Source organism: Centroberyx affinis, unplaced genomic scaffold, assembly GCF_046629955.1.
Source record: "Centroberyx affinis isolate AG114_WGS23_722 - 3 ecotype Tasmania unplaced genomic scaffold, CSIRO-AGI_Caff_v1 ptg000497l_1, whole genome shotgun sequence".
Taxonomy (NCBI): Eukaryota; Metazoa; Chordata; class Actinopteri; order Beryciformes; family Berycidae; genus Centroberyx; species Centroberyx affinis.
Window position 1 is genome coordinate 80,001 of NW_027279150.1, and position 124,562 is coordinate 204,562.

Here is a 124,562-nt window from a genome sequence, read left to right on the forward strand (position 1 = left end):
AAACGCAGCTTATTTGTGTGTAAATCTCTCTCTCTCTCTCTCTCACTCTCGCTCTCTCTCTCTCTCACACACACACACACACACAAACTTCCCCTGCTCCAGCTGTGTCTTAAGAAGTCGGGGCCAGACCGGTAATCTGACTGGGGTAGAAGTTACTGGATCTGTATCCATTACAGGATGTAATACCCCTCAGTCCTAAACTCTCCTCACTTCCCCTTACCTTCCACCTTTCTAGCGGTCATTTCAAGATCTCTCTCTCTCTCTCTCTCTCTCTCTCTCTCTCTGTGTCTCTCTCTCTCTCTCGCTCTCTCTCAAGAGCACACAGACATACAAAACATTTCATATGAGTGTCAAGAAACCTTATGACCCATTGCAACATAGCAGGGTCATATTCTTGTCATTGCTTTGTCATTGCCCTGCTAAATCTTCCACTACCACCACCACAATTACACCCTTGGGACCCCCTTGTTAACCCTCACCCCTACAGAGACTCCCTGGGCAGACCACAGTTTGTGGCCCCTGAAATGTTGAACAATATATTTCGGTTGTCAGTTATGGTAAAAAAGCTCAAGGTTTCTTCAGGACACCGACGATTTGTTTTGCACAACCAGCAGCAACACCTCACCTCAGCTTTTACAGCCAGCATATCAGTACTTCTAATGAGGTATCAGTTTCCAGCGAGGAAACCCAGCACATCCTGTCAGGATGCTTCAAGACCCAAAAGAAAACACTACTAGAAGTACAGCGAGTCAGCTATAAATCCCTATCTTTTTTTCATTTTCTCTCTCTTTTGTTTTCTCCGTCAGCTTTCCATAAAATAGCATAATTTTGTCAGTGACTTCCAGTAAACTAAAAAGCAATTACCACTATGACATCCATTTGTCTCCATTTCTTGCTCTTTCAATCACATGGTTTGATTTCACAGGCATCATTTTGTGTCCCCAAAATCGATTGACCTGAATGCCTCTGAGAAGAGATGCAAAGCAGCCACAGCCAGCAAACTGCCTGCCGACTGAAACTGCAGCATCAGATGAAAGCAAAGAATAGAGCATGCAGTCTGTCAGTCTTGTGCTGTCTGTCTCCCAGTCACCTGCACGGCATGTGAAAACTAAAAACAGACAGCAGGTATGGATTGTGGTTGGAAGTTAAGAGCCGTCCTTGTGTGAAGAAAACATCGACTCAGTGAAAACTAAAATCATCAAGCAGGTGTTCAGACAGATACGACTCGCTGATTTTGCCAGCAGCTTCATGAAGACCAAAAACACAGATCACTGTGAATTGTGACCCAAAGATAAGAGTGGTACAGTGCATTCTTAGCACTTGAAAGAGAACGAAGGGTTGAACAACAACATGTGTGAAGAAATTCTTTTGGCTAAATACACAGCAGGTGTTTTATACTGTTTTATAAAAAAAAAAATCTGAAATTCAGCAGAGAGCACCGGAGTCTCATTAGCGGGCAGTGACAAAAGCAAAGCAACTGGCAGTGCTTTGACCGTGAAAACCGATACAGCGGTGCTTATTTCCACCAAGGACAATGAAATGTAAGCTATCACGCTCACTCCTCACTTCCCAGAACTCACGTTGAAGGCTACAGCCTGGCGTAGGTGGAATGTCACAGAAGATGTGTGTGTGTGTGTGTGTGTGTGTGTGCGCGTGTATTTGTGATTCATAATGCGTGCATACGTGTGTGTGCATCCCCTACACTCCCCATTTCTCCTTGAAGATTAAAGAAACGCCTCGGCCTTTGCTCGTTTGCTGCAGAGACAATAGTCTAGACACGCTGTAGGGCAAAGTGTGACCTTCATGCAGACACAACACTGCAGCTGTCTGCTGCCTGTCTAAAACCTACAATGACTTCTGTTCACCTGTGGCTATAGGGCCAGGAAACACTAGCTCACCGAGTCTAGACGTCCATTCACTCTACCGAGCATCCATATGGTATTTCAGAGGTCAGAGACAGAGAGAGAGGCAGAGAGGGAGAAGAGAGCGAGAGGGGAGAGAGGGAGAGAGAAAGAGAGAGAGATACAGAAATACAGAAAAACTGTGTATATGAAAAATCTACATCAGAAGTCTGTAGCTCTCTACCTGGTCCAGACTCTCATTTTTCCATACAGTATTTCAGAAAACAAATATTTGCCCGTTGAGTCACGGTCCACCCTATTGCCAGGACAATCAATCAACTGTGTGTCAACCAATGAATGAGCCTGTTGCTGGTCCAATCAATCATCTATGTGTCAACCAATGAATGAGGCTGTTGCTACCAGGCCCCAGGCAAAAAGCTATTTGAATATGGCTTCACCAGTTTGGAGCTGCGTGAGTGCACCTGATTCTACTTCAACGACCTACAAACTGAAAGCATCCAAGTTGAGAAATAAAATGACGCACTCATCATGTTTATTTTTTGAATTTACAATCTGGGCATTTTGCTGATGCTCTTATGCAGCGCGACTTCCAGTGAGTGCAACACTAAACTAAGCCAGGAAGTGTGAATTTTGTAATCACAAGCAGAAAAAGAGAAGTGCAGACCTCAGCGGTGCCAAGAGTTTGAAAACGATCTGATCTGTTTTATTCATTAACTTATTTAGACGAAAAGACTTTTGGGGACAATGAGTGGTGAAGGCTTGAATGGGTAAGATGCAGCCAGAAGAAATGTGTTTTCAACCTATTTGTTCCAAAAAATAAACAAAGAAACATGTTAAACTAGTATTGTGCCCAGATCTGGTGGCTGTCAGGTAGGGTGAATCTGTTTGGTTCACCTGTAGGTGGTGCACTAATGTTACACTGGTGTTACCACTGTATCCAAAAGCTGAAACTTTACATCCCTACAGCTGACACCAAACCTACAACACTGCACTGTATGAATAACCATTTCTTTATGTCCCGAGTGCTGTAATTCAGTAAAGCAGTAATACAAAGCTTATGAGAGGAATGAAATGAAAAACCATGAAGATAAATGCAGGAGGGGGGGTCACTTTTTTCTAAATGAAGTCAATAATAAACAAAGACAGAGAGAGAGAGAGAGAGAGAGAGAGAGAGAAAGAGAGGAAGAGAGAACGAGAGAGAGCAGCTGATCTATCACTTGCTGGGCGTAAAACACAAATATGAAACAAACTTGGTAGGAGTCCAACTTTCTGTCAGCATTCACATATGTCTTGTTGTTGGCAGCTGCTCTGTGGAGACTTGGACAGACTAGTCTATGTTACCATGAACCTAAAATATTTAGGCAATTTTTATGTTTGTGTCCTAAAGCTCCTGTGTGCATTGCAAATGCTTCAAAGTGCATGGCATTGCGTTTCAAAAAGACTTTATAATTCCTTGCAAGGCCTGATGTTGGGTTAAATGATAAAACAGCATCTGCAACCAAAGAGAGTGCATCAAAAGAAAGGGTAACACTGATTGTACTCCATAGGAAAAGCGACTGAACCGCTGACAATGACAGGAAAGATGGACGAGAAAGAGGGGATGACATGCAGCCAAAGGTCACAACACACTGAGTAAGAGGTATGAGCCTTAGTTGGCTTTGCGTCAGGACACCCAGTCGAAACACTCTCCAGTGACTTTAAATAAAATACAGGATGAAAAGAATCATAAATGAGAGACACCGTCCAGTCCTTTCTTCTACACAACTAACCAAGACACGCACCATCATCTGATTTCCTCAGAACAAGTCAATAGAAGCTGTGAAGATAACTGCCATGCAGTGGTTTACCATATATGCATGAGAAACAACAGGAGCAGAGTGTCAAACTGTAATGACACATATCGCAGCACTAAACATAACAAGACTATTAAATGTGACACGTTCTCCCTCTAACACCTCGCCAATCACACTGCAGATACCAAACATGGTCACAGACAAAAGCGGCTGATGCGGCTAACAGCAACAATGTCAGTCCATGACAATATATCTCTCTGCCTGTTTGAAGGGAACAGCGAGTCCACTATTCAATATATGTAACTGACTTCACTGAATGAATGAACCACAAGTGAAAATACACTTTGAAATAAGAATGAAAAAGAAAAAGTGATCTGAGCATGAATAAAATACTACTTTAAAACAAACTTCTCAAACAAACCTAGTCTTCAAATGTCTTGGTATAGAAGGGACTGATTGTTTTTTTTTATAAGAATGATAAGATATGAAACTATGAATGTTATCTTATATTCTGTACTATAATGTGTTCAAAATGACTCCCCATCACATTACAATTCACTATTGTCAGTCCACCAAAAAGATAAAACACACAGAGTGGAACACTCCCCTTTTATGAACAAGCCTTTAACTGGAAAACAAAACGTGAAAAGTCTGTAAAACCAACTCAGCCTGCACTGTTTTTCAGCTACCTATCTACTCAAAATGCATTGCATACTGCCATGCTGCATACATGCAATACTCAGCAGATAGGATATCTGTTGTAAATGTAACACAACCACATACATGTCTGTAAAATGTTTGGAATCATGTCAACATCAGTTGCTACACTTACGAATTAATTCCTCTTTGGCTGATTGAAATAGGCTATGCAAAACAACTTCCATATTTAGAATACAGATCTATAATGAACAGCAATGTGCATGGGAGAGAGGATAGGTAAGAAATCCTAAAACGGACCGTCATCACGAGTTGCTCACAAACGACAATAGCTACACAGCAGGGCACAGAATTAGGCTGCAACATTTAAAAGTAACACACTGTATGAGTAAGAAATTGTAGGCTGGAGACACACTGAGACACAGAAGACAGGCGGGACAAAAACACCAAATATTGCTTGTAGTTTTGGAGAAGAGAAACGCTCAGCCAAGCAACAAACTGTGAGAGAAGAGGAAATATTCCTCTTGTTGAAGTTGCAGCAAAGATAAGTGAGAGCAGAAAGGTTGAGGGCAGTGCCGAGTAAATAAAGTTTGCAGTAACTCACCGTGTGTTTGTGTGTGCAGGGAGAACAGTCCGAGCAGCAGCAGCGGGCTGCGCAGGCTCCGGCTCCACAGACAGAGAGAGAGACAGCGCTTCAGTCTTTCTCCCTGCACTAGCATGGTAGAGTCTGCCGCTCCGCTCTTCTCTTCTCCTCTCTTCAATACACTCCACACAACAGGCTCCGCCACTCACACTCACACACTGCCTCTCCCTCCGAGCGTGTGTGTGTGTGTGTGTGAGAGAGAGAGAGAGAGAGAGAGAGAGAGAGAGAGGGAGAGAGAGGGGGATCGGGCATGCAAGCTCCTGTGTGTGTGTGTGAGTGTGTGTGTGTGTGTGTGTACCGCAACGTGAGAAAGTCCACACCACACAAAACACACCAGCAGCGGCAGCAGCAGTTGCAGTTGATTGTCCTCCACACAGTCTGACAGTAGCAGCCCAGCTGAGAGAGAGAGAGAGAGAGAGAGAGAGAGAGAGAGAGAGAGAGAGAGAGAGAGAGAGAGAGAGAGAGAGAGAGAGAGAGAGGTATGAGAGCAAAAAGGGGGAGTTTACTTCACTTGCCTAGTAGGGAGGGCTAACCCACTCACAAACACAGACACACACACACACACACACACACACACAGGGAGGGACAGGGGTGGAAAGAAAACGGGGGCAGGGAGCAGCCTGAGGAGCAGGATGGGGTTTAAAAAAGAGCAGGAGGAGGGCGAGTGAGGAGGATATTCAAAACAAGCAGCAAGATCTACGAGATTCTGTGCCTGTAACAGCTTACAGGACAACTGTTTCCAGTTTTCTTTTTTCTTACATGAACTCTTTGATCAAGGTGAAATGGGAATTCACAGCGTGGATGTGTTGATAAAAGTCAGATATATAGTTTGAGCAACGGTGAGCAACAGTGAGCAACTGCTAAATCGCAGCTGATTGGGTATCAATGGGGAAACCATTAAAAAAAGTGATACATTCTTTAGCAGAGAAAACTACATAATATTTAATGTGGGGATTAGCCAAATGATGAACAGGGCTATAGACTGCTACCAGGTCAAAGAACAGTCATGGTCAGTCACATCAGATAAAAATACATTATTTATTTAAACATAAAATTGTAGGAGAAAATGTCTATGTCTCTCTCTTTACAAAATTAGCGTTTATAAGAGCGCCGTGATTTGTGAATATTGTGGATATTTGAATGGCATATGTTCGGCATCATGTATCAGAGGCTCTGAGCAATGGCCAGCAGTGGACTGAGCTAACATGTGCATTTCCCCACCTCCAGCACACAAGTGGCAAAGTAATTAAGAGCAAGAGACCACTTCAAGTGTTTCAAACTGCTTCAAACACTTCAAACTTGGTGTATACTAGACACATCCTTATAGCATAGATCCTCTTTGTTCCTCTCAAGTTGTTGAGTCCAAAATGATGACTTTCTGCATGGGACAAAACAGAAACAGGTCTATACAAAACGTTTTAGGTCTCACACTGTACCAAAGTCTGGGTTGGGACCCAAAGCAGACAGTAGAAAATAGTATTCTGGAGAGGATTATATCAAAAGCTGTGTACTAGGTGATGTTGCTATACTGCAAATGAAGAATAAAATAGTGTGGGTTGGTAGATAAAACTTTTTTGTCTTGACTAACCAACAGCCAAAATCAGTTTTGAGACATGACCAAAGTGTATTTTGAAAAGATAGTGAAAACAGGTTTAAAAATGAGGATCCCAGGAGTTTTGAGCTGAAAAACAGCCCAAACCTCCTCTCCACTCGCACTGGTGTGTTGTTGACAAATCAGGTAGCTGGTAGCTGGCAAAGACACATTAAAGGAGCTGTTAGAGATTACATCACTCTAGCCTGGAGCTTTTCTACTAATAAATAAATGGCTTGAGACACTCTAATAGACCATTTCCTTTTCAGAGCTATCCTCCTGCCTGGAAGGCATTTACTGCAGACAAAAATGTGTGTGCATGAGTGTGTGTGTGTGTGTGTGTGTGTAAAACAGCCTGAAACAGCTCAAAATGAACATCTCAAAGTGGGATTTTTTTCAACAAAATACACAGTTTTCAAAATTTTGATGTTAAATAGAAGGGGCAACGTGTTTTTGTTGTCATGTTAATCTGCCTCTTTTGTAGCCGCCGCTGTTCTTTCCTCCTCCTTTCTTTCTCACACTCGTTCACGTTGTTCATTAGTGACAAACAATGGGCAGCCTGGCTCCCTCGCTCCTCGATGAGAGGAAAAATCACTTCATAAATAAACAGTCCTGCCCCGGTCCTGCCCTCCTCTCCTCCTCTCTCCTCTCATCCCCTCTTCTCTATTTCTCTTCTTTCTCTCTCCTCTATCGTTCCTGCCGCTCTCCAGTTTTCTGTAACTCAAAAACCGAACCCCCTCCCCTCCGCTCGGTCTCTTTCTCTTCTCCACTCCTCTTCCCACTGCCCTCCTCCAGTGAACCAGAATGTCATTTCAAGCATGTCCAACCACGGGAAGCCTTTTAAAAACTGTGACAGCATTTGCCCCCAATCCCCACTAGCTGTGAAAGCTGTGTGTGTGTGTGTGTGTGTGTGTGTGTGTGTGTGTGTGTGACGGGTGTCTGTAGTGATTTGATGGAAGACAGGATAGCATATGCAGATTGAGGAATGACCCCTATATAAAACATTGTTACTTTAAGTTATTGTAGGCTGGGGCCCACAGACACACACACGCACACACACACACACACACACACACACCCACACGCACACACACACACACACACTTTCTAGTCTTTCAGAGTGTCACCCTCATGCTGGGCCTATGATGGATGGCTGAGGGTGTCACAAGCGAGGGATGAGCAGAAAAACTGAAAGAGAAGGAGAAAGAACAGCAGAGAAAAGGCTGGTGACAAGAAAAACAAAGGAGAGTGGAATGATGGGATATTGGGGCGGGTAGAAAGACAGATTTTTTTTAAGGATTGAGGAGAAGACAAGAGACAAATGGAAGATGGTGACCTTTTGGGGAGAAGTGAGGGAGTTAGGAGAGGGAGGTAAAAGGATGGATGAGAGGAGGAGGACAGATGGAGGGAAGTTAGAGCGAGATAGCAGAAAGTAAAAAGTAAGTGATAAAGTTAGTGATAAACTTGCTCAAACACTTTTCTCGTACTAGTGTGTTAACTGAACTGATGAAGTGGCACTCCATTGTCCTGGCTACTTCTGTTTTTCATATGCTAATCCCATTCAAACTCTCTTTACACATTCAGATAATGTGTCAACCAGTGCTGGGGTCAATACGCTTTCTATTCAGCATTCAGTCTCTCATTTGTGACAGGTTGTCATAATATAACAATTTTCTTCCATGTCACAAGTCTCTCAGTATTAACAGTTTAAAGAAAGACGAAGTTGCCAACAGAGAAAGAGAAGTTGCCAATAGAGAAAGATTGGAAAAATGAAAAAGCATTTACTCTCTGATCTCTAATTGAAATCAGAGCATGATAGGCATAATACAACTAACCATTTATGATGCTCTATAAATAAAAAGGATTCCTTTGAAATAACATTAGACACTAAAGGCTGTATTTTGCTGCTCTCAAATGAACTCTTTGTATCTCTGAAAAACAGATGTTCAGGAAATAGGCAAATAAGGGCAGCATTGCATTTTTATAAATGACACAATGGCTTTCATGGTTACATGGGTTTATGAAAATTGTTGAACAAATAAGGGACTTGGCATATTTTTAGTTCAAATAAATGATACATACATTTATATCCAGATGTCAAATACTGCAGAAGTCATCATTTGGAGGGTTCACATTTACACACATGCATTTCTTATTTAAATAGACCATCTTCATCCAGGGATTTCCATCTGTGCCAGAGGATTTCAAGACCACCTTACGTTTTCCTGGCTCGCTTTTAGAACCGTTTATCCCTTATTTCATGTGTGAACTGACTAAACAGCATGGGGATTAACTCCGTTTTAGAGAAACACCTCTGTGGCACAGCAGCACATCTGCTAATCCCCATCCATTCACTTCAGTTCGTCTTTAAACTAACAAGCAGTTTAACATAATCTGCTTTAAGCCTGTCCATTCACTCCTATTCAACGGTGCATTTACATAGCAATCCTTTCTGCCTCAATGGCTTGCCGAGAGGGAGAGGGAGAGGGAGAGGGAGAGGGAGAGGGAGAGGGAGAGAGAGAGAGAGAGAGAGCAAGACAGTGAGAGAATGTGTGTATGTGTACGAGTGGGTGTAGTGTGCTTGTGTGTGTGTGTGCGAGTGTGTGTATACGTGCACATGGGTGTAAATGGAAAGTGAGGTGCAGGAAGAGTTCCTCTTCCTATTACAGTCCATTTGCACTCCCCGCTTCTCTGCCTCAGGGAGACACGTGCAGTGGAGAGAGAGAGAGAGAGACTGTGTAAGGCAGTGTTTTGTTTTGCTTTTTTTTTTGTTTGGGTCTCAAGGAAATCAAACTGGGCACCCAAATTATTCTGAGGAAACTGGCTTCAAAATTTGTCAGCTTTGTCATGCTGAAAAGGCCTTCCAAAAGTCCATACAAAGCAGATTAAACACTATAAACTAGTAGATTAGTAGTGTAACATAGGATACATTTCGTTCAATTGGACAACACGATATCTTGTAAAAAATCTGTTTTGTCTTGCCAGGAAAAATAGTGGAAAAAATAGTCTGGAGAAAGTTTGAGAGCAGCTGGTGTAAAAGACGCACGAATTGAATAAAGTAGGGAGTGCATGGAAATTCAGCCCAAAAAGAGGGTTAGAGCAGGAGGGAGAAGGAAAAAAAAAGAGGAGCACAATGATGATGGATGGAGTGAAAGGACCGTGCATGAACAGTGTTAAACCTTTTCACTCTGGAATTCAAACAAGAAATTTATCCTGGAGTCCTGTGACCGAGGCCCATTGAAACTCACTGCTGCTCCTGTCATGCAGACATCCACCAGGAGCGGTCCGACAACGCAGGGAATCGCTGAAAGAAGCGAGTAAAAAGGAATGGGAGAGCGGAAAGAGGTATGAAGTGAGGAGAGGCGCGATGATGAAGCAGTGACAGAGACGAGGCCTGCCAGGTTCACCTCTGACCCCGACACCGATTTGTACTTGGTTGACCTTTCACCTTTAAGTCAAAAATCCCTCTGCACCACAGCCAGGGAATCCCTTCTCGCAGACACGGCGAGGCAAGGCAGGATGAAAGACAAAAGTGAAAACAGGAGTCGAAAGATGACGTAGCAAGAGTATGAAGAGAAAGAAACTCTCTCAGTATCTTCTCTTTTTCCCTCTTTCCTGATTGTTCTCATCCCTACATTTAAACCACCTTCCAGACCTGCAAAAAACTGGCCTTCTGTCATTGCATTAATTCATGGATTTTCCTCCTTAAACAACCCTATCCTCATGTAAATTAATCAGTTTGATACTACTTACTAAGATGTATATGATGAATTGATGTCTAAAACAGTGGGTAAACTCTATTGCACGAATAAAAAGGTGGGTAAAATTATGTTACTATCCCTTGTGCCATAATCCAAGGTGAGCATTCATATAGAGGCCTAATTCCGAGTTGAGCAGAATGATACACTACCATACAAAGTCCCATTGAAACCATCAGGCTGTTTCATTGAATTAGGCAAAACATCAGTGAAATCCAGCCTCAAATCATCATCCTCCTGCAGAGCTTAAACATTTCCATGAGTTTATGGTTTATAAATAGTAGTTCAACGATAAATTCATTATGGAGAAACAGCTGTCAGAGTTAGTTTAAGCTCTGGAGCAGCAGCGTCTTCATCCAAGGCTGGTTTGAGATAACTCAGACCCTTGTTTACTTGTTCTCAGTTAGCACAACCATGCACTGAATACGGCCTTGGAGTAATTTAGAGCCAAGTGGAGTTAAAATTCTCATGAGAATACATTAAAATGCAGCAAGGCTTGAATGTAAAACATGGAAATAAGAAATCAAAAGTCTGATGATCCTTATGGCACCTCAGATACTGGAGTCCACTGAAGTCATCACACATGAGAATGTTTGACTAGATATTTAAAATAACTACTTTAAATATAACATGGTTCTGTCCAAATATTTTGTTTATTTATACATTTAGTTATGATACCATAAAACGGGCACCTTGAACAAAAAGTGCCACAGTTCAGCCAACAGTGTTGGGCTTGTTTCTAAAAAAGTAATATAGTACTCAGAACTGCTTACTCATTTAAAAAGTACATTTATTTACTCCCTGGGAGAAGTAGCTTGTTACAGTATTTGTTATATGGCTTTTCTCCTATTTGCAATTGCATCTTCTCTTATCTTTGAAAATCGTGATAACTCAATAGCTTGGCCTGCGTGCTTCCGTGTGAATGATCGGGGGGAGTGTGGATGTCCAATGCTTTTGTCCTCCTTCTGCTTGATAAAATCAAAGTGGGAATCCGTAGATTGGATGAAACTTTAGTGATCCCTGTTGGGGATAGTGGGTGACAGACACTGCTCAGTTTCACACCCAGGATCTTCAGTTTACTAGACAGGCACTTTAATAATTCCACCAGGAGAAAGTCAACTGCAGTGTCATTTCTCGTCAAGGCTCTGTCTGCCCATGGGAGAGGATTCTGACAAAAACATATCCAGGGATGGGATAGAGTTTTAGGATAATTCAACTTGAATCAGATTTTTAAATGGAGTGATAATAAATATGACTTAATTTTTTATTTGTAACTTTAATATTTATACTGCAATTGGAATAAAAAATTCTTACATGACTCATTAGTAGGAAAAATAATAATATTACTGCAACATCTTATCCAACACTCTCAGCCAATATGAGTGAAATTCACATCAAATTGAAGCTGACATTGTGCACTTAAACCTCATAGTCAGAGTGTTATTTCAAATCCCCAAAAAGGGTATGAAGCCAAATACTGTCAAAATACTGTGGAGCTCACTGTACTCACACACAAACACACACACACACACACACACACACACACACACACGCACACACAAACACATATGCATACACACGCACCTGTATAGCTTTCAAGGCCTCCCCTAGTCTAATAACCCAAACACACAGCTAGAGAAAGGCCAGAAAATACAGTTCTGCAAATCAAGTAGTTTCTTTCTTTCTTTCTTTCTCTTGGAAACACACACAAACACACAAATACAACCACACGCCACACACACACACGTACCACCTCTAGACAGAGGAGTCAAAACAAATTCAAACATCTGTATTACGGTAGATTCCCACCAGAGAAAAAAAAAAATCCCACCACTTTGCCACTGAAACACAAGCTACCATCTGACAGAGGCAATAATCATACGATTACATAAACGCTTTAACAGTGACAGCAAGTTGTGTCAGGCGCACTCTCTGTCTCACACACACACACACACACACACACATGGCTAGGTGTCAAGCCATTTAAACTTAATGAAGGCCTAATGATAGACTAGGAATGGCTTTTACAGCTCGTTATTGTCATTGTGAAACCACTCACTGTATCACTTTACAACCACTATAAAATCATTGTCAGGGAAAGGTGTGGTTTGGGGCGAGGTAGAACAGGACCCAGAATGAATGGCTGAAATCCACCTGTGGTAATCATGATATCGTAAATAACTCCATTATTTTTAATTGCTTTACTGTATATCAGGACTGAATGGCTGAGTTTCCCCTCAAGCCATTTGGCACATATTGTAATTAATGTTTTCTATGGGATTTCAGTGGGATTTGATATCCTGTTACCATGCTCTAGGGCATATGTGAGGTACAATAGAACTGGGAATTAAAGGCTCAAATTTACCTCATGTATTTGTAGCACCATAAATAACTTATCCAGTAGCGTATGTCAAAAGCATTCAGTTCAAGGGATTTGTGGCTGAATGATAGGGGAGATTTTAGATTTTTGAAAAGAGAAAGTGCTTAAACACTTTTTTGGAGTCTGGAAGGGCCAAATTAATTTGGACCCCTGTAAAGAAAGAAGCAAGAGTTGTTTAAGAAGTGGCTGGCCAAAAGGATGGAATGTCAAAAATGTCCCGTGAAGGTAGTGGAATAACAAGCAGAAGAGTCGAGCGGGAGCCACCTGCTCTGTGGGAGACGAGAGAGAGGGAGGGAGAGAGAGAGAGAGAGAGAGAGAGAGAGAGAGACAGAGAGACAGAGAGAAAGAGAAAGAAAGAGAGAGATGTCCCACCTGCTCTGTGAGATCTACACCCCCTTACTTTTCTGATTCAGCAGTCTGCAACAGCTTAGCAAATAACCAAAGGATCATGATCTGTAGCCACCCACCAGCAATTTATTTCACTTTGGAGGTTACGTTTCTAATCCATCCTTCACCCTTTAACCCTGTACTAGGTGTAGGCATCACTGTGTGATTAGCCCAGCCAGGTTTTGCTCACATTTACTACTGCCAATTTTAAACGAAGGTTGGAATTCCAGGGTTTCACATATCAAATATATCATGGTATCGAACAATGGGAAGCAGGAAATAAGGGGTTTAAAATTTAAAATGTAAGTGGCATCAAAAAGTTCAGCAGGAGTTCAGTCAGCTAAGGAGGAAGCGCATGCCTGTCATGCGGGGGAATAAAAAGTCCAGTGTTGTTTTTGTCGAGCTGTCACAGTGACAGTTTGGGGAAACAGCCTGAATCCTACCTTCACAGATGGTCACTTGGCAACTCCACATCAGCTACACAACAATGGAATAACTGTGTGATCAGCACTCTCCGGCTTATATGCAACAAATAAATAATGGAAATCACCTAAAAAAAAAGCGTGCTCTGTTTTTTCCATCTTACCATTTCAATCCTTGCCACATCTTGTGATTCATGGTGTATATTTCACACCAAAAAACTGTGATTCCTGTGTGAGCAGTACTCATGCATAATGCAGCCTACACAGTGTGCTTAATCACAACTGACTTACAAGCGCAAACTTAAGACAGCAGCATTAACAATTAATCACTAAAAAGTAGTAATACTGTGTATATTTCACTTGTGCCATTACAGTTTTTTGTAACACTTGCCACCATGCCATGCATAGGTCATTGATTTACAAGCATGGGCTTCAGGTAATTCTAATTAATCATTTAAAACTCACTCACTTTGGCCCTTAATAGGTGGAGAGGACCACCTATAGTGGCAGCCTGTGCTAATAAAAGAGCTACACGTGTTTCCACGGCCAATGACAACTGTTCTCGCAGCCAAGAATAGCGTAGCTCTATAAAACCTCCCTGTCTCTATTGCTGGTCCTATTCTCTGTCTCTCTCTCCCTCTCTCTCTTTTTCCTCTCTCTCTCACACACACTCTCATACATGCCAAAGACAATGCCTCTTTCACTAGATTTATAAATCATGTGGATGCCTGCTGAGTGTTGTATGTTTTGGACATTTAGTGCTATCATCAAGTTATAGGCCTGAGATTTTTACGGCTTTGAAAACAAAACACTTCATTTATGAACGTAATTTAAGTGAAAAAAAATGATGTGCTAGTAGTTAATATGATTAACTAGCTGACTGTGTAGAGGATGACAAGTCTATAGCACCAGTAAATTATCTGAAAACATATGGAGACAGATTATCGGACAGATAACTAATTGAATTAAATGCAATAATTAAATCATCTGTACAGAGTAAGAGAAGAGGACATAGGTGGAGATGAAGCAGAAGAAGAAGGAGGGGAGGATGGGGTAAGAGAGAAGAGAGGAAGAGGGAGAGATCAGAAAAGAAAGGAAGAAGTAAAGAGAGAAGAGAAGAGAAGAGAAGAGAAGAGAAGAGAAGAGAAGAGAAGAGAAGAGAAGAGAAGAGAAGAGAAGAGAAGAGAAGAGAAGAGAATCAGTGCAGCGGGGCCTCGTTATGGTGGCTGTTTTGGGCCAAACAGAGCAAGCTGACACCAGGGGCAGAGAACTGACCTACAAACCGTCTGTGACCCCCACACCTGCAGGACACACACACACACACACACACACACAGAATTACAAACACATAGAAACTTATTCACACACCAATGCCCACAACACCAACTCCTCTAGATCTGCCAAAAGGCCGCCATTTGAACAACTGATAACACCATCTGTTAGGCAAAACACTAGTGCTTTGTAATTGTCCGTTCTCATAGACTTTACCAAACAACCGGACACATACTGCCGGGGTTTGAAAAGAGTATGCTACTGAAGACTTCAAAGGAAAACTGTGTGAGAGAGGTTAGAGGTGAGGGCTGAGATGGAGTGAGGGAAGAAGCATGTGGTTTGATTGGAACAGGCAGACCAGAGCGAGGGGGGTGTGAAGAGAAAGAAAGAAAGACAGAAAGAAAAAAGAGAGAAAGAGAAAAGAGGCAGAGAGAGAGAAATAGAGTAACTTTAGTTAGATGGATGTATTGGATGTGTGTTTCAGGAAGCTGAATCAAAGTCAAATTGTGTGTTAAAAACTCTATTTTTTGACTCATTTATTCAACAAATTCTTTTTCAATGGTTCAATATTAGCATGTTACCAATTCAAATTCATGGAATTCAAATACAATTTCCGCTGACACCAATCTCTTTCCATAAATTCTTGCCATGTGGGCACCCAGAGGAAGCAGGCCTCCCTAAATATCATAGCGAGGTAATGCACACCAAAAATTGTTGAGAAGTGCTAATCACTGGAAGTAAGTAGGAGAAAACAAGAAAAAGCATCACACACTCTCGCTCCATAGAAAATATTCTTTATTAGATGACGATTTGGCCCTGCAGCCTTCATCTAATAAAGAATATTTTTTCTATGGAGCCAGAGTATGTGGCACACTTTTTCTTGTTTTCTCCTGTGATCCCTAAATAACACTGATTAACACTGAATGTATACCGCTATCACAGGAGTACGGTGTCCCACGGCTATAGGTGCGTCTTCGCCGAGCTCTTGCAGAATCTACGGCTTCGTGTTCCTGACGTTAACAAAGCCGGACAGGAAGGAGGGAGACCGCGAGACGAGGAGGGAGGAGTGAGCCAGATGGAAGGGAGGGAGGGAGGGAGGGAGGTGATGGGAGCAGAGCGGGGTGTTGGACGGGTGGCAGGGGGGGCATGAGGGTCCAGCAGGGGTGAGTGGCGCAGTGGGATGAGAGCGTGGGGAGTTCATGCCCCCGCCAGGCCCTTTTCGCACTGCATAAACAAAGAGATTACAGAGAGAAGGGGCTCCGCGCTGCTAACAAGCAGGGGCACCGCACACACACACATTTAGACACGGACATGGACACACATGCACGCACACACACATGCATATAGGTATGAATTCGCACAGACGTACAGACACACAAGTGCGCGTACACACACACAAACGCACACCACACGGACACACACACAGCTAACAAGAAGCATCACAACATAGTGGCGCCACCTGTCTCCTCTTCACCAATTAACGAGCTCCCAGCTCCCGGGATGCTAGAACGAGGTGGCAATTAGCAGAGAAAGAAAGGGGGAGTAATGAAATGAGGGAGAGAGACAGACGACAGGATGGTGGAGGGGGGGTGAAGGGGGAAAAGACGAAGGGAGGGGAGGAGATGGGAGAGGAGAGAGAGACCGAGAGAAAGGGGTAAAGACAGAGAAAAAGAGAGGAGAGAGGAATACAGAGATATAAGATTTAAAAAGTGGGATGAGAAGGGAGTGAGAAGGTGGACGGAGGCACAGGAGGAACAGGAGGAGGAGGAGGAGACTGGATCACCGTTTAGCCAAAAGCAGGCTGCCACGGCAAGTTGAAATAATAGTTGTATTACTGTCAATGTTGAGCTATCACTGTCATAGTTTGCAGGAACTATTGTATTTCCTAGGGGGTATTTATGTTTGTGTGTGTGTGTGTATATGTGTGTGTGTGTGTGTGTGTGTGTGTGTGTGTGTGTGTGTGTGTGTGTGTGTGTGTGTGTGTGTGTGTGTGCGCGTGTGTATGAATCAGCAGCTCCAGGTTACACACATCTTGATGACATCCTGGTTCCTGTCCTAAACCATAGTTATAGCGTATATTTCCTTCCTTAAGGATGAGAACAAACTGCAGTGCTAAATCAAATTTTGTGCTTCAATCGCTTAGGGGATTGATGGCAACTACGTAAACATGGGGGTGGGATGTACTTGGACACAAATAAACAAAAAAAAAAGTGTACTCATAACTAGCACCTCTAGTGGACACTAAGAGAGTGAGGGAGAAACAGGAGGGGGAGAAAAGAGGGATGAGAGAGAGAGGGGAGAAAAAGTTGAAAAAAATTTGGAAAAACAGTTCATAAGAGAGATGAAAACGGGTGAAAAAGAGGAGTTAGATGAGAGTAAAGAAGATGAGTCTGAAGTGAAGTGATGAGAGCAGGAGAGGAAAAAGAAAAGGAAAGATGGTGAGATGCAAGAGCATACGGAATTAAAGCGAGGAATAAAAAAATGAATAGAAAATGCTGGGAAGACGATGAGTCAAAAGAAAAGATGTAGAAGAGGAAAGCGAAGGGCAGCTGTACAGGCCAAGAGTGAAGAAGTGTGAAGTTCATGGGAGAGAGACAGTTACATAAAGCAACATAGGCGGGGTTAGATCAGATGCCAGAGTGACATATCAACACATTATCCTGAAATTATTGCATTCTTTGTCTCTTTTTCATCTCTCTGTTTGCCTCGGTCAATTTCCATCTGTCATTTTTTCTCTTTTTGCATTTCTTTTTCTTCCTCTGTGTCCCTCTGTCACAGAGACAATCTTTTTTACTTTGCCCGTTTCTCTCTCTCTTCCTAAAACACACACACACACACACACACACATTCTTTTGTTTGCCACCTGATAACAGGCAGTCATTCATACAGCCTCTGAGACCCCCATGACCTACGAACTCTGAGACCTAAATACGGAACAAGAACTGAGAGACTGGTCACGCATTGGCTAACAGTGATTGCGCACAGACACACACACACACACACACAACCGCGCACACACACACACAGACTTGAACTACAGAGGGATATCTAGCATTAGAGAAGGAAAATCACACTACATTCTTGCAAAAGTATCATAGAAAGTACAGAACCAAGCTAATCCAAACCCCTTAGGAATGGCGGTAGCCTCGACTGTTAAAATGATCAGTTGAATGAAATACTTTGAAACACCAGGGAAACTGTAAAATATGGAGCAGGCATTCATATCCCGAAATGACTTTCTTCATATCCCGAAATGACTTTCACAATATACTACTCTGCAGCCATTAAGCTTTTAATAGTTTGGATGTAAGTAAGTTTGGATGTCTGTGGTTTGGATAAATGAGGTCTAACTGTATTTACATTCGGAAAATATAAAAACAATCTTTCCAAATATGATGGAAATAATGACATTTACATACATGGCAATTATAGGTATAATTCTACTATCAATATATTCAAGTAGTCCTGTAAAAGTACTGGAAGAAGCCATAAATAGCCATGCATCAGTTTACCTTTGTTGTCAAATGTAGAATCAGAGGTTATGGCATGCAGAGCTATAAAAACTTTCTCTTGCCTGTTTGTAAGAAGGGAGCCACTAATTGAAAATCATAATTAAATTATGATTTTGCAAATTTAAAGCTGCTGTAGGTAAGTTTTATAAGTTACATTTTGTATGAATTCAGCAAAAGTAATCCCCATTTTGGGTGAACATAAATGACTATGATAATATGGCACAATCTCAGTGATATTGATGAGATCGCTTGTTTTCAAAGTAAATTTTGTGGCTCGAGCGTCTGATCAGTTGAGGTAAACTAAGCAGGAGGGGCTTCTCTCTTTCTCTCTGAGTTGTCAATCAGCTGCGCGCTCACTGCCACCGGCTGGGTGGGTGGAGGAGGGAGGGGAGGGGGGGGGGGGGTAAGTGCATTCACCTTCTTGTTTTCCGTCAAACTTACCTACTGTGGCTTTAAGCCTGGGTACACAAAACAATCCTTTGACACAGTGCAGTTGGGCATGATTTTGTCCACAACTGCAACATACATATTTTCCATACCTTTGTTACTCATAGCCAACCATGTTATCCACATTGATTCAGACCCATTTTCCAATCTCCATACCAGGTGTGGGCAATCCACACTGCCCCAAAATGGCACATGGTCTTTACTGAAAAGGAAGCAACTTCTCCAAAAGTAATTATCCCAGGAGAAAGAGACTAATATAGACTGACAGAGAAATACACAGGGGATATCAGTACTTATATTATACGATGTGAGACTGGAATAAAGGGCCTGTTCTGAATGTGGTGACACGCACACACACACACACACACACACACACACACACACACACACACACACACACACACACACACACACACAACACACACACACACACACACACACAGGCAGGGCAGGTGTGGGGGTCAGTGTTAGGGTCAGTAGCCTCGGTCCACCTCCCAAATATAGAGCAGCCACTATTGGGGGATCTTTAAGTTCACCGCAGGTTCTCGTATGACCACCATGGACCCTTTATGTACAGAGAGAAACAGACATACCCAACACACAAAACATGCATTCATTCATGCATGCATTCACCCGCACACAGCTCATGCGTTAAGTATTCACATCCACACACATGCACACACACACACACACACACTACACATGCATGCATGCAGGCACTGGAAAGTACTAGAAGACACATACACTTGCAAGGGGATAAACACACATATTCACAGACACACACTCCCTTACTCTGTAATAACATGCCATTAAGATCCCTATCGTCCAGCTACCTAAAAACATGAACGCTCATTTCCTCCCTCATCTAGCTCCCCTCCCCTGTCTCTCCACTTCTCCTTCCCCCCACCACCAACATATCTCTCTCTCTCTCTCTCTCTCTCTCTCTCTCTCTCTCTCTCTCTCTCTCTCTCTCTCTCTCTCTCTCCCTCTCCCTCTCTCTCTCCACGGTGTCCATTCAGTGTGTAACAGAGGACCCTTCTATAGCTGAAACATAAGACTGACACTCTGACCCCTCAGAATGACCTTTGTACCCCAAGCTAACGGCACTGGCACGCAGTAACATGCCTGTACGTGTGTGTGTGTGTGTACATGTGTGTGTACGTGTATGTGTGTGTGTGTGTGTGTGTGTGTGTGTGTGTGTGTGCATGCATTTGTTCTCGGTGCACCAGATGTAGCAACAAACAGATCGTTTTTACCTCCGTCGGCTGTGAGATCAGCAGCGTGTGAATATGTGTCTGTATTTGCATGTGCAAATGTTGGAGTGTGTGTGTGAGATAACCATTCCAGTGTTACAAACAGCAGCCACATCAGACACGTCGAACTGTGGTCATCTCAACACTTCACCACAGAATTAGCAGGTATAGAGAAGACACCCGTCCTTCCTCCTACTTTGCCTGACATTATGTATCCTCCCGGGACACCTGAGCCTTGTAATCTATTAATAAATAAACTATTAAATCCTAACTTTATACCTCAAAAGAGCAAATAGTGTGATAGTGAGCTATGTTTTATTGTGAACTCATGTTAACTTGTACACTGAAATATAAATGTATCATCAAATGATGAATATGAGGCAAAAAAAGGCTACTAGCTTTGCACTATATGTACTAATATTCAGCAAAAATACTTGGAGGACAATATTTTTAGTTCTCATAATTCCCTGAATTCTGGCAGCTTTAATTAGTGCCTTAGTTGCCAGGATTATTGTGCTTTAAAAGTTTAATTTGCTGGATCAAACATAACAACTTCAGATCACTTATGATTAAGCTGAAGAAAGTTTTGAGATATCCAATAATAACTGCAGAGGAAGATATAGAGTTTCCAAGGCAACAGAGAACTGTTAAAAGCGTATAAACCAATTAAGAGCAACGCCTCTAATTCCCTCGTGCTAACTTGAGTTAAGTGATTATGATCAGAATTCTCTAACATGTCAGAGAGAAATGGGAATTTAGAAATAGGTCAATAATTACTGAAAATAGAGGGCTCCAGACTAGGCTTTTAAGAAGAGGCTGGACAAGTAAATGCTTAAAATATGATGGAGCAGAGCCAGTAACCAATGAGCTGTTTATGCTAGAAAGAATATCCCAGCAAAGTACAGTAAGAGAAGTTACAGTGATTGGTTTGTGCCTTGGTTTGTGAACTCATAGGAAAACCACCAGCCTAGTTTGCCATGCAATATCTAGGTTGGCCAGTCTATTTTGCTAGTACTACACATGAAAATGTTCCTGTCTAACATACACGTTTGTTCGTTGAAAATAATTTAGCTGATTTGCAGTGAAGAATGAAAGAAGTAAAGATGTAAAATCCAGGTTTTCATCTTTATGTACCTGGTCCTTAAACAATAGACTGTTTTTAGTAATGCTATTTTATGCCCATTAAAGAATTAAACAGAATGGATAGTGGGGACGGATGCAAAAAGCAAAAATGATTGGCAATGCAAAATGATCGGCCATGACATCAAATGAAAGAAAAGGAATCCTCCTGCAAAACAAATGGCTGCAGCAAAGGTTTGAACATAAATCTTCTGTCTATTTTAGAAATGGCAAAGAGGCCTGACACTTCTTTCAGCCCGAGCCAACAGTCCTGTGGTTGTGAATAAAACGGTCTGAGCTGTTCGCTTCTTGATGAACAGCATGTTTAAAAAGAGCCCATCTTCATATTGGAAATCACACTCTGAATTTATGATTCAATTTGTCTTCTCTTAGTAAAAGACTGCACAAATGACTTCCCTCCTAAACTTTAAGCTGTTTTTTCATGCAAAAATTCAAAACTGACTGACAAGTAAATTAAGGTTTCTATAAAGAAGGAGGAAAATGGGATGTGGTTATTAAAATGATACTAATATGATATTAACAATATTAAAAACTCTAAGACAGTCTAAGACCACCTCTTTCTATCTGTCTGCATCCACACACACACAAGTAAAGAAACACAAACACACATACCGCACACACACCTACACACATACACACTAATTCAATTCCTCCTCTCTGACTGGAAGCGCATGCTTGTTCCAAAAATATTTCAATACACTATCTAATTCAATAGTGTGTGTGTGTGTGTGTGCGTGTGTGTGTGTGCTGTCTGTTAGAGAAATTTGAGCACATTCCATCACTCTACCTTATATTAGGTCAAATCCTCTTATTGAATCCACATGATATGGATTCAAATGGAGCCAACCTAGCATTACATCACCACATCCTCACATTGTCTCTACCTCTCTGTATCACTCTGCAGTAATGGATGGGCTGAGCATAATCAAACAGTAATATTGATTAGATGGAGATGTTTTGGTATAGTCAGATCAATCATAAAATTTAAAATGCGTAAATGCTGAGCATATTGTGTGTGTGTGTCTGTGCACACGTGTGTATGTGATCATCATGTTTCATGATCTGGGTGGTCTTACACATTCCTGCAGCTGCAACCTTAATACAGAGCTGTTAAAGTAATGTGCATTTAGTCACTAGTGTCATAAAACCATGTAGGTGGGGTATGTGTATGTGTGTGTGTGTGTGTGTGTGTGTGTGTGTGGGTGTGTGTGTGTGTGTGTGTGTAGGCCAACATAGCCAAATCACCTGCTGATGTTGGAAGACACTAGAATGTGTGTATTAGTTTATAACATGTAATAGCTAAATTGGTAAGTTTATATTTGTTAAATTTTAAGAAACTGAAAGATTTTGCACATGAACACATGCATGTGCACATAATCTCACAGGCGCGCGCACACACACACACACACACACACAGAGTCACAAAGACACACCTGAATCATAATAAAAAATAGCATAATTGGTTGAATGATGAGAGACGATACTGTGAAAATACACTGATCCTGACGACGACCCCTATGTTGAAACCTTTCACTATTTTTGACCTGCCAGTTTCAGTTTTGGTAATCGCCTTACGATGACGTTCATCTGTCTCACTGTGAGTCACATGTCAGTCGTCTCGACACTGTTTTGCCTCTTGCCGCTGCTATCTCACCAACTAGAACCACCAGAAGGCCGGGAATAGACAGATCGGTAATGATGTTTGGGAACATATTAAATAAACAGGCCTGCAGACTTCTCCATGGTCAGAACTGGGGTTCCTGTTAATGACCCTGAACACAACTCCAGACACATTCAGCTGTCCCTTGGTCTATTAGCTCGTACATTAAGATTGTATCTACATTTTGTTATCTTTCATTCCTGTTACAACTTTGAGTAACAGAGGAAAAATATGGCTCAAATATGTCTTTACCAATGTAGGAACATTGCAAAGATTAAATCAATTAAAATGTGATTACATTTGTCTTTACTATACTGACATAATTATACACGCTTTTACAGCTATATTATCTCATCTTGACGGACATAATGGCTGTTTTCTTGTCTCATCCAATAAGCTGTGGTATGGTATGCCAGATCCAGGTTATTGGCTATGACTAAATGCACATATTAATATCATCCTGCCCCTTACTGAGCTACCTGTTAGTTATATAATTTATTTTGTGTTACTGATTGTGTTTAAGGCTGGAAAAATCAGTGACATCTTTTAAATCACTTCTTGAACACATTTTACATTATACTTTTTGTCTGAGGAGCAAAGCAGTGACTGATCTTACTCCAATACTCCAATACAATTTTGCTTCATCTGCAAAATCAACCCAGACTGTATTTTCATATTATTATTATTTTTGTATTCTAATTATGATCGGTTGGTCTCATTAATTATATATTCCACCCTTCATTTTGTGGCCACTTTTTGTTTTATGGTTCCCTCTGTCCTCTTCTCTTACTCATCCTTTTTTTCTTTCCCATGCATAGAGGCCAGTAGTCAGTCAGGAGGGTGTGTGTGTGTGTGTGTGTGTGTGCCATTGAAACATTATTGGATATTCTAGAACATCGGCCTCTGACATTTAATAACTAGTGTAGTCTCCTCATCTAAAATACCTATAGCTCTCTAGGTACATCGGTACATTCGGCTCAGTATCAGGTGTAGCGAACAGATGAGGCTTTGAACCAGTAAAGCAGGGCATCACACACACACACACACACACACACACACATACACACACGCATGCATACAGCTCTACCCCGGCCTCTGACAATGCCACATTTGTCTGACAGCTGACCTCCATATGATAAGAGATGAAAGCGTATTAGGTTGGACACACACACACACACACAATTATGTCTTCAGATGGTTATCGTATTTACATAATCATTAGTAGTGGGTGAGACTCCGTCACGATCTGCGTGGTGTTCCCTGTGGTATTAAAAGCAATTACTGTTTCAGAGAGAGATAGGCCTACACACACACATGCACACAGACGCACACGTGCGCATGTGCTCACACACACACACACACACACACACACACAATCATGCGCACTGAGAGGTAAGCTAATTTTAGTGACTGATAAGAAACAAAAGTGCACACACACAGACACAAAACTCATCAACACATACAGTACTTTAAAAGTAACTAGAGATGGGACGATATGCATGACACGATTCAATATGGATTCAAAATATGGAGTTCACGATTCAATACAACCATCATACGATGTAATGAATAAAAGTTCAATGACAACAAAGTATCATTGTGCAGAATTATGTTTCTACCAATCTTTCTACCAATGGTATCGCCTTGCTAGAATGTAAACAATTTAAAAATGTCATTACAAAGTGCAAATAATTTGGATGGAGAGCTTGTGAAACTGTGATGGTCAAGCCGTCTCATTTGTGATTACTACAGCAGAATAAAATGTAGCTAATGCTGCGATTCATTTTTCTGTCCCACGATACGTACTGTCACATTTTTGTATTGCGATATATTGAATTTTGATATATCGTCCCTGAAAGTAACAAATATCTTCAAAAGTTAGTAATTTGTATTTAAATATTAACCTCAACCAACTTTCTCTCTTTTAAGATGAACCACATGCTTTAGTATGTAAGCACACACACACACACACACACACACACACACACACACACACACACACACACACACACACAGACAATCCAACCCCACTGCCCCTCCCCAGGGCTGAGAGAAATTAGTGCCACCTGAAGCGGAACCCTGTCCATCACAGTGAGGCCCCCCAGTGCCCCACAGGTGTCCGTTAACATGTCTGAGGGCCCCCCCCCCCCCCCCTGCTCTCCAGGTGGCCATTCATACGCCTGCAGCAGGAGACATCAAAACAAAACACACCCCCGGGCAAACCTCATAGCTAACAATACACATGAATTACTCTGGAGTGCAGGCACAGCTTTGGAGCAGGGCTTCTAAAACTGTGGCTTGGGAGCCAAACAGGGTCAGGTGCCTGTTTCTGGTGGATCCTCACGACAGGAGTACTACTATGTTTCAGTAAGACTATGTCCAAGAATGAGACAGAATTTGCTAAATGTGGGTCCCATAAGGAAAACTTTAAGATTTTCTACTTTAGAGAGAAGAGCATTGTTCCATGTAAAACAAACTCAAACAGGAACCAAGTCACTAAGGTTACTGCGCCCCCACTTTTATCAAATGCCTCTTCAGCTTTTTATCCTACCCAGATACACTCCCAATCCCAAGGTAGGCTACATTGCCCCATCGCTACATTTCTCAACTCCCTTTGTGAGTTTGTCCTCGAACAAGTGCTTGATCTGGAGCCAGGAAGTGGAAAGGAACAAATCGCTCCATCCTGAGCAGACATGAAGCGTGAAGATGAACACATCCAGTATATCTGAGAGGCAGGTGGAGCGTAGTGCTGGGAAAAAAAACTCTGTGTGTGTGTGTGTGTGTGTGTGTGTGAGTGTGTGAGAGAGAGAGAGAGAGAGAGAGAGAGAGAGAGAGAGAGAAAGAGAGAGAGAGAGAGCAGTGGAGCAGAGAACAGAAACGATACTTTAATCATTTCTAAGAGGCATGTTTTATCTGACTAGAAAACAGGTCTCACAGACAAGCTTCATTTAACTAGCATGCCTGTGTGTGTGTGTGTGTGTGTGAGTGTGAGTGAGAGAGAGAGAGAGAGAGAGAGAGAGAGAGAGAGAGAGAGGTTGAAATCTGGTGAAATCTCTGAAAAAATGCCAGCTGGCTCTAATTTAAAGAAGCCTTGTTATTTATTTATTTTTTAAATTGGTGGAAAATGGAGCAATCAATGATTTTTGCTAAATGGCACTCAAGTAAAGCAGCCAAATCCAGGCAGGTAGCGGGATGACAACATAATATGCATGGCAACAAACAAGTGTTTTCTTCAGAAATGCCAACTTATTACATCAGTTCTTCTAACAAGATCCTCTACAGTGACAGCAGCAAGCCATAGAGAGTGAATTCTCTTTTTTTCCCATATAAACACAACAAAGCACCTTGGCCATGGCACCTAAAAGTCAGATGGGAGAATAGTTAGACAAAAAAAAAGAGTGAGAGAGGGATACAAACAGATCGACAGAGAAAGGGAGAAGGGCAGATCGCAGATAGACAGTCGTGCCGATACAAAGAACAGAGAGGCAAAACACACCGTGCAGAGGTAAACAGACAGGCAGGCAAGACAGGCATGAAGACGGCCACCGCCACAGACGGAGAGACAGAGACACCGACGGAGAGACAGTCAGACATTCAGAATAAACAGCAGAGCTCTCGGTGTCGCCCGCTAAGAAATTCTTTTCTTTGATGTGAAGCCGTGTGACCTCGCGGCGGTCTGAGGAATTGAAGCGCAGTCCAAACAGACGTCAACACCGCTAACACCCTCAAGGTCGGTGTGTGTGTGTGTGTGTGTGTGAGTGTGTGTCTGACGTTCTGTGTGTGTGTGTGTGTGTGTGTGTGTGTGCCTGTGTATGTATATGTGCTGGAGAGGATCGGGATGGACTCGCACCTCAAACCGCTGGTCTTGGCATGTCAGTTATGTGTTTTCACGAATAACATTTGGAAGCAAGATTTAGGAAAGGCAGAACTGGTTGTAAACCAGTGGGCAGTTACTTCTCTGTTCTAGCTTTACTGTCTCAGAGATCAGAGGTGTAGTGGAGGTTAAACCCACCTAAACTCAGTTTGCCCTCTTTTTTTATTTGCGGAATAGAGTTTGCCCACTTTTTAGGCTGATGTAAATATTTTGGATGTGAATTCCTAGTATACAGTATCAAACTTGTGCAGGTTTTATTAACATGGGTTCTTCTAAGGGGAAAAACCTAAATGAATGCTTTTCTAACAATATAACTGATTTTTCTTTGTCTTATGATCATCGACTGGAGGTCATAGTTTACCCACTTTTTTTATTTACCGCTACATATGCCATATGCCTTTAAGCATGAAGCCTCTGATTAGTAATGATCTTGTAGAATCACTGAAGATAACAGATAAATAGAACAGCTTCACTAAGCTAAATATGTAGCCACTGTAGAAGCTCCACTTTATGCAACATGCAAACAACAGTGAAGTGATGCCCTGTTACTCTGCTCTTGAAAATGATGTTTTTGTCTCTTTTCAGGCATCAGAAGGCACAATCAACCAGCTATATGGAAGACAGGAGTTGTGTGATACAATATGTCAATTCAGTACTACCTTATAAAGATATATATATATATATTTGAACCTCCAAAAATGTCTTGTACAGGTGCGTCGGATGAAGGTTAACAGTTCTTAGTAGAATCCTGCACACCGTTCCTGCAACTTATCACCATCATAAGACCGAAACGTAAAGTATTAAATGGTGATAAGTTGCAAGAACAGTGTGCGGGACACAGAGCGTTCTTTCTACTAAGAACAATTCATTACTACCTAAAACAACGTGAGAAAAATACCAGACAGGGCTGACTGCAGTACTAAAGGGGATTAGATTCAGGATAAATGTTTGATGGGAAAGTTGAGAAAAAAAAAATCAGCAATACAGTTATTCAAAGGTTTTGCATATGAGCCTTAGCCCTCCCCTATAATGACATCTTGTGGCAGTAGGAGTTTGGAGTTAATATGGCTTTGGATCCATGTCAGTCCTTATTTTGGACCAGGGACCACAGCAGGTTGCTGTGCTACAAGTGTTGTACTTAGGATAGTTTATTATGATGAATGAGCAAGTTCTTAACACTTGCCAAAATCTTCAAAATCATTTTTTTTTTTAGCATTGTATTTTCCCCACACTTTCCACACTTAAGCAACCAAGCCAATTTCCTTTACTGTTTTGGCTGACCACAGCTGAATGAATACAGGAGCCACACTGCTACACTTTGAATACAATCCTCTCACCGCTGGTAAACAGTGGTGTCCCATTGCAGCAGTTTATTTAGGAGTCTGTTCCAGCCCAAACAGGGATTATGACAAAGCCTGCCGCTCCCTCTTTTAGACCACTAAGTACTTTCTGCTGCTGCTGCTCAAGGCTGGTAGGCTGCTGAAGGCTATGGACAGCTGTGTGTGTGTGTGTGTGTATCTGTGTATGAAAGAGAGAGGGAGAGAGAGAGAGAGAGAGACAGAGAGACAGAGAGACAGAGAGAGAGAGAGAGCATGTGAGGAAATAGAAAAGAGTGTGTGAATACAGAAGAGAGTATGTGCCAGAGAGAGAAGGAGCAGAAAGAAAGAAAGAAAGAAACCATCACCACAGCGGCTCTCACACAGCGACGAGTGAGCAGCACTTCAGATCTGTCTGATAAAACCTTGGCTGGAGCGAGTGAGTGGAACCTTAGAATGTATTTACTGTGTGCATGCTTGGAGCTCAATAAAAGCTTCAGTGTTGATACAGTGTTGTGATTGGCTTTAACAAACCATGACGTGTAGAGAAAAGAAATCGCCCCAAAAACACTTGATTCAGATATGCAAAACTTAAACATGCACGTCTGATAGTACATCCTATGACAAAGAAAACTTCCAGTCTGTTGATGTTCATCTGATTGTGCCACGTGAGAGAAAACTACAAGTACGGTGCCCCCTTGGGGACAAATGATACCCATCCACAGACATCCTCGCTGGTCCACAAACAAATGTGCAGGTGCAGCTGAGGATCTGCAGTTCTTTTGATGCTATACAGTTCTCCTTGGTACTTCCATAGTGCAACGTGTGGGACAGAACAGCTAGCTATGTAGCTAGGCAACTAGATAGTTTGCAGGCATATAAAGCATAGTCAGAAATGTATTAGTAGCGGCCTAACTGCCTGACTGCCATTTCTTTTTTTACCCATCTTTTCACACATCTTTACCAATCTTCCAGGTAATTTTAAGGCCTCAGTGTTTAACCATGTCAGTTGCTGAAGAAAAAAAAGAGACTAACCTTTGCTCACCATCCCAGTACTCAGGCAATTGCCAGTATGCTGCATAAAGTGGAAATCCCTGTCATGATAAAGTCAAAGCTTAGACTGGAAATTCACCTGGTTCATGATGTTTCTCCAGAGAAATAATAGAAACGGGAGCATTATCGCACAGAAAAGAATTATTGTGCACACTTTGGTTGGTATCTACAACAAATGCATAACAACAGTCTTTGGAGTGAGATGTAATGGAAAAGCAAAAGGAGGCTACTTTTTTTTTCCACTCTCAAGTTCATGACCTCACCAATAGCTGCTTTCCTCTTCTACACACACACACACACACACACACACACAAAGCTTTTCCACTCTCTGCAGTGAGTATCTCGGGGTAGAGCCTCGTCACGTTGAAAGATGCTGTTGCCAGCGCACCTGTGTGTGTGTGTGCACGTGGGTTTGTGTGTGTGTGCGTTTGAAAACACCTTCTCATGTTTCAGCAGTAATGGCCCTGCTGAAACATGTGTCTCCCACTCAACAGTTCCAGGCTGCTGTTTAATGCAGACGCCACACAGCAGTGTTTCCTGAACGGTCAGGGTGGGTCGCCTTGCCTAGAGTAGCGGTTATACTACCTAGGACTGGGAAATTAATCGTATAATATCGATATTGTGATATGAGACTAGAGATCGTCTGGGATTTTGGTTATCATAATATTGTGAAATGAATCCAATGTTAATTATTCCTGGTCTTAAAGGTTGCGTTACAGTAAAGGCTTCTTAGCCTGTTCTGGTTGAGTAAATGAACAACGATTGCCTTTACCAGCTCATCATATCCACATTACTTATTACTGATTACACATTACTGATTAATAATGATCATTCATCAGTTTTCTAAATTTTCTTGTGCGTAACTATCTCATGAAAGCATGAATACTCATCCCCAAAATATCGTCACATTATCGATATTGAGGTATTAGGTCTAAAATATTGTGATATTTGATTTTGTCAATATCGCCCAGCCCTATTACTACCTATAACAATTTCATTAAAATTGGTTTCAAAGGAGAGATTTTCATAGCATTGCATTACACAGAATTTGAGGAATAACAATGTTAAATGTGCATGTAGAGGTTCTTCAAATTTGTACAGTGAGAAGTTTGGCTTAGTAAAATACACTGAAATACAGTCCAAAATGTAATTATGATATGAAATGTGCCTTTGTATGCAACAGAAACATTTATAGTTTTTAGAGCAGAGCATGTTTTTAGCTCTCAGCACACCTGATGCCAAAAGTTTAAAATATTTAACTTTCGTACTTTAGAACATCATTCACAAGGGTTTTCTCACATAACTGAAGCAAGTGCCTTAAGTATCGCTTCCCCCAGCATAAAATATGACTCCCTACACCCAATTTATTTTTCTCTCGTTAATATCTCCACTGAGAGCTTTAACATTAAAGGTAAATGAGACGGTGTTAGCTTCACCCTGCCCTTCCCTCACTGAGCTCCACGGACAGAATGACTAGATATGACAAGTAATGATGTCTTGTTAAACACAGTTAGACAGAACTGACTGACAGTTTGGGTGTGTCCCAAAACGTTCACTAAACGATCCTTTCTTCTGTTTTATTTTTCTATTGTGCCATCTTTGTAAACATTGGAGTGAAACTTCAAGGTGTAAAAATAATAGATATCATAATCAATAAATATCACTCTAAAAGTCGTGTTTTTCCCCAGTCCAGTCACCTTGCATCAGAACAGGGCAGGTGACTGGGTTATACTGAGGTGTTTGTCAAACATGCAATTCACTTCTCTTATCTCCTCCAATATTAGGACAGCAGGCAAAATGGTGGCATAAACACCAGTGTCTGGGTAACAGAGGGTAGGTAGATGTGAGTGAAAATGTTAAAAATATTAAACTGGCACTAAAGTGGCATTATACAACATGATACACGCTGTTTGTTGGACACAATTTAGAATACATGTATTCTAATTTTAGTATATAAACTCACCCTGGCAGTGATAATGCTGCACTCCTCCATCTATCCATTGAACTACACAGGGAATAGAAACACTCATACTGGTCCGCTAATCTAGGCAGGACCACTACTTTAGTGTGCAGCAAATGTTTTAGAGATTCTTATAAAGATGGCAGGAGCTTTGAATGTATAGAGCAGCATTCTGTGGAAGAAATAACAGCTAAAAAATAAAAAGAAAGAAGAAAAAAAACTTTTCTCTTACCTGCAAATGAGGACTTGATGAGAGTTGAGTTTCGCTTTCAACAGCTCAGACTGGCGTTGCACAACTCCACAATCCCTCTGCACGCACACACACACACACAAACATACACACACAGGAAAACACAGTTAGAAAATACAGAGGACACAGTTTACAAAGACAGACGATATTCAGCATTCAGGGTTTGGTCAGGGTAAAAGACACACTAACATCTTTTTCTCACCCAGCTCTGGATCTCATATATTTTTTGGTTCATTTTGTTTGGTGTATCAAGTGTAGTAAAATGAAACATAAATGAAGTTATACAATTCAAAAGGAAGTTATAGAACTATTTTTATAACTTGTCCCTAATGCAGATACACAGGTTGCACGCCAAGGATTACACATTTACTATATCTTGTGATTGGAGGGTCAGGCTGTGCTGATTCCCACCTGTTGGAAGAGTTGGAAAATTAAACCCAAGTGAAAAAGTCTTTATATAAACATGACAAATCTGGGTGGGTCTATTTCTCCATCTCTAAGAAAACACAGCCTCCAAAACACTGTAACTCACACTGGATTCATTTCACACAACATTTCTTTTTATTGCCACCCAATAAACCACTCCAGCCTTATATGTGTGTGTGTGTGTGTGTGTGTGTGTGTGAGTGCGAGAGACAGAGAGAGAGAGAGAGAGAGAGAGAGAGAGAGAGAGAGAGAGAGAGAGAGACAGAGAGAGAGAGTGAGTCTGTCTGTCTTTGTGTGTCCCTGTCTGTGTGTGTATCTGCATGTGTATCCCCTATAGTCAAAACCACCGTTAAACAAAGAGGTCAATTCATATTGGGCGTTAAAAAGGTCAAACTGTCTATAAATCAAAGCCCTAAAAAGTTTATATCTGTCTCAAACCACACTAGTGGAAAAAGAAATTAAAATTAGTGCATTTACCCAAATAAAGGTACCATTCAGTTCCTGACAAAGCAAATGACGTGCGATTTGGTGATTGCTATAGCTCGACAAATACAGAGTAACACCTCTAGTAGCTCAAAAAATACCTTCAGTAAAATAAAGCACAAGGGATGAGAAAAGTCCAAGTACCAAAGTTTTTCATGTCAAAATAGTCATGAGATGGCAATAGCATCTGTAAATGCCCAACATGTAATAATTGACCGTAACGTAATAACTGCCTGTAATGTAATAAAATCAAATGTAATAAAGCCCATAAAGTAATAAAAATCCAATAACGTAATAAAATCTTGAACCTGTAATGTAATAGCATTTTTGCCCATAATGCAATAACTTATTACTTTAATGACCATTTATTACATTACCACAGATGATCTCCAAGTGCCACAAAGCATTTTTACAAGAATCACAAAGTATTCCTTAGCAGCAGAGAGTAGCACAGAGTATCAAAACATCAACAAAGCCCCTCCAAGTATTACAAGGTATACTGGAAAAATTATGAAAAGCAGCAGAAAGTAAAGCATGAAGCAAACTATAACAACACTGGGAGCCGATCCCCAAAGCACCAAAAAGTCTGCACCAAAAAGAGCAACACGGTAAATTAAAAGACATTTTAGACAATTATTACCTCACTGGACTATGTTATTACATTATTTTGCAAAAATATTGTCATCAGGCCTGTAATGTAATCAACCAGCAATAACGTAAGAAGTTATTACGTTATGGGCAAAAAAGCTCAAGTTCAAGATTTTATTACATCATTGGATTTTTATTACATTATGGGCTTTATTTCATTTGATTTTATTACATTATGGTCAGTTGTTATTATGGTCAATTATTCAGGTTTGGGCCTTTACAGCATTATCTGAATTAAAATGAAATATATGCTCAGAAATAATAAGTGTCAGAAAATGGGAAACCCTGTGTTTTGTCTCTGTTCTCAACAACAACAAAAAAGTGTTCAGTGAGTGTGTTTGAATTGGTGACAGGCAAAACATAATTAATGAGAATCATAATTACCTCTAGGAGAACATGAAAATATAACCCAGGCCCAGGCTTGATTTCCAGATGAAGGTCAAATTTATGGTAGAGCAACATCAATTACTCAGACTCATCTTTTTCGCTCCTGCTCTGCTCTACTGACAAAAAGCATGTGTCTAATAGGCTGAACTAACAACGATTATCAACTTATGGTAAAACTGACTAAGCAAATCAGAGTGACGATGATTAATATGCATGGATAATATTTGGATAAGGGAGCTTTCCATTCCAGCACAGCTCAAAATAGATAAAGTCCCACTTTCATGGACAAGTTTGTAAGTCACAGTTTCTGTTTATGTCTTGTGTTCCCAAACTATTTTTCCTATCTGTTTCTCCTTGACCTGACCTGAGGTGAGAGACAAAAACAACATAGAAACCATGTATACCATGTACCATGTATAGTATAAGTAAGTGAGTATGGTAACACTTCTCATTACAGTTCGACACTTAATGTTCAATTACACAGTTAATTTATCATGGAGGAGTAAATGTAGCCACACATGATTAGTGTAATTAGCGGAACTAACATATAACTATATGTTCCCATGTTACTTCTTTACATACTACATAACTCATTAGCATTATAATTACCATTGGCTACCTGAGAGTTAATTAATACATAAACTGTTACATGATGATAAATTAGTCAGTTAACTTTGTCATTGTTGATTCATTATTAAGTATTTAATCACTTATCAGCATATTACTTAATAGTGACTAGTGAGTAGCTAACTAATATTTCAGTTAGTAGTTAATGATAAATTAACAACATAATTAAACATTAAGTAGTGAACCATAATGTTAAGTGTTACCAAGAGTATTCGTTAACATATCATCACAAGACTGTTACCAGTATTGTTTTTTAAATGTTTCACCCCTTCACTGGCATGACACCAACAGTGTTTGTGTATGAGGAAGTTAGCTATTTACTTAAAATTACATCAAGCATTAAATATCTAAGGTATAAGAGTAATAAGCCACCATTTCTGCTTAATGACACAATGTACAATTGAGAGTGACAGGAACAATGAAATGAAAGAGAGAAAGTGAAGATATCCAGTGACAAAGGTCAGCAGCCAGATTAAAAAACCCACATGGTGGCTGGAGAGCACAGCGCACCTCAGCTCACCTGGACGCCAAGAAACCAGTGACTTTTCCAGCTCAGGGAAAGAGCTCAAATCCATTTCGTGTCTGATCTGAGGTATGTGGGAAGCAGAAAATGCCACTGTGGGTGTCAGTTTACAGTCCAGCCTTCAGGTATCAAAAGCAGGCGTGTCGCGGCGAGAGCCAGGCGGTGTGCCAGACAGTTGGTTGTTTCTAAAAGGATCAGTGAAGTGGATTACTGCCTAAATCCCTTCTTTCACTCGGTTCCTACAAACTGTCATTTCTCTCTCTGCCTTACAATAGCCAATGAAAACACTGACAGGTAGGGTGGCTCGAGAAAAGAAGGAACCTGCAGTGGAAACACACGCAGGCACAGACAGACACACACACAGTCAGATAGAAACACACCATGCTACACATATCCACCCACACACACACACACACACACACACACACACATACACACATTAAACTAGTTCTGCAAAGCTTAATCTGTGTAATGTAAGTTCCACATAGTGACATACATATGTATACATATGTGACTTATACATACAGTACGTCCTTCACATGAGATTGGTTTGGGAGTCACAGTTGCACACACACACACACACACACACACATACATACACACACACACACACACTCAAATGCATTGTCCTTGCAGCCAGTGTCGCATGTGAAGGACGTACTGTGTATAAGCCGCTGTCAATGTGATTTCCATATGTGCTGGAAAGTTGGATCTCTAGAAGTAGGTGCTCAGACAATAGTGAGCAAACATCACCGCTGTCACAGCCCCCCCCTCTCTGCCTCACACACACTTCGCTCAATGAGCTCTGCATATGTGCTGCTGTCAGGCTCTTATCTCCATCAGTGTGGAACCGTGTGCAGAAATCAGAAAACTGCTGCATGGAGAAAGCAGATGTGAGGGTGACGTATTGTGATTATTGTCAGATCGTAATGCCTCAGCTAATTCACTTTGGCAGTCACATAAACCCACAGACAAACAAGCACACACACACACACATGCACAGCCACAGTCTGCTCGGTATGATATTTAATAAGCAGCAGAAATAACAGTCAAGGATCAAAGGAAATATCAGCCTCGATATTCTCCTCTATTTCTCTTTCCTCACTGAAACTCTGTGAAATGGCTGTATAGCTCGACCCTTATCCACGTTATAAATCCTAATATCTCTGCTGTCAGATGAAAACTTTGTAGTGCCTAAAAGTAAATTTCCATGGTATCAAGAGAGAAAACTTTTTTCTCAGTTTGACATCTACGTAGTTTCTTACACAGCAGAGATTATACAATAGGTCTTTAATGGGTTTCGGAGCAAAAAAAATGTAGAAGCCAAATAAAGTAACCAGCAATTAAGAGCTGATGCAAATCTGGGAAGAGGAGGAGGCAAGCAACGACAGAAGCAGGTAGGAGGAAGAGTTTTTAATTTTTATTTTTTTTTAAGTATTTTTCAATCTATACATTAGAGAGAGATACTCCACCTGGGGCCAGTTGCATAAAGATAGACCTAGTCTTAGACTTAAATGTGACTTTAAGTCAAACTTGCTATAGACACTTATACTTAGCTGTTCCTACTACTTCTTGATTGTTGTAGATCTCTAATGGGTTGTTTCTGTCTCTAAAGACTCTCTCTCTTCTTCAGGCTCTTTCCAAAAAACAAAGATTTGCTGTCTTGTATGAAACAGCTTCAGTATTTAAACTTCCCACTCTGACGACTCGTTGCCATAACAACAAAGTTCTTAACTCACGATTAGCCAGGGGGGAAAGTGGCGAACTTTCCTAGCTCAAAGTCGGTCAGTCAGTCGTAATATTTAAGTAACAGTCAGTCTTAATTAGCCTAGTCCAACCTGAGAATCTAAGACCAGTCTAAGGCTTAAACTAGTCTAAAGCTTTATGCAACTGAGTCCTGTATATTTCTCTATTTCTGTCCATGTCTCAGTCTCTCTGTCTCTCATTTGAGCTGAACCCTGTCAATGTATACCACAACACACACACACACACTGTTCACAAGCACATGTAAATGCCTAGATGAACACAAAAAGTTACACAAAATGCACTCAGTCTTTATACACACACATTTAATAGCATTCCTAGTCAGTGTGATCAATGTCATGACGCACATCGTATACTAACTCTGTTGTGAGGTCTATTCTGTAATCCCACCGCCTCAGCGACCCTCCACCATCTTTCTTGCCACCTTCTACTACACTATCCATTAAAACAGTAATACCACAGAAATTTTAGAAAACAGCAAATCCTAGAAAATCTTTCAAAGAAAACACATGATCAAATTAATGTGAGTCTTTAAATAGCTAAAAGTCTGAACAGAAGTTTGATTCATGCACGAAGGCCTTAATAAGGGGAATGGAGCCATCACTCAGCGAGCCTGGCCTTTTACCCTCTGCTCTCGCAATACCGCTCTGAGGCACTTCTGTTAGCTGGGGTTTTTTAACATACACACACATGCATGTACACATACTTATGCACACACACACACACACACACACACCCCACCCACATAGTAAAAGTGCTCACCAGCAAGCATAAAACACACACACAGTTAAAAACGTCTTGACTTGAATGTCCACCTGGCAGCGAGCCCACTGCCCAATGTCCAGGTTTACCAATGAGAAACGAACACACACTGTTTGTGACTCAGCTCAGTTTCATGACCATAGTGCTAATCATGTAATCTGAATGTCCATTGATCCAACCTGAATAAAACAGGACTCAAAGAGAGATTGAGGGAGGTTTGCAGCAGTGTCTTTCTCTTGCTCTGCTCCCTGCTCCCTGCTACCTGTCACCTCTCTCTCTCTCTCTCTCTCTCTCTCTCTCTCTCTCTCTCTTCATTCTCTCACACCCACACTCACACACACACATACACACAGGAAGCCTATATTCCACGGCCAGCAGCAGCAGCAGTGTAATTGTATTTACAGCGACCTGGCTGGATTGGATTACAATGAAAACCATCCAACTCATTTACGCACCACAGACTCCCCTACAAAGGCATCAGAAATACCCATTTCGGAGCCGGGCAGTTAATATATTGCAGGGATGGAAAGTTCAGAAAATGGCAAAGGCAAATAATGAAGGGGAAGCAGGAAAAACATGAAATGAATGGGATTAGTATGTACAAAAAAACTCCAAAATCTTAACGAGGAGAGGAGAGGAGAGGAGAGGAGGGGAGAGGAGGGGAGGGGAGAGGAGAGGAGGGGAGGGGAGAGGAGAGGAGAGGAGGGGAGAGGAGAGGAGAGGAGTAGCACTTTATTAATCCCACTCCATGTCTTTATCACAGAAACATCTCACGCAATGAAAGGCCAAATATAAACTAGGAGAAAGTTTGGGATTTAAGGTCCACTGGACACTGTATCATTACATTGCATTCTGAATTCTCATTCAGAATTGAATGTGTTTAAAGAAAGAGAAAGCGAGATAAAGACAGCGAGAGAGAGAGACAGAGAGACAGAGAGAGAGAGAGAGAGAGAGAGAGAGAGAGAGAGCGCAGTGGAGCAGTGGAGCAGAGAGCAGAAACGATACTTTAATCATTTCTAACAAGAGGCATGTTTTATCTGACTAGAAAACAGGTCTCACACACAGGATAGGACAAGCTTCGTTTAACTAGCATGTCAAACTAATATTAGTCTTTGTATGCACACACACACACACACAAACTCTCTCTCTCTCTCTCTCTCTCTCACACACACACACACAATTTAATTCAAAATTCAAAGAGTTATGTGAAGTGGAACACACTATCAAGGATGTGCATCTTTTTTCGTTAATGAAAAACATTCCTAGGGCCTTTTTATGAGACAATGCCATTATCGACGCCAGCAGCACAACACAGGGAGCTTTAATTCTCTTAGGCAAACCCCTGCCAGCTGCAATAAAAACCCGGGAAACTGTATTATGCATTTTAGCCTCATTGACCTCATTTGAACCCTTACTCTTGAACTTTGACCTTTTTGATATAATACCTACCCTCAGTGCCCAGCATGAATGTCACGTCCAAAAAATAAACTTTTCAAGAATTGAGTTAAAAAATACAGAACAGTTAAGATTGTTTTATGTGCATATACTGAGAAGAATACTGTTTTTGCAGCTGCTGTTGTTTCTTTATGCTAAGAAAGCTGGATTTTGAAACATATTCATATTCGCTTTTATTTTGCTGTCTGATGATAGTCCGCAGAAAGCCTCCTCTCAATCTGTATCTTCCGACATGTCAGTCACAGTGAAAGCAGCTGCAGACCACCCCTACTGGCTGCACCTGTCAGAAAACACCGTCTCTGTTTGCAGAACTTTGATTGACGCAGCGATGTTGGTGCTGCTAGCGAATGTGTGGCTGACGTGATGTGTTTCCCCAGAAAACACCCCCAGAGGTGTGAAGTACAGTATGTAGTCATGAACAGGTTAGAGCAGGCTGTGTGTACGTGTGTGTATGTGAGAGAGAGAGAGAGAGAGTGTGTGTCTGTCTCTATGTGTGTGTGTGTGTGTGTGTGTGTGTGTGTGTGTCATGGTCGTGGCAGTGTGAACTTTAGGAGGTGTCCGAGATGGAACACAGCAGCTTAAAGGATATGACTCATTACTGGCTCTGCAGACCCCCTCAATATGTACCTTCTCTACCTGGAGAATTAAAACAAGGAAAAAATCTATTTACCTGCCAGGTTACCACATCTTTTCCGCCTGCTTGCTCTGGAACGTTTTTTTTTTTTTCACCTTGATCCTGCAAGCTTGAATTGTGTTGTGTGAAAAATCAACTTGTCATGTTTAAATGTGACCCAGCATGGAAAAAATAGACATAGTTGGTTGTTTGTTTTGTTTTCTATTGATGATTTTTGATGCCTTTGTGTTCAAAGCTTTAAAAAAGGATTGTCACACAGCAAGGGTCAGTAAATTATTATATTTGAATTATTAATTATTGAATCAAAAAAGTGTGCTTTGACTTTTTTGAATGTAAAATGGGTGTCCTGTAAAGTTAAATGAGTGTTTGGTCAAAATATATGGGTTGAGGGATGCACTTACACGTTTGGGAGATCAAAACAGTTTGAAACCTGAAGCTAACCAACAATTATCCGACATATCAATTAATCTGACACCTCTGCTCCTCTTTTTCTTCTCTCTCCTTCTTTTGTTACATCTGAGTCCAAGACCACAAAAAACAACAAACACACAGGAACTCGAGCCACCATGAAATCACATGCTCCTGGGTAAATCTGAGGAGCTACGCTCTCGTGTCTCAAATCAGTGCGAAAGTGAAATGTTTTCCAACCGAAAATTGAATTCGCTGTTGAGCTGAACAGGTTCAAGTTGTGTTCTCTCAATTTGGAAACATTTTTAAAGCCAGCATTACATCACTAGTAGTTGGACATAGAGCATGTGAAAAGTTTTGCAAAACTTTAACTTAAAACTGGTCTTGATTTTCATATTTTACAAGATCAACTTGGGCTTTCAAACCACTTTCAACTATCTGGCCCGGCATATTACCTCACTGACCTCTGAAAATGTTCATTTGGGTGCAATAGAGTGAAGTGTTTTGAAAACTGAAAATCAAATTCAACGCTGACCTTTGTAATGAACATCTGTAAACATTTTAAGGAGTGCCTCTTCAGTTTCAAAACATACACAGTGCCGCCTTGCTGCTACAGAGCACCTTGCTTGCTTCCATACAGTAGGCCCACTCATGTCTGTTTCATAACATCCATTACCCCGGACTTACCCTACCTGTACCCCACTCTGACTAAATCCCCAAGAATGTGGAAAAGAAGAGCCGAGAGAGACAGAGAGGGAGAGAGACTTTGACTTTTGATGTTCCTGAATGAAAGGTCTCACAGCAAAGAAAAAGTAACTAAAACACCAGCAACAATAACATAACTGAATATACCAATATCTACCTTGCCGGCAGCTACAAGTGCAATTAACCCTTAAATAAAAACCTCTTCTTCCACTGAACATATTGTATTCCACGACCCTCAAACTTTCATAAATGTGACAATATCAGAATTGATCAGAACTGAGATAAAATGCACTGAGACCATCCACTCAGCATTGCCACTGGGTCTGTGGGACCCAAACCACTCTCCTTGAAATCTGCAAAATCCTTGTTTTTTTATTATTCTGGAGACTTTTTTGGTGACAAGTGGTCATTACTGTAGTGTTTCTGTACTGCACATCCCAAAGATCACTCGGCAATCAAACAGTGTTCCTAGTTACTGTAGGTACCGGCCTTTTCTTTGTCTGTTCAGCCATGGTGGGTATCACAGCTCAAGCTAAGTTCTTCTTTTGTTTATTGCAAACAGATTTATGTTGCTGCTTCCAGAAACGTAAAAAACACATCACTTCCCACGTGCCGGAAGATTTTCCCCTTGTAAAAACTTTCATGAACTGGGTATAGATTGAATCACTATTGTGTTATATCAATCAGTGGTAGAGGATAGCAAAATGGAGACTTAGTTATAGGAAAATGTTGCTGATTATTACTTTAAGTACAGAATACACAGGCCCGATATACTGTACATATATAGAGAGAGACAGCCAGTTATAGGTAAATGGGTGAATAGGAGGGCTGGGATGGAGGGAGACATATGGGATGGAGGTGTTTTATAATAAGAGAGCAAGACAAAGAGACAGACAGACAAGCAGACAGAGTAATAGATAGAGAGGTAAGGAGAAGGGCACAGAAAGGGCAGAAACATGCAAAGCTAATTCACACAGGATGAAAACCAATCTTGAGCGGGACCCGTTTCACCTCCAGAACGCCTTGTGGCAACAAAGAGTGTCCACAGCCTCCAGATTATCCTCCAATTTCCTGCAGCAGAAGGCCCGACTATGGCACGGCTCAAACAAGTTTTCATTACTTAATTAAATACATTTGCACAGAGGGTAAGGAGTAAGTTCAGTGGGTCTGCATGACACTGGTGGATCCCTGCCAGCCAAGATATGAAGACTACCTAGACATTTCACCGTGTCAGGCTTCCTAACAGGAAAAGAAGTCTTAGATGGGTCAAAGTGCTGGGTCCAAACCACACAGTGGAATCATTTGATGAAATATCACAGTGTTTTCTTTGTTTCAGAGGTGCCAAGAACATTTCTGATTCCTGCCATGTTACTCTCACAACGCCTGACTGTGGCAAGGCTCGCACAGCCTTTTATTACTTCATTACAGCGAGTATATAGGAAGTTCAGCTCCACTGGTTTGCGTGTCAGAGGTAAGGTCATGCCCTAACTAAAGAAGACGGAAGGTTTGCCATAAAGTCATGGGCAAAGTCACCCATTAGCCAATGTCCTAATAAATCATATGCATCCTATAGCATATAGGGTCCTGCAGAGTGATGGAAAGCTTTCAGAAGAATGACAGAAAAGGACGATTACAACAAATACAAGAGGAGCAAGAAGCAGAAAGCTATCCAACCACATGGAAGTCTTCACAAGTCTTGAACACTGCCATATTAGTGATTTAGCAACAAGTACACTAAAGAGTATGGAGATGTTTTCCACAGTGTGGGTATTTTAGGTATTGGCTGTTTTAATACATCTTGTAAAGCAGTCATTGTTTTACCAGCTGCCTGTTGAATATTCCATTTTATTTTTATTTTATTTGACATTCTTTACCTGCCTCTGTTGAGCTTCAGTTCACCTAACAGAGCCCCTCACATTTGTCTGAACCTATTAAATCTTAAAAGTGAACATCAAGTGGATTGTTTCAGTATTTTATAAGCTTGCGTCTGACCTCAAGGCCATTTCTGCGAGTTTGTGAAATGACAAGCTGTCAAACAACAAATGTAGCTCAGTCAAATCCTTGGCAAACGCAGCATTCCAGCAATTTTCGAGCAATAACAACATTGGCAAAGTAAAACATTCCCACTAACATGTGAGCCAAGTGTGAACTCAAGTTAGTCACCAAGCAAGCCAACTGCCTAACAATGTTAGGGCAAATAGTATAACAACATTAGCTAACTAAAACAAGTGTGTTATGTTATGTTTTTGTTTTTTTCTCTCTCAACAACAAAATACAACCCATTCAAAACCCTATTAACATTCAAACACCATTTTAAGTGTTTGAGCAACAACATAACAATACTAGAAAATTTCAGGAAATTTTGAGTGTGCCTGCTGCTTGGTGCGCATCTCCATCCCTCGCACACACACAGACACAAACAGTATGACAGTATTAAACAGTATTAAACAGTATTAACTGTCGACCTAGCCAATCACGGGCAGGTGTGACAATTTCTGCCCAGAGACCGAGTCACTAGTTGCTATGGATACAGGCCCCCCTGTGGCGGGAAACTTTGAACTAATGTTTCATTAGCACTCACAATAAGCCAAGACTGTCCCCGAACAAATCCCTGTATCTCGAAAAGTAAAGCTCGCATCGAAAATGTTTTTTCACTTTGAGCGTCCCGAGACTTCACTGGCGACACTGATGTATGACATGTGTCTGTATGATTTAAACTAAAGGAGCTGTGATAAAATATAAATCACCTTCTTTTCTTCTTCTCACTCTGGGTTTGAGCGGTCAAATTACATGGAAGCGGATGGGAGTGTCGGACGGCACTCCCTGCCCTTTTGGACGATTTATTCAAAAACCGTGGGTCCTATTTCAATGGAAGTAACATTGGGTGAGAGAGGACAAAAATGCCTACAATTTGGTGTATAAATCTTGCTTGTATAGTGGAAGCTGTGGGACTAAGATGATAATGTTTGGAAGATTTCTGATCAAACTTGAAGGCGTGGAGCTAGAGTGTGTGACGACATCACGTGCTCTAGGTCTGAACATTCCGCGCAATACACACCCATTATAAAATCTGAAACTGTCCAAAAGTCTTATAAAACGTAAACTGCGATTGCGTAAAAACCGTAGTAGCTATTGAAAAGTGTCTTTAGACCAACAGAGTTCAAAGTCTTGTGACCCGTGTAAACTTTTAATCATGTTTCTGCGACAAAGTATGACCGAGTGGCGTGGCTCCAAATAGGGGCCGATTTGATGAATTTGTGCGATTTTTTTTCAGATTCTCCATTCATTTCAATGGGCCGAAAATCGCACGTTTTCGCACTTCGTGCGAAAACTTTACGTACAATCTCTAAGAAAAGTCATAGCACTTGATTCCCGTTCAAGGCGCACGTTTTGATGTATTTTGAGGGGTGTCGCGGCTACGCTGCGAGACTAGTTACATACCGAAGTTTTGCAAGGAAGAATAATAATAATATTAAGTATGAGCAATAATAAGAGTGTGCTCCTTTGCCTTGCAAAGCAGGCACACTAATAAGTATGAGCAATATTAAGAGTGTGCTCCTTTGCCTTGCAAAGCAGGCACACTAATAATAATAATAATAATAATAATAAGTATGAGCAATATTAAGAGTGTGCTCCTTTGCCTTGCAAAGCAGGCACACTAACTAGAAAATTTCAGGAAATTTTGAGTGTGCCTGCTGCTTGGTGCGCATCTCCATCCCTCACACACACACAAACACAAACAGCATGACAGTATTAAACAGTATTAAACAGTAACCTAACTGTCCACCTAGCCAATCACGGGCAGGTGTGACAATTTCTGCCTAGAGACCGAGTCACTAGTTGCTATGGATACAGGCCCCCCTGTGGCGGGAAACTTTGAACTAATGTTTCATTAGCACTCACAATAAGCCAAGACTGTCCCCGAACAAATCCCTGTATCTCGAAAAGTAAAGCTCGCATCGAAAATGTTTTTTCACTTTGAGCGTCCCAAGACTTCACCGGCGACACTGATGTATGACATGTGTCTGTATGATTTAAACTAAAGGAGCTGTGATAAAATATAAATCACCTCCTTTTCTTCTTCTCACTCTGGGTTTGAGCGGTCAAATTACATTGAAGCGGATGGGAGTGTCGGACGGCACTCCCTGCCCTTTCGGGCGATTTATTCAAAAACCGTGGGTCCTATATCAATGGAAGTAACATTGGGTGAGAGAGGACAAAAATGCCTACAATTTGGTGTATAAATCTTGCTTGTAGAGTGGAAGCTGTGGGACTAAGATGATAATGTTTGGAAGATTTCTGATAAAATTTGAAGGCGTGGAGCTAGAGTGTGTGACGACATCACGTGCTCTAGGTCTGAACATTCCGCGCAATACACACCCATTATAAAATCTGAAACTGTCCAAAAGTCGTATAAAACGTAATCTGTGATTGCGTAAAAACCGTAGTAGCTATTGAAAAGTGTCTTTAGACCAACAGAGTTCAAAGTCTTGTGACCCGTGTAAACGTTTAATCATGTTTCTGCGACAAAGTATGACCGAGTGGCGTGGCTCCAAAGAGGGGCCGATTTGATGAATTTGTGCGATTTTTTTTCCGATTCTCCATTCATTTCAATGGGCCGAAAATCGCACGTTTTCGCACTTCGTGCGAAAACTTTACGTACAATCTCTAAGAAAAGTCATAGCACTTGATTCCCGTTCAAGGCGCACATTTTGATGTATTTTGAGGGGTGTCGCGGCTACGCTGCGAGACTAGTTACATACCGAAGTTTTGCAAGGAAGAATAATAATAACTAGAAAATTTCAGGAAATTTTGAGTGTGCCTGCTGCTTGGTGCGCATCTCCATCCCTCACACACACACAAACACAAACAGCATGACAGTATTAAACAGTATTAAACAGTATTAACTGTCCACCTAGCCAATCACGGGCAGGTGTGAGAATTTCTGCCCAGAGACCGAGTCAGTAGTTGCTATGGATACAGGCCCCCCTGTGGCGGGAAACTTTGAACTAATGTTTCATTAGCACTCACAATAAGCCAAGACTGTCCCCGAACAAATCCCTGTATCTCGAAAAGTAAAGCTCGCATCGAAAATGTTTTTTCACTTTGAGCGTCCCAAGACTTCACCGGCGACACTGATGTATGACATGTGTCTGTATGATTTTAAAAAAAGGAGCTGTGATAAAATATAAATCACCTCCTTTTCTTCTTCTCACTCTGGGTTTGAGCGGTCAAATTACATGGAAGCGGATGGGAGTGTCGGACGGCACTCCCTGCACTTTTGGGCGATTTATTCAAAAACCGTGGGTCCTATTTCAATAGAAGTAACATTGGCTGAGAGAGGACAAAAATGCCTACAATTTGGTGTATAAAGCTTGCTTGTAGAGTGGAAGCTGTGGGACTAAGATGATAATGTTTGGAAGATTTCTGATCAAACTTGAAGGCGTGGAGCTAGAGTGTGTGACGACATCACGTGCTCTAGGTCTGAACATTCCGCGCAATACACACCCATTATAAAATCTGAAACTGTCCAAAAGTCGTATAAAACGTAATCTGCGATTGCGTAAAAACCGTAGTAGCTATTGAAAAGTGTCTTTAGACCAACAGAGTTCAAAGTCTTGTGACCCGTGTAAACTTTTAATCATGTTTCTGCGACAAAGTATGACCAAGTGGCGTGGCTCCAAAGAGGGGCCGATTTGATGAATTTGTGCAATTTTTTTTCCGATTCTCCATTCATTTCAATGGGCCGAAAATCGCACGTTTTCGCACTTCGTGCGAAAACTTTACGTACAATCTCTAAGAAAAGTCATAGCACTTGATTCCCGTTCAAGGCGCACGTTTTGATGTATTTTGAGGGGTGTCGCGGCTACGCTGCGAGACTAGTTACATACCGAAGTTTTGCAAGGAAGAATAATAATAATAACTAGAAAATTTCAGGAAATTTTGAGTGTGCCTGCTGCTCGGTGCGCATCTCCATCCCTCGCACACACACAAACACAAACAGTATGACAGTATTAAACAGTATTAAACAGTATTAACTGTCGACCTAGCCAATCACGGGCAGGTGTGACAATTTCTGCCCAGAGACCGAGTCACTAGTTGCTATGGATACAGGCCCCCCTGTGGCGGGAAACTTTGAACTAATGTTTCATTAGCACTCACAGTAAGCCAAGACTGTCCCCGAACAAATCCCTGTATCTCGAAAAGTAAAGCTCGCATCGAAAATGTTTTTTCACTTTGAGCGTCCCAAGACTTCACCGGCGACACTGATGTATGACATGTGTCTGTATGATTTTTAAAAAAGGAGCTGTGATAAAATATAAATCACCTTCTTTTCTTCTTCTCACTCTGGGTTTGAGCGGTCAAATTGCATGGAAGCGGATGGGAGTGTTGGATGGCACTCCCTGCCCTTTCGGGCGATTTATTCAAAAACCGTGGGTCCTATTTCAATGGAAGTAACATTGGGTGAGAGAGGACAAAAATGCCTACAATGTGGTGTATAAATCTTGCTTGTAGAGTGGAAGCTGTGGGACTAAGATGATAATGTTTGGAAGATTTCTGATCAAACTTGAAGGCGTGGAGCTAGAGTGTGTGACGACGTCGCGTGCTCTAGGTCTGAACATACCGCGCAATACACACCCATTATAAAATCTGAAACTGTCCAAAAGTCTTATAAAACGTAATCTGCGATTGCGTAAAAACCATAATAGCTATTGAAAAGTGTCTTTAGACCAACAGAGTTCAAAGTCTTGTGACCCGTGTAAACTTTTTATCATGTATCTGTGACAAAGTATGACCAAGTGGCGTGGTTCCAAAGAGGGGCCGCGACACTCTGCCCAGAGACTGAGTCACTAGTTGCTATGGATACAGGCCCCCCTGTGGCGGGAAACTTTGAACTAATGTTTCATTAGCACTCACAATAAGCCAAGACTGTCCCCGAACAAATCCCTGTATCTCGAAAAGTAAAGCTCGCATCGAAAATGTTTTTTCACTTTGAGCGTCCCAAGACTTCACCGGCGACACTGATGTATGACATGTGTCTGTATGATTTAAACTAAAGGAGCTGTGATAAAATATAAATCACCTCCTTTTCTTCTTCTCACTCTGGGTTTGAGCGGTCAAATTACATTGAAGCGGATGGGAGTGTCGGACGGCACTCCCTGCCCTTTCGGGCGATTTATTCAAAAACCGTGGGTCCTATTTCAATGGAAGTAACATTGGGTGAGAGAGGACAAAAATGCCTACAATTTGGTGTATAAAGCTTGCTTGTAGAGTGGAAGCTGTGGGACTAAGATGATAATGTTTGGAAGATTTCTGATCAAACTTGAAGGCGTGGAGCTAGAGTGTGTGACGACATCACGTGCTCTAGGTCTGAACATTCCGCGCAATACACACCCATTATAAAATCTGAAACTGTCCAAAAGTCGTATAAAACGTAATCTGCGATTGCGTAAAAACCGTAGTAGCTATTGAAAAGTGTCTTTAGACCAACAGAGTTCAAAGTCTTGTGACCCGTGTAAACTTTTAATCATGTTTCTGCGACAAAGTATGACCGAGTGGCGTGGCTCCAAAGAGGGGCCGATTTGATGAATTTGTGCGATTATTTTTCCGATTCTCCATTCATTTCAATGGGCCGAAAATCGCACGTTTTCGCACTTCGTGCGAAAACTTTACGTACAATCTCTAAGAAAAGTCATAGCACTTGATTCCCGTTCAAGGCGCACGTTTTGATGTATTTTGACTAGTGTCGCGGCTACGCCGCGACACTAGTTACATACCGAAGTTTTGCAAGGAAGAATAATAATAACTAGAAAATTTCAGGAAATTTTGAGTGTGCCTGCTGCTTGGTGCGCATCTCCATCCCTCGCACACACACAAACACAAACAGTATGACAGTATTAAACAGTATTAAACAGTATTAACTGTCGACCTAGCCAATCACGGGCAGGTGTGACAATTTCTGCCCAGAGACCGAGTCACTAGTTGCTATGGATACAGGCCCCCCTGTGGCGGGAAACTTTGAACTAATGTTTCATTAGCACTCACAATAAGCCAAGACTGTCCCCGAACAAATCCCTGTATCTCGAAAAGTAAAGCTCGCATCGAAAATGTTTTTTCACTTTGAGCGTCCCGAGACTTCACCGGCGACACTGATGTATGACATGTGTCTGTATGATTTTAAAAAAAGGAGCTGTGATAAAATATAAATCACCTCCTTTTCTTCTTCTCACTCTGGGTTTGAGCAGTCAAATTGCATGGAAGCGGATGGGAGTGTCGGACGGCACTCCCTGCCCTTTTGGGCGATTTATTCAAAAACCGTGGGTCCTATTTCAATGGAAGTAACATTGGGTGAGAGAGGACAAAAATACCTACAATTTGGTGTATAAATCTTGCTTGTAGAGTGGAAGCTGTGGGACTAAGATGATAATGTTTGGAAGATTTCTGATCAAACTTGAAGGCGTGGAGCTAGAGTGTGTGACGACATCACGTGCTCTAGGTCTGAACATTCCGCGCAATACACACCCATTATAAAATCTGAAACTGTCCAAAAGTCGTATAAAACGTAATCTGTGATTGCGTAAAAACCGTAGTAGCTATTGAAAAGTGTCTTTAGACCAACAGAGTTCAAAGTCTTGTGACCCGTGTAAACTTTTAATCATGTTTCTGCGACAAAGTATGACCGAGTGGCGTGGCTCCAAAGAGGGGCCGATTTGATGAATTTGTGCGATTTTTTTTCCGATTCTCCATTCATTTCAATGGGCCGAAAATCGCACGTTTTCGCACTTCGTGCGAAAACTTTACGTACAATCTCTAAGAAAAGTCATAGCACTTGATTCCCGTTCAAGGCGCACGTTTTGATGTATTTTGAGGGGTGTCGCGGCTACGCTGCGAGACTAGTTACATACCGAAGTTTTGCAAGGAAGAATAATAATAATAAAAATAATAATAATAATAATAAGTATGAGCAATATTAAGAGTGTGCTCCTTTGCCTTGCAAAGCAGGCACACTAATAAAAATAATAAGTATGAGCAATATTAAGAGTGTGCTCCTTTGCCTTGCAAAGCAGGCACACTAATAACTAGAAAATTTCAGGAAATTTTGAGTGTGCCTGCTGCTTGGTGCGCATCTCCATCCCTCACACACACACAAACACAAACAGCATGACAGTATTAAACAGTATTAAACAGTAACCTAACTGTCCACCTAGCCAATCACGGGCAGGTGTGACAATTTCTGCCCAGAGACCGAGTCACTAGTTGCTATGGATACAGGCCCCCCTGTGGCGGGAAACTTTGAACTAATGTTTCATTAGCACTCACAATAAGCCAAGACTGTCCCCGAACAAATCCCTGTATCTCGAAAAGTAAAGCTCGCATCGAAAATGTTTTTTCACTTTGAGCGTCCCGAGACTTCACCGGCGACACTGATGTATGACATGTGTCTGTATGATTTAAACTAAAGGAGCTGTGATAAAATATAAATCACCTCCTTTTCTTCTTCTCACTCTGGGTTTGAGCGGTCAAATTACATTGAAGCGGATGGGAGTTTCGGACGGCACTCCCTGCCCTTTCGGGCGATTTATTCAAAAACCGTGGGTCCTATATCAATGGAAGTAACATTGGGTGAGAGAGGACAAAAATGCCTACAATTTGGTGTATAAATCTTGCTTGTAGAGTGGAAGCTGTGGGACTAAGATGATAATGTTTGGAAGATTTCTGATCAAACTTGAAGGCGTGGAGCTAGAGTGTGTGACGACATCACGTGCTCTAGGTCTGAACATTCCGCGCAATACACACCCATTATAAAATCTGAAACTGTCCAAAAGTCGTATAAAACGTAATCTGTGATTGCGTAAAAACCGTAGTAGCTATTGAAAAGTGTCTTTAGACCAACAGAGTTCAAAGTCTTGTGACCCGTGTAAACTTTTAATCATGTTTCTGCGACAAAGTATGACCGAGTGGCGTGGCTCCAAAGAGGGGCCGATTTGATGAATTTGTGCGATTTTTTTTCCGATTCTCCATTCATTTCAATGGGCCGAAAATCGCACGTTTTCGCACTTCGTGCGAAAACTTTACGTACAATCTCTAAGAAAAGTCATAGCACTTGATTCCCGTTCAAGGCGCACGTTTTGATGTATTTTGAGGGGTGTCGCGGCTACGCTGCGAGACTAGTTACATACCGAAGTTTTGCAAGGAAGAATAATAATATTAAGTATGAGCAATAATATAAGTGTGCTCCTTTGCCTTGCAAAGCAGGCACACTAACTAGAAAATTTCAGGAAATTTTGAGTGTGCCTGCTGCTTGGTGCGCATCTCCATCCCTCGCACACACACAAACACAAACAGTATGACAGTATTAAACAGTATTAAACAGTATTAACTGTCGACCTAGCCAATCACAGGCAGGTGTGAGAATTTCTGCCCAGAGACCGAGTCACTAGTTGCTATGGATACAGGCCCCCCTGTGGCGGGAAACTTTGAACTAATGTTTCATTAGCACTCACAATAAGCCAAGACTGTCCCCGAACAAATCCCTGTATCTCGAAAAGTAAAGCTCGCATCGAAAATGTTTTTTCACTTTGAGCGTCCCAAGACTTCACCGGCGACACTGATGTATGACATGTGTCTGTATGATTTAAACTAAAGGAGCTGTGATAAAATATAAATCACCTCCTTTTCTTCTTCTCACTCTGGGTTTGAGCGGTCAAATTACATGGCAGCGGATGGGAGTGTCGGACGGCACTCCCTGCACTTTTGGGCGATTTATTCAAAAACCGTGGGTCCTATTTCAATGGAAGTAACATTGGGTGAGAGAGGTCAAAAATGCCTACAATTTGGTGTATAAAGCTTGCTTGTAGAGTGGAAGCTGTGGGACTAAGATGATAATGTTTGGAAGATTTCTGATCAAACTTGAAGGCGTGGAGCTAGAGTGTGTGACGACATCACGTGCTCTAGGTCTGAACATTCCGCGCAATACACACCCATTATAAAATCTGAAACTGTCCAAAAGTCATATAAAACGTAATCTGCGATTGCGTAAAAACCGTAGTAGCTATTGAAAAGTGTCTTTAGACCAACAGAGTTCAAAGTCTTGTGACCCGTGGAAACGTTTAATCATGTTTCTGCGACAAAGTATGACCGAGTGGCGTGGCTCCAAAGAGGGGCCGATTTGATGAATTTGTGCGATTTTTTTTCCGATTCTCCATTCATTTCAATGGGCCGAAAATCGCACGTTTTCACACTTCGTGCGAAAACTTTACGTACAATCTCTAAGAAAAGTCATAGCACTTGATTCCCGTTCAAGGCGCACGTTTTGATGTATTTTGACTAGTGTCGCGGCTACGCCGCGACACTAGTTACATACCGAAGTTTTGCAAGGAAGAATAATAATAATAATAATAAGTATGAGCAATATTAAGAGTGTGCTCCTTTGCCTTGCAAAGCAGGCACACTAATAATAATAAGTATGAGCAATAATAAGAGTGTGCTCCTTTGCCTTGCAAAGCAGGCACACTAATAATAATAATAAGTATGAGCAATATTAAGAGTGTGCTCCTTTGCTTTGCAAAGCAGGCACACTAACTAGAAAATTTCAGGAAATTTTGAGTGTGCCTGCTGCTTGGTGCGCATCTCCATCCCTCGCACACACACAAACACAAACAGTATGACAGTTTTAAACAGTATTAAACAGTATTAACTGTCGACCTAGCCAATCACGGGCAGGTGTGACAATTTCTGCCCAGAGACGGAGTCACTAGTTGCTATCGATACAGGCCCCCCTGTGGCGGGAAACTTTGAACTAATGTTTCATTAGCACTCACAATAAGCCAAGACTGTCCCCGAACAAATCCCTGTATCTCGAAAAGTAAAGCTCGCATCGAAAATGTTTTTTCACTTTGAGCGTCCCAAGACTTCACCGGCGACACTGATGTATGACATGTTTCTGTATGATTTAAACTAAAGGAGCTGTGATAAAATATAAATCACCTCCTTTTCTTCTTCTCACTCTGGGTTTGAGCGGTCAAATTACATGGAAGCGGATGGGAGTGTCGGACGGCACTCCCTGCCCTTTTGGGCGATTTATTCAAAAACCGTGGGTCCTATTTCAATGGAAGTAACATTGGGTGAGAGAGGACAAAAATCCCTACAATTTGGTGTATAAAGCTTGCTTGTAGAGTGGAAGCTGTGGGACTAAGATGATAATGTTTGGAAGATTTCTGATCAAACTTGAAGGCGTGGAGCTAGAGTGTGTGACGACATCACGTGCTCTAGGTCTGAACATTCCGCGCAATACACACCCATTATAAAATCTGAAACTGTCCAAAAGTCGTATAAAACGTAATCTGCGATTGCGTAAAAACCGTAGTAGCTATTGAAAAGTGTCTTTAGACCAACAGAGTTCAAAGTCTTGTGACCCGTGTAAACTTTTAATCATGTTTCTGCGACAAAGTATGACCGAGTGGCGTGGCTCCAAAGAGGGGCCGATTTGATGAATTTGTGCGATTTTTTTTTCGATTCTCCATTCATTTCAATGGGCCGAAAATCGCACGTTTTCGCACTTCGTGCGAAAACTTTACGTACAATCTCTAAGAAAAGTCATAGCACTTGATTCCCGATCAAGGCGCACGTTTTGATGTATTTTGAGAGGTGTCGCAACTACGCCCCGAGACTAGTTACATACCGAAGTTTTGCAAGGAAGAATAATAATAATATTAAGTATGAGCAATAATAAGAGTGTGCTCCTTTGCCTTGCAAAGCAGGCACACTAATAAAAATAATAAGTATGAGCAATATTAAGAGTGTGCTCCTTTGCCTTGCAAAGCAGGCACACTAACTAGAAAATTTCAGGAAATTTTGAGTGTGCCTGCTGCTTGGTGCGCATCTCCATCCCTCGCACACACACAAACACAAACAGTACGACAGTATTAAACAGTATTAACTGTCGACCTAGCCAATCACGGGCAGGTGTGACAATTTCTGCCCAGAGACCGAGTCCCTAGTTGCTATGGATACAGGCCCCCCTGTGGCGGGAAACTTTGAACTAATGTTTCATTAGCACTCACAATAAGCCAAGACTGTCCCCGAACAAATCCCTGTATCTCGAAAAGTAAAGCTTGCATCGAGAATGTTTTTTCACTTTGAGCGTCTCAAGACTTCACTGGCGACACTGATGTATGACATGTGTCTGTATGATTTTAAAAAAAGGAGCTGTGATAAAATATAAATCACCTTCTTTTCTTCTTCTCACTCTGGGTTTGAGCGGTCAAATTACATGGAAGCGGATGGGAGTGTCGGAAGGCACTCCCTGCCCTTTTGGGCGATTTATTCAAAAACCGTGGGTCCTATTTCAATGGAAGTAACATTGGGTGAGAGAGGACAAAAATGCCTACAATTTGGTGTATAAATCTTGCTTGTAGAGTGGAAGCTGTGGGACTAAGATGATAATGTTTGGAAGATTTCTGATAAAATTTGAAGGCGTGGAGCTAGAGTGTGTGACGACATCACGTGCTCTAGGTCTGAACATTCCGCGCAATACACACCCATTATAAAATCTGAAACTGTCCAAAAGTCGTATAAAACGTAATCTGCGATTGCGTAAAAACCGTAGTAGCTATTGAAAAGTGTCTTTAGACCAACAGAGTTCAAAGTCTTGTGACCCGTGTAAACTTTTAATCATGTTTCTGCGACAAAGTATGACCAAGTGGCGTGGCTCCAAAGAGGGGCCGATTTGATGAATTTGTGCGATTTTTTTTCCGATTCTCCATTCATTTCAATGGGCCGAAAATCGCACGTTTTCGCACTTCGTGCGAAAACTTTACGTACAATCTCTAAGAAAAGTCATAGCACTTGATTCCCGATCAAGGCGCACGTTTTGATGTATTTTGAGGGGTGTCGCAACTACGCCCCGAGACTAGTTACATACCGAAGTTTTGCAAGGAAGAATAATAATAACTAGAAAATTTCAGGAAATTTTGAGTGTGCCTGCTGCTTGGTGCGCATCTCCATCCCTCGCACACACACAAACACAAACAGTATGACAGTATTAAACAGTATTAAACAGTATTAACTGTCGACCTAGCCAATCACGGGCAGGTGTGACAATTTCTGCCCAGAGACCGAGTCACTAGTTGCTATGGATACAGGCCCCCCTGTGGCGGGAAACTTTGAACTAATGTTTCATTAGCACTCACAATAAGCCAAGACTGTCCCCGAACAAATCCCTGTATCTCGAAAAGTAAAGCTCGCATCGAAAATGTTTTTTCACTTTGAGCGTCCCGAGACTTCACCGGCGACACTGATGTATGACATGTGTCTGTATGATTTTAAAAAAAGGAGCTGTGATAAAATATAAATCACCTCCTTTTCTTCTTCTCACTCTGGGTTTGAGCAGTCAAATTGCATGGAAGCGGATGGGAGTGTCGGACGGCACTCCCTGCCCTTTTGGGCGATTTATTCAAAAACCGTGGGTCCTATTTCAATGGAAGTAACATTGGGTGAGAGAGGACAAAAATACCTACAATTTGGTGTATAAATCTTGCTTGTAGAGTGGAAGCTGTGGGACTAAGATGATAATGTTTGGAAGATTTCTGATCAAACTTGAAGGCGTGGAGCTAGAGTGTGTGACGACATCACGTGCTCTAGGTCTGAACATTCCGCGCAATACACACCCATTATAAAATCTGAAACTGTCCAAAAGTCGTATAAAACGTAATCTGTGATTGCGTAAAAACCGTAGTAGCTATTGAAAAGTGTCTTTAGACCAACAGAGTTCAAAGTCTTGTGACCCGTGTAAACTTTTAATCATGTTTCTGCGACAAAGTATGACCGAGTGGCGTGGCTCCAAAGAGGGGCCGATTTGATGAATTTGTGCGATTTTTTTTCCGATTCTCCATTCATTTCAATGGGCCGAAAATCGCACGTTTTCGCACTTCGTGCGAAAACTTTACGTACAATCTCTAAGAAAAGTCATAGCACTTGATTCCCGTTCAAGGCGCACGTTTTGATGTATTTTGAGGGGTGTCGCGGCTACGCTGCGAGACTAGTTACATACCGAAGTTTTGCAAGGAAGAATAATAATAATAAAAATAATAATAATAATAATAAGTATGAGCAATATTAAGAGTGTGCTCCTTTGCCTTGCAAAGCAGGCACACTAATAAAAATAATAAGTATGAGCAATATTAAGAGTGTGCTCCTTTGCCTTGCAAAGCAGGCACACTAATAACTAGAAAATTTCAGGAAATTTTGAGTGTGCCTGCTGCTTGGTGCGCATCTCCATCCCTCACACACACACAAACACAAACAGCATGACAGTATTAAACAGTATTAAACAGTAACCTAACTGTCCACCTAGCCAATCACGGGCAGGTGTGACAATTTCTGCCCAGAGACCGAGTCACTAGTTGCTATGGATACAGGCCCCCCTGTGGCGGGAAACTTTGAACTAATGTTTCATTAGCACTCACAATAAGCCAAGACTGTCCCCGAACAAATCCCTGTATCTCGAAAAGTAAAGCTCGCATCGAAAATGTTTTTTCACTTTGAGCGTCCCGAGACTTCACCGGCGACACTGATGTATGACATGTGTCTGTATGATTTAAACTAAAGGAGCTGTGATAAAATATAAATCACCTCCTTTTCTTCTTCTCACTCTGGGTTTGAGCGGTCAAATTACATTGAAGCGGATGGGAGTTTCGGACGGCACTCCCTGCCCTTTCGGGCGATTTATTCAAAAACCGTGGGTCCTATATCAATGGAAGTAACATTGGGTGAGAGAGGACAAAAATGCCTACAATTTGGTGTATAAATCTTGCTTGTAGAGTGGAAGCTGTGGGACTAAGATGATAATGTTTGGAAGATTTCTGATCAAACTTGAAGGCGTGGAGCTAGAGTGTGTGACGACATCACGTGCTCTAGGTCTGAACATTCCGCGCAATACACACCCATTATAAAATCTGAAACTGTCCAAAAGTCGTATAAAACGTAATCTGTGATTGCGTAAAAACCGTAGTAGCTATTGAAAAGTGTCTTTAGACCAACAGAGTTCAAAGTCTTGTGACCCGTGTAAACTTTTAATCATGTTTCTGCGACAAAGTATGACCGAGTGGCGTGGCTCCAAAGAGGGGCCGATTTGATGAATTTGTGCGATTTTTTTTCCGATTCTCCATTCATTTCAATGGGCCGAAAATCGCACGTTTTCGCACTTCGTGCGAAAACTTTACGTACAATCTCTAAGAAAAGTCATAGCACTTGATTCCCGTTCAAGGCGCACGTTTTGATGTATTTTGAGGGGTGTCGCGGCTACGCTGCGAGACTAGTTACATACCGAAGTTTTGCAAGGAAGAATAATAATATTAAGTATGAGCAATAATATAAGTGTGCTCCTTTGCCTTGCAAAGCAGGCACACTAATTAGCCAGTCATAAAAAATTCTGTCTGCATACAAATCGGCCAACCACTAATTCCCCATCATTTGCTCCCTATTTTCCCTCTCACACGTTTTCAGACAACAAAGGACAGCCTCGCTGGGTGGATTTTTTTTTTCCTTTCCCCCTCCAGTCGGCCGCAGGCCTCGTAAATGGCTCCAGACGTGAGGGCTCTGTCCACCATCTGACAATGATTAGGACGTGGCCTTGGAGTACGCTGGATACAAGTAGAGCCTGCACACTCAATTGCTGCAACACACCTTTATACGCAGCAAAAGTCAACACGCCACCCACACGTTTCTAAATTCAGTTCGGAGACACCCATCAGCACTGAAGTTATGAATGGCGTTCTACTGTACAAGCCATCGAAATGTGAAATCCTGATCAGATTTCTCTCATTTTCTTGTTTGTGAGAAGCGGCGACATAAAGCATGGGGCATGCCTTCAAAGTAGAAAAAAGATAAAGAAATGCAAAAACTGTACTTGAAAAATCTAAAATCTCTATCCCATCAGTTCAACATGAAAGTTTGTGTCATGACATGGGATTCCAAAACATGTCAGGTTGTTCTTACCTGAACAGCTGATGCAAATTGTGGCTCTGAAAATGTACTAATTGGAGCAAAACATGTTCTTTACAATATGGAAATGCGTCATATCTCACGGGTCTTGAAAGTTGACTGAAGCAATTACAAGTTTTGTACAGTCTTGCAGAGTGAAAGTCTTGTGGGCCGAGTATTTTTGGGCGTCATATACTCTAGCGCTCTTTCTCTCATGCACATACACACACACATGCACACAAACATACCATGTATATCTTTCTTTCTTTCTTTCTCTCATACACACACACACAGTCCCATACACTAAATCACTCTCTCTCTATTTCTCTCTCCCTCTCCTCCACCCAGACATCTGATAGTGATTATAGCACAGCCTCAGAAACACAACTCACTTCACTCTCCGCTATTAAGCGACTTGGTACCACTGACATAATTTGTTCATCTACACACAGAATTTAACTTCCTTGGCCTCTCACACACACACACACGCACACGCACACGCACACGCACAGACACAGACACACACACACCCCTCAATCACCCCACCTTATACACTCCCTCCCTCCCTCCTCCCACCCTTATGCCCCCATTTCGGGCAGGACCCTCATCCTGTCTACCCCCTCCTCCCCTCCCTCCTCCCCTCCCTCCCTCCATCTCCAGTCCCCTGGAACAGAACAGTCACGGCTGTGTGCACCGTTGATTAGCTAGAACCTGAACCCAGGGGCAACACTGGAAAGCTCAGTGTTCTTTATTGTGTTTCCTTTTTCCAAGAAAGGGGAGTCTCCGACAACTAGGCTTTCTCTGTCTTATTACCTTATCTTGACTGAATTTAACCCCAACCTTGAAGCAACTTTCATCTTTCCTTAAGTACCTTTTCTCATTGGCTGTCTGCTGGGAGAAGACTCTGTGACTGAAGGATGGGGTATGGAAAGTGGTTGGAAGAGAAGAGAAGAGAAGAGAAGAGAAGAGAAGAGAAGAGAAGAGAAGAGAAGAAAAGAAAAGAGAAGAAAAGAGAAGAAAAGAGAAGACTGAAGAGAAGAGAAGAAGATTGAAGATAAGAGAAGAGAAGAGAAGAGAAGAAGATTGAAGAGAAGAGAAGAGAAGAAGATTGAAGATAAGAGAAGAGAAGAGAAGAGAAGAAGATTGAAGAGAAGAGAAGAGGATTGAAGAGAAGATTGAAGAGAAGTGAAGAGAAGAGAAGAAGATTGAAGATAAGAGAAAAGAAGAGGATTGAAGAGAAAAGAAGAGAAGAGGATTGAAGAGAAAAGAAGAGAAGAGAAGAGAAGAGAAGAAGAGGACCGAAGAGAAGAGAAGAGAAGAGAAGAGAAGAGAAGAGAAGAGAAGAGAAGAATTTGGATGCAGCTGGCAAGATGCGAGTATTGGAGGAGCATGTGTGGAAGTGTATGGTGGTCTGGGAATGTAAGTGTGGTGTGTGATGTGGTGACTTGTATGCGGCAATGGGCATGCAGGCAAGCATGTGTGTATGCGTGTGTGTGTGTGTGTGCACGTGTGTGTGTGTGCATTAAGTTATTTGTTATGGCTAATTCCTTAATCCAGCAACATGTGCCTCAAACCTGCAACAGATGCCTTTGAGGAGGATTCAAACACAAAATCACACACATGCAAAGGCAAACACACCGGATTTTTATCATTACTATTAATCCTCTTATATCCGTATATCGTATTCCTTTTGCTCTGGGCTAGTGGAATGTTAAAGAAGACAGATACACACTGAGTTTTCAAACAAACACACTGATCCCTGTCTGCCTCGGTTCTGATATAGCTAAGCTGGCTGGCAGCTTCACAGTGACTCATACTATTAGCTATAGTACATATCCTCTATCACGCATCCACCCTGAATGTATTTTCTGTTACTGTTACTGGTAGTCATTGCAGCCTTTTCTTTCACAAATGCTGCAAAGTAGAAATGAATAAACATAACACACTACAAATCTAGCGCCTATCACAACAAGTGTTCACCATATTAACCATTCTCAATGCTGAGAAGAGAACAAAATGAGTTTCCAAATTTCAAATAATTAATTTCAGGGGCAGAGAAATAATACAACAGTCATGTACATATCATCACTGTTGGGTGAAAACATTGTCCAAAAGGGCAACTTTTCACTAAGTATGAAAAATAGCCATTTTTGACGTTATCCGATAGGGTTTTTCAAGGGTTTCCTAAGCCAAATGTAGAATTCCCTCAACCCATAGAGGAGCATATAATCCTTCAACTGAAGTCAAAACATGACAATCACCAAAATTGCAAGGTTTTCACATGACAGCAGCGATTTGCGGTCAAATGTGGGACTTCTGTGATGTCTGTAATAAGGGCTTTCATAACATCACGCTCTCTTGTGTCATATATACTTCAGCGCCAAGGTTTTCTTCAATGTACAGGATCAAATTAGATATAGACAGATGCACTGAAGGTGACACAAGCTGCATCATCCCTACTATCCCTAACTACTGTACATCAAATTACCCACATCTTTATCACATTTTCTTTATCTCATTTTACAACATATATATATAGAACATAGGACATACTTTAAATAGAACTAGTTAAGTGTTCCCTTAAAATTTGATAGTTTAATGTCTTCAAACTTAAAGCTTATCCCATTAAGGGTTTATAAATAGATTTGTAAGCACAGAAGTTGCAGAACTTCTTTTGTACTTTGTTATTACAGGTTATGAGGTGACTTGTAGTGATGGTGATGTGAATGTTAGTGTTTGCATGTTAGAAAGCTGCCTTGGAGGAGGTTAAGTGGCACATAGCACCTGCCTGTAACATTTTAAGTTTGAATTTAGCTCACAAGCTTTATCTCATGTCAGCCTTGTTCTCTCCTCTCTCATGCCACTCTACAAAGCTGAGTAGCTATGCCGTAAAATAACTGTTAAAAAAGAGGGTCAGCTAAACGCCTGAAAACATAAAGCCTTGTTGCATCCCCCTAGGAGTGGTAGGGTGGGTGAGGGGATGATTTTTTTGTTTTTTTTGTACAGGAAGCAGAGTGGACAAGGTTCAGGGGTTTCGGCTTGTAAAAACACTGCTCCGAGCATATCACATTGAATATAAAACTGGTTAGCATGTGGTGTGTGTGTGTGTGTGTGTGTGTGTGTGTGAGTGTGTGTGTGCGTGTGTGTGTGTGTCTGTATGTGAACCCAGAGATGCCGCCGGTAGCGCATTCATGTGTTACAGGTTAAGCAAGTGTGCCTGTTTGCGTGCACGAGCATATGTGCATGCAAGTGTGTGTGTGTGTGTGTGTGTGTGTGTGTGTGTGTGAGCACAAAGAAAGTCTCAGGAAAGATGAACAAATCTTAAATGAGAGTAAAAGCGTTGGTGTCACAGAAAAAATATATCTTTTATCAGCTATTTATCCACTCAGGGGACAAAAAATATTCCTACTGTTCCTCCACAACAATATGTAAATGGCCTTTGACCTCTTAATGAGTGACATCACTTCCTGTGTGAGGTCATGGTGTGATGGTAATACAGCACTGTGTGTGTGTGTGTGTGTGTGTGTGTGTTTGTGATGCTGAAATGATATGTAGTCATCTGCTTGATGGTGTTTGGTTGAGACTCTACAGGAGCCTGTTAGGGACATCTGGTCTGTCTCTGTCTCTGTTTCTCTGAATTTCTTTCTCTTTGTCTCCCTGCATCTCTCCGTCTCTCTGATCTGGGCAGAGCTGTTTCAGTGTTGGGCATCTGGTCAGTGCTGAATATCATCTAATTAAATCTGGCCCACAACAGCCCTCCTGCTAGAGTCCTGTCTGGCATGATGTGATCCATAACATTTGTAAAACTCATCTTTCTTAATCTATCTCTCCTTGCACTATCTCCCTCTCGATCTGTTTCCTCTTACTTGTTCCCTCTCGATTAATATAAAGAAAAAAGACATGCTAGTTAATCAATATTAGATTCACTTATAGTTTAAGGTGGTCGATACTCAATGCTTGTGTCATTTGTGGCCTTCCTCCTAATCTCTCCAACTCATCTGTTCTCCGTTTCTTTTCTCTCTCACTGACTTTTGGCCTCTCTCTACCTTTCTCCTCCTCAGTGATTCAGCTTTTGTTTATCTCCTCACTCCTTCCCTCCACTTCACCCTCACCCTCCATTGATCATCCTTGAATTATACAGGCCACGGAGTGAAACTCACTGGCAGATGTCAATGGCAAACTTCTAGACAACAGATAAACTCAGAATGTGGCCATCAGTAAGCTGATCCGATAAGCACACAGTGTTGCACAGTACACAACACAAAGACTCCCAGAGGCCTGCTTCACACTGTAATTGCCTTGTAAGCTGGAAATGTATAAATCCATCGGGCATGTAAGTGAAGAATCAGGCCCCCGAGAGATTTGATTTCGCATGCATCAGATTCAATATCTCAGGGGCAAGATTCAATTTGGTATCAATCGGATTTTATTTCTCAGGAATAATGACTTTGTAAAACACATTGACGAGCCTATCATGAATTTATGTCTCATGGGAAGGTGGCGCCTGCACTGGCAACATGGACACAGTTTGTTTGACGTTGACTGGTGTGACAAGAAACCAGTACATCAGTAGGTTAATGGAGGCGCTTTTCTGAGAAACCCATTGCCATACGCTGTATGAGTCAGGTATCAAGCCAGTAAGCATTAAGCCGTATTAAAACTAGGCTTGGGCCGGTATTCGATAATATCGAGTCGTAATATGTTGGTGGGACAGCATTGAGATCTTAAATTTTGGATATCGCCCAAGCCTAATTACAACTCTAACCTTGGGGACAAGATTTGAGTTTAAGAGGTAGAGAGAGAGAGAGAGAGAGAAGCAGATAGAGAAGTCCAGATAAGACCTTGAACTCAGTTACATTTACCTAATCTACCTGGTACACTTACTGGCTGGTTTGGTCAAATAAAATGCACGGCACATTGGGGTAGAGTGTGTCACACATACACATAACTGGTTAGATTTTTAGGTTATTTTGCTGTTGACATGTTGAGATAGGCAGCACAACACAAAACAGCTGATGATTTATAGTGCTGCAATTTTATGCAGTCCATCTCTTAAAACAGGAAGTCAGGGTTTTCCATCACTCAGTCTGACCTTTAACCTCACAGACATTCTTGGCAAATTAATAACTGGTAAGGCCGCAGCTTGAAGTAATTTCTGTCTCTCCCTCTCTCTCCCTCTCTCTCTCTCTCGCGCTCTCCCTTTCTCCACACACTGGGGTAAGCTGGGCAGCAGTATCAAGGATGACACAGCCTGGGTTACCCGGTCTTTCCACATTTTATTAAAACTCCAAACGAAGAGGGATCGCCAGGCAACCCCGTTCTGCAGGCGTAATAAAAGCTTGGAGCAGTGAGGGTATGTCTAGACCAGGCCTAGAGGCAGAGGCGGAGGCTCTTCCCGATTCGTAACGATGACACTTCCTCTCAGGCCCCGAGGAAGCGAATGTTTCTCCCGCCATTGATGGAGTGGCACCTCAAAGGAGGCACCGTGAAAATGGGGGGTCTTGGGTTCGGAGGGTAGGAGGGGATGAAATTGGCCCAAAGTGGATCCAGATGATAATCTTTCTCTCCTCAGTCCTCGCTTTTCTCTCATTCCCCCCTCTCATCTCTCCATCATTTCTCTTTTTTTTTTTTTTTGTCTTTCTGAGTGAGCTAGAGGCCCGGTGATTACTCTGGTGTAGAATGAGCCAAACCAAACACAAGTGACTGGCTAGAGATTTGGTTCTGTGATCGACAAAATAAAGAACAGCCCGTCAGTTCAAAGCAAAACCGTATGCGAGCAAAAGCCTCCTCATGGCTCAACCTGTTAATGCTTGTGATCAGAGTCTCCCGCCTTTTATATGAACACTCTGAATTGTTCTCTATTTATTTAGTCATTAGAAAATATAAATTGTGATATGGAGCATGACTGAATGACCACCAAAAGAGAGCACGAGACAGGAGAAAATAATGACAGACTTGATGAATTCAAGCATATTGCTCATATGCTGTAAACGGTGCTGATGCCAAGAGTCTGTCTCTTGAGGGTCTGACTAAAAAAGAAAAAAATGGTAAGAAAAGAGAGGAGAGAGGAGTGGCTGAGCTGTGTGACCTGTGTGAATTAGAGAGCAGTGGGAGAGACGAGCCAAATCATGAGATCAGAAGCTGGCTGGTAATATGTTTAAATATCCACCCTGTGGGACACAGGCCTAAACTGATTCTGTAGGCTATTAGATGGGCTAATAAATCAGAATTTAGACTGCTGTGAGGCTACCAACCTACACGCCCTCAGTGCATTATTTTGGCCAATAGTTCTACTGTATAGCTTCCAAGCTCTTCACAGTAATTTCGGGACACATTCTAATTATCCAGAGATCTACCTTTGGTATCCTGGAGCTGTCTTCAAAAAACAGAGGACTGGAACATTTCACGTATTGTTTAAAAAGGTACTAATGCCACCTCTTTATCGCATGATTCAAAGGGGAAAATAGAGGGGAGGGAGTGGCTGAACTGTGCGACCTGTGTGAATTATAGAGCACCGGGAGAGAATAACTCCATCATGAGATCAGGAGCCGTCTGTGTGTTTAAATGTCCGGCCTGAGGGGAAGAAGGGGAGTTGTGGTGCTGAAGATCGGGATGAGGAGATTGTATGACTAGAGGAACTGGCTCTGCAAGGATAGGACTGATAAACACAAACATGCATATGCTTGTGCGCCACACAAATAGGTGCACATGTCTTGTATAAATGCATACACATACACACACACACACACACACACACACACTGACAAATAATAACTATCATAAAGAGAGATACATTTCTGACTCACAGATCTATTTTTCTCCCTCTCTAATGCATACATGCATGCAAATTCATCTCTCATTCACAGACACACACATCACAAGACATGCACACGCTTCGCTGCCTACGCACACACACACACACACACACACACACACACACACACACACACATCTACAAACACACACACGTTGACACATAACTTAACATGCAGACACATCTTTCTCTTACTATTGGACACAGACACCTTTTTTTTCTCATCTCACTCTCCAATACATACACACAAAGACATTTCACATGCATGCATACATACTGTAAGCACTCTTTGTCTGTCTCACACACACACACACACACACACACACACACACACACACATACACGCACACACCTCAGGGTAGAGCCTGCTGTGTGCTGGCTATGCTTCTATCAGTGTCTTCCTCATCAGTCATCTACAACAGCTGCAATCGACCCAATAGGCAAATTTCCTGCCAGATCCTATCTGGTCTCCACAGATCCTGCCCCGCACTAACATACCACGTATTTTAACTAGAGGGGTTTTGAAACACATTCAGGCGTGCCACTTGAGAAATTAAGAACAAACACACAGAGTGATCAGAAGTTGACGTACTCACCATGCCAAGTGCTCACTTGGAAATATAGAACAACATCAGATCTGGTTTGTCAGGTGATGACAAAGACCATGATATATGATGATATATGATATATGATATAACAGCTATATATTGTGAAGGAGATGTTAATACTGGGTCACTACCTTGCAATATGTTCATTGATAATTGTAAGTACACTAGAGGAGTAACTTGAAACTGCTTTAAACACGAAAACGATCGTATGCAGCAAGGAATCCCTAAATCCATAAACTCTAAACTTTACTAACAACATTAAAAAGAGAAACATGGGAGTAGAAGGGATGAGTTTTTTCTTCAATACCTATTCACTCACTGCATCTATGTGACGTGCGGTAATAGCGTGTGTTTGAGCCTTGAACCCTATGTGTGTGTGTGTGTGTGTGTGTGTGTATGCGTGCGTGCACATGTGTTTGTGTGTAGATATCAAAGCAGCAAGGCAATAGATCATAATTTCCCTCTGAAAAGTCTGGTGTCAAAATTCTAAGTCATCCCAGCTTCGAAGGAAAACAAAGGGAGAAGCGATGGGAGCCATGTGTGTGAAGACGTATATCACACACAGACACACACACACACACACCGTTTGTTATCATGCCCATTATTTGATTAGCACTTCTTATCACATCTTCTAATGCAGTGTCCGACTGTAGAACATGTAAACTGTAATTCATTTCAAATCAAAACCTCAGATTCAGCTGAGCACCAAAAATAATAGTGAAAAAGTAAACATTTTCATGTAAAGCAACATAGGAAAGTGGCTGTATTTATAGTAAGATATTCTTGGGTGTTTTGAGTTTCAGATGGCTGATCCAGCCTTGTATTGAGATGCTGTTAACCTGGGGGCATTGAGAGATTAGGAGGGATGGCATCGCCTTAGGGAAAATGTGAGGGAGGAAAATAACAATTCACCTGTCCACAATCCCCCTGGTAAATCTGAACAAATCTACCATGACTACTGCTGTTAGCCATGTGTGAGCCAGAAAGCCTGTCTGGCAGGCAGACAGAGACAGCAGCTCCCACACTGTGATAGTGACGATGATCTTGACTGCTGCTGAAAATCTGCTCATAAGAAAATAAGCAGAGGTGGAACTTAGAGTCCCTCCAGTGAACAATGTGAAACTGTTCAAACATGGCTCAGAAGAAAAGGAACAACTAATGCTTGCAATTTAAAAAAAAACGCCGTTGTGCGTTCCCTCTGCCACTTCCCCTCTGGCTACATACTGCAGGTGAACCTGATTTTGACAGAGACTGGAGGAGACACTCATATCACCTTTTGAGATTAATCCTTTCCAGAGGGGATTAAAAGTCTGAATGGACTGAATGGAAATCCAGTTCATCTGCACCATTGGCTGCCATGTTTATACCCTGTTTCTTCAACCCTGGTTAAATTCTGCCAAGGAAGGTACAATTTTGTCCTAGCCTAGTTCGAAAAAGCACACAGGCTAGTGGGCTGCTAGAAAGAAAGACATACCGTATACCATAATTATGAAAACTATCAAGTTTGTCACCTGAACAGTTATTTGAAGGAAGACCAAATATCTTTCAATGTGCATGGAGTTTATCCCAATGGGGACGCTTTTTAACATTGGTTTGACATGGAGAAAAACAACCTCAATTCCTGGGTCAATTAGGGTTGAAAAAACAATAAACAAGGATACGTGCCTCAAGTACAAAACTTGAGTTAGTGTTGAATACCTGGGTGGGTCCCAGCTATACGGCCTGGTAAAAATTAATAGCTTTGTACAAGGTTCCCACACTCCTTTGGACATTAAATTCAAGGACTTTTTAATGATTCCAAGGCCGTGTTTGGTGAAATCCAAGGACTCAAAGTTTTGGGGTAAGACATTGGTTAAAATTAGGCATCATAGAGGCTTCATTTTTTACTGAAGATCTTGTCAAGAAATCCTGGTCAAATCCTTTGTTTTAAAACTGCTGCTGTATCAATGCAAATATCCATCACACGTTTTCCTCAGGATCGAAAGTGTTGATGCTAGAACGGAGAGAGGTCCAGGGAGCTGAGGTGTATCGATGAATTTGGGTGCTATATTTGAATTAAACAATCAAGGACATCTCTTAATTTTCAAAAACCTTTAAGGCCTCATTTTATTTTTCTCAAATACACAAACTTTCATGGATTTTCAAGGCCCGTTCAACCCTGCTTTTAAGTGTCACTGAGAGTTTCAGTATTCAAGTAAAGTGTGATTAATAGAATGCTGGAAAAACTTCTATCAATCACACACTGACACTGTAATGAGAAAGAGAGTGAGATCTTTGAGAAGAAATCAGCCCTCAGGCTCGAGGCTGTATATCTTTGAGTGTTATCAGCTCAATCTCTGAGCTGAGGAAATTGGACATTAGAGAACGGCAACAGTGGCAAACTCTGCTCAAGTTCACAGGAACAAATTGTTTTCATCATATTCTCTCTCTATCATATAATCTTTCTCCTTGTCTCATTCTCGCCATCTTTTAATCCATCTCTCTGCATACGTTTACACGCACACAATAATCTGGTGACTGAATGATCAGATTAAGGTGACTGTTCCAGTGAAGTGTTTACATTGTTCCAAGTAACGCACCTTCCTCCCCTCTGATCAGTGGAGAAGGATGAGATGGAATAAGATCTGGCCAGCAGCCTTCATGATGTCAGAAGACAAATGTCAGAACATATCACAATCATACAGCTAAACACCTTTTCAATGTTTCACCTTTTTGGTGCTTGTGCACATCTGAAAAGATGAGGATGTTCACTACATTCATTTGGTTAAGCATGAAAAGGGTTTTGTAGTTTTTCTAAAAATGCTGCCACCACCACTCTGCCCTTTGTCATTTGTGTAAATAAACACTGCCGTTGCATCCAAATCAACTTCCTCTGTGACATTTTTGACATATGTACACATTTAAAAAAATGAACTAAGACTGAGGTGCTTACATAGCCAAATCAATCTAAAGATGGAGTAGAAATCTGGGTGTGTTAACTAGGTTAAGCTCACACCGATCATGACCTTACTCTAATGAAGATAACCAGACTTAAGGGCCACACTGTGAAATTTCCTTAGCCTTCTTTCATTTGAATGGAACAGCATGCGATCAGAGTTTGCTTCCAGTTGTGAAGCTACTTTGCCTTGTTCGCTTGGCACAGAGCTCAAATTTGTTCAACTTTGCAAATTCACATCACTCGCCGATGCTCAACCAAAATGAAAGGAGTGGGTGGGATTTACCCCCTTTGGTCAACATGGAGGAATCTTATTTTAGCAGCATGATAGCCAAAGATTTTTTGCGGGTTGTGACTCAAGTTCAACATGGCTAGCTAGCAATGAACACAAGTCAATACTACCTCTACTGGCCAGTCCACTCTAAAGTCCGCCACTAGCACAACGCAGGCATAAATCACAATAATTTCCAGTTTTGCCACAGCAATAGATTTCACTTGTCCAATCCCGGTGTGGCTCAAAAGGCTTTTACATGACATTTGTCACAGCCTGAGTATTGCTTTAATCAGGTTAAGATTGGGTCATTACTGCGCATGTAAACACACCCTTTGACTGATTTCTCTCTATACTTCTCCTTCTGTTCCACTCCTCCTCTGCCTCTTTGTAGATGGACAGAAATTGAGTTTGTTTTTAGTAGATTTGCTATTCTTGGCTTGTAGCTTTGTGTTACACTCCTTCAATGTGATCTGAATTTCAGTAGTCACACAAAATCATCACAAGGTGTCTGATAACGTTAAGTGTCTCTACTGCTCTTTTCACTCACTCACTCACACACACACACACACACACACAAAAGTGAGAGAAGTGTTCTGTTTACAGCTGCTATCCTAAACTCAATTACACAGGCAATTGAGAATGTGGCTGTTTCACAGATTTGTGTGATGTATATTCCTGACCTAAATAAGATTGCTGTTCCAAGTAGGGCCTCAGCTATATCCAGAAAGACAACTGCGTGCACTTACTAGATTGACAGACAAGGAAGAATGTACACACACACACGCACGCACACACACACACACACACACACACACACACACACACACATACACACACACACACACATCTGGTCCTCTGCTTCTCTCATTCATATTTGCTGAGTGTTTTCCTGCGCGGTCCCCTGGTGATACTGCCCCCGAACAGCTCAGATGAGGTGAGGTAAGATTTGGAGCTACAGTATTATGCCATCTGGATATACATACTCACATGCTTGCTCATAGGCACGCATGAACGCACGCACACACACACACACACACACACACACACACACACACACAGATATACTCTTGTCATAACACACACTGACAAACACCTGGACCTAGTTACTGGACTCAGAGGGGGAGTCGAATAGTGTGTGCGTGCATGTGTGTGTGTGTGTGTGTGTGTGTATTAGTGGGGTGTATGTGGTATATAGTGTGCTGGAGGCTGTAGTGAGGTTGATTTAAATTCTTTTTTTTTCTTCCACTTTTTGAGCCCCCGAAGAAACAGGCTCAGTTCACCTAGTCTCAATAATCAAGGTAGGAATTCGCTACTGCGTACGCCCACTTCTCAGTGGCAGAGAGGTTCTTCAGCTTTTCAGCCCAAGACGCAAACTGAGTAAACTTAGTCTCACAGCTAGGTTCGGTAAAAGATACAGAAAATACAGCAGAAACAGGTTTGCAAACCATTAAATGTGCTGATCTATAGACAAAAGCTGGTCTACATACAGTAATTCAGCTGGAAATGCTCTTCATAAGGATTTTCTCATGAATATATCACTGTGAAATGAGTTGACACATTCATTATATATTTTGTTTTGAAGGCTTTGTGATTGTCTTGATGTATATGAATGAATTGTGTTTGATTTAGCTACTTAGATTTTTGTCTTTACCTCTATGTGTTGCTGTCATTTGAAAAGAAAGGTATCCTTTTGAAAATAGATTTTATTTGTTTAAATGAAGATTAACTGAAACTGGTTTAGTGTCCCAAAATCTAAATATGTACATTACACATCAAGAAAAGCTGGCATGGGAAGAAATGAAATAAACTCAGAGTCTTTACAGTGTGGTGCGGTTGGTCATTATCCTGCTGGTTTGACAATGATATACTATGAGAAAATCCCACACAGATTACCTTTAAAAGATTGTGTCTGCACTCTGTGCTCTGATGTAGTCTACAGATAAATATGGATTAGAGATTGCTCTCATCTGGTACCTTAAGCACTTGCACACACACTCAAACATGGGCTCATACACACTACACAAACAGACAAAACACAGGCATATTTGGAGGTAATTCACCAATAGTCTTGGCTGCTACAAAATAATACTGCAAACTACATTGGAACACAAAGAGTAAGCCTACTGTCACTGATTGAGTGTAATGCTCAGTCATGTTTGTGCTGGGTAATTTTTGCAAATGCATACCAAAAAGTTTTACAGTGTCTTAAAACTGTGGATAGTTACACAGGTCACTTGGCATAACAGAAGCCACAACCAATTTATGGTGCCTAACAGAATAGAACAGAACAGAATATAACAGAACAGAACAGAACAGAATAGAATAGAATAGAATAAGCATTGGGCAAAACGGTTAGGTGGTCTTCAGAAAGAATTAAATGGAATCTATTGTTGCAAAGCAAGTATGACATGAATACAGTTAATAGTAGGCTACTATAATGCTGTATTAGTATTATAGATGTTAGGATGGCGTCTGTATATAATAGAAGTTTGATACATTCAGATATGATAGGCTACAGGTAAGTTTATTTTCTTGACTAACTGAATTTGCTATCTTAGCTTTGGAAATAAACACGTCATGCGAATAAAATCCTTTGGGATTTAGGTAAAATCTGCAACAACATCCCAAAACTAAAGCATCTAGGTGGACTAAAGCGAAAACGTGGCAACCAATGCTGTGCAGAGAATAATGTAAACACAGCTGATATGAAACAGAATCACAATCACTGTGGACAAACTACTCAAGGTTATTCTACCTCCGAGAAGGGTGAGCCTACACTTTTCTCTTGCATTCTCTCTCATACAGCGCACTCCTTTCAGCATTATGCACAACTCAAAGTGTTGAAAGGTCGACGTATAACGGAATAGGAACCTATTTCATGGCAATAAAAGAGCCTACAATAAATAAAGAGGAGATTATCACGCATGCAGCACTGTCAACACCCCCACCCCGCAAAAAGAGTAATCTACTGTCAAACTTTCCAAGGTGGCTGCAACTACATGCGGCAAAAAACAAGCGCAAGCAAATCTAACAAACATGATCGTTAAAACTTTTCACCTCTAGTTTACTATTTTACTCACCTTAAGTTCTTATTTTCTTACTTCGAAGGATGAAACAAACGCGCTGAGCACCTCGGGATGCGAGTTGGTCTCTGTAGTGTTTTCTACACCGCAGTTTAGCGTCTCTCTCTCTCTCTCTCTCTCTCTCTCTCACTCTCTCTCACACACACACACACACACGCACGCACGCACACACATGCATACACGCACACCATAGGCTACTCACGAAGAAAAACTTCCGGCTCCTCCAAAAATCGCTCCGGTTTATGGGGGGTGATTAATGCCACAGAGGAGTGGAGAAGCAGGAGAAGCGTTGTCAAAAAGTGGTCACTATTTTGAATGGATTCAACAGAATCCGAATCAGGAAACTCTTCTACTTGGTGCCTAATGATTATAAAATATATAAAAGTAGCCTACTACAACTGGACTGTCTCTTGTCTAGATTAATTAACTCTGGAAGTGAAAGAAGAAATTGCGCAGAAAAAAGTAGGCTACTATGTCTTCTGTAACCTACGATGAAAGGATTGTAGTTTATTTTTTGGCTGGACCGCAACAGCGGGGCCAGCCCTATAAACGCGAATGTCTGTCACTGACTGATTGACTGACTGACTGACTGACTGAGTGACTGATCAAGTTACACCATTGGTCGGCCGTGGCACATCATAGGATCATACAGCCAGAAATTTAAGTTTCGTTTTCTCCGCCATCTTGTTTCTCCGCTGAGATCGGGAGCCCATTTCTCCCACACAGTAAGCAGGCTGACCAATATCATGCATGTAAGCTGAAGCTAAAGTAGAATCTATACAATTATATCATATCACCATTTATTTCGATGCATATGCGCGAGCTCAGTCCACCTGACAGGGAGTAAAGGGAGTGAACAATATAACTTTGTGTTATTGGACTTTTTGCACTAGCACATATATTTCTTGAGTTCCCACTCTAATTTAGATAAAAGAAACCTCAAATAAATATATATTGAACTATTTTTGTAGAATAAGAAAATGTACAAAAATTCATGGCCTGTGAATTTTCATAGCCACTGTAGATATAGCTGACAAACAATTCATGACACATTATCCAGGCAATTTAAACGCAGACATCCAAACCAAATCAGGAATGTAAACTAAAAAAATGTGTGAAAAAGTCTTAGTAATCAAAACATGTGACATAACATACTGATTCAAGCCATGTTCCCCCCATACACACTCAAAAGCCCCTTTCACACATGAAACCCGTCAAAGTGCCAGATTGAGTGCGCTGGTAATGGCAGCAGTTTGTGTTCTTCACACAAGTCATGCCGTTCCACCTTTGTAACGTAACGCTGCCGTTCACACAGCACTGGTATATACCGTTACATTCTGCTGTCGTCATCTCCCAGAAATTACGTTTAACCGCCGGAGTCTCTGCAGTTTAAAAACATAACGGGTTAATCTCTCCGTCCACCCGACTCCCAGGATCTCTCTTATTTCACCCTCTGTCCAATTCCATATTTTCCTAAAAAAAAATAAAGCTCCAGCCTGTTGTCTGGCTTGTATTCCCCTCCTACTACAGTCCTAATGTTGTGCTTGATCGGTCTGTGTATTTTTTTGGTCATTCTATTTTCTTTTCAGAAACAGAAATAAAAAACAAACAAACTGAAAAACGTATTTTTCCAGAAAAATCAGACTCGTTAATAATAATAACCTGTTGATTGATCACAGGATAGGTCTAATTATGTATCTGATATGCATAATATTCTAATATCCACGTGTTGGAGCTTTCTCAGCTCGCAGGAAGGTGAAATTATTCCAGACAGGAGTATGGATTAGTAAAATGGTCTTTGAACATATTTTCTATCAGAAATAAAGTGTATTACTGAGTTGAGCAGTGCCTCTCTCTCTCTCTCTCTCTCTCTCTCTCTCTCTCTTTGTCTCTCTCTCTCTCTCCCTCTCTCGCACAGCAGCAGTTTCTTTCTCAGATCCAGAAAAATATCTTCTATTTCCGTTTTTCAGTTGTGGATTTTTAAATGAAAATCAAATCACCATTCGTTTTTCATACACGGACAGTGCTTGTGTCGTCAATGTTCTGGCACCTTTCACACATACAGTCGATACGGAACATTACTAGCAGAGGTGGGAGTAAGTCACACATGTGCAAGTCACAAGCAAGTCTCAAGTCTTAACCTTCAAGTCTCAAGCAAGTCCCAAGTTACTGTGGTGAGAATCAAGCAAGTCAAGTCGAGTCCCTGCTATAAGTCAAGCAAGACAAGTCAAGTCATTGCTCAGGTCAAGCAAGTCACAAGTCAAGTCATATGAAATTCTCATGATCTACCCCAGTTTCCACATTTAAATCAGTTAAAAGACAGTGGTCATGTAAAGTTGAGTTGTATTTTCAACATTAACGAAAACTGTTGCAGCCTGCTTACATCTTCAAATCTTACTGATATTTGACATTTTGTGGCAATCAATAACAAGCCTCCTAAATGAACAACAATGGAGAGTGGGGCTCTGAAATTATAATATAGCCCTATAGCTCTAAAGGGCTCTAAAGTGAAAACAGAAGTACGAAACAAAAAATTTACATCACAATGTTAAGCCTCCTGCCCTGGCTCCCCTTCAGCCAGGTAATAGTAACTTCACAATATCAATATCTAGAAAAATGCAATTATTTAATAAAAAAAAAAAAAGTCAAGTTCTTTCGAGTCATCTGTCTCAAGTCTAAGTCAAGTCTCAAGTCATGAATACCAAGTCAAAGTCAAGTCTTTTATCAATGTTAGTCAAGCAAGTCTCAAGTCCTCAAATTTGCGACTCGAGTCTGACTCGAGTCAAGTCATGTGACTCGAGTCCCCCACCTCTGATTACTAGTGTTACAAGGTCCTGAGCTGGGAAATTGACTGATAAACTGGCATTTCCACACTGGCGGCTGTTCACATTGCCGTCACATTGATGGAACAGGCTGCGTGTGTGAAAGGGGCTATACACACGCAAACTGTCCTCTCTCTCTCTCTTTCTTACAACATACAGCACTTTACTACATTTACAGTGTGTGTATGTGTGTGTGTGTGTGTGTGTGTGGGACCATGTGTGTGGTAGTAGTGCTGGCAGCCCACTAGAGAGATTGTGTGGAAGATGTGGAAATGGCAAGTGGTGCTGCATTGCTGATAAGGGGGGAGATTGTTGTCAAAGGCAAATGTCGTCAAGATTGGATTTGACCCAAATTGCCATTTTATGCTTTTCAGAGATTCTTACTGCCGTGGCTTTACTCACTCACTCTTTCTCTATCGTGTTCGCACTCCTTTCCCTACAGTATCTAGTTCACCTCTCTCTCTCTCTCTCTCTCTCTCTCTCTCTCTCTCTCTCTCTCTCTCTCTCTCTCTCTCTCTCTCTCTCGTGACATTTTCTCAGGCTAGTGAAGATATGCGTTGAAATCTGCATTTCACACTGCCTTTCTCAGACTCTACTGCACTACAAGCGGCTGACAAACAACCATGCTGTTTCTCCAAGCAATAATACAGTAAGTTTGGTACGGTAAGATTGTATTACACATTGGTAGAAAAGATAGCAAACATGAAAGAAACACAAGATATTTGTCTTGGGGGTCTAAAAGTATATCAATTTATTAAACAACTCAGACCAATTCTAAGAATTTAATAGAGCGTGAAGTTCATGGTTTTAGAAGAGTGGAGAGCTAGGCATTCTCTTTACTCACTGTTGTTGTTTTTTTCCCCTATAACATCTGCTTGCTTTTAGATTTATATGTAAAATAATGTTAACAGGGAGTTTTGTGGCTATTTGTCTACCCTCAACCATAGTGAAAAGAAACAATCACCTAATCAACACATGCTAAAGCAGTGAGAGGGTTTGTGGGTGGTCAAGTTAAACAGGAAGAAACTACAAGCCTTCCAGCCCATCTACTGTATCCACCAATCCCTGAAAATCGAAAACCTGTCAGGCACAACACGTTATAGCAGATAGAACATTTGTCCCCTCTACATACACATACAATAAAATATACACTGTTTACTACATAAGGATTAGTATCCATCTCTGACACCTAATTATCTTCCCGCAGGCCACACAGGGCCACTCATTTTTATCAAATTGGCTGACCAATTGGAATATGAAGGACAGAATCGGCCATAATCAGAAATAAATTAATCTATTAATAAATACAAAAATAAATAAATATATAAAATAATATGCAGAGAACTCTGTCAATAAATGAAAAAATACAAGTGAACATAATTCATTAAATAAATGAGTGAAACAATGCGTAATCAAGAAAAATGAATAATACATTTCCTCATTTCCCTACTTATTTATTTTTGCATTTATTTATTTCTGTATTTTCTGCTCTATAATATGCCAAGAACATGTGTCAGTGGTGTCCAACAATCAGACATAGGAATCAAACTAGGAATGTATTGACTCCAAATAACAATGCAATGTTTGCAACTGTTCTGCAAGCTAAATAAGAAAGGTGCAGTTGTGGTTGTCAGAATTGGATGTGAGAAGCGTCCAACCACATCTTCTTCGTTTGAGATCAGGAGCAGTGAGAAACCTCTCCCAAATACCAAAGAACTAAGGGGTCGACCTCTGTGTCCATAACAGCTAGCAGCAGACTGAAGTTTATTGTTGTCTCTCCAACTAACCAGAAGAAGCATCATTGTCCTCTGCAGTGGAAGCCAAATCTCTTAATTCTCTCCATATCCCAATGTTAATCATCACAGCATTTGACCTGGCAGAAGTCAACCTATAGCCTAATTGAGAAGTTAGGTAAACGATGCAGCAGGACTTTGTTAGTTGCAGACAAAGTTGTTTTGTTGTCAGCCAAGTAAGGCAAATCCAATCAATCAGTGCACCATGACAATGATCTACAGTGTGTTAAACACAACCCACATGTGTATGATTGACACAGCCTCAGTAGGGAAGGGAGAAATACAGAAACAAATAAATAGGGAAATAAATGTAGATTATTTTTCTTGATAATGCATTGTATTACTCATTTTATTCATTTACACTGCTATTCATTTATATATTTATTTCCAGATTTCTAAGCATTTCATTTTTTACATTTATGTGATTTAGAATGTATCAATAGATTTATTGACTGATTTCAAGTTATGGCTGTTTCTGTCCTCCGTAATATGAAGACCATACCCTAATTACTCAATTCATACAACAAACAAAAAATAAAATACATACATTTCACAAAAAAAAGTACAGAAAAAGTTTAAATTTAAGTACTGATCAAGGACTGACAACTCGCCATGTCACATCACCACGCAGACTTCCAGCCCACCTGTATTAAAACACCTAGTATAAGCACAGCAGAACTTTTCTGAGAAACTTTAAATGCAGGCTTTAATCTTTTCATCGCAGCCCAGAACGTGGCTTTGCTGTATTTAGACAGCAAAGGAAGCGGCCAGGGCCCAGTTTGCCAAAAAGTATTTTAACTCTGAAACTATTAGTAATGGCACAGTAACAAAATATAACAAAGTTTGACACAGGTAATTGAATGGCTACAAATTGGCCCATTATTCTCTTGAACCTGACCGAACAGCTGCTGGTAAGATTGTTAGATTTGGTTACAGCTAGAGAAAAATAAACACTCGAAATCAGATAGAAAACCACTACCCAATATCCCTCTTTCCCATAGTGTCTATGGCTTGAATAACAATTTATAATTTCACACATATTCTGTTACTGTCTAATTACACTGTAACTATCGAACTGAGCAATGTGTAATTTAACAGGTTACCAAAATCCTCTTTGTACATTGGTTTACAATGGAAAATAAAACAATCTCATTACTAATATGCTTTTGAGAAACTCAGTCAAGATCTTTATCACACAGATTAAGAAAAAAAACACACTGAGCAGGCTCTGTAAATCCAGACTACGAGGCTCTAAAAATAAAGTCTTTCTTAAACTATAGGTCACATGCCTGTTTCTGGTGGGCTTCACATGACAAGAGTACATGTATGTTTTCTTTAAATGGGCCTGGGTCCCAGGACAAGGCTAAATTTACTTTTTGAGCCCTGGCAGTGTTTCCCTTACCACTGCCTAGAGGAGCCACCACCCTGCATGGGAGAACTTGGATTATATTGCTTTATGAGTATGAGTTTTAGTATTTTTGAGTCTTTGCATGGACTAATTACTGTTTAAGTGGGTTTTCCACCCACCAAAAGAAAAATAAATGTGGGGAAACACTGGGTCCTGGGCTGAAAAAGGTTGGGAAGAGTCCAGCAGGTTCATATCTTCAGTGTGTGAGCGTGTTTCTTGCAAAGAGGTTTGTCTTTCTTGGAGAAGAAGGTCTGGCCTTCCAGAGTGGTGCAGCACACCTGAAAAAAAGCAGAAGACACACACACACGCACGCGCGCGCACATGCGCACACACACACACACACACACACACACACACACACACACACATATATATACAGATTACAGAGGTGAAGAGAAAGATGTCCACCATATTCTAAAATGGCACTGGAAAAAGGAAAACCACTTTGATCAGTCATTACCTTTCTCTATTGAATAATGATGAAAATGACCCAAATAACCTTTATCACAGAGATCATAATAGTATATTTTCGAATCATTGGGAGAGACTATGGATCTGTCCCCAACTGTGTGATTGTGCTTTCATCACATGCCATGGAATAACCTCAAAAACTACTGGCTTGCATTTTTCCATGGACATCCAGTATTAACAAAATTACACTGATTGGAATTGGGCGCTATAGCAATTAATTAAAAACTGTGAAAAAAAAAAGATCTACTGCTTTGTCTGAGTATCTATAACGATTATTTTTGAAATACCCAATCCACAAAGTCTTTTTTTTCCACATTATGAAAGTTTTAATTGCTGTTACTGATTGTCCCAAAGAGGACACATGTATCATTCATAGGGGACAACATGTAGGTTTGTTTATGCTAGGTTCAGGCTGTGTCTCTGGCCCTTTCCATACAGAGTTTGCATGTTCGTCCCATGTTGTCTGGTTTCCTCTCACAGTAAAAAGACATGCAAGTCAGGTGGATTGGAGACTCTAAATTGCCCATAGGTATGAATGTGAGTAATTGTCTGTCTATCTGTGTTCGCCCTGTGATGGACTGGCGACCTGTCCAGGGTGTTTTCCTGCTCTCTGCCCAATGTATGCTGAAAAGGATTAATGAATAAATTAATGTATGGCTATGGCTTTCACTTACAGCACAGACAAAGCAGGTGTCATGCCAGGTGTATCCAAGGGCCTCCAGGAACTTGTCTCCGGCCTCGATGGGGAACTCACAGCCATGGCAACCAGTCCCAAACAAACTGTAGAAGTCTATATTAAGAGACACAGGAATTAGACATACATCAAATAAACCAACCATTTTACAGCCATGGCAGCTAGTCCCAAGAAAACTGTATTAGTCTATACAGAGATCATATAGATCTGTGGAGGGTGAAGAGTCTGCAGGTTTTCATTCAAACCAAACACTACACCAAGTGATTTCACTGGTTATCATGCCTTCAACCAGAGAAGAGAAACTAATCTGTGAAATCAGCTGGTGTAGCGTTTGGTTGGAATAAAAATCTGCAGACTCTTGGCCCTCCATGCCACATGGTTGCCCACCACTGATATAGAAGGAGCAAAACACATTAACAAAACACTAAATATGATTGTATGTTTGTTATGGTGTCATATTTTAATCATATGTCTCTGGCTCTTTGTTAGTATGGATTCTTGCGCATTCTTGTGTCCTCCATGATGTGTTTTACGTAATATCTAACCGCCGAAGCACAAATTCCAAAACAAAAGAATGCTGGGAAAGAGGACGGATAAAGATACCGTAAGTTTACTTGCCAGCTGAGGATGCATCGGATGGTGACTTGACTAACAACAATGAACGGGAAGTCCCGAGATTCATTGCGAGAACAACACGTCACGTCCGCACTGAGCTGTAGTCTACACTTGACACAGCTGGGAAAATTAACAGCTGTGTGTCTTAACTGATTGCGCGTCTGACGTCAAGCACACAGTCCATCTCAAACTGCAAGAAAGCGTCTCTGTGCTTACTGTCATGAGAACACTGTTCTCTCCAAGACGAGTTGGGAAGAACATTCTTGGCATTCTTGGATTTGATAATCACCTTCTGTCTCAGTATGCACACTTGGATAAACCCTCTGAACTGAACCAGATGACCAGAGATGCACAAACATGAACACTGTTGGGATTCCTGAAAGAGGGAATGCTGATTCCTGCAGCAGGGGTGCATGTAGTTGTACAGTATGTAGTTTTGATTATTTTGGTGACTAAATTAAAAAGTCACCCAGACGACCCAGAATGCTATTCGTGTCCTTCCTTCCATAGATCCAATACATTATTTTAGTCTGAGACAGCAGTCATGTCCCATCAGCACTGAACAATCAGCACTTTGTTCACAGTCATCGTCACTCACCTTGTTCACAGTATGGTTCTCCGTCCTCCAGGTGGAAGGTGTTGTTTCTGATTGGCTGCTGACAGCAAGCACACAGGAAGCAGTGGACATGCCACGTCTGTTTCAGGGCATTTATCTCTTCCTAGTTGAGAACACAAATAATGGGGTTAGTTAGGGACATTGATCTCTGTGTGTTGGATGCTTATAGCAGAGACCCAGTAACTGAAAAATTGCTGGTTTAATATCTTGGATGGACAGTTCCAGTTAAGATAAGAATGGCTTGATGTTTCAAATGGGTCACGCCTACAAAGTGCGGTACACGTGTGAAACCCTATTATAATATATGTAAAATGTACAGAATATGGTGATGTTAATTGCCCATAACCTTTTCACATCTGTCAAACAACTGCATGATTTTAATAATTTAATTATCTGGAACAAGCTAGCAAACGTATGTACAAACTTCAAGAGAGAGTCATGTTAGCAATTTGACTCTTCAAGAAAAAACATTTTAATGATCATGCTGTTGTTTGATAACTGTGGAAAGGTAATGACAAATTATTTACACTATATACATTTCACATAAATTATTAGAACACAGAAAAAGCAACCACAGAAAGTGTTGATTTATTGTTTTGTTCATAGAAACTGAATCGGGTTTCGCACTTGTACTGCACTTTGTAGGGAAGCTGCGTCATTCTTATCTATAGTCCATGAAGTGGAACATTATCTGATCTGGACTGATTCTGTGCCTGATCCTCAAGTGCCAGACTGTGAACTGACAGTTTATATCAGTGGATACGCTACACTACATTGGGGTATGTGCCTTGAGCAAGGCACATAGCCCCTGGTACTATGCTGTTACCTAGCATTACTTTATATGTGCAGTAATCTGTCAGCCAAAATCACCCACTTCTCATTGTGTAATATAAACTATTGACCACTCTATCCATCTTCCATCAAAATGGATAAATTCATCCATTTTACATTAAAAATGCTCAGCCTTTCCTTCAGTCCTTTTCTCACATCACACTTGAACATTTCTTTCTTCTTCTGCAGCCACATGACCTGGCTTAAAATAGACACACCGCTTTCCCACCCTTAAACTGTGAGAACGAGAGAGGACAGGGGATCAGCGTAGGGTTGGTGGGCCAGAGGAAAATGAGGGATTAAGAGTGAGGGAGTGAGAAAACAGGTTAATAAGAAGGGGTAAGCTGGTTGAAGATGTGTGAGAAATAGAGGGTTGAAAGGGATTGAGGCTAAAGAGGTTAGAACACGTGAGGGATGAATGTCAGAGCTGTTATGAGGCCCGAGATCTCGGCTTCCTGACACTCTGAGTTCAAACTACACTGGCGGTAGGGTTGGGCGATGTCCACCAAATTGGCATATGACGATGTCCATAGTGAAACATCGCGATGAACGATGACATTGTTGTTGGGGGGGGGGGGGCGGATTTTATAGACAAACAAGAAAAGATGTTCTTCCATATGTCCGTAATGAAACGGACAAGGCTCTCATGTGAGCTGCTCCGGTACAAAAATTTTTATATATACTTTCTTTTATACTTTTTACATGTATGTAGCCTATGTTGGACATTAATTACTATTTCTATTTTTTGAGCCCACAGCCCATCCTCACCTACTCACCCGGTCTTTCCTTATTTTTCCTCCCTATGGCCTATGCTTAAGCAACCTCATTAAGCAGATCATCCGATTATAAAAAAATATTTTAAATACTAGTCATAGTGATGTAACTGCATAACTGCAGCACTTCGCTTCATGTTTGGTAGGCGTAGCAGTCCGACTCCTACCTTTTTGAAATTTCGGTTCCTAGGAGAGAACGGGACAGTAGTCCGTTGTGTCTGTCCGTCTCTGTTCATTTCAATTCATTTTCAATGAGAGCTGTCCGTTGTCTGGGCAACGCCGGGCAGCGCAAGTCAGTTGAACTTTTTCTTGACAGATTCATCACCGCAAATCAGAGGCGTTTCAATCACGATGTTGCGATGTAGAAGACTCAGTGGTCGATGACTGTCGTCCATCGGACCAACCCTAACCGGCAGCCTCCAGGTTTCTTAGCCTAGCTCTCCTAACATATATTGCATTCCTTGAGTTTCAGAGGTAGTCATTGCAGAACTCCCATCAACCTCCATCTCTCCTGCATTGGTCCTGTATGTATCTATCCTGCATCTTCTTGTTGGGGGTGGAGCAACGGTGTTGTAGCAATGCAGCAAGCATATCAAAAAGTGGGATTTTGATGATGGGTGCATTTTTTCTTCTCTTCTCAAATTGCTATCACCAAACAATGCTTAAATACAGCAATTGGATGGCTCTGGGCCTTTTTTCAGGATCAGCTGCCCAATTATGTGGACACCTACAGTATGCTGTCTAATGGTATACATTCAAATGTTGCCTCAACCCTAATTCTAACCCATGTTTCCAGAAAACCAGTAAATATTTGGCGGAAACAAAAGATAGACACACATAAAGTCCTGGATAAGAATGAAATGAGAACTGCTCATTGATTTGGGATGTCAGTTAACATAATCAAGAGGCCAATGTCTGTAGGCAAATATCTCCAATATTTAGACTCCATTATATATCTCGCACTTGGGCGCACAGTCTTCAACTGTTTGTCACTGAGCAGATCCACAGATCCACTGTCTGCTCAAGGGCATGTCAACAGTACTTTTGGATAAGAAGAGAGTGTTACTCATTCAGCCAGCCTAGCAACCCTCTGGTAATAAGCCCACTTCACTAAACTTCAGACTACTGCTCACCCATAGCGGAAAAGTACAGAGATCTATGACATTGACTCCTGGTTCATCTAGTTGCTGTGGAAGGCCATCGGCAAAGGGAATAAGATGTACTGGATACTGTACAAACAGCATATCCTTGGCTGCAGCATCTGAGATGCTTACAAGGCCAACAAAACATTTCCATCTACCACATATAAAGGAGAGGTGTAATGTGCTAGGAAAAAGGTCATACAAAAAGAGAGGAAGAAAATCAATCAGCAACTGGCTCTGATTGACAAAGATCAAAATAGATTCAAAAGTAAAATCCATAGAGCAAATAGAGTCAGGAGTTGGCATGTGCGGCATGTCTGCTGTGAATGCCGCAGCAGTGCCGTATCACCTCTGTTCTCCAAACAACAGGTGGTGGAGTTTCAAAACAACGGCCACACACAATGTCAAGGCCAGCCGAGCAACGGACCGCTCTCACTCATCCAAAATCATTAGACATATGGCTACACATGAGCAATAGCAAATCTTACATTCTTCAGATGTTTTTCTTCTCTCAAGCCATAACATAAACTAACTTGTCGTCTTCGTAATCTTTTGCATTGCAGAAAATAATGAAATCACCTTCACTGAGAGTAAATGAATGATGATAAATGAACTGTTGATTACATTCTGTTGAATAACCGTAAAATGACAAGAGCAGCCTGACATGAACTTGACACCTGAACTGATACCAAGCCTTACCCCCTGCACACACACACACACACACACACACACACACACACCTACCCCTTCACCCCTCACCCTAACTCACCCCCAGGATCTTGGTCTGGCAGCGGCTGCAGGTCGGAGCAAAGAACTCTTCATAGCAGTGTTCACAGTAGACCGATCCCTGCTCCTCCACGAAGCCGATGTCTGCCAGCGACGTGCGGCAGTGGGCACAGTTAAATTCCTCCTTGTGCCACGACTTTCCCATTGCTACCAAGAACGGCCCCCTAAGGAAAACAGACAGGTAGAGACAGAGCGACAGTCAGAGGGACATGACAGGTGGATGAAAATTGGCCTATGTAAGTCCAATTTCCTGCATTTTTACAGTAGATTTGAATGATTTATGTCCATCTGAACCATAGAACAAAATACACTCTCCTTCAATTCCAGTGATCAGAACAACCCAGTTATTATGGTAAAATTAGATGTAGGGTTTTGCCAGGTTTGTGTCCTGTTCAAAACAACTCCAGTACTTCCAGTATTTTATTATAATACAAATTGCATTCCATTTTTTATTTTTATTTATTTTTTTGCAATGTGATACGTGTTGAACTGAACTGTTGTTAGCGGGAGATGTAAGTAGGTAGGCTGCAGGTAAGTGTGGGAGACGTTTCATCTTCCTCGCTTTCACAATTGGACCTGGTTTTGTGGGTCTATGAAAAGAAGTCAAAATCTCCTGTTGAGAAAGATTTCTAATTGTACGCTATTCAGGTTATAAAATACTGCTTCTGTAACATCTTCAGCCACAGATGTTAGAAAGCCAGTGTCACTAAAATCCTTCTGTAACAACCATCCTCTGCTTCCACTCAGCCAGCACCTTGCCCGTGTCCAGTTTGATGATTAGGTTAAGTGGGAAAACAACAGAGACTAATTTACTCTACACAATGGTCGTGCTTATCTGAGCTAACTCTGATAGTGACCCAGGCTTGGCAGCCATTAGCATCTGCTAGCAACCCTATCCTTAATGCTATGTAATGTAACACGACACAAGTTGGGAGATAATGCTCGGGCTACAGCACTCAGCTACTGGACAAGAAGGGAGTTAGAAAGGAGGGAGGGAGGACGAGATTCCATAGTGATGTGTCCTTCTATCAAACTGGGCTGGAGTTACACATACAAAATCTGATGTTTTCAAGACTGTCTGCACATGGAAATTCAGATTGCATGCAGTTTCTCCCTGACTCGTCTGGTTTGCGAGTCTAGTCCCTATTAGAACAGTCTTGAGAAGATCACAAGTGTCAAAAACAATTAAAAAACAAAAACAAACAAAAAAACCCAAACATTTTATTGTATGTGCTGCTAATTTATTCTCTTCCACACGTTTAAGCTTTAGTGATCCAGCAACACCAAGCCAGTCCTGCCACAGTGAAAATGTGCTATTTAAAAATTGTTAGAAAAATGTGTCTGTTATTATTTTTCTTACACTCGCCATCATATGAGGGAAAAACTTTCAACTTCAGTTAAAACAGCATTATTACTGGCATATTTGGAAATATATATATTAATATTTGTCAATCAAGATATCAAAGTGCCAGTGTAGAAACTTTGTGTCCGCATGGGAAGCAGTAAAATAAATTCACAAATTGACAAATAAAAGTGTCAAGGTATTACATGCATGGATTCGCTGAAGGTAAAAATGCAACTATAAAGTCTAACAACAGTATGAAGTAGTATGTAGTGGTTTCATACAACAAGCAAACTTCAAACAAGCAAATAAGCCGCAGCAGATACAGGAATGCAATCAACTCACTAAACAATGGCTCTGAAACATCTTGAGTCGCAAATAAAACACTGAACCGCAGAACCAGGAGCACCCAGTATTTGAACTGAAACTCACCTATTCTCTCACCTACTCTCTCCTCCCTGCTCCTCTTCTTCTTCCTCCTCCTCCTCTTTCAACGCTATCGTCTGTCATTCATGTTCTATTCATCAGATCTAACTCCAAACCTGACACCTGTATAGTGCGAATACAATCTAAAGTCTTCATCTACATTCTTGGGGTGAAGCTGCCTCTGCCGAAGGATCGGGTTCTCCATTTCCAATCCTAGCTTTGACCTTTAAAGGGGAGGTTGCCAAACTGACCCGAGGCCAACACGGAGGGTCAGTGTTACCCTTCTATTGTGTGCGTGTGTGTATGTGTGTGTGCCTGTGTGTGCAACATCACCCTGTAATCTACAAATCAGCATGCAGGTGCAACTTAATTCACCTTGCCCTTATCTACACCGCAGTCGGATCTCTGTACCTGCTTGGCTGCCTGCTCGAGACTCTGGGAAGGGTCAGACTCTGCTTCTTTCTTTTGAACCGGGGCTCTACAGTTTCATACACAGATTATTTACCCGAGATGGTTTCAGTCAATCATTTTAAGTGTGTATTTGGAACAGTGAACAACTGAAGAGTAGACATATTTTCCGTTCCCAGTGTTCCATTGTATTAGTACAAGTGGATGTCTGTGAAGCCAAGTTGTGTGTGTAGACCTAATATTTTTCCAGACCTCTTTTTTGATTTCTCTTGTGTGAGCAGTACATGAGCATGATATCACAGAACCGATGACCATATATGACGATAACATTCTTAACTAATTTTGTTCTTTAACCATAAATAGTCGTGATATCCTTTCCTCTTCCTGATGGCAGTATCCATGGATACTAGGTCCTACCATGATGATACTTCAGCTTTTATGACAAGGCATCATTGTAAATAGGAATTTATTGTTAATTGACTTCGCTGGTTAAATACAGGCTAAATATAGTTAAAATTTTGTTATAATATGGACTGAGTAATATGGAAAATTCCATACAGCAGAGACTCTTAAGATATGGGTCAGGATGCAAAATGGGTCACAGACCTTTGTCTAGTGGTTTCCCACATGACACTGGTACTAGTATGATGTAATGAGTTTAGTTCCCAGGGTAAGACTACATTTACATAAGTTATGTGCTAGGGCTAAAACAGTTTCACCTCTGTGTCCTCTGTGTATGATCAGAATAAAGGGATTGGAGACACCTTACTTGTGCAACGTCAAAATTGTATTAAAGCTTCAAAAGCGTCTAAGTAAACAACAGCACAAAATGAGCAGGTGAACATATATAAACATGCAGAATATGCAAAGCATTTCGAGCTCAGTGCTATTCCTCAGGCAGCCTATATACTGTATGTTCACCTGCTTATTATGCGCTGTTGTTTATTTAGATGCTTTTGAAGCTTTAATACATTTTTGACACAAGCAAGGTGGTTCCAGCATCACTCTATACTGTACGCAAAGGTGAAACTGCTACTGCAATCTTTCCCTCACACAAGGGGAACTTTGGCTAATTAGCCAAACCCTAACCCTAGCCATTAACCCTAACCCTGGCATATTCCTATATGAACCCTGCTAAACATGATGTTATGCTTAAATATCCACAAACAGACCAGTTGCAGCTCACCTGATGACCAAGTTACAGTGGGCACACATGGGAGTGCGAGTCCCAGCGGGGATGTGCTCTGCCATCTGGACCAGCGAGTCCTCGTCTTTAGGGTGGGGCTGGGGTACGGGTCGGGCCGGGACAGGACCCCTCGGGACACTGGCGGTGCCGTTACCTCTCATGCCAAAAGACGGAGTGATCAAACCAGTCTTTGGACCTCGACCTGTAGAAGGTAGGACAGAGATAAAAGGCTATATTGATTAAGAAACAGAGAGCGAGAGATGTTAAAAGTGGTGAGGGACAGATAAAAACTCAAACAAATATTAAGTTACTATTTATAACTATAGCATCTCTAAGCTTGTGTGTGTGTGTGTGTGTGTGTGTGTGTGTGTGTGTCTGTCTTTTGTCTCCAGGTGTGTGAGTTATTTGACCTCTGTCCTCTAAGTCTATCCACCCTGCAGGTGTCAAGGCGGTGCTTGCAGCTGGCTGGTTACTGTTGTTACAACCATGGATTCACCACATCAACCTTCAGCAAAACATACAATGTTACACTCCTCCGACAAATTCCTATAGCATATGTGCATGTACACACACACACACACACACACACACACACACACACACACATACACCACCGAGACATTCCTATAGCTACCTATAGACACCTGGCTAAACAAGTAGTCAGGCTTGGCCTTTGGTCTCTACACTGAGGAGTGAGAGAAGGTATTTGTATGTGTCTCTCTCTCTCTCTCTGTGTGTGTGTGTGTGTGTGTGTGTATGCATGGTGAGGGAAAGGCTACTGTTGCAGCTTCACTCACACTTGTCATGTGTGAGAGGCTGTTTGGGGTAGGAGCGAGGCTGGGTTTAGATTTGATGTGTGGGCTTGTAGGCCAAGGATATTTAATTAATTTTAGATATGGATGCTTACCTAATAATTGTTCAAACCTAAATTATTTGTAATAGAGTAATTTGTTTGATGTTAGGAGGAGAGAGTTTTAGGTGAAAAGATTTTACGTGGCTTGACCTTTCAACCTATCAGGGAAGCTGTCCCATCAATTATGCCCACATGCACTTCATCTGGTTACATGTTGAAGGTGCGGGCTGCTGAAGGAATGGGGGAGCAAGGGAGGTGAAGGATGGTGGTGTGTGTGAGTGTTAGTGTGTGTGTATGTGTGTGTGTGTGTGTTCAAATTTTAACACAGCTCTAATACTGTTTTACAATAGGCATTTGTAACAAGCCAGCAGTTTAAGGCCTGGCTTCCTCAGCTGCGGCTCAGGATTCAAAATGGGTGAGAGGCCTGTTGCTGCTAAGGCGCTATATGAGCAGTAGTATATTTTCACGAGCCTGGGTCCCAGGGCGAGTGACTACATTTACGATTTTTGTTGTGCAGCAGTTACATCAGGGAGAGGACTGGAGGGGACGGCTAGAGGGATGGTGGAGAGTAGTGTGTGGGTGTGTGTGTGTGTGATGGAGGGGAGGAGGGGGGGCTTAGCAAGAGGGCTAGAACTGAAAGACTGAAAGACAGACATGGGCAAATAAACAGAGAGACAGATAGATCAACAAACAAACAAACAAGCACATTCATTCTACATTCCTACATCATACATAAACAGATTCATGCACAGATATGACACTCGGATAAGAGGTACAGAGCATAAAGTTGGTGCAGGGGCATTGTACTGCAGTGGCTTTAAAACTTTATTCATAACTCCCAACAGGTTCCTTCAGTAAATATTATCTTTCTGACAGAGTAGAACCTCTGCACGTGTGACTGAGCAAGGCGCCACAGGCGGAGTGGGGCCTTCTCGCCTGCTTAATGGGCTTCCACGGAGGAAAATGAAGAGAAAAGAAAAAGTAGTCTGCAATGACCTATTTCACAACATATGTGACGCTTCAACCATGGAAAATAAGCCTCTTTCCTCTCGCTAACTGGCTGCAACAACATTCAATCCAGCGGTAGTAAATCAGTTTTACACTTTGCCAGGATTTGGAACCAAACATTGATGTATGAGGAAAAAACACTTTTTAACTGTATGGGGGAAATACATTAACCAATCAAAATACATATATAACAGAAGATTTAGTTCAATTCCTGAATGAGGGTTTATTTTTAAGAATCTATTTAGGGGAGAATCTACATTTTGGGTATGCATGCATTCCCCGTGACTTATGTTAAGAAAACAGTTCAGGCACCCTAGTCTGATTATATTCCGCTTGTTAATTTACTGAAAAAATACCACAACATGCCTACGGTAAAAGTAACTCACACACAGGCAGACAGACATACTTTTGTTGGGTTTGGCAGCTGAGAATTCAGGCAATAATGTACTATTCCACAGATTACATGCAGCAACCGGCTCAATCAACAAAGATGTTATGGTGAGACTTTTAATGCACAAGTCTTGGGTTTACTGTATGTATGCCATTCACTCAGTATACAGCATATAATAACCTGATAGAGCTCACCAAACATTTCATCACACTGTAAAGCAAGGAATCTCTGTCTGTATGTGTGTCCTTCGCATATCTCGAGAACTGTTTGTCCGATCTACTTCACGCTTGGCGGGTGTATTGCTGGGGACCCAAGGATGTGCAGTGTCGGATTGGACACAATATCAGTTCATATTAATAAACTTTAAATAATCAAGCGAACAGCGCTCTGTGCAGCAGCGGGGCTCAAAGCAAGCGACCGGAAGCGCAGTGTCGAGTGTGAAGTTGTTTGGATGAGCGGTTCTCAAGAAAGCTGCAAGCAGCAATACCGGAGGCCAAGCAATCGGCCCGTTCCGAACAGGCACTGCACTAGTTATTACTCCAAGGTGCATGTTGTCTGTGTTGTTTTTCCAGGAATGTTATGTTTTACAGAACTGGGGACAAAATATTAATTTACCAACCGAAACCCATGTATCTTTGACTTTTTACAATTCATTTTCAAAGGAGGAATTGTTGCTGTAGTCAGTTAACAAGAGGAGAGCGGCTATAATATTGACGTGGGCCCACGCTCATGAATCATGTTTTTCACATTGGGAAAGATGCCAACTGTCAATAATGGCAACCCAGTAATCTGATTTTTACCAATAAAGGTACATATCAGATTTATATCTGATATTGTTATCCAATCAATGTTGCCCATTGTGATTTCATGCATACTTTTGGTTTTGTGTATTTATTCCATCAAGTGATGCCAAAGTTTTACAGTGTGCTGCTATCAGGTGGACAACAGAGGAATTACACACAGATACACACATACAGTACATTACACTACATACTCCAATGTATCAATTTAAGATATTGGCAGCAAATTCCTGCCCGAACACGCAAGCAAATATGCACATGCACACACACATATACACATACACATACACAGAGCTTACCCTGGGTGGCTGCAGGTGCTTTGATCATGGTCTTGACGGCAGCAGACTCGTGGCTGTTGAGTTCAGGCTCCTCTCCCTCATCACTGTTCAGAGAGACATGACGGTGCACAACGATATGCAAATAAATTAATAATGTAGAAAGATATCCCAGCAGCCCTTCTGCTCCCCGCAAACTGTTCACAATATAAACTCCACTTGTACTGCTTATATGGCACACAGTTTGTCTTTGTCTTCCATCCCTTCAAAATGACTGAATGGTCTTTTTACATAGAAGTGGAACAGGTCTGATTGTGTGTGTGTGTGCGTGCGTGTGTGTGTGTGTGTGTGTGTGTGTGTGTGTGTGTGTTGCTCCTTGTTATTTGGCAAAGATGCTAATGCGAAATAACTTTGCTCACATGATTTGAGAGCATACTCCAAGGAATTTCAAGGAGGCTGTTGTACTCCACCACAGTAAAAGAGAAAAGAAAAGAAAACAAAAGAAAAGAAAAAATAGCACACTCCCATTTTTCATGTTACTGTCAAATTAAGACAAATTCCAGACCACCTACCTGCTGACAGAGCAGAGACAAATATGGTACCAACCAAAACACAGTACTCAGCTACAGCCAAAACAGTACACTACTCAACTTTACAGCACACTTCCTACCTTTTACTACAGTATGCACAAAAATGTTGCCAGTGTGCCAATTTCCCAGCAGAACAGAGTCCAGACCACCTGCCTAATGATGGAGAGGAGACGCGTAGGTTTGCACAACAATAATAATACAGCGCACTCCTTCAAAATCAGTGCCAGGATATCAGGTTAAATGACTCAACAGAGACTAATTGACTACAGTGAAGTGAAATATAGCATGCTGTAATGAACAGGAGTGCCCATTCCAGATGTAGACAGATGCCAGACTAGCAGTACTAGTGATGGAGGGGAGACAAAACTCTGACCACATTCATCTCACTGCATTCAGCGGATGATTTGTTTATATTTAACGAGAAATACTGAAGACAGGTAAGCACTGTTAACCTCACATTTTCTCTAAAATCTAACAAGAGAGATGCATTGACTAATTTATGCTCACACAGAGGATGCCACTTCTCTTCGTATTTCTTCACATTTCCCCCTCTGACTACACTACTAAGCTCATGGGTTGGGACAATAAATGGGGTTTGCAGAGGGACAAGCTCCCATTGGTCCCCATGGTAACATTGACAGCACGTTTTAATGGGCCCCAAATACATAAAACTAAATTTCTCATTTGGGTCAAAGACTGAGTAATTTTTAAGAGACCCTGTTCCAAAGTTCAGTGGTGATCACTTCAGATGCTGCCAGAATACCAACTCTAATGACGGAAGAGAGAAAATTACCTCATGGGACAAGAGCCTAAGGACACACACTGAACTAGAGGTTCTTTAACTTTTTTCCTGCTCTGTACACAGCATAGGTAAATTCAGCCTCTGTCTGGTATATGAGTTAATGTGAACATACTGTACTATTACTGTTGTCATATGAGGACACACCAGAAATATGCCTGTGGCCCTACACTAGGCTAGAATCAACAGTTCACATTCAGTACACAGTATACAGTGCTGTGGCACTTTGGGCAATATCCATTCTCTCTAAATAAAGGGCTCTTAAACCTTTTTCAGCCTGGAACACAAAGGAGCAATATCCATGTGGCCTATTCTGGGTCTTGACCCAAGGTTTAAAAAGCCAGGATCTAAGGCAACACATTCTTTATAAGGGCAACACATTCTTATTGAGGGCCACACATTCTCTCTAGGGTCAAAACGTTCTCTCATAGGTCAAAACATTCTTTTTTCAGGGCAAAACATCCTTTTCTCTGAGCAAAATACTCCCTCATAAGGCAAAGTTTTCTCTACTTGGGCGAAACATGCTCTCATTGGGAAAACCTTCCCCCGGATCTCCTTCTCTTGGGGCAACACATTTTTTTCTTGGGCAACACATCTCCCTCTCCAGAAAACTATCTTTCTCTAAGAAAATTTTATTTTCCTAGAGACACATCTCTCTTAGGGAAATATTTACTCTCTTAGCTATTGGTGCATTGACCGATAATCCATCGATAAACGTTTTAAATATGTCATCGTTGATCGACCAATTACCATTTCAACTGCCCAATCAAAAAACACAAGGCAAACTAAAAAAGTTTCAATTGCTGGATCAGGAAGGCGGTCAAATGAGCATTAGTAGTGTAGGCATGTCCATCTGGCGTTGATAGTTAATTTCTGATGTTGTGTTTTGAATTTCACAGCTTTGATGAGACAATAGATGAGTGAGCAAATCAGTCATCAACCACACAATAACATGTAATTAGTATGTGTGGATAAAACCAATGATTTATTTATGAAGCCATAAGAGCAATCTGTTAAACACAGTGCTATTTTGGAATTATATTATTTATGCTTGCTGTCCACTTCTACATGATGTGGCGTTGTTAGTAGATAGTCTGGGTAAAGTGCATCCATTCAATCAGCGATCAGGTCTGTGATCGGTCGATCACACTGTTAAAAAAAAATCATCATCTCTACTCATAGCGCAAAACCTTACCGCCATTGGGCAAAAACATTCTCTTGAAGAGCCAAGCACATGCTTTCTTAATTATATTGCAATAAATATTAATCTTAGCTATTGTTCATCTGAACAATTGAGCTACTATATATTTTTTCCTTAAAAGTAACACAAATCTTCCATAGAACAAATGTTTTCCTGTTTCAGTTAAATTGAGATATTTTGACCTAGTACATTTGTTTACAGTACAGGGAAACGTTCCCTTGTAGGAACAGGTTTTCTGGGTTACTTCCTGTCTGTCAGCTGCCCTTACAGGATGCAGAGAGATGCCAGAGAGCCAGCATTTGTGATGAAAGGGAGAAAAATATCTCTGCTCCTCAATCAAATCTGGCCCCAAGGCCTCAACCTATCCACTGCCTTTTAAAATGATGCAAAATGAATAAACCCTCTATGAGTAACTTGCTGTGTATGTGTGTGCGTGTATGTGTTTTCATCAGCGCCAGCTGAGGAACTTGGGTGGGCCAACAATCTCTCCCCAGACGTTTTACACCCATAATGCATAGTTGTAGCTGATGCCAACAGTTGGATCACTGCTGTCTTCCCCCTGTGCCTGGTTGTTAGGGGACTCATGGGAGACAAATGTTATGGCAACTGCTGTCATGGCTACATTGAGTTGTGCCTGTATGTTTTGTGTGAGAGAGAAAGAAAGAGAGAGATACAGAGCGAGAGAGAGAGAGAGAGAGAGGGGGGGGGGGGGGGGGGGGAGAGAGACAGACAGAGAGAGAGAAACAGCGAGAGAGAGAAACAGCGAGAGAGAGAGAAAGAGAGAGAGAGGGAGAGAGAGAGAGAGAGAGAGAGAGAGAGATAGAGAAAGAATGTAGCACTTGTGTGTGTGCTGGCTGCAGCTCAGTAGATGCTCTGTGTTCTCAGCTGCCTGCCTGCCTCTGCCGTGACATTCCATGTCCACACTGCTCATTTGAACACCGAGGACATCCATAACATCAAATGGTCCCTACAGAGCAGGGGTTCACTTGGTTCATTTTACCACCCATGACTGCATCCAAAATCATTTAGTCAAACTTTCTGAAAGGTGGGGTTCCTTGCAGTGTAGAGTGCTTAACCAAGTCACACTTGAAAAATGGACTGCATTTAAAATCTCCATCACCCCAACCCCCGTGAAAAGTAGATGTGAGACGTGGGTTAAATGTACAGAGACTCTTGAGAGGAGAGGAGAGGAGAGGAGAGGAGAGGAGAGGAGAGGAGGGGAAAGGAGAGGAGAGGATTCTTTAAATTTACCTAAAGACATAGACAGCATTGACAGGAGAAGAGAGGAGAGGAGAGGAGAGGAGAGGAGAGGAGAGGAGAAGAGAAGAGAAGAGAAGAGAAGAGAAGAGAAGAGAAGAGAAGAGAAGAGAAGAGAAGAGAGGAGAGGAGAAGAGAGGAGAGGATTCTTTAAATTTACCTAAAGACATAGACAGCATTGACAGCATTGACAGGAGAAGAGAGGAGAGGAGAGGAGAGGAGAGGAGAGGAGAGGAGAGGAGAGGAGAGGAGAGGAGAGGAGAGGAGAGGAGAGGATTCTTTAAATTTACCTAAAGACATAGACAGCATTGACAGGAGAGGAGAGGAGAGGAGAGGAGAAGAGAGGAGAGGGGAGGAGTGGAGAGGAGAGGAGAGGAGAGGAGAGGAGAGGAGAGGATTCTTTAAATTTACCTAAAGACATAGACAGCATTGACAGGAGAGGAGAGGAGAGGGTCTCCCGCATCTGTGGCCGACTGATGCCAAGACACTCTTTGATGTGAGAAGAGAAATAATAGGATAGAAACAATCACATTTTTTTCAGACTATGTTATTGTCGAATGCAAAGAAACCACGTGAAGAGGTGAATCCCAGCTGGATGGGTAAATGGTTAGAGAGAGCCTCTAATTAATAGACACACTGTTAAACATTAAACTCACAAGCTATTACGACAGGCATTATGATAAATGCACCCAGTGGACTGTTGTGTTAGCATCGATTCCAGCTAATCAGCCTATAGCTAACGCAGGCCTAATCTAACTACTCTCTATAGGAAGCAGACTGTCAGACTGCAGAACATGTACCTTCATTCTCATTATCAGGTTATCACTGTGTACACCATGTGTCTGACAGAAGCCAGTGGATATGGCACAGCAGCTTGCTATAGTTGCAGCCAGAGACAAAACTGAATTAGTAGCCCGGCAGTGCTAACTGGCCGCCATCTCATTACCATCTTCATTAGACCCCATTTACATTTTAACTACTGAGGACAATTTTGCACAGACTAGCAGCATCTCTGTCCCTGCTTGCAGTCTTTCACGAGTCAAGATGTAATGGATTTTCCTGCGCCACAGACAGCACTATTAAACATTGAACACTATTTAACATTTAAGTCACTGTCTGCTGCTGACACTATTTATTTGTAAGACCTGAGACATTTTTTTCTTCTGCCTGAGGTAAACAATAAAGCCATCAAGTAAGAAAGTAGGTGTATAGGTAATATAGTGCTAAGCACATAAGTAAAGTTAGTTTAAGTAAGTAAATACGTAACCAAGTCATTAAGTAAGAAAGTAAGTGTATAGGTAATATATAAGAAAGCAAGTAAGTAAAATTTGTTAAATTAAGTTAAGTAAATACGTAAGCAAGTAAGAAACTAACTACCTAACTAACTAACTAACTAACTAAACTAAACACCTTGGATTGAAACCTAAATATTTGCATTAGCTCTCTAAGCTGATGTCCAGGATTTAATTTATCCAGCAGAATGGTCCTGTTGTATAGAAAAAACCTCATTATCATGATAACTATTAAAGCTCTGTGCGATTACAGGCTATAGGTCCATCTATTCCCATTATCCAGGCGAACAAGCTAACAACATTCATTCACATTAGCTACGATAATGGGCTAACAACAGGTGACAAGTAGAGCAGGAAATAAGATGCTCCCCAGCCCTTCATTCATTACAGCCAATTATAGTACAGCTCGTTAATATTCTCCACCAATAAGGCCAATTAGAGGGGAACTTAATTGTATTCTGCAAGACTGTGATTGGTTGATTAATGGAGAGCCCTGCTGGTTTGATTCAATAGGAGCCGGTGAGAGCGCTGACCATCTGGACTTACTATGAGCCTTGTTAACTGCAGGGGTAATGAAGGAGGGAGGGGAAGAAGGAGGGATGGAGGGGAAGGAGGAGCAGAGAGAGAAGGAGTGAACCTGTTTTTGTTCTGTTTTGTCTCATCCCTATTTCTATGTCTGATACAGTCTGTCTGTCTCCACATTCTACTCTTCAATATAGTGCAAGCTTACATTTTGCTCTATATCTCTTGTTCCTGTGTTTCTCTTATTGTTTGTCCTGTTTTGCTCAAATCTAGGTACTCCACCAAATAATATGACTTCTTGTTTGATGGCTAAGGGCTAATGAGGAATGAAGAGTAAATTTAAATCCCAAAACTGTTCCCATATGTAAAGTAACCCCTCGTGTAGCTTCAACAAGAACTTGTATTATGCATTTCATAAACGTGTTGGTTTTGTTTGAACAATGAACAAATGGTCCATTAACATAGCTGACTGCTGTCCAGCAGCTCTCTCTACCACACAACAGATGGTCTATAATTTCGCACTGTGATATTCGTTGGATCACATTCAAATCTCACACACTATACCATCCGTGTGTGTACACATTCACAAACACACACACGCACACATACACACATATATCGACAAAGACAACCATACGGACATTCATTCATTCAAACTCTTTTTCTCTCTGTTTCTCTCTCTCTCTCGCTCTCTCTCTCTCTCTCTCATACACACACACATTTCACACATCACAGTTTTAAATGTGTACACTTGTGTCCACTAGCCAATGACTGATCTCTGTGAGATGCTGCCAAGTTGTTTCACATGTGACCACAGAATGTCATAGCTGGTATGAGTCGTCTCCACAGAGACATATGTACCGTGCCTTTTGGTGCTGGCGTGGTCTGAGCAAACACCGCTATTGCCACAGCTATGCATGGCATGGGCAGTGGAGTCAGGGCCTTGTTTATAGTGTGCATTAAAGCATGAATATACTTCCAAGCATTGTTTCTACATAATAATGTATTATTAGGCTATTTTCTGATCAGAAGTATATCATATAATAGAGTATATGACAGTATTTTCCAAGGTCTACCCTTAAAATCTATTGGACAGCAGCTGCGTATGAGATAGTGAAAACGCAGTAGGACCAAACAGACGTATTACTGCTTAGTTGTGCACATGCTGTTAGGCGATTGTCGAAAAGTGGTATTATTTTAAAGCCACATGCATCACAGTGGTTGTTATGTGCAGTAGATGAGTCTTATCACACAGTTCATAAATTAGGTAATGATATCATAGCCACACTTTCTACCAGACCTGGACAAAATTGCAGTTTAATAATAAAAAAAAAAAATAGTTCGGTATTCAAGAAGCACAGCTCAAGCAATTGAGACCATGTTCAGATTTACAGAAGGAGGTAGTTTTGTCCAGGTCGGCCCTGTCTACCTCTTGTTCTTGGGCAGGTGCAGCGCACTGACGCTACGCCGCTTCTTCTTCTTCCTCAAACGTAGCGGCGGGGCTTGAGTGATTGGAGTGATGAGCAGGGCGTCCAATAAGGACTGAGAGACCGCCCCCCCAGGAGGTCTAGGAGGCTGGTAGGTTGTACTGACCAGGAAATATCAAGAGAGGGAAGAGATGGGGGAGATGATGGAAGGGAAGTCATGATAGAAACAACAGTAAAATTATGAGACATAAAGAAAGGAGAGACAAGAAAGAGAAGAGAGGTGAAGAGAGATATACATGGGAGCCAAGAGGTTGTTGATATGGAATAGAAAGAGAAGTGAAGGATACTTTCAGTGTGACCAGAACACACACACACACACTACTCTGTTCCTTGTACACTCCTTTTACCTTGCCTGCATGGGACTACGGGCCTCAGCGAGTGTGTTGCGTGCGGGCTGTGTGGGGGCACTGGGGGTGAGGGGAGGGGGGAGGGGGGCTGATCTGGGCAGGAAGTCCAGAGGACTTGACAGGAGCTCTCTCCTGTTTCCAAATTACACACACACACACACACACACACACACACACATACACACACACACACACACATACAAGCTCACAAACATATATGGTAATGCAGTGAGGAAGACTGAATCTATAATGTTTGATATGTAGCAGTATCTCCCTCAGACATTTATCTTATCAGAGAGTCTGTGAAATAGCACCAAGACCATGTGACATTAAACACCTCCATAGAAAATACTGAAAAATGTAATTGTTTTCTGTATGGGTGGCAGCTCCACTAGACAGGCTGGCACCCTGCCTATTAATAGGTGAGGTGAAATCAATTCATACACAGTTCTTTTACAGTAACAATGACGTGAAAATCTTTGAACAGCATAACCTTGTACCTGACTGGTTTGGGAGAGAGTGCGTGCTGAAGTGCCGCTACATGAGAGAGATGAGCGTTCACTTGGACTGGGGAACTAAGAGGACAGAGAGACAGTTGAAGCTGTTAAATTACCTGACACCAAACAGTTCCCTTTGTACGTAAAATGTGTTTTAATTGTGCTGCAGCACCTGTGTTGAGGTGAAAGGTCAAACTGAGCTGCTGCTGCTGCCTTCAAAGGCTCGGCAGCGGGAGAATCTAATTCATGGCCATCATAACCAGTCAAACGGTCACTGGACTCAACCTTTTCTGAGGCTGTGCTGTCCTCTAGTGGTGTCAGAGGGGAACTGCAAGACCAAGGTTAAAAGCAGAGGAAATTATACTGCAGTTGTGATATATTTAAAGTCAATATCTGTGTGTCGGATTATCATAATACTGTGAGACTATATACAACAACCCCAGATCAATGTACCTGTCATTGACTGCAATGGTGGGCAGTTGAGAACTTGGTGGTTTTGTAAAGGTGGCATCTGAAGCAGCTGGACTCTGGACAGAGCAGGGATCGGAAGAGGCATGGGGAACTCGGATTTGAGCTGGCAGAGGGTTGCTACCATGTGAGGCGCATACTCCCAGTGTTTGAGCTGGTAATAAGCTAGAAACAGGCAGGTAGGATGCTGGAGTCTGGGTAGAAATGGGGCTCAAACCAAGAGAGGCATGGGGTGTGTTGCTTGGTAGAAAGTTGGCACCGAGCGAAGTGTCTTCTGGGGTTTGGGCCTTGAAAAATGAGGCATGAGATAATGGTATCTGGCTTGGGGCTGAGCCAGTGCTCGCTAAAGGTGCTGGCATTACAGCTAATAGATAGTTCATGTTAGATGAATCAGTTGGTTGTATTTGACAAGGCATGTCAACAGAACTTGAATATGATGCCGGTATGGCAACTAGTGGAAGATTTGCTGCAGGTGACACATAGTTCCCTAGAAATTGGGCCAGTAACAGTCTGTCATCAGGTGTATGGTTCTTTCCATGTATTTCGATGGGTAAAGGATTGGAAATGAGGACATAGTTGGTGGCTGTAGCATCTTTTTCTGGCCATCCCTGATTGGCTGACAAGCCCGCTGTCTGTGGCTGCGATTGGTCGATGTGAACAGATGTGGGTGTGGCCTCTGCTTCATTCAGGCCATTGCAGATTGTGATTGGAACATCTACTCGGTCAGAGGATTGCTGTGTTGGAGATCTATCACTGGCAGATAATTCATAATAGACCATAATGTTACTGGGTTCACAATGATGAAATCAATGTTAAGTTCTTGATGCCTTTTGAATGTTAAGTGAAGTTGGAGTTTGGTTTTAGGGGTCAGAGGTGGTGTGAAAAAATCAATCAATGCACTTATTTTATGTGAAATCTCAGTGTATCAAAATCTCAGTGTATAAAATTTAAATTTTGGGATTAGATCACCAATCAGTAGCATATTAGATTGTTGTACATTTTTGTACACTAACAGAAGTGGTCAGTTAGTTCCCGTGATTAAATGCAAGACCTTTATGCAACAATTCATGTTTCTAAAGGCGACCACCATGTCAAGAGACAGTGCAAGGTGACAGGTGAAGAGATTAAAATAAAGGTGTTACAGGTTAAGGTAATGCTTTGCTGAGATTATACCTGACCTCCCCACTGTCTGTCTCAGGTTCAGTGAGGCAACTAGAAGAGGAAGGAGTGAAGGAACTAAGGAAGGAGGGAAGGTAGGGAAGTAGGAAGGAAGGAAAGAGAGAACGGATAAAGGAAGGAAGGACACCAGAGACAGAGAGAAAAGGAAACAAGAAAAAAAGCTTCATCACTTTATTAGCTACAATATGGAATAATACTTTTTCAAACTCAAAACATAGAAGAGAAATGTCAGCCTCTAGATCGCCAGTTGTTTTAAATAATAATGTATTAACTCAACACTACAATCAATCAAAGTTAGCATAAATGCAGCATGATAGCAAACAAAGCAACAGTTATGCAATAAATGGAAAAGGCACGGGAGAAATATTTTACATAGCGAGGGCCTCTTGGCAAAATAATACTTTTGCATTACAAACCATATATATCATTTATACAGTCACCTTTGCACACCATCAAACCTCAACAACTTGCTCACTGAAAAGAGCCGTTCTTACTTGCCTACATCTTATACCATTCAAGTTGTCTTAAAGCACTGATCTGGCATCAATTGTTATATCATAGCAGCGTAGCGTATCAGCTATGGTATATATACATATATTGCTTGAGGGGTTGGAATCTCTTCACATCTTTCACAAGCCATTGTATTTCAAAATACTGTATTTCAAAATACACGTCAGTTAGCTCCAATGTTAACAGATACAATGGATGTAAACAAGCCATTAACAGCAAGATATTTTTAAAGTCTTAACTGTTACTTACAGGTAAGTCCTTGTATCAAGAGCTCAGTAGTAAATTTATTTGAGAGAGAAAAATACCTTGAATTCAATTAAATTAACATGAAGAAACATAAATAACTAGCAGTAGGACTATAGGGTGTACTCTCAGGTAGACCTGAGAGTACACCCTAAGAAAAAACACCCTAAGAAAAAAAACTATCCAAAGTTGTATTCCAGGCTGATTATTAATCTGGACTAGGAAGGTAGTGTCTACAGTAATAGAAAGGATTTGAAACAATAATTGACAAGTGTGTGTGTGTACGTATATGTGTGTGTGTGTGTATGTGTGCGTGTGTGTGTGTGTGTGTGTGCATGTTTCTGTGTTATCATCACATTCCATGTTTCAAACTGAACATAGTCTGAACGATTCATAACATGCTGTCGACACCTGTCAGCAGGCCGCCTGCCTTTTCTCATCGCCATAGGAACAGGTCCTGTGTATTGTCTCCATCATGGCAGAAACTAATATGGATGCAGTCACTCTCGCACACACACACACACACACACACACACACACACACACACACAGACAAACATACATAGGGCCCGATTCAGACTGCTTAAATTCTGTAGATTTAATGTAGATTGAGATATGGATTAAGATGCAGATTAAAAGCCACACATTTGATTTTCTCCTATTCAGACTTTCCTCCTATTCAGACCTATGCAGACCTATTCAGACCTATTCAGGACTATTTGATGTGCATGCTGTAGATTTTTGGTGTTCCTTCGCCTGCACACCAGTTTATTCAAAAACTTGGCTTCTTTGTCCTTCTTATTGTTATGGTTAAAAATCGGGCCAAGTCTTTCTGCTTAGGCTTTGCCTCGGAGTACAGTGTGCTTTTAACTCAGTCTTGTCCAGGATGACGGCGCGCAAAGACTGAATTGGCAACATGCCCAAGTCTATCATGAAAACTGATGGGAGCACTACACATACTGCAGAATTTCAGGTATGTAAGGAAAGGAGCGTACAAATGGATTTCAGTAAAAGTCAGAATCCATGTATCAGAATCCAAGTGAAGGTGGACCCACCTTGTTTGGAGGGCATGCACGTAAAAACCGACTTATGCAACACTTAAGTCAAGGTCTGAATCGGTCCCATGTGGGCACAGGAACATAGAGTGACAGAGACAAGCCCACACACACACACACACATACACTCATGCACAACACACACACTCTAACAGTCCCTTTGCTAGTCTCACACTCCAGTTTTCTTTAATTTACTTCCCTTTTTCCAATCTGTCCACATGTTTCAGTCCCTTCAAGATTCAAATTCAAACACAACCATCGAGTCAGACTGATACACTGTATACATACACTGGTAGACAGACACTCAGAAACACACACACACACACACACACACACACACACATACACACTCTACTGGACATTGAGGGTGCGAGCAGACACTCCATGGTGCCAATCTCTCAGCTCGTGGTACTTAGGGCCAATCACCAACCGAGTGCTGGGCTTGTTCGCTCTGCCAGCCGGGACATACGAGCAAGGAGAGAGGGAAGGAAGAGGAAAGGAAGAGGAACAGAGACCAAAACAGAGAGAGGAAAGATTGATTTAGGAAAGGTTTAAGAACGTGCCGCAATTTTTGTGATTAGATATAAGCCATGCCACAAGAAAAGCTTGATGATGATAAGGATTATTACTGCTTCCACCACCGAAAAGGTGATGATAAACGGAGCATTTTGATGCAGTGGAGATGGGCAGTAATGCTGTCATCAGGATATACAAGGGTAGATGGGACAACATCAATATGGATAATGATGTGGGCTGTAAGGAATATCAGGAAAATTGTGACACTGTGTCAAAAGTGCCCATCATCACTGCTTCAAAATGTTACCCATGAATCACGGCCATTATGGACTGAAATAATGGATTCATTTCATTCAGTCATGAAACCACACTGCGACTACACGTCAACACTCACAGTCAGCGGGATTTGTCTGCTGCATGTTTACACAAGTGATCACAGACACATGGTGATCATATGTATCGCCACATACCACCAAGAGCAATGGACAGCCAACGGATCACATCACACCGGGACAAGACCACAGTCCAGCCACAACTGACAACATGGCAACTACAGGTTATATAACACACAGCACTGCAAGACTGTCACGTCCAAGACCAAATGCACAAGCAACCATGAGGAGAAGACAATCACATCGATTGTTATGCTTAGACAACACAGATGGAAACACTTCACACTGCCTACATAAGGATATTCAAATCAGTCTTCAATAATGTCAAAGGGGTCAAATATGATTTCTTCACTTTGGGGGATACTAAAAATTTATATATAGTACACAGGCACAAAAGATCTGATTTTTGACTTTTAATGGCTCAGATGTATTCCTCTCATTGTCGTCTAGATAGGGAGAACCCATGTAGCATCGATGTAATTTAAGCCATAAAGCCATAAAGACCAGATCTGTGCCAAACAGATTTAGAATGAGATTTTGTGTTGTTGCATAAATGTAGCCTTTGTGCGATAGAGGCACCCAATTGGACCGGTTAATTGCAATAAACAGCATGAAGAAGAAATGGAAAGATTATATCGCAGGTGAAATGTATTGTTACTCACATACAATGCGGTTACTCTCACAGTTGGAAACAAGCGCTGTCTATAGGATGTCCGGATTTATCAGAACCACAATATCAGCCTCAACCACAACAAGAGAAGCATTTTCATCGCCATGCACTTACTTTGTCTTCTTGGCCATGTCAGCCTCCTCTTCGACAGCTACATGGGAGAGAATAGGAGCATTAATCAGTGCATTTTGAACACACTGTACTATGGCTTGTAACCTTTACAATAAAGGAGATAAAGGATTGTCAACTTTGCGTGTGTGTCTGTGCCAGTAAATGGTGTTTTGTGCCTTTGATCTAGACCTGAAAGATATGCATGATTTAAGGTTATGGTATGTGTGTATGTGTGTGTATGGGCGTATGCTGTGCACATGTGTGTTCTGTCGTTAATTCATGTTCATCACTAGGTGTCTCTGTCATGTGTGCCTGGCTGTCTATTTACGAGCGACGTACGATTCTCGGTGCCTGTGATCTGAGCCAGAATCCTGAAGGATCTGGACTGGGTGGTGCCGGTGCGTGGGCGCCAGTCCTCTGTGTCCTCCATTATGCGCTTCCTGCTGGCATCGCCGTGAGTGGGCACATGGTAAAACTGGATGTCTGTGTCCACGACGTGTTTCCTGGGAACCCTGAGGAAGAGCAGGGCAGAACAGAATGGGAGACATCAGTAAATATGACACTTATTTTAAATATGGTATGTCTTCTATGAGAGTAACAAACAGGTTAAGACAGATGTCACCTCCTATCCTCTCTTCTATAAAGGTAATATAGGCTACTAAAGTGAAGCTTCTGTGGGATCTGGTGATTCATTTTACATTTTTAGACTTAAATTAAATGCTGTATTGTACTGTATTACTGCTGTAATTTCACCAAAAGATTGTGATGTGAGGCAAGTCCATGATTAGCTTTCGAGAAGGTTACTTTCAGTCAGGGATTTTAAATGGCATACAGTACATGTATTTACATTAGTTACTAGGGATGGGACAATGCATTAAAATTCAATATATCAGAATACAAAAATGTGACAATGTGAATCATGGGGCAGAAAAATGAATCTCGATATTAGCTACATTTTAGTAGTAATCACAAATGAGATTGCTTGTCACAATTTCACAAGCTCTCCATCAAAATTATATTATTTGCACTTTGTAATGACATTTTTAATTTGTAGTTTACATTCTGGCGAACTATGCTAGAATGCATCCTATTGCTATATTTCTGGCTCAGAAATAAACATATTTCTGCCCAGTCATGCTTTGTTGTCATTGAACATTTATTTATTACATCGTATACTGGTTGTATTGAATCATGAACCCCATATATCGCATCAATCATATTGTCCCATTCCTATTAGTTACTGAATAATGATTTAGTTACAGTAATGGGATTTAGATTCTTGTTAGATGTTTACACTATGAAGGTTATGTGGAAATACAGTGCAGCATGTTGTCCAACCAATCACCAACTACATGTACTTATCAGAAAAGAAAAAAGGGGTATGAAAATCACACCACATTCTGTTACACATGTTACTGCAGTCTAGGTTTAAACCAATCTGATACCTTGGCGGCAGGGGTTTCCTTGAAAGCCAATGACAGAGAGAAACAGGAAATAAGAAAACAGAAATAGACTGAATAAAAAAACAATATAACAGTCATATAGAAAAAAGTGATTGTGTGGAAAGGACTTACTTTAAAATACTCTGAGGTCCACTAGAGGGGAGGCAAAGCAGAAGAAGAAGGAGATGAGGTAGAAGTATGAAGGATTAATTAAAGGAAAAGTGGAGGAAATGTTCACAATAGAAGATAAGGAAATAGGTGAAAGAACATATGAATATTTTCACAGGGGTTATGGATCAAAACTCCCGGTGCATGCAAACACACAGAGCCAAAATGGCCATGGACACATCTGATCACATCAATACCAGGCAAGTAAGCTTTCAAAACAAGTTCTGTTTTCTGCCACATGGTGGTGCTGCTCGCTTTGTCAGAGTTTCTGCACCAGAACAAATCCTCCCACCTGACCACACTTTCGACAGTTTGAAATATCAAGAATATTGATAATATTGAGATGTTTAAAAAGATAAATATTCTAGTCATATGACTTTGTAGTCAAATCATGTCATTCTCTTCTGAAAGAGATGTACGTTCTCTGATGAGTGTGCAGTGTAAATGTGTGAAAATGTGCGTCTGTGTGTTTGTGTGCATGCATACATGTCTCCCTTGGCAACGGGGCGTTGACAGGCCCAATGCTAATAAGCTGTCAATAATTCAACTCTTAGCACAAACACACACACACACACACACACACATGCACACCCACACAGAAGGTACATTGAAGGTACTGTTAACAGACTTTGAGGCGTTGCTGTCAATAAATCAACTATAAATACACACACACACACACACACACACACACACACACACACACACACACACACACACACACACACAGACACACAGTGAATTGACTGATTTATGAACAGCTCTCGACACATTCCTGTCACAGCAGCAGCTATGTGGGTGTGGGAGTGTTGACAACTATATGTGACTCTGGTCCACACGTATTTCTGAGTATATGTGTCCGACACTGCACACATGTGTCGGTGTGTGTGTGTGTGTCTGTTTTCATACATTTTGTGCATATTAACGTTTCCTGTGTGTGTATGTCATAGAGCTACTAATGCATGTGTCTCGTGGGTCTATATGTGTGTGGCATCACAGGGCTTTTCAATGTCAATATATGTGATTTACAGTGGAGGTACAAATGCAGCCTCAGCATTTTGTACCACACACGCACACACAGCCTGTGCCAAGATGATTCACTTTAATTGGCCGGGTGTTGCTGCAGTGCTGCCCTTCTCACATGTTGTACACTTGAAATCAGGTGCATCTAACTGCAAAATATTATTGTTTATTAGAGATATCAGGGACCATATATATGTAATCAGGAATATCCCATTGAATACAGTTAACACTACTTATGAAAGTCTTAGTCATCCATTCACTTCATTAACCAGGTGAATCTCTCATTTCTATTTCTTTTATAGTTAACAGTAGAAATTAGTTGAATAACTGCTGCTAGTGTTACTGTTATTGCTTGTGTTTGCTAGATGGATGTGTTTTCATTTTTCATTTCAAGAAGCTGTTTTTGTACTGAATAGAGCTCCATTTGGAGACTTCTTTTTGGTTCACTACATCCATGCATAGTAGTTTCCTGATGTTGCAGTATACAACAGCATACAAAATATAAGTTATTCAATATTCATCTGCATAATACTAATAAGGAAAATGCATGCAGATGTAGAGATACAGTAGACACACAAAAGCACAGAGAGATGGATGTGCGAAAAGGAAGGCAGGCAGTCAAACACACTTAACCGGACATGCTTCAGACACTAACTTTGTGACTGGAGGAGCTGCCTGTGTCTGCAAAGCAGAAAGATAAGGATTGAAAGACAGAGAGAAAGATAGAGAACACTGACAAATTCTCATACAAAAAGCCAAAAAGAAAGTACAGCACAGTATGTGGTATAACAAAACACCTTCCATACAAAAGTCCCCTCTGAAACGAAGCACACCGCACAGCTCACATTTACAGCATGCATTTACAAGACACAAGCAGGTAAAACACATGCTGTCATATTGTCATTCTGCACCTCAACTAGAGCAATAAAATAAAATAAATTAATTCAATGATGCTGGAAGAAATCGCTGCCTCATTCATTCCACTGTGAGGACAGGCTGACCCTCACTGAAGTAAACATGAAATGTGATCTGGAGTAATTCTCAAATATCAAACATGTCCTGGTATATCCTTTCCCAATATGAGTTATTAAACAACAGTGCAGATCACCATTGATGACACAGCCTGTACGTGCATTTTACCTATTAATAAACAGTGACAGTGAATATGTGTGCTGAGCTCTACTGTGGCTCTACTGTGAAATTCTACCTATAAGCATCTGTTCACTTGATACTGTGCACATAATAGTCAGCATTAATAGACTTTGTGCAAAAAGATGGTGGCCTCTGTTTTGTTCTCATTATCCATCCCATAGTTGAAAGCAATGGCACTTGGTTGCTTTACACATATGGTCCATTCCACAGTATATTGACTAGTGACTCCCCCTGCATGAACACTCACCCAGTCAATAAAAAAAAAAGTTTCATTTCTGCTGTAATTGTTGAACAATCTATCATTGGGCAAATAAGAAATGTGGTGAGGGAAAATCATAGAGGAAAATTCACTGAGGAAATTTTATATAATGAAAGCAAGCGAAGAAAAACACTGAAGACAGATCAAGATCTTGCCACAATAAAGTAGAGCATGCTATTAAAAGTCATCTGTGATGCTTGTGGAAGGCAATGTCCTGAGCGGGAGTACACTGTGCACAATGTGCACGCACGCAAGTGTGTGTGTGGTGTAAGATTATATTGTGCAGATCCCCGGTGTCTGCTGACTTTCACAGAAAAGGAAACCGACAGGACCTTTGTCAGTTTGTTGCCCAGGGAAAAGAGCACTGCGTATGAAGATGAAATGAAAAGAGAAAAGAGAAAATGAATAGAAATGAATGAAAATGGATCCCAGAAGGAGGAATCCATTTGGTATTTTGGGTAAAATAAATCACACACTCAAGTATACAGCCTTGTTTTGTAATTGATCACTGAAAGAAGCTATGAATCAGTGACTGAACAGATGGCTTGTCCAGGGTGTGTTACAATTTAGTCTGTGAAGAGATAGTATAATATTTAGAATACCCCATCTAAATGGAGCCAAAGCCAAAACCCTTACTTACTGACTGATGCGCTCCAGGAGCAAAGAGAGTGCCACACAGCTCGAGTTACCCATGCAGGCTATATATACACAGCTTAGTCATAGCATCAGATATACCCACTATCCCTCTTGGGAGAGGGGAGTTGGGGTTGAGAGAGAGAGAGAGAGAGAGAGAAAGATAGAAAAGAGGGGGAGGAAAGAGATGATGTGGGGATAATGGAAAGAGAAAGAGAGAAGAAGAGAGACAGTATGGGTGTGGAGGACAGCAGGTGAAAAATGAAACATAGTGTTAATTAACAGATAGACAGAACGAGAAGGAAGGACAAAGAAAGAGAGAGATAGAGGCAGGGAGAACAAACATAGTAGAAGAGGTGAGGTTTTCACTCAAGAACTACTAATATGGTTGAAGTGTGCTGCTCTCTCCAGACAGCTGAGTAGAGAGTGAAGCTCAGTTCCACTTAGAGAGGCAAAGACACATTTTCTCAAGAATATCATAAATGATTCATGGCATAGAGGTAGAGGTAGAGATAGAGGAAACATGCAGTCACAACCGTAAGTAAATGGGACAGTGAGTGTGATTTACGATTTGTTGCTGTTGGATTCTCTATTGTATTTAATGGATTCACAACAAAAAGTGGACATGAGGCAAAAAGAACCAAGTTAAAACAATGCCACCTCACCAGGAATATTGTGCATTGTCCCGTTTTACCTGTTTGGTTTTCTACACATTTTTAGTGATTTTTAGTGAATAAAATATTTAACATATACTGTATGTTGAAATATTACATTATTACAAGAAACTAGAATGATATCCACACACTGGATTTTAATCTCCCAGCAAGTTTATTGCAACGTTTCAAACGACAAGGTCTTTCTCAGGCAATAACCTTTAATTATTACAAGAAAAAACATCAATAAGAATTTGGTCACAACTGTTTAATAGCTGATTTGAATGTCCTGTTCTTATTTGGGTTATTACTCCCTAAAAGGTAACTAGATCTGCCAGGAGTCAAGCTTGACGTCTAACAACTAACTAGCTGAAAGAAACAAACATTTTCAAAACTAAACACAACACTTGCCAAAAATATGTATCATGTTTCATATTTTTCCAAGACTGGAAAAGCCAATTTTCAAACGCTATGAATTTTCCAGGTGCTTGATGGTTGATGCTTCTCAGTCCAGATTTCCACTGGTTCAGTTCCTACAATAAATTATGCTACATTTTGCCAGTTCATATCAGTGTTTCCACACTGGCACAGTTTGCCTTCTCTAACTGAAACAGTACACAAACAACCAACAGCATTTCTGTTTGGCTACATAATATGTCTTAATGGCAAAAAGGCAGTGAGACTACCTAACCAACTGGACATTGCCAAGTTGGGATTGTTGCACTTCAACATGAGCTGCATTAAATAAACAAATCTCACAAACAGAAACATCAAAACTAGCCCTGTTATGCTTATTGTAGCAGGGAATCTCATTACTGTACCCAGTGCAGCTATTTTTGCTCAATTTTCAAATGGTTCTTCTCTAAACAAAACAGAAACAGCACAGGCCTTTGAGTTTGATTCAATAATGTTTCATAACTGCAAAAAGCACTTTTTCCCCTTCAACCAACTGAACGCTGCCAAGTTGAGAGACTGGCAAGCCTGGACATGAGTTGTATTGAAAAAACAAACCTTAGTCACAAAGAGAAACTTTGAAATAGGTCTTGGCAAGACACTATCTTTGTCGGACTTTCTTTTTTATATTAAATAGTAATAGAATTAGTTAAATTACTATTAAATGAGAAAGAACAGACTTGAAAACGTGAAATCGGTGCAGTTAATTTCAATTCAAGCCCCCTTATCTTCCTTATGAGAGCAAGCCCTCACCATAACATATGGCATTGCTACGTATATAACATGCCTAAGACCTATTTGCATTTCTAAAACTGTATGATACTGGGAGAATTGGTAACAGATGCATGGAATATATGTTAATTGAATATTTTATAATAATAGATAAGAGAGACAAGACAATACTAGAGAGACAAGAGTAAAGAGTAGAAGTGTGACAAGTCAAAGAGCAAGTCGGAGTTGGAGATAGAGAAAGCGCCAGGAATCGATTCATTTGATTGGCTGGAGAGGCCGCCACTCACCCGTTGAACTGCAGTGGCAAGGCTCCGCCCTGACTCTCCAACAGACCCCGCCTCTGCCCCATGGCCACCTCGCACGCGTTCTCATTGGAGTAGAGGTTGATTGGCGTGTTATAGACCGACGGCTGGGGCGCGACGAGGCCGGGGGGGGAGGAGGAGGAGGAGGAGGAGGACGGGTAAGAGACAGGAGGAGGAGGAGGAGGAAGAGGAGGAGTGGTACGGGAGATGGAGGCAGGAGTGAAGGCGGAGGATGGGGACGGGATGGAGGCAGCAAATGGGGATCGTGAAGGAGGGTAGTCGCTCTCCGTCCCGTAGCCCCCGTAAGGTCTGGGGGCCTTGTTGTACGGGACAGCGGGGGGGGTGAAGGAGTGAGGATGAGGATGGGGCGGAGGAGGTGGATGGGTGAGGGCCACTGGTTTTATGATGTCTGATCTGTCGTCCTACCGGCGTGAGGAAGCAGCATGCAAATACACACAAAAAACACATCACAACACAACACACTATACTGATGCCTCTTAGGTTACTGTTTAAGATTTCAAAAAATGTGTTCTTCTATAATAATTCATTTTGAATATAAAAAAACAATCCAAGCAGTCCAATCCATCCAAATATATATGAATGTGTTCAGTACATTTTTGGAAATAGGGAAGCATCAGTATTTTTAACCTGCATTTCAAATCACAAAAAACTAAATGCACCTATGGAATCTACATCAAGATCATGGTTTTCATGCAACACAAAATGTGTGTATGGCATCGTTTCAGAAGGGCATAATAACTTCAGCAAAGCAATCAAAGCACTTGATTGAATCAAAACATCTTATGATATATATTTGCTGTGCAGTCAAGTGTATTCATTATTCTGTTGTTTCGGTAACACAATACAATACCTTGGGAGCCACAGGAGGGGGTTTAGGAACACTGGAGGCCCTGGAAAGAGAGAGGAGAGAGGAGAGAGGGAGAGAGAAAGAGCATGAGTTATAGTTCCATAACCATTTTTTCATTTCAATATTTCATTTGAAAAAATGTCTGTTTTTAATATCTGTATTTAATAGCTCCTATTACAGTTTTAAGTGCCTTTTAGCCAACTTGATGTGGGCAAAATACACTTCAAAAGCATATTTTTTGATGCCCTTAGAGGCATGCTATACTGCTAAGATCATGCTGTACAATTTTCAGACCTTGCTGAGGTTGAGAGAGAAACAGTGGTTATGGTGAATTATGAAGGCTGAACTTGAGCTCTGAGCACAGAGACCAAAGTGTAGAGGTTGCTGTCATCATCTATGAGTCTGACTGTGTCTCTATGTCTGACTATGAAACTTGAGTTGCCAGGACTGAAAATTGTGGTCTCAGTGTGTGCACGTGTGTGTGCACGTGTGTGTGCGCGTGTGTGCATATGTGCGCGTGCGTGTTTGATGCCAGCTGTTTTAAGTCTATAAAACCCTGTATCAATGTGATACCCTTGGTCTTTTTGATGCCGCATTGAGCCATGAGCTCCCCTAAAGGTCATTAAAGGAATACGCCCGTAAATATCCACACACACTGTTAAATTTACCTATAAGTGATATCAGCTTAGCACTTCATCTTAATATCAATTTTACTGAGATAATTTCATCTTTGTTTACACCGATATGCATGTTATTCTTAGTTGACCAGTCTGGTTCAAGATAATATGTGCAGGACAGGTCAGTAATATTTTGCTGTAAAATTAGCTGGGACAAGCTTTAAATAAATGGAAATATAAGATAAGATCAAATAAGATAATTCTTTATTAATCCCACAACGGGGAAATTTATAGTGTTACAGCAGCAAAGATAGTGCAAAAACAAGTAAAAAAAAAGGTATCAGTAAAAAGCAATATATAATAAATAAATAAATAAATAAGTAAACAGTTATTGAAGTCACATTATTGCACATAGGGAAATATATTATTTCAATAGTTCAGTAGAGGAAATTTCCCAAGAGAAAACAGCTACCAGTTACACCAGGTGGAACGGATAGAATGTGACACAAACTGTTCAGTTCAGTGCATCACAACTCGATTTAACATGACACAGACGAAAAACTACACTGGTTACCTTAAATTAAAGGTTAAGTAAATATGATAAACTGCGCGTCTTCAGTAACTGAAGACGTGTGGGTGTCAGCAGCCCCACATCCCTTTCAGATCAACCCTTCTAGAACTCCTGAGTATTCTGGAACACGTCAACATTCTATAACCTTCCTCGGGGAGGTCCATGGCCTTCGTCTCCGTCAATTTGAACCGACAACCTTATAGAAGCTAAACCCTGCGTGTGTCTACAGATACGAGCTCCTCACACGCCCGGCCTCCTCCTCCTCCTCTCTCCCTCTACATCCCAGCTATAGCTTCAGTGTGCCAGCAGCTCTGTCCTGATATCGCCGTCGTGTTCCTTCATGATGAGATGAGAAGAGGTTATTTGATGATAGTAAACACTGCAAGGCAAGTGGCCATCATGCAATAAAACCATTCTAGGATTCCACAGGCACAGTTTTGGGGAAACGGATAGCCTAAATCCTATTTTGAGCCGTCACTTGACAGCTACGCAAACAACTTTCATACCGATGGAGTTCAGATATAATTCAATTCATTCAGGTGCAAAGGCAGAAGACAAAGGTGGGAGAATGATGAATAACTGCAAGGGCATGAAGACTGTCACTTTGTCACTTACTTACTTTGAAGACAATCTGCACATGAATTAAATAGAGCACTCTATCTGACCACATACACACAAACTCTTTCGCTATCACTCTCCCTCTCTCTCTCAACTTCTCTCAATTCAGTGTCATATGCCTTACTGAGATCAACATTACATTATCAAAGTATCTAAATAAAACAAGAGTTGTTAAAAAAGAAAGAAGTAAATAGTTGCTGTGTGTGTTTGTGTGTGTTGTTTACTGCATGTATTGCAACGTCAGGCAGCGCTAAAGTACCCACAGTCACAGTGAAGAATGTCCTCTTGGGTATTATGGCTTTTATACAACGGTTGCTAAAACGTGCACCATCTGAAAAGTTTTCTTCAAAGTAGGCATGTGCACATAAAAATAAAACCCAGGAGAAACTAACTGGCTCCCTGGTTGACTGTAAAGCACAGCTAGCTGTTCTTTATGGAGGTTGAACACATATTTGGCCAATTAGATTGCTTGGCTGAAACTGAAATTGTGTAAAGTATCTTATTAATGAAGTATTTGGGTTTCAACGTACTCAGCTCTTATACCCAGATCGTCCAATGAGTATCAGTGGTTCAGTGTGTATGGAGTTAGTGTTTCTGTACAAGAAGAAATAAACTCCAACAAAATCTCTCTCTCTCTGGCTTAACTCTCAGACTCTCGCTCTCTTTTTTGCCTCTCTCTCCTTCCCTCTCCTGGCTGTAGCTCGGCCGAATAACAGTGTAACTGAATCACCCGTAACACCCGAGTATTTATCTATGGCAGAGCTGATCTGAGTGCAGCAAGCTTCTCACTCACACAACAGCTAGAAAAGCATCCAATGACATGAAATGTGTGAGAGTCAGAGAGCAGGAGGGAGAGCACGGGGGGATCGAGCAAGTATTTCAAAAGCGCCACCAGCATCCCTGTATAGCCTCGATTACACTGCAGCTATAACTGGAACCACTGACATGGAAATGTGTAAGCGTCATATGGTAAGGAGGTGAAAACAAAAATGCATGTTGAAAAGTGGGTGTGAAGCTGAGTGTCATTGAAATCAGTTTTCAAACTTTTAGTTTAATCAACCTATTGTTTTATTAAGATGCCTTTATTTTACTGTGACTTGAGAGCTGCCTTGGGAAAAATTAAAAAACCTGTGATACTAATATTTAGAGACCAGTTATTATTCCTGAGACTTTGAAAAACACCAATGGTGTTTATACTAGCCTTCTGAGCTAAATCTCCTTGACAGTTTAAATCTGTGAGTAACAGAAGGGACAGAGTGCTTTATATGAGTGACTGCAGTATTTGATGGGCCTTAAGATCAATTAAGGACCACATCAGTTTTCATTTGTAGATGAAAAAAATGAAATTAAAGCAACACATCAGTTTCATCGGTGGTATACATACAATAACAATAATCTATTAAGCAAAGGTTTTGGTTTTCATCTTCAAATCTACCAAACATAAACATGTCACCAGAGTATGAAGCTTCTGTGCGGCGCTGGTATCAAACATACCGTACCTTCAGCAGCGGGACCTAGCACCATAACAGACACTTTGCCAAAGGAATGTTTACCCATAACTCAAATGTGTCAGGGTCAGGGAGCAAGTGGCTGCAGAACAGTGTGTCGGTGTGACAAACAAACATGACATGATCAGATGTCCGCTTCGTGCACACCACATGAGAACATTAGCTAGTCTATCTACTTTAAGCTACTGTGCTTTTTTCTGTTCTGTATGACTGTGTTCTGGCCATGTATCAATACAGCTCCCTAGGTTCATTCCAGCCTCTCATCCTTGGACCTTGGTTCAGTAAAAACATTGTTTCTCCTGACATGTGGAGACAAAAAGACCCATTTTGATCCATAGTTTCCTTTGGTCTGTTCATGTAACTGTAAGCCTGTGTTTCCCCAGTAAAGTCTTGTGGTGAGTGTTATTTTGGTTTTGCCTTGATATCTCGCCACATCCAAGTTTTGGTTATAGTGGTAGCGATTAAACTATTTTACTTCCATATTTTGGGTATAAAAACATTCATATGTGTTATTTATTTTTTTTATAAAACTTTGAACATTGGTCATCAGTATTTGTGTGTGCATTTGCGTGTGTGTGAGTGTGTGCAACCATTTCAAAAACGTTTTCTCAATTTCTCAAAAGCTGTTTACCTAGATAATGATTTTTTGGAGACATGAGGGTTTTACATAACACCCACAACATGTGTTCGTGGTGTTAGGGCTGTGCCATGTTTCCACTCTGTTCAGCGTTTCTGCTCCCTTGACGTATTCCTTATTTTCTACGGTTCAGAGAGCCTCTATATATCTGGCTTTTCATATACTGTATCTTGTTATAGTGAGCTCAACTTTTTTCCAAATAATTTATAGGATTTTCTCACTGTATCTTCTTTCCAATAGCTGTTCATACTCAATATTGGCTGTTTTGAAACTGTGTTTACTCCCCCTGGTCTAAACCTGTCGCCACAAATTATATTTACGCTTCTCTCTCCCTTTTCACAGCATTTTCCTAAGTTCATGCACTAAATTGACCTGTCATAACAAGGAGGCTGCCGTCTCCTCTTCCTCTCCTCTCACATCAGCCCCGCTCCCACGGCTGTTCCATGTTCTCCGCTGTGCATTTGTGTTTAATCTCCCCGGTCTATTCTTGTTCTAGTGAGATCATTGACCGATGTTTCCAGCGCTGCGCCCTGACATGCCATCAGCTTCCACAGCGAGCAACCAGCCATACTGAATCAATAAGGGATGGTGGTAGATTTACTGTGTGCCTGCGTATGTGTTTGGGGGTGTGTATGTACAGCGTGTGTGTGTGTGTGTGTGTGTGTGTGATTTCATGTCTGAAACAGGAGTGGCCAAGAACCAGGAGGGGTGCAGGTGGAGGGGACACTGACTGGGATCTACTAGCCAAACGCTCACTCTACAATACACAAACACACATATCGCTGTTGTTCCGGGAAAACCTCATAACTCAGATTTTGGTGATTTTTGTGTTTTAACTTCACTTGAAGAATTCCCTGCTCCTCTATTGTCTGAGAAAATCCTTTGACACTTGGGCTTTTGAAACTCTTTCAAAATCCTTAAGATAAACTGGAAAATGCATGGTGCTCAAGCTGAAAACAGGCCGTTTTTCATAGATCCTGTAAAGTTGACATTTCGGAGATACAAGGTTTTCACCCCACAGTGATGATATATATGCACTTATAAATACATGCACACACACACAGGTATACACACACAGATGCTAATAGGCACACACACTCAAACTATGCATGTCTGATGGAATTTTACGATTCTCTCACACACACACATTCTTCATGTGTGTGACCTCTCATAAAGTGAATGTGTTTTACGCTTTCCACCAGACAAGGCAGTAAAGGCTTAATTCATTCAAACATAAACACTCCCCACATGGGTGCGCTCTGAAAACACACACACACACACACACACACACGCACACACACACACGTACATGCATGTGTGTCTCTCACACCCACCCACCCACACACACTCATCGTTCGGAGCAATTCAATATAAAGCAGGTCTTTGATATAGTGTGCTGCCATTTGGATGACAGAGTCGTTAAAAGGCAGTGAACTGACAAAGGCCAGTTAACACACACACACACACACACAAATATAGACACACATACACACGCAGTGATGCAGTGAGCAGGGTGTGGTGCCATTGATTTCAGGCATGACGGGTCGGCCCATGGAACATTACTGGGGTAGTGGAATAACAGCCTACAAAGACCAGATTATACACCCCACAACACCTGCAAATAGGCTTTCAAACACACCCATGCAAACACTCACGCACTATGTGTGTCTTTGATGTTGAGATTTTGAGATTAATTGCATCTTGCACATTTTTTTTTAAATGTTATGTGTCAGGATTTGAACTTGACTTGGCCCAGTTGGGGAATGGTTTGGTTGTTATTTATTTGGTCCTGTTATTTGTCTGGAGTCCAGTCTGGCTTTATGTAAGCCTCGATCTTATCTTAGCTTTGAACCTAATTTGTCTTGGTTGTCATCTTGGTGGTGGTGGCTCTTGTATAAGATGCAAATAACCTTAAAAGAACAAAAAGAAGATCACAAATACTTGAATCAAGTATTTAAAAGATCATTTTAATGGAGTGCAAAGTCAAATATTCTTCCTTTTTTTTTTTTTTTTCAAACATTTGAAATCCAATTAGCGCCCTTTTGCCTGATAGTTTTTATGGTATATAATTTAGGCTTTATTAGATAATATACAATAACAGAGTGACAGAAAATATGGGAGGAGAGAGAGAGGGAGAATGGACATTATCCTAAGTGACAACACTGCAAACTACTTATCAACCAATCAATCCTAGAACCATTCTGGCTAGTGTAAAACTACAACGATTCTGTTTGTTGTCACATCACGTTCCTGACTAACATTACGGTGTGCTTGAGAATTGGCATATGTCTGTGCACATGATAGATCCGCGTATCCATGTATGCTTATGCATGTGTGTGCGTGTATACACATTTATGTGTGCGTGTGTGTGTCTGTGACCTTCACTTCAATGAGATCAAACTTTTCCTCCTTTCCCACGGCGCCTAGCGATAGATTAAACTATGAAACACATGGTTCAGAGAGGGAGACACTTCCCCCTGTAGCAGCTTGGTAATTTATGTACAGACACAACTGTGCCCCAGAGCCATTAACTTAAAACATGGCTGTAACTTCGTTTTTTCATTAACAACAACAAAAAATCTTCACCCTTCTTTTTTGTTCCTATATTTCTCTTATTCTTCTCACCTCTCTCTTTCTCTCCCTCCCTCTGTCTCTCTTTATTCTTCAGTCTCTTAACCTCTTCATCCTTCTCTGTTCCCTCTTACTTCTCTTGCTCTCCTCTTCTTAATTGCTCCCTCTCTCTTTCATGCTGTTTGCCCTCTCTTTTCTCTTTCACTGAAATGAGGTCACCCTTGTTATATAGTTATAAAGTATAAAACCCTCTAAAATGTAAGCAGTCGTCATTCCTGTCACACTCTGAGCCTATCTCTATTTATCTCTCTTTCTCTACCTTATTAGGAAAAAGGGGGAAAGAGTGGGCTGGTTTGGTTTCAGGTTTTTTTGGGGTTTTTTTTACATTTTACCTTAAACTGAAGCAGATAGACAGACGTGACCAGGAGAGGATGCCAACTAGGAACAGAGTGACTGGCAGAATTATTGCCACGTGTTTCATACCAATAATTTGAATTGAACTGAACTGAGAGAGAGAGAAAGAGAGAGAGAGAGAGAGAGAGAGAGCAAGAGACAGCAAGAGAGAGAGAGAGTCAATGTAGGTATGACTATGTGAGCAAAGAAGAAAGAGAAAAATAAGGAGTGAACAGAATGAGAGAATGAGAAAATTACAAGAATTACAAAAATAACAGGAGAATGCAAGAACTTTCCCCCTGATTTCACCCACCGGTCTAGCATTCTTGCTCGAGAGTGACAAAATCCAAAAACAACTACATTAATTCTCTGCTATTCCAAGACCAAAGTGTGGGAGTTTATCTATAAGTGGTCTTAAAATAGATCTGGAAGCTGAGGCTGCCCACCTTTATCTGGCCTCACATTAGGCAAGACCAGGAGAGACAGGGGTCACCCACAGAGAACATGTACTGTAGGTGTGTGTGTGTGTGTGTGTGTGTGTGTGTGTGTGTGTGTGTGTGTGTGATCCTCCCCATTCCTTATCCACTATACTTCCTCCCACTACAATCTCTACAGAGGCCTCAGCAGGCCATATGACATCACACATGCGATCCTAAAAGAAACCCTGACACTGACCAGACCAAAGGAAAAGAATATTTTCAAACTGCGGAGGCTTCCCTACAAAAACATTACTCAATAAAATCCACTCTCTGAGAAAATCTCCTGTATTTATGCGCAACATGAATGCAAAACAGAACTTGCAGAATGAAGAAAAACTGGAATTTCCATTGTGGAATTACAATTTCAATGTTTACTTCATACACAGATTCACATACTAATACGTTCACTTATTAAAGTCAGCATGTGGGTATTATGCTATATGTTTACTATAATGTACAGTCTTCTCTGTCTTCCACCAAAGATCAATATGGCTAGACAAAGAGCCTGAGGGTAAGGATCTGTTGTAGCTCTCTCCACTGTAGAGTCTCTCCTCATAGCTGCCTGTTGTCTGCTTATCTGATGGAAAAATGACCTAGAACCCAGGGGATTACTACATTACATTCAGGTCAATATGTATTGCAATATGATTTGTTTTAATCTTTCTATGTGGGTGATGTCTTTAACATGCTGGGAAAGACACAAAATTTTATAATAACACAGCGGCAGCCATGGAATTAACAGAAAAAGCAGAGCAATGCAATGTTGTAGTGTTTCCTATAGTTACATAGCAACAGACTATAGTGGGGGTTTTTTTGTAGTTGCCAACTTTCTAACCAAAACACACAGCAGCGGATGGGGACCCTGAGGAGTCTTAAAAGTAGACCGTGAGAGGAAACAGACACATTAAGCAAAATCCCACCAGGGCAGAAGAGAGGAGGCAATGTCTCCAACAGTACAGCATCAAAACCTCAACAGAGCAGAGGAGCGGGGGCTCAGTACATCTGCTCTTTATAATTAATGCTCTCATTCTACAGTGTGAGCAAGGACCAGCTTTACCTTGGTTTACTTGCCCTGTACTGGGTAAATAAAGGTTAGAAAATACAAAGAATTCATATAAAGTACAGTATATAGGGTTTACTAAAAGAATGGGCATGAACTGAGGATAAAGTATGAGATGAAGGATGGAAGAAGACACTTAAAAAGATGAGACACTTAAAAAGGAGGCATGGGAGATAGTGAAGGCTATAGCTTTGCATGGTTTTGGACAATTGAAGACATTAACCCCATGACAGAGTAAATAGGAGTGGAGGTTATCTGAAGTTGAGATAAAGATAACAATAAATATAAAAGAGTAGTTAATAATAAAAGACTTGTTTATTGTCCTATATATATATAAAATCTGACGACATCAAAGAAAAAGTGTTAATACTGTTACCAATATACGGCACAGGAAAGTTAATTTAAGTGTGGTGATATAACAGATAAATTGTCTAAAAACAGTGTCTCTTCTTTTTCACTATGTAATTTTTCTTAAAAGTTTTCCAAAGATCATAAAAGTCATTTTTATGTGACATTACATTCGTACAAATATATAACTTCTCAAAAGGCAAGATGTTTTCTTTACACTTGAAACAGTATGCATCTGTCTGGTCTAAAGTTAGTGTGTGTCTATGGGAGAATGGCAGAGCTGTAGCTGTGTTTTTGCCCTCAGTTTGTCACAGGGCAGTAAAATGGTAGAGGGGAGGACTTGAGTCCTGTGTTGTCTTTTGAAATCTAATTTAAACTTTTATAGCTCCATTTCACAGCAGACTGACCCAAGAAGTAAAAACTGTACAAATAAACACAGACACTCACACAGAGACTCAGGCACAGATGCACAGATGCAGACACATACTGTACAGACAAGGAAACACACACAAATGAAATAACAAACACCTACAAACTCACATACAAATAGATACTTTTCTTACAAGATGACTCAACATGCTGGGTTACAAGCATTTTAAACTCACTGTTAATGGCTCCTGATCAGATAATGACCCGTCACAGCTTTCTACCTCCACGCTTTCTTAACAGCAACTCTCACACCGAGCAATGAGTCGTTATTTAAGAAACTTTAAGTGTGATTGTATAAACAAATGATCCCATGGACCGCATTTGGGAGTGAAGCCAGTCCGTTTGAGAAAGACACACACGAGCGCACACACACAAAAAATCACAAACCTCCCATTACACACACATACTGTATATAGACATGAGCATAAAAACAACTTTTCAGTCTCCCTGCAGGTGATTGACAAACACACTCTGACAATCTTGAGTAGAAGTACAGACGCTGAAGGGCAGAGAAACACTATTCCCTCCCCAGAGCTAACCTGCAGTCAGGCCATCTGGGTTTGTCAACGCACAGTCAAGTCAAGTTTATTTAAAGTACATTACAAAATGTGTTTCTGAAACTGCTGGACACAGGTTAAAATGAGAAGTGGCCCTTTTTCCTCTGAGTACTCACACAACAAGAGTGCTGGTGTGATTTCATGAGACTCAGAGAGAGATTGCATTTTTTTAAGTGTGGGTCCTGGGCTGAGAAAGTTTAGGAATCCCTGCCTTAAAGGCAAACTCAGTGCAGGCTGGGGCCCCATAAGTGGTGGGTTGTAGTAATTCAGGGGGGCCCAAGCTGGATGAGGACATCCATATGATTCTAGGGGGCCCAAAATGGGATGGATAAAGTCAAAAAGTGTGGTTTAACATGGTTTTTCTTTTGTCTTATGGTCTTGTAGTATCTATCCAGCATTAAACTCTGATCTCCAATTACTACATCAACATTACTGTATGTAGTCAGCAGAAGGATAAACAGTGAAATAATGAAGGGTAAAAGATTACCCCAAAAAGTATAAAGAATGTGTGTAAGAGAGAGAGAAACAGAGAGAGCAAGTTTTCATTTCTTTAACCTGTCTACCTGTCTAGTGCTGTCTACTTTACAGTTTATTTTTTCTCTCTGCCAGTTCACACATATTTTTCTTAAGGGGGTGAGAACAGAAACAACACAGTACATCCAGCAGAAGAAAGAAAGAAAGACAGGCTAAAGAGACAGCCGTCCAGCTGGGCCGGGACAGCCTGCCGATCAACATGATCCACAGCTGGACCAGGAAGCGTTTTTCATATCCAACATCTGGCCATAAGCCTGTTGAGTGGGTTATGGATATCAACGTGCTTCAGTATCACTCACAGAGATTCACTCAGAGATGCAGTATTTATTGGCTTATTCCTGTTTTTTTCCATTTTACTTCCATTTGATTTCCTTTCTACTCAGCTGTCCACCGTTATCCTTTCTCTTTATCCCCTCACTTGCTCTATCTCTCTAGCACACACACACACACACACACACGCGCTGGTCTTCCATGAGTGACACAGAGTCAGAGGGCTCATAAACCTATTTGACAGAGATGTGACAGTGACCGTAAAAGTGATCCTGGCCCTGACACTGAATAAATATCTGGAGTTATGGAATTCCACCAACTTCTTTTTTCCACTATAAACTCATAGCTTTTTCAACAGATGAGCTTGAAGAGCAGAAAGGACGGAAAGAGGTAAGGAAGGGGATAAAAGTTCATGAAGTACACTCTTAAAAAGAAAACAGTATTTGTAACACATCAGTGCATCTTCTTTGGGACAACAGACATTTGTGTTCTTTTTCAACACAGGATATACAATATATGGTGTGTTAAAATGTATTGCCATTAACGTATGTTGTGTTGAAAAGTAACAGAAATGTATGCTGTCCCAAAGAAGACACACCGATGTGTTAAAAAACGACACATCCTTTTTAAGAGTGTATGCAGTTTATACTCCACCTGAGTGGAATATGATGTAATCCAATGACATAATAAGGACAAAAATAAATACATTGCTACAAGCTGAGTCATTTGGCTTCATTTAAATTCATCCTGGCCAATCAGAAGTGATAAAGCTGGCTGTTTTCACCCAGCAGGCTTCCAGTAAAGCTAAAGTGATAGATAATGGGAGATCTAGAGAAAATAATGCAAATAGTGTCTGGGAAGTAACTGTATCGTGTATCAAAGCATGTTGATTAAAATTTATTACAGAGTCATGTATCAGGTTAACAATGATTAGACGTTTATTTTATTTGGAGTAAAGTTGTTGAGCGTACAGTTTATGTTCTGTCTGTACATTGCACTCTGACCCTCAGTTATACACAACACTTTATAAAATGTAGTTTCTTGTTCTCTTCTAATCATTCTAGATGATTCCTCACGGCGTTCCAGCTGTCACACTTGGGGATCTCTCAGCGATGTTGGCTGCCCTAACTATAGATGAGTTCTCTTGGCTTTAAATATATTTGGCAAATACCACAGAAGAATAAAAAAAAAAACACAGAGACGGATGAGCTAAACTGAATATTCTTGGCCTCAGAATATCTTTGGCTACCAACACAGACCCCTAATGTTACTGGATTTGAATTTTCTTTGGCCAAAAAAACAGACTAGCAGAAGACAGGCAGAGACAGGTGTGTCTAGCCGTAGCTGCATTCTCTTGGTATTAGAATATCACTGGCGGATACGACAAGCCTCGCCAAAGATGACTGCTGTCGGTTTTAGATGATCTTTGGCAAATACTACAGACTAGTGAAAGACAGAGACAGGTGAGCCCAGTTTAGCACTCTTGGCTTTAGAACATCTTTGGCAAATATCAGAGCAGAGTAAGTGACACTGGCAGGTGGACAGCGACTGGTCTCTCTCTCTCTGTGTGTGTGTGTGTGTGTGTGTGTGTGTGTGTGTACTAGTACAGAGGATTTGCACAGTGCTGAGAATTTCCGCAGATCAAGTTTCACATGTTCCTCTAACTGATGAAGCAGATAAATGAAGACAAAGCAAAATAGGGATAAGGCAGAATCATCAGGGGTTTATAATGACTAGGAATACATTTTTAGAAGTGCCACGTTTTGACAAATTATCATATGTGGTTGTTTACTTGTAGCAGATGAAGAAAGTCACTTCAGCAGGGCAGATGTTTGCCATAGGGAAAGTCTCTCCAATCTTTTGTCAGTGTGGAATCCAATGAACTCTCTCTCCCCGGGACCCAGGCTCATGAAAACATCCTGTTCTTGTCACATGGGGGCCAATCACAAGTGAGCATGCGGCCCATTTTGGGTTCCAATCCAAAGTTTAAGAAACCGGGAGATAGATCATTTGATTAAAGTTTGAGTCTTGGCTATAAATAGGTAACTGACGTCCTCTCAGATATCAAATGAGCAAATACGTAACTAATACCTTGTGGTATTTGTGATATCATGCAGGCCATGAAGTCAGGTATGCACTCGCAGACAATTTCATTGCGAGAAAAAAGAGTTTTGCACAATCATTTACATTTGTGAGTTTCATGTTTATGTGCAGTCACATATTTGTGAATTCACATGACTATTCAATTTGGAGATTGAAAATATGACATGAAACACTGTGATAGAGGCAGCAGTACCCAGGTACAATAATACACCAGTTTAACACTAAGGCGGTCTGGCATCAGTGCACGTGTACATGTGTGTGCCTGTGCTTGTTGCCCATGTGGCTGTGGATCAGTAACAGCATAAGCACACACATCCTAGGGATCTTTCCTCTATTTGGGGAACACAATGTAAACAAAATGAAAATGTATACTCCAACACTGTGTAAACTTTCCTCACCCAATCCCCTTGCCTGACAGCACCCACACTTCCAGACTCAAAATAACTCAAGTGTGCATGCTTGTGTGTGTGTGTGTGTGTGTGTGTGTGTGTGTGTGTGTGTGTGTGTGAAGCTAGAAAAGAGGCTATCAGAGGCTATCATTCTAGACTCTAGAGATTCACACCTTTAAAGATGTGGTTTCATAATGGTTCATTGGTGCCTGTTCATCTTAATTTACAATAAAACAAGGATTACATCCGCTAACAATTCTGCCAATTTGATTGGAGCCACGAAAATCTCTGCATTAATACATATAAGATTGTCAGACTCATGATAACGAATGGCAAGATCAACTTAGATACTGGAGGGCAAGGACATCTACTAATTACCTACTGGACTGAATTTAATCGTCTCTTTATGAGCGTGTGTGTGTGTGTGTGTGTATGGGAGAGAGAGAGAGAGAGAGAGAGAGAGAGAGAGAGAGAGATCAATGCCTCTATAGTAAACAACAAAAATTACCATTGCCTTGTAATCCAGTGTTGCAGCAAAAGCACAAGCCATCTAAAATCTGATCGTGTTTATCCATCCCTATGAATTATTGTGGCCTATCCCTGTGGCTTTCTACATGAATGCAGGAGACCACACTATTATGTACGTATGTGACTGCTCCACCATCGAGACTCTTAGTCACAAAGAACAGGCTTTTCAAACAGTGTAATTATCCTCTCCGGCGTCTTTTCAAACGGGGTGAGATCTCCACTCTGATAAAAAAGAGGAGAGAAGTGGAACCAATTAACTCAGCACGACACAGAACCTCGCTTGTTCCTGTGATTGCTTGTTTGCCTGAATCGCCCTTTCATTCTCTCTTTTTGTGCGTCTACTGCATGCATGTATTGTGTGTTGGGATGTGCATGCATGTGAGTGAGGTCAGCTGAATCTCAGCTTTTGTCAAAAGCGCCGTTTGTTACCTACTTGTACCTCCAACAAAAGACTTTATCCTATCAGGCTGTACCATTACTATTCTTAAAAAACACTCAAATACACACACTCACACACACACACTCATTAAATAGTCCAGTGGGTTTCTGAGAGACTTGACTGTAGGGAATAAAGCGTTTAGCCAGACACTGGCAGTCAAATAACCGTGAAATACAAAGGTGGTTTTGTTGAGAGACGGCATGATTGGTTGAAATGAACAGTTTAATACTTTGGTGTCCCTCTAAAGAGAATAATTACATTGCTAACGAGCGTAATTAAAGTGTTGAAACACTGTGATTGCGCG

General features: G+C 41.3%; 2 protein-coding genes across 2 annotated transcripts in view; both read right to left on the reverse strand.

Moving 5' to 3' along the window:
* Positions 1 to 5,014, reverse strand: part of LOC139642568 (bone morphogenetic protein receptor type-1B) — a 28,082-nt gene extending 23,068 nt beyond the window's left edge. The window contains exon 1 of the mRNA XM_071517448.1: positions 4,917 to 5,014. The gene's annotated coding sequence lies outside the window, so the exon portion shown is untranslated. The remainder of the gene's footprint in view (positions 1 to 4,916) is intronic.
* Positions 5,015 to 74,305: 69,291 nt separating this feature from the next.
* Positions 74,306 to 110,324, reverse strand: LOC139642565 (PDZ and LIM domain protein 5-like). Its single transcript, XM_071517446.1, has 10 exons — positions 110,211 to 110,324; positions 109,325 to 109,761; positions 102,865 to 103,037; positions 102,529 to 102,565; positions 89,414 to 89,496; positions 86,063 to 86,264; positions 82,684 to 82,864; positions 79,151 to 79,271; positions 77,918 to 78,033; positions 74,306 to 77,050 (listed from the first exon to the last, which is right to left on the reverse strand). Exons 1-10 carry the CDS (start codon positions 110,322 to 110,324, stop codon positions 76,961 to 76,963), a joined length of 1,554 nt encoding a protein of 517 aa, XP_071373547.1. The 3' UTR covers positions 74,306 to 76,960.
* Positions 110,325 to 124,562: the final 14,238 nt, after the last annotated feature.

Bases quoted from the DNA above. Each gene is read 5' to 3' on its own strand.
- LOC139642565 (XM_071517446.1), bottom strand. From the start codon at position 110,324: ATGAAAAAATGGTTATGGAACTATAACTCATGCTCTTTCTCTCTCCCT. The intron at 102,566-102,864 runs GTACGTCGCTCG...TCTCCCATGTAG, and splicing joins GATCACAGGCACCGAGAATC to CTGTCGAAGAGGAGGCTGAC. The intron at 77,051-77,917 runs GTAAGTGAAAGC...GCTTTTTTTCAG, and splicing joins ACACCTGCTTTGTCTGTGCT to GTGTGCTGCACCACTCTGGA.